The sequence below is a fragment of the Impatiens glandulifera genome, chromosome 3 (genome assembly GCF_907164915.1).
Source record: "Impatiens glandulifera chromosome 3, dImpGla2.1, whole genome shotgun sequence".
Lineage (NCBI taxonomy): Eukaryota > Viridiplantae > Streptophyta > Magnoliopsida > Ericales > Balsaminaceae > Impatiens > Impatiens glandulifera.
Genome location: NC_061864.1, coordinates 814,124 through 958,302, shown reverse-complemented (window position 1 = coordinate 958,302; position 144,179 = coordinate 814,124). Strand labels below are relative to the sequence as shown.

The 144,179-nt window shown below is 29.7% G+C and overlaps 11 protein-coding genes, 4 non-coding genes and 2 pseudogenes across 17 annotated transcripts; 9 read left to right on the top strand and 8 right to left on the bottom strand.

Moving 5' to 3' along the window:
- The first annotated feature begins 4,220 nt into the window (after positions 1–4,220).
- On the top strand, positions 4,221–6,074 carry LOC124929333 (3-ketoacyl-CoA synthase 9-like). Its single transcript, XM_047469667.1, has 2 exons — positions 4,221–5,659; positions 5,738–6,074. Exons 1-2 carry the CDS (start codon positions 4,320–4,322, stop codon positions 5,922–5,924), a joined length of 1,527 nt encoding a protein of 508 aa, XP_047325623.1. The 5' UTR covers positions 4,221–4,319; the 3' UTR covers positions 5,925–6,074.
- Positions 6,075–14,081: 8,007 nt separating this feature from the next.
- TRNAG-GCC lies at positions 14,082–14,152 on the bottom strand. The gene has a single exon. It is a non-coding gene; the product is annotated as a tRNA-Gly (tRNA).
- A 17,570-nt stretch (positions 14,153–31,722) lies between these two features.
- Positions 31,723–33,354, top strand: LOC124930956 (annotated as a pseudogene).
- Positions 33,355–56,003: 22,649 nt separating this feature from the next.
- LOC124930893 lies at positions 56,004–57,628 on the top strand (annotated as a pseudogene).
- Positions 57,629–70,554: 12,926 nt separating this feature from the next.
- On the top strand, positions 70,555–73,478 carry LOC124929159 (transcription factor bHLH63-like). Of its 2 annotated transcripts, XM_047469448.1 has the most exons (7): positions 70,577–71,360; positions 71,432–71,668; positions 71,773–71,907; positions 72,044–72,115; positions 72,193–72,318; positions 72,420–72,531; positions 73,181–73,478. In XM_047469448.1, the coding sequence occupies exons 1-7, from the start codon at positions 70,941–70,943 to the stop codon at positions 73,216–73,218; spliced, it is 1,140 nt and encodes a 379-aa protein (XP_047325404.1). In that variant the 5' UTR covers positions 70,577–70,940; the 3' UTR covers positions 73,219–73,478. The 2 variants fall into 2 exon arrangements, with proteins under 2 accessions (XP_047325405.1, XP_047325404.1); XM_047469449.1 differs by lacking the exons at positions 72,044–72,115; positions 72,193–72,318 and having other exon boundaries at positions 70,555–71,360.
- Positions 73,479–74,888: 1,410 nt separating this feature from the next.
- LOC124929160 (universal stress protein PHOS32) lies at positions 74,889–77,076 on the bottom strand. The gene is made up of 5 exons (XM_047469450.1): positions 76,668–77,076; positions 76,448–76,527; positions 75,335–75,453; positions 75,186–75,262; positions 74,889–75,099 (listed from the first exon to the last, which is right to left on the bottom strand). The coding sequence occupies exons 1-5, from the start codon at positions 76,897–76,899 to the stop codon at positions 75,074–75,076; spliced, it is 534 nt and encodes a 177-aa protein (XP_047325406.1). The 5' UTR covers positions 76,900–77,076; the 3' UTR covers positions 74,889–75,073.
- An 881-nt stretch (positions 77,077–77,957) lies between these two features.
- Positions 77,958–78,034, bottom strand: LOC124933212. Its single transcript, XR_007098918.1, has one exon. It is a non-coding gene; the product is annotated as a small nucleolar RNA U30 (small nucleolar RNA).
- Positions 78,035–78,180: 146 nt separating this feature from the next.
- LOC124933209 lies at positions 78,181–78,257 on the bottom strand. Its single transcript, XR_007098915.1, has one exon. It is a non-coding gene; the product is annotated as a small nucleolar RNA U30 (small nucleolar RNA).
- Positions 78,258–78,487: 230 nt separating this feature from the next.
- On the bottom strand, positions 78,488–78,566 carry LOC124933210. Its single transcript, XR_007098916.1, has one exon. It is a non-coding gene; the product is annotated as a small nucleolar RNA U30 (small nucleolar RNA).
- Positions 78,567–88,352: 9,786 nt separating this feature from the next.
- LOC124933067 (phenylcoumaran benzylic ether reductase Betv6-like) lies at positions 88,353–89,755 on the top strand. The gene is made up of 5 exons (XM_047473794.1): positions 88,353–88,576; positions 88,641–88,775; positions 88,918–89,155; positions 89,241–89,444; positions 89,533–89,755. The coding sequence occupies exons 1-5, from the start codon at positions 88,385–88,387 to the stop codon at positions 89,697–89,699; spliced, it is 936 nt and encodes a 311-aa protein (XP_047329750.1). The 5' UTR covers positions 88,353–88,384; the 3' UTR covers positions 89,700–89,755.
- Positions 89,756–90,373: 618 nt separating this feature from the next.
- Positions 90,374–114,751, bottom strand: LOC124933068 (protein RER1B-like). 2 transcript variants are annotated; one of them, XM_047473796.1, is made up of 4 exons: positions 114,587–114,751; positions 113,839–114,208; positions 113,503–113,683; positions 90,374–90,594 (listed from the first exon to the last, which is right to left on the bottom strand). In XM_047473796.1, the coding sequence occupies exons 2-4, from the start codon at positions 114,186–114,188 to the stop codon at positions 90,541–90,543; spliced, it is 585 nt and encodes a 194-aa protein (XP_047329752.1). In that variant the 5' UTR covers positions 114,189–114,208; positions 114,587–114,751; the 3' UTR covers positions 90,374–90,540. The 2 variants fall into 2 exon arrangements, with proteins under 2 accessions (XP_047329752.1, XP_047329751.1); XM_047473795.1 differs by lacking the exon at positions 90,374–90,594 and adding an exon at positions 113,179–113,390.
- LOC124933066 (phenylcoumaran benzylic ether reductase POP1-like) lies at positions 111,143–112,560 on the top strand. Its single transcript, XM_047473793.1, has 5 exons — positions 111,143–111,381; positions 111,446–111,580; positions 111,723–111,960; positions 112,046–112,249; positions 112,338–112,560. Exons 1-5 carry the CDS (start codon positions 111,148–111,150, stop codon positions 112,502–112,504), a joined length of 978 nt encoding a protein of 325 aa, XP_047329749.1. The 5' UTR covers positions 111,143–111,147; the 3' UTR covers positions 112,505–112,560.
- Positions 114,752–115,713: 962 nt separating the features above from the next.
- Positions 115,714–117,782, bottom strand: LOC124928769 (SNF1-related protein kinase regulatory subunit gamma-1-like). The gene is made up of 7 exons (XM_047469017.1): positions 117,608–117,782; positions 117,302–117,501; positions 117,123–117,227; positions 116,878–117,042; positions 116,716–116,798; positions 116,446–116,637; positions 115,714–116,363 (listed from the first exon to the last, which is right to left on the bottom strand). Exons 1-7 carry the CDS (start codon positions 117,780–117,782, stop codon positions 115,988–115,990), a joined length of 1,296 nt encoding a protein of 431 aa, XP_047324973.1. The 3' UTR covers positions 115,714–115,987.
- Positions 117,783–119,721: 1,939 nt separating this feature from the next.
- On the top strand, positions 119,722–120,933 carry LOC124928767 (putative nuclease HARBI1). The gene has a single exon (XM_047469016.1). It carries the CDS (start codon positions 119,722–119,724, stop codon positions 120,931–120,933), a length of 1,212 nt encoding a protein of 403 aa, XP_047324972.1.
- Positions 120,934–129,022: 8,089 nt separating this feature from the next.
- On the top strand, positions 129,023–129,864 carry LOC124932579. The gene has a single exon (XM_047473233.1). The coding sequence runs from the start codon at positions 129,052–129,054 to the stop codon at positions 129,655–129,657; it is 606 nt and encodes a 201-aa protein (XP_047329189.1). The 5' UTR covers positions 129,023–129,051; the 3' UTR covers positions 129,658–129,864.
- Positions 129,865–130,530: 666 nt separating this feature from the next.
- On the top strand, positions 130,531–133,436 carry LOC124930774 (pentatricopeptide repeat-containing protein At3g03580). Its single transcript, XM_047471130.1, has one exon. The coding sequence runs from the start codon at positions 130,670–130,672 to the stop codon at positions 133,322–133,324; it is 2,655 nt and encodes an 884-aa protein (XP_047327086.1). The 5' UTR covers positions 130,531–130,669; the 3' UTR covers positions 133,325–133,436.
- A 12-nt stretch (positions 133,437–133,448) lies between these two features.
- Positions 133,449–135,919, bottom strand: LOC124930775 (BEL1-like homeodomain protein 7). The gene is made up of 4 exons (XM_047471131.1): positions 135,570–135,919; positions 134,562–135,266; positions 134,119–134,492; positions 133,449–134,038 (listed from the first exon to the last, which is right to left on the bottom strand). Exons 2-4 carry the CDS (start codon positions 135,222–135,224, stop codon positions 133,522–133,524), a joined length of 1,554 nt encoding a protein of 517 aa, XP_047327087.1. The 5' UTR covers positions 135,225–135,266; positions 135,570–135,919; the 3' UTR covers positions 133,449–133,521.
- Positions 135,920–144,179: the final 8,260 nt, after the last annotated feature.

The following is a 144,179-nucleotide window of genomic DNA, read 5'->3' as shown; positions in this document are numbered from 1 at the left end:
TATTTATATTTTGAAAAGTTTTTTTTATTATTTTTTTGAATATTTTACTTTTATATAATTTATTTTAAGAGTAGTGACAGAGGGAGAGAAGAGAGAAAAAATTTGTTATTTTTTCGACAAATCAGTTTGCGATCACGCCATTTTTTAAAATTTCCTCCCCAAATCATTTATCTTATTTTAATTGTATTGTTTATATTTATTTATTGTGATTGTTTTTTAAATATAAATAAGTATAAAAGATACAACCTAACAATAGTCTATTATTATTTTTGTATAGTTACAAATAAGGTAATAAATCATAATTTAAAATAAATTAGAAAAATAATATGCTTTTTTTTAAAATAAATTAACTTGAATTAAAATATAAAAATTTATCATTAACAACCAAAAATTAATATATTTAGTTTATTCCCTGTTAGGGGAGTCAAGTCAATGACCACATTGATTCAAATTGTAGTCAACAACTTTAAAAAGATATATGGGTTAGTTCGAATCACCTTATATTTAATTTATTTCAATATTTAGCTTATTTTCAAAACTTTTATGATTCTATATTTGATTAACTTTAAAATTTGTATATTTGTAATAATATTTAATAGTTAATATTATATATATATATATTTAAAATATTAATCACCTTAATTTTTTTTAATTTTTTTTTATATAAATCATTAATAATAAATAACTCACCAATATTCAAAATTTAAAATGTCAAATCATTCAACTTTTGTAACATTTGAAAGAGAACTTATTTCATGTGAAAAAATTTCACGAGTTTTAAATTCATTCTGGTATCTTCAATCAATTTTTAGAATAATACTTGTTATAGTGTTAAAAGTTCAACTAGAATGTATTTTAAACTTATTTTTATTGTTATATATAAAAATATCACATTTAAGGACATGTTTAATTCTCATTAATTCGCTAATTAAATTAGATGTAAAAAAAACTAAACATTAGAAGTGATGCAAATAAATGTCCCATTTAATATTTCGATTTTTTGGATAAAATAATGTTATTAGTGTTGAAATTTTTACTGATTATATGCGCATAATTTTTATTTATTAAGATAAATGTTGTGGTTTATGTCCATTTAAGATTTCGTTTTGGATGAAGTAATGTTATTAATGTTGGAATTTTATTTTATAATTTATTGTTGTACTTAAATATTTTTATTTTTATTTTTAATATATATGAATTATTTTTAAAATAATTAACTATATAATTATATATTTTTAAATTCAATGATTTTTATTTAAAATAATTTGATTTTTAAACTTAATTTTAAATATTAATAATTTGTTTAAATTTTAAAATAATTATATGAAATATTATTTTTTTATGTTTTATTTATATATAATTTTAAATTGTATTAAAATATGTAAATAAAAAAAATAAGAAAAACAAAATCTTTATTAACAAAACAATTATATCCAAAAGCTTGTTTGATATTTGTTTTTTTGGATTTTGTTTAAAAATATAAAAAGAATATGTTATTTTTTTATTTTAAAATTGTTCATTCAAAATTATATAAATGAATAAAAAAATATGTTATCTATATTTTTATTTGGTTTAATTGTTAAAATAATTTTTTATTTAAAATTAAATTTAATAAAAAAAATATATAATTAATCATTTATAAAAATAATATTATATTATTTTAAACAATAAATAAAAATAAGGTGAAAAGATTTATATAGATATAAATTTCTTGTGTGATTGTGTATTTGTCATAAAGAGGAATATATATATATTTAAATTTATTAATGTTTTAATAATTTTATATAAATAATTAATTATATATATAAATAATTTTATAAAGAGTAATGATATATATATACATCACTTGTACAACATTTTTTTTGTAAAGCACTTACCTAATTTGGCGAAAAGAGAAAATATTTTCTTTCAACATATATTTTTATTTCTTACCAAATGAGGTAGGTGTTGTAGTAAAATGTTATACAAAGTTACTGTATATATCATTATTTTTTTATAAACTATATAAAAATTAGAAAGAAGAAAATAAACAATAATTAAGATAGAATAATAAAAAAATAGTTTAAATTATAATCTTAAATGATTTTAAGAAGAATAATCTTAAATGATAGAAGAATATATTGAGTTTTAAAAATAAAATGTGTCGGAATATAATTAATTGTATAATTGTATAATTATATAAATTATTAGATTAAATTTGAGAATTAAAATATGTAGTTCAATCAAATTAAGAGATTGAGTTTATTGTAAAATCTCAATTTATTTCGATAAAATTGAGTGATTATAATTTTGAGAGTGAATAGTTTTTAGTAAAAATATTTTAAGATATTAATATATAATAATAAATTTATTTATTTATTTGTTGTAAATAGATATTAATTTTATAAATTTAAAATAAAATAGTTATAATAATTTAACAACATAGAATTCTAAGTAATTTTTTTTTTTTGTTTGTTTTGGACAAAACCTTAAATAATCAAAACTTACGGTCACGAGGATGATGTGATTTGAGAAAATGACAGATCGGTAATTAGCATAGCATATGAACCAGCTGTGCGATGAATTAAAGTTGAAGACACAGACAACAGTTGTTAAAAGTAACTCTGAATTTTTTTATTTTAATTATATTAATAATTTATAAATTTCCTTTCCATAAAATGGCATCAAAAATTTTCATGTGAACTTTGATTAACCCATGTCAATTTTATTTTTTTATCAGAACTTAACTATAATCCCAATTGAGAAATTGAAGAATATATATATATATTAAATTATTTTTTATTTAAAAATAACATAATTTTTTTTAATTATTATTGATTAATTATATATATATATATATATAATATTAACACATTTTATGTACTAAATTATTATATTTTTGTATAAGAATCAATATAATAATTTTAAAAAAACATATTTTTAATTAAATATGTATTACATTAATATTATTTAATGTGACATAAAAATTATAACATAATAATTTTAAATAATTATTAATTAAATATATATTATATTAATATTATTTAAGTATGTAGTTGAGAATTTTTTTAAAAAAAATTATAATTATTATATATACATTTAAGAGGAATTATATAATAATTTTAAATTATTATTAATTCAATATAAATCATAATAATATTATCACTGTAAAATATATATATATATATATATATATATATATATATATATAAAATCCCTTTTATAACTTAAAACAACAAGATATAAATATTCTAGCCTCCTTAGGAGGTCTTGAGCCGTCATGCGGTAAGTTTTGACCATATTAAATGATTAAGTTTGTTTGTGGAGTAATGTACTTAATCTCTTATAATTATATATTTTTTTTCAAATATATATATTATGAGAAATATTATGTGAGGGAATTTGGTGAGAAAATGACTTGACATAATCTTATTCGCTGAAAAAATCAAATAATTACTCTCTTTTCTCTCTTTCCTCCCACTTTTACATTTTCCAACCAATGAAGGTGATGTCAAATCATTCCCTCACTAAATTCCCTCTCTCTATCACTCCTCTTATATTATATAGTAATTTTTTAAAATTATTATATTATTATTACTTATAAAAATATATATATATATAATAATTTAATACATATATATTTAATTAATAATGATTTTAAATTATTATATTATTCAAAATTAATAAAAATATATAAAAATAATTTAATATATTATTTTTTATTTAAATTCTTAATTGTATAATTGGGTTTAAAAGTCAGATATGTGAGATAAATTTAAAGATTAACCTATCTCAATTAGTGAGTGGATTCTTAGCCTTATTTGTTGAAAAAAAAATGAAAGTGAGAATAAAAAAAGGATAAATTATTTTATTTTTGTAACAAATCCAATAAGGTTATATTATGCAGGTCATTCCTTTTTTCCTATTTTCCCTTCTAAATTCCCTTACAAATTAATAGATAAATTATATGTAGCTTAAATAATCAACAATATTAACCTAGAAAATTTAGATGAACAGATAATTACATTTCTTCTGACCATGAAGGGAGCCTGAATTTATCAACAGATTAAAAAAAAGACTTCAACTTGGAGAGACACAATTTTAGCCGCAGGTGACGAAAAAGAAGGGAAAGGTTAAGGGCAAGCTGTATCTGTAAAAGAATTGTGTTTTTTTTTCCTCGGTGTCTGATACTGTGTCATTACTCATTCAATAAATACCCATTCAAGCTTTATACATTTTGCACGAATCCGAACTGTCTATTTCTAATAACTCTACTCTACTTTACTCTCTCTAGACCTCTAGACTTGATCTTTATATCAATATCCGGACAAATAAGATCAATGAATAGCAAGAAAACTCGCCCTGAATCCGTCAACGGCGGCAGCGTTCAGATCGATCCACCGCAAATGATCATGCCGGATATCGGAAAGAAACTCAAGTACGTGAAAATAGTGTACCATTATGTAATGACTAACTTGTTGACTCTTCTCCTGGCCCCATTCTTTGTTATCGTAATTGCCCAAATGGGATACCACGACGTCCACGTGATTTATCTTTTGCTACAATCCAATCTCGTTACTTTTGTCGTTCTCGCGTCAGGGGTTGTTTGCGGTTCCACCGCTTACCTCATGACTCGGCCCCGATCTGTTTACTTGCTCGACTATTCCTGTTATAAGCCACCGGTTCAACTCAAGGTTTCCTTTGACAAGTTCATGGGAAATTCAAGGTTGACCGGCGACTTCGACGACTCCTCCTTAGAGTTTCAAAAGAAGATTCTCGAAAGGTCCGGTCTTGGCGAGGAGACCTACCTGCCCGAGGCGGTACACTGCCTGCCTCCCCGCCCTTCCATGGCCACCGCTCGAGAAGAGGCAGAACAGGTTATGTTCGGATCCCTGGATAAACTGTTTGAGTCAACGGGCGTCAGGGCAAAGGATATCGGTGTCCTTGTCGTGAATTGTAGTTTATTCAACCCAACACCGTCTCTAACCGCCATGATCATCAACAAATACAAACTACGAAGCAACATCCTAAGTTTCAATTTGGGAGGCATGGGGTGCAGCGCAGGCGTCATCTCCATTGACCTGGCAAAGGACATGCTCCAACTCCATCGCAACACTTACGCACTCGTTATCAGCACCGAAAACATTACCCAGAACTGGTATTTCGGCAACAACAAATCCATGCTCATACCCAATTGCCTTTTCAGAGTCGGTTGCGCCTCCGCCCTTTTATCCAACAAACCCGCCGATCGCCGGCGCGCAAAGTACAAGCTCATTCACGTCGTCAGGACCCATTGCGGCGCCGACGACCAGGCTTTCAATTGCGTTTACCAGATGCAAGACGACAAGGGTAAAACTGGAGTTTCACTCTCGAAAGATCTCATGGCCATCGCCGGGAAAGCGCTTAAAATGAACATCACAACTCTGGGTCCACTTGTTCTTCCCTTAAGCGAGCAAGTTCTCTTCTTTGTCAGTGTTATTGCTGGTAGGCTATTTAAAACCCGGTTCGGCAGGCCCTATATTCCTGATTTCAAACTCGCGTTCGAGCATTTCTGCATACACGCCGGAGGAAGGGCGGTTATCGATGAGCTCGAGAAGAGTCTTCAGCTGTCACCGGCTCACGTGGAAGCTTCTAGAATGACCCTTCACCGTTTTGGAAATACGTCTTCAAGTTCAATTTGGTAAGTTTATTAATTATATTAATCAATAAGAAATATATATATAGTCTGATTTTATTTATTTATTTATGTAATGAACAGGTATGAATTGGCTTATACGGAAGCGAAACAACAAATGAGGAAAGGAAACCGTGTATGGCAAATTGCCTTCGGGAGTGGGTTCAAGTGTAACAGCGCCGTTTGGCAAGCAATCAGAAATGTTAAGCCGTCGGATCACAATCCTTGGGCAGATTGTATTTCTAGTTATCCCGTTGAAATTCTCAACTAATTCATTTATTAATTACATGTATTATAATCTACGATAATACGAGTATAATTAATTAAGTTGTTAATATGTGTTTATTTACATCTTAAAATTTAAATAAATAATTAATAGCGATGAATGCCACTATTTATTTAATGGAAATGCTTAATATTGTCAAACATATTTACAATCTAAGCCTAAGACTTACCAGTTGTGTGGATCAAACTTTAATTGTCTTATATACATAATTTTTAAAAGCGCCGTCCGGTCCGATCGGCGGTTCAACCGGTCCAACTACGAAACAGTCGATTAGGCGGTCCGAATTTTGACTTTAATATGGTTAACTTTCGAACCGGTTTTGACTATATACCTATGTTTTTATAAATCCTTATTATTGAATGACCTGTATTTAATGTTGATACATTATGTATTGAAAAAATAGATTGAAAGCTAAATGAGAAATGTATTAATATTCCATAATCAATCTTCTTGTTTGTAAGTATCTTACCAAATATAAATAACACTAAAATGAAGTGACAATGTCCCACACAATTCTCCAACTCCTAAGAAAATTTGACATCTAACCCATTTAGGGATGACAACGGGTACCCTACCCGACGGGTAGTGAAGTACCCATCCCCGAACCCGATTTTCATTTCACTACTCGACTCCGACCCCGAACCCGACGGGTATCTCTACTTCTATACCCATCCCCGATTCGCCGGGTACCCGATCCCCGACGGGTACCTCATTACCCGATTAAATTACTTATAAGATTATAAAGTTTGAAAAAAAAGACTTTAATAAATAATTTTAACATTAGTTATATCAAAATATTAAAAATAATAAAATCATTACTTACCTACCTCATAATTTTTGTAAATCTTGAAAAAGATAAACTAGAGTGGAAAAAAAGTAAAATGAACATTAAAAAAAACTAGAGATTAATATGAAGAATTATGAGAGAGAGTAATATTTTGTTATTAAAATAAAAATTGAAGTTATGTAGAGAAATATTGTTTTGGAAATATAAAATAATTAAAGTTGGAGTGTAGTGTATTTATGACTATGGTTGGAGTGAAGTGTGGATAATATCAAATTAAATGATGCATATTTATGATACATTTGCAATGATGAAGCATTTTTGAAAAGTCACACATTAAACTTTAATAAAAAAAATCAATAATATTAATATAACCGGGTATCGGGTATCGGGTTTGGGTTTAACACACTCCCCATCCCCGACCCCGTACCCGACCGGGTACCTTCTCCCTCTCCCCATGCCCGACCCCGAACCCGAACCCGATTTAAAATACCCGAATCCGACTATCGGGTACCCACGGGTATCGGGCATACGGGTACCCATTGCCATCTCTAAACCCATTCATTAATGTAGGAATATGATCCGGTACAATTCTTATATAGGAAAAAACAATTAATTGTAATATTGAGAGATTTGTTTGATGTCTGACTACATATTTAATATTATAATAATTCAAAATCAATCTTTTAATGAATTAGTAGTGAAGTGAAATAATGCTTGATTTTTTCGTGTTATTTAAATAACCAAAACTAAACAAAGTTTCGGAACGAGTTGTTTGGAAAAAAAATAATGATTTTGATGAACATTTTGAGAAATTGGAAATTTGTTTAGTAAAAAACATGAAAAAATATGAATACAATGAAAGAGAGTTAAATGATGTTTTTTTTGTTTTTATTATTCAAATAACTCCAAGTCTTCAACCGAAGAAAGCCAAAGTAGAGCTAGATATTAAGTTTCTTCTAACGTAACAAGATTCATTAGTAGTTACAATTTATGTTTATAACTATTGGCAGGGACAAATCCAAGATTTAGAGTTGGGTGAGCAAAAAAAAAAAAATTTGGGGTAAACTTAAAAAATAACGAAAAAATTATAGTTAAAACGAATAACCTAATTTACTATCGTTAATTCTTTTTAACGACGAAAAAATATTAATAACGACGTCATTTTCTCTGTCGTTATTGTTATTTACATAAAAAAATATATATTAAGGATTGTACGTGGTGTCATTAAAAATTAATCTTTTACTTTTTATAAAAAAAATACTTTTTAATTTTTTAAATATAATTGTTTAATACATTTAAATTATAATATAAAGTCTAAGAGGTTATTTGGTTGTGGGTTTTAAAAAAATCAAGAGAGAGAAAAATTAAATGATAAGAGGTTGTTCGGTTGTGGGCTTTTAAAAAAATCAAGAGAGAAAAAAATTAAATGATAAGAGGTTGTTCGGTTGTGGGTTTTTAAAAAATCAAGAGAGAGAAAAATTAAATGATGAGTAATGATTTTGAGAAGATAATGATTATTTTTGATAAAAGAACTTAAAGAGTATTAATATATAAATAAAATAAAAAATAATAATTTAAAATAGAGGGTATTTTAGTATTTTGATTAATGATTTGAATGATTTGATTGTTAAAAAAGGAGTGAAGTGATATTTGATTTTGAATTGATATTTTTAAAAACCTATAATGTAAGAGGCCTAAGTAAATTATACTCTAACATCTACTTTTTAATTTTTCAAACATAATTGTTTAACTTTGTTTTTATAAATATTTTGATTTGTTATAGTAATATTTATTGTATTTGGTCGTGGTGCGTGACCCACAGTTTTTTATTGTACTGTTGACTTTATGTCAGTATTGTACCGTTTATATACGTAAAGCACGACCCAAGTTACAACTCTGTTTGAGAGATAATAAAAATAATATCAAATGTGATATAAAATTTAAAATTAAACACTCACTTGCATTCTTTCAACTTCTTTTGGGGCATACGCAATTGACTTTGCTATGAGTTTTGTGGGTTTCCTTTTAGCGAACATTAATGATGATTGATGGGAAAAAGATGCCCATCAAAATTCAGAGCTCTGATCTATAGTGAGTTTATTTATGATTTTGGAACTGCTCTTTTTTTATTTTTTTTATTTTTATCTACAATCACTTTTTAGATGTATTCATTCACATCATTGACCGACCAATTTTGTCATAATTTGAACATAGTGTGTTTTTATGATTTTTCCCCATTTATTTTGTGATCTTGGCAAATTATTTGATGAAATGTCATTATATTAAAGATTTAAATAATATGATAATAAAAGACAATTTAGATTAAAACAATCTCCCATCAACTAGCTATGAAAATAAATGATGTGAGGTTGGTTAGTTTCCAGATGATACCAACCAAATTAAATTCCCTCAACTGCAAAGATTCATCCATATTGGACCACGTGATGCTCTTTGTTATTTTTAATATGTACTACCATAAAAACTATTATCATTAACTTTTATCTGCTGGACTTTTCTTTTACAAGGCCTTGTTATGTTTGAGCTCTTTAAATAATTTAAATAAAATTAAATATTTTTTTATTTTTATCATTTATTATATCATTTAAATTATTAATTAAAATATTAAAATATTTTTTATTTTAAATTATTATTTTTTATTTTATTAATATATATATCAATAAGTTTTAAATTTTTTTATCAAAAAAAAAAAAAAATCATTATTTTCTCAAAATCATTATTTTTTTTTTCTATCTAAATTTTTTAAATAACCCCAACTTCAAACAAAGTTTGTCCATACATATACAATATACATTTTTTCAAAAATAAATTATTTTATCAATTATATCATCAATAAAATAAAATTTAATAATTTAACTCAAATCATTTAAATTTGATCAAACAATCATTTTGATAATTCTAATAATTATTATTTTCAGATAAGTGTAATATCAAACCAGCTGTTTATACATAAATGCACGCGTTTCCATTTAAAATGCAAGGGTTATTAAATTAAAATAAAGTTTGCTCAATAAAAGTATATTTGAAAAAAATAGATTAAATGACATTTTTGTTTTGAAAAACTTAAAATGTCTCTTAAGATGAGTATATTGTAAAAATACAATGTACGGCTATAATAAATATTGCATACTTTGGTTCATACAATGTGGGAATGATAAAAATAAATACATTTACTTGTAATAATTAGGGGTTATAGGCTAACACAAACAAAAAGAAGTACATTCAATTATATAAGAAAAATAGAGGTACGGTGGATTCAAATTTAATGTACAACATATATTTTCAGAAAATATACATGCACTTAAAATTAGTACAAGAATTCAAAGCAATAATCAGGGTCGGACTAAGAATTACAGACCCCCATGTAAAAAAGATTGTTGTTCACAAATTAAAAAAAATAACACTAAATGATAAATGGAAATATTTGCATCTAAAATGACTACATGTTATCTTATAAATATGAAACTTTTTTTTTCTCTCTTCAATATTAGATTTAGATGGTAGATGTCAGCATAAATATATTTAATAATTTATCTCTTTCATTATTTTATTATTATAAACATATTTAATAATTATATATATAAGTTTTTTATTATTTATTTTATTTATTTTTCCTTGTTATTATATATATATATATATATAATTAATAGATAAAAAAAGAAAAAATAATAATGGAAAAAGATAAATTATTAATATAATAAAGATAAAAATATTTTTTAAAATTTCATTCTTAATTAGCAAGTTATAATAACCCTCCACGTCAATCTTTATCATTTTTTTACTCTCATGATTATTACTCTTAAAATATATAAATAAATTAAATATATAATTATAATATTCATAATATAAAATATAAAAAAATATTAATATTGTTGAGAGTAAAAGAGAAATTTGGGTATGGCCTATTCAATTACCTAGATTGGTTCATTATCTTGATACCATGAGTTGGGCTGTTTGCTCAAGTGGTTTTTGTTTTTTCCTTGTTTTATTTCAAAAACAATCATTTTTTCAATTATCTAATTATTCTTTTTATTTATTTAACTACCAAAAAATATTATTTATTTAATTAAATTAATTTTTTTTTTTTTAAATTTTAAAAATAATTTTAACTTTTAACCATAAAAACAAGTTTTTTTTAAAATTTAATCAAACATGGTTTTCTAAACCTAAATAACTATATATATATATATATATATATATATATATAATATATATATATATATATATAATTTCAATGAAAATAAGAATGTCAATAAATAAAATCACATTCATTTAAAACAAAATGTGAATTAATACTGAATTTTAATTTAATAAGAACGCCAATTTTCTTCTTTCTTTTGTCAAAGTCAACAAGAACATGTATAACTTAAATTAATTCATTTAAAATATAACTAAAAATTAATTACTTAATTGACATTTAATATTTAATTAGAAAATATAAGACAAATATTTAACTTTAATTAACTAATCTATTTACTATTCAATGAGCATTGGATATCAAGAATTGCATTTTCAAACAATGAATACACAATGAGACCATTAATATTAGATGTTGACTAATTAGCAAATTGTTTGAATATAAAATGAGCAATATTTGTTGCTAAGAAAAATAAATGTTTTCATGATTTTATTTATATTTAATATGGTTTAGTTTTCATAATATATACTCTCCTTTCTAATTCATTTAATATCCTAACATAATCTTACACCTTCTCTCTCAAATTCCATAGATCAATTTATTATATTTTATAATCATTCAATTTATTTTTAATTAAAGAGAATTAGCATGAAAATATACCATCATAACTTAATCGCTTCCAAATTAGTTAGTAATCAATTTTGAGTTTTCCACTCTATAATTTCTATGAACCCGGTAACTACAACTCCAGTATTTTTGTCAACTACAATTCTGGTATTTTTGTCAAATTCGTTACATAATTAATACGTCTTGAATTATTAATAATTTCGTTGTAATTTGAATCAACGAAAAGGTCTGACATAAAATGAATAGTAAAATTGTTTTAAAGAAAATTTGTCAAACATATCTCGAATATATATCTTACTATGGTGATTTCGTTTCTTCAAATATTTTATTTATTTATAAATTGTAATTTTATACCATTTTTTTATGACAATAGCCAACCGTTCTTACTTCTTTATACCTTTTGGATCAACTTTTTCAAATGCATCGAAATGAACATCTTACCAAGCTCCCTCTGATGATGATATGAAATATTTTTGATATATATCATTTGAATCTAAATCTATTCTAGCGAATCAATTTCACATATTCACATCATTCTTTGAAACAGTAATTCTCAATTGAGGTTTATTGAGAGAGAGAGAGAGTTTAACTTAATAACAAGAATATTATCTTTCTTTATTTTTAATTCACCTTTTCTATTATATAGGCTTAAGCTAATGACAAGTATTTTCCAATATAACTGATGATGTTATTTTTGTAATTCTTGATTTATATTTAAATGATTTTCTCATTTTGTATTTAAATGATTTTTCATTCATATAATTTTTTTATTAATTATCCCGTATTAAAAATATAGATTCTGTTTCAAAATAAAGGAAATCCGATATTTCTCAACCTAACAAGTGGAAATATTGGAATAATTTCAAAATTTAAAATGAAAGTAAATTGTCTAATTAACAAATTCAATAATTACAGAGTTTTCTAGTTAATATCAACATTTGAAAAAGCAAAATAACTAAATAGAATGTACATGTTGGGCCAAATACTCAAGCCTTTGTCCATATAACTTTTTATTATTATTTGATGAACGATTTTGGATATTTGATATTAAAATTCAAAGATAGAACGATTATAATCCTGAAAAATTATACCTTGTATGAATTAATATTATCTTGCTTTTACTTATATTACCGAATTAATTAAAAATATACAACCAAAATGATTATACTTTATTTTTTATGTTATATTATTGGGTTTTATACTAATTTCCCAAATTCTTAAATTAATTTATTATGAAATAAAAATGTTGTACACGTAGATTTGGGCCTGGTTTGATATTTGGGTTTTGAGTCTTTTTAAAAGATTTTATCTAAATTCAACTATTATTTCAAAACCTTTGTCGTCCATCTAAATATCTGATCAATCTTTTTATTTATCAAAATATCAAAATAACCTTTTATTTAACTTATCTTTAAATATAGAAGTTAAAAAAAGGATTACTATTTTCCTTAATAAATTACCAAAAACCAGCTTTTTTATAAATGATCAAACAAGTTTATTTTTAAGAAAATTTCCTGATAAAACTCAAAAACCAAAGATCAAACCGAGCTCTTAAGACTCTGAACCTAAAAGGAATTTTATGGAAATAGTAATTATTTAATTTTTAATTTTTAACAATAATAACATAATTTAATAATGCAAATTACTAAAATAACATCTAAACAAACCAGAGCCAATAATATATTATTCAATTAAAATTATGAAATTATATTATAATATACAACAATACTAATACTAAATAGTACAATAAGTATAAATAAATTAACTAATAAGTTATTGTTTAATAGAAATTATAAAGTTACATTATATTTATAACATTAAAAAAAACCTTCATTTATTAACCTTCAAATTTACTAATACATCACTACCTACCTATATGTTTGATTGATATTATTATTACTCTAGTCCAAGTAACATGGACAAAACAAATTCATTTGAAAAGATTAAAAAATATTATCTTTTTGTATAGTATGAGTGCCCAGCTCTAAGTAAAAAAAAGGTCAATATTTTAATAATAAATATGTTTTTTTAAATGAGATTTGAACTTATAACTAAATTAAAGTTGTAAATTTTTATCTTAAACCATTAGGTTACAACATTTTATATTTAAATTACAATAAATTTAATTAAATATTTTACTATTTTTAATAAATTGGCTGCCTTGAAAAGTAATCTGTCCTAGCATGAGAACTTGTCGGGACCTAGAGCCGGTGATGACCCATTATCATTCCTGTCCATAATGCGTCACGATGACCGACAAAAAAGAATTTCCTGCTAAAAAGGAAAAAAAAAGGGAAAAAAAGGGAAAAAAACTGTTTTTCTTGAAAATTAGTTGGGGGATAGAATGGACAATCCATTGCTTGGACTATGGGTGTTTATCGGTTCGATTTTCGGGTTATTTGAGTTTCTCGATTCAGTTTATTCGAATTATTATTTGTTTTAGCCAATTCGAAAAACCGAACCGAATTCGAATAATTTTTAATTAAAACAAATTTGATATTCGGTTTGAATTTTGAATAATTCGAATTCGTCTTTTTTAAAAATTTTGGAACTAACATAGCTCAAAATAAATTGCACCAGCCGGGAATTGAACCCGGGTCTGTACCGTGGCAGGGTACTATTCTACCACTAGACCACTGGTGCTTTTGTTTCATTCTTCTTTTATTTTAATTTGATTATTTTGAACTTTTTCTTAAACTAAGTTTGAAAAAATAAATAATAAAAAATGAATTCGGTTTTCGATTTGGTTTTCGAGTTGAAATCAGACTCGAAAATCAATTCGAAAACCATATTTGAATTCGAATTGGTTTGAAATTCGATTCAAAAACCGAAAATGAAATTTGAATTCGGTTTATTCGAATTCGGTTAGATATTCGGTTCAGACCGAATATTGAATACCCCTAGCTTGAACCTCTATAATAAATAATGCCGGAAGAAAAATCATTCCTCCTTCGAAAGTCATTTTTAAAACTCTATTTTTTAAGATTTTTTTTAAGAAATATGTTAAAATACAAAATAATATATAAGATAATATCAATACTATATTAAAATAATATATATCTATAAGATATTATTACAATAATATATATATAAGATATTATTACAATAATATTACTATATTATATTATTAGTTTCCTTATAAGCTCAATATTTATATAATAAACCTAATACATATAACTTAATATATTATTCTAATACGATCTACTTCTCTTTATTCTAAAAAAAAATAAAATAATTTTAAACAAAAGTTGTATTAAATTCATAGAAATTGTTTCAATCAACATTTCAAGCCTTATCTATTATCATGTGTTTAAATTTATCAAAATTTTAAATAATAATAGAATTGGTATAAATTTAAATAAAAGTTTTCCAGACTTAGTTCGGATTGGGGTTTTTGAAAAAATCTAGAGATAAAAAAATAATGATTGGTGTTGATTTTGAGGAGATGATATTATTTTTGATAAAAAGACTTAAAGGGTATTGATATATATGAATAAAATAAAAAATAATAATTTAAAATTAAGGGTATTTTAATATTTTAATTAATGAAATGAGTGACGTGATTATTAAAAAGTGATTGATTGAAAACTTGATTTTGAATGAGTTTTTGTATAAACCTAAAGAGAACAAAGGCCTTAAAAATCTAAAATACAACCGTCATTCGGACGGACAGAGACGGATATAGCCTAGGGCTGCCCTGGGCTTAAGCCCACTCTAAGTTGTCTTACGTTATTTTTTTCCAATATGAAAGATGGAAGAGAGAGAGGTATGTTTGACATTTGGTATTTTTATTTTTCTTTCTGAAATTTAATTATAATTTTATTTATTTACTCTCTTTTATTATTAAAAAAATAGATTTTATTTAATTTTTGTTCCAGATAGATAAAAAGAAATGAAGAGTATTTTAATCTTTAATCAACTACCAAATAAAAAAACTTATTTTTTAAAAACTCTTATCAAACATGTTCTTTTAGAAAAAAAAAAAAACTAAAACATTACTAGCTCTTTGATTATTTTGGATTTTATTTATTTGGAGGGTTTGTTTGATACGGTCAATTGAGTTTTTTTTTAAGTATGTTTTATCTCTCAAAATTTGTTTACTCAATGTTTAAAAATATTTTTCAATAAATAATTAATTTCAAAATAATTAACATTAAAGTAGCAATTTACACCATTCAAACATTTACAAATAATAATAGTAATTCATTTCATCTATATATTATTTATTTTTCTTTCATGTTTTGAAGTGAATCTAAAATGTTTTTTTTAAGCCCATCCTAACTCTAATTTATAGATCCGTTTGGTCTGCAGAAGGACACTATATATAATAATAAAAAAAAAGTTGATGTCATTTTCTATATGTATAACAAAGTTCAAAATCACAAAATTAAAAAAAAGATGCGTTTGAATACGAAAAACATTTCATTTCTTAATTTTAGATTAAAATAAGTAATGAAATTTGCAAATCAAAACTAATCTTAGTTTGTTTGAGGAATGAGTTATTTTGAATTTATCTAGGATATCTCAAAAAAATCTTTGTTTTTAATGAATACTAATTTAAATGAGATTATCTCAAATGATATGTAATGGTAGAATTCTAAATAATCTGTGCATGAAAAATCAGCAACTCACTTACTTTTACGTTGTTGAGAGTGAGAAGTTTAGGTAATTGTTGAGAAGTTTGGATTAATGTGCCTGATATGACATACCTACATTATTCTTTGGTGGACTATCTGGTTAGAAAAAAATCGTCGAAATTTCAATGATTGTAGTCGTTCGATGCATATTATTCATAATACTATTATTATGATCCTTTCTGAGATTCGTTCGGGAAATCCAGTAAAATCTGTCGGGAATTTAATCGTTTTTCTAGAGGATTTACGAGCTCGATAACTAATTAAGTATTTTTTTTATATTTTATTTTAATGTCATGTTTTATCGTTATACTTAAATAAATTTTTTTTTCATTTAAATATAAATAGATATTTTAAATTAATTAATATAAATGAAATATATTTGTAAATTAATTAATATTTTTTTATTAAAATATATTTAATTTTATTTTCTAGTATAATTATTTATTTATTTAATTTTATAGTTAATATAATGATTGAGTTTTTATAATAAAAACATAGATTTTAATCCAATAACAAATATCAATTAAGAAGTCCTAAAAGTCAATCCAAAATTAATTAATATTTATTCGAAACGAGTACTAAGTACTAGCATTACTAAGGAGAAATAAAAACAAAAAAGAAACGTTTAAATTAGTTGCAATACAAGTGGTAGATGAACGTATTAATTGATACAAAGTTTGCTCATCTACTAACTAACATATAGTTAATGCTGTCACATAAAGTTTTTTATTTTTATTCTAAAAGAAAATATAAGTAAATCCCTACATATTTCTCTATTTTTTATATTAATTAAGTCTTACAACTTTTTATTTTGATTTATGAACATAAAATTTATAATAATTTGGAATAACTTTTTAAGAAAATAGATGATCAATTTGGAATAACTTTTTAAGAAAATAGATGAAGTTAATTTATTTTTTTGGAATTGAGAAGAAATAACATGATACTCATAGTCATGCTTCTACTTCAACACAAAGCGGCTTCCATATGGAATAAACTTGTGATATTTTTAGTCTCTTAATCTACTCTTACAACTATGTTACTTTGTGTTTTAAGAAGTTGATTATTTTTAAATTTTGGTATTTACAAATATTTTCAAATTTCAATAGTATTATATATATAAAAAATAAAAAATAAAAATTTAAGAATAAAAATGACCATTTTTCTAATAGTGTACACTTTAGACATAAATTTACTTTTTCATGATAAATTTTTGTAAGTCTTAATCGGTTTAGTTTGATTTGTTAAGTAAAATATACAATCAAATAGTTAACACTGATTGAGTGAAATCAGTTTAGATTTTATTTGTTACTCAAAAACTAATTAAAAATCATTTAAAAACTTGTATTATCCTAATAAGTTTTTTTTTAGCATTTTTGTATAACAAAAAAAAGAAACTTTTATTATTATTATTTGATTATTTAATTAATGATTAAAAAAAACTTTGATGTAATAAAAAAATAAAAAATTCTCTTCTACTTTATACAAATTTTAATTTGTATTATTTTTAAAGTTAATATAATTATTTAAATATATTTTATTTTTCAACCTATCAAAATTAATTTAATTTTAATTCAATTTAATTTTTTTGTTTAATAATAGTTTTTCAAATATAAGCATTTTTTTAATAATCAGTATTCATTAATTATTATTATTATTTACTAATAATAACCTACTGTTTTATATATAAAAAAAAATAGGAATACAATTGCATCAAAAATTAAATAATAAATATTTATTAACTATTTATATATATTAGTACTATTAATTATTATATATATATATATATATATATATATATAGAATAATTAAAAATATTAAAATATCAATACAAAATATAATAATTAATATTTTTAATTTTATAATGTTTAATTTCATTATAAATAAACAAATTTTTAAATACATAGATTATTTAAAACAAATATATATATCAGTTAGTTTAAAATATATTTTTTTGTGTGTATGTATCACATAATAAATATGATATTAAAATATAGTATTGTTAATTATTTTATTTGATGTTTGAATATATTTATTATATTTTTATAGATTATTTATATATATATATAATTAATTAATAATTAATAATTTTTAATTTTTAATAAAAGAAAATACATGATATTTTGACATGTTGTAAGTAGGGGTGTAAATGAGCCGAACCGCTCGGTCAATGTTCGATTCGAGTTCGGTCAAAATCGAATTTGAGTTGAGCTCAAACTAGCTCGTTTAAGATTCGAGACGAACTCGAGCTTAGGTAAGACTCGCTTGATGGCTCTTTAAGTTTTTTCGAGCCTAATCATATAAAAGTTTTTTTTATTATATTTTACTTCTTAATCAAAATTTGAAACATACCCATAAGACTATCTATGAACTTATTGCTTATGGGCCTCCACAAAATTCAATTATCCACGTAACCCTATTTTCTATCTTGTTTTTCAAATTCAAAACCTCTATGACTTTTTGAATGGTTTGATTGTCCCTAATCATCTCCCGTTCAGATCTGTCCACAACAATTCTAAATCGAAGATTTCTTTTTTTTTTTAAAGATTTTTATAGATGGAACTAGCTAGGAAAAAAATATACTATAAAATTTTAAATTTTGGAACAAACATTATTCTAACAATTTTTTTAAGGAATTAAAATAGAATTAGCATGACACCTCACAATCATGGTTCCCCGCTTAAACTCAAAGCGCTTTCAGATGAAATTGAGCCCGTAACCTTTTAGTCTCTTAAGCCGACACTTATCATTGGGCTACCTAAAAATAGGACAACGACGCAGAACTTATCGTCTGACAATTTTGAACCCAAGAACTTAAGGTTAATATCCACCTCTTAATACCGTTAGACTAAAAGAGAGGATTTTAACAAAAATATTTAACTCTACTGGACGATATTATTTGTGTTAATCATCATACAAAAATATTATATTTATTTAATATAACATAAAATATACATATGGTGAAAAATATTACGTATATAATTATACTGTAATATCATTTATAATACACGACTTAAAAGTATTATTTTTGAAAAGATTCTTGATTTTGTTTGTCTATTTTTATTAATATGTAACTAAGGATTTGAAATATTTATGTGGTAAATTGATGATTGATGAATGGTGATTTATGTTTTTTTAATATAAGAAATTAATATATAAATATATTTAAATCCGAGCCGAACTCGAGCCAATGGTTATATGATTGAGCCGATTTCGAGCTTAATAATGAAAACTCGATCGAGCCGAGCCAATAAAAAATGAGTTAAACTGAACTCAAGCTAGGGCTAGTTCGAGCTCGGCTCGTTTAAACCCCTAGTTGTAAGTAGTTCATATATATATATATATATATTATTTTAATAATATATATATATATATATATATATTATTTCTATTTGTAGAGATTCATCGGTCAAAGATATATTTGAAATTCGGTTTAGTGATTTTGCTAATCATATCAAATATAGAAGAAGATTGAACAATGAGGAAAGCATGTCCAATGATAGACTTTTGTTAATGGTTAGAAATAAGGGGTTAAACCCGTCTTCTCGGGATTCTATACGGTGACGTGATCTGAATAACTTTTATGTGGTACATTATTAAATTTTATTCAATAAGGTTAACCCGATTGATCTTTGTTGGAAAATTTATGAGAGTCTAATGTCACGGCCCATTGGTATGGGGTGCACATGTCAAGCCTACAAGGTGCATTTTCTAGAATATTCCGGATTTTTATGGTCACTTATGGAACTCTCTAGAATCCTCTAGGAGTTTCTGGATTTTTGTTGGTCATGGAACTCTCTAGATTTATCTAAGAGTTCCCCTTTTATGAGTGAGGTCATGGAACTCTCTAGATTTATCTAGGAGTTCCTCTTTTGTAAGTAAGGTCATGGAACTTTCTAGAATTCTCTAGGAAGTTCCTTTTGTATGTAAGGTAGGAGAACTCTCTAAAATTCTCTAGGAGTTCTCTTGTATAGGTGCTAGTAGAATTCTCTAGAAATATCTAGGAATTCTTGGGTCTAGGTTAGGTAATAGAAGTGTCTAGAAAACACTAGGTCTAGGAGGATCTAGAATGATCCATACACTTGTATATAAACAAGTCTTGGCCATAAACCAAGACACTCAACACACACAACCAATGTTCAAAGCACTCAACACTTGTAATACCTCACTCTTGTAAGCAATAAATAAGATATTCTCCAAGCTCTTTCTCTCTCAAATTGTTCCATATTTTTGCATCATTTAAGAGGCTGACTAGCTAGGATTGTAGCAATCTAGCCTTGTGTCGCGCGGGACGAGAGAATATTCGGTGATCGAGTTTCTGCCCGTGACAAGTGGTATCAGAGCAAAAGTGGTATCGCATCCACGTTTGTGCTTCCGCATTGAAAGAAGAGATGAATTCAAGTTCCAAAGTCACGAAGGTTTCGACCGGCGAACAGAAGGACAAGAGGTCCAAGAGGGACAAGTACGTCGAGAGGAGTGTCGACATGGAAGCGCGGGTGACCCGGCTTAAGGAAGGCATATCCGAGCACCAAGAGACTCTCGAAGTGTTTAGCGCGGTGTCCGAGAGGGTGACAGCGTTGGATGAGGCTGGTGAAAAGTTGGAGAACGAGGTGATGGGGATCATTAACAATATGAACCGGAGCATTCGTGACGAAGTGCTGGGATCAGTTCGAGGGGAGGTTAATGATATCCGCCATGAAGTGCTCGAGACAATCCGGGGAGAAATCCATGCGATGGTCGAGGCCCTCCGAAGGGATATCTTGGGGAGGCTAGAATCGATGGAAAGGCGGATTGGGAGGAATGGAGGGGAACATAGAGGTGCGGCACCTCAACGGATGGATGTTCCTAAGCCAACTCCATTCAAAGGCTCGAGGAGTGCAAGGGAAGTGGAGGACTTCCTTTGGAACATGGAAAGGTACTTTCGGGCATCAAGCATACTAGATGATCGTGACAAGTTGGAGACGACACCTTTCTTCCTGCAAGATATGGCACTACTGTGGTGGAGGAGGCGGGAAGTAGATATTGAACGAGGTACGTTGCGAATGGAGACGTGGGAGGACTTCAAGACCGAGTTCAAGCGTCAATTCTTCCCAGAGAACGCCGAGTTCGAGGCTAGGAAAAGGTTGAATCAACTTGTGCACAATAGGAGCATCAAGGAGTATGTGAAAGAGTTCCAGGAGTTGATGCTCGAGTTACCGAGTCTAACGGAACAGGAGGCCCTGTTCGCGTTTGTGAATGGCCTTAAGACTTGGGCGCAGTTGGAGCTGCAAAGGGCAAGGTGCGGGACGTCTCCGAGGCAATCGCAGTTGCAGAAAGACTGTTAGAGCTCAAAGTGTCTGTGGATAGGCCGAAGATCCTCAGGGACGAGGAGGAAAATCGTGGGGGAGACCGCCCACGTGACCAGGAGAAAGGTGGGGGAGACCGCCCACCTAGAAAGGGGCATGCACATAACAACTCTGTGGGAAAACCGACGACTCGGGTAAGCCAAGAGTGTGTCAGATTTGTGGTGCTCATAATCACATAAAGTTTATGTGCCCATTCAAAGGGGAAAAAGTTGCAGCAGTGAAAGGACACGAGTCTTCCGAGGAAGAGGAAGGGACTCGGGTGGGTTCCTTGAGACTGCTCAACGCTGCGAAGACTAGTGTTGCGAAGCCGGTCAAGGAAACAAGGAGTGGCTCTTTGTTCGTGGAAGCTTGGATCGGGGGAAGACGCATTAAGGCACTAGTGGATACAGGGGCTACACACAACTTCATGCGAGAAGGAGTAGCCAAGGCGTTGGGTCTGCGGATCCGCCCAACAAGAGGGACGGTGAAGTCCTTCGATGTAGCCAAGCCGGTGGCCGGGGAGGCTAGGAAAGTGCACACCAAGATCGGAGACTGGTATGGGACAGTCTCGTTTACCTTGGTCCCAATGGAAGACTACGCCGTAGTATTGGGACTACAATGGTGCGATCAGGTACGCACTTGCATAATGCCTTATTCCGATTCCTTAATCATTTTGGATCACGGGAAGTCTATCGTGATTCCAACAAAGAGAGAATCCGAGGGAATACGCATATTCTCGGCAATGCGATTCAGTCGAGGTCGCAAATGTGGTAAAGGGGCTTTTACCACTTTTGCAAGGGTGGATGATGGGGACGGTTCCAAGGGGAAAGGACAAGTACCCAAGGAAGTTCAAAGGATGTGCAAGGTCTTCGAGCGGCTCAAGACTAAAGGCACGAAACCATCAGATCCACAAGGTTTGGCCACAAACAACGTGGGCCAAAGTCAATCCGCCTTCACTCGCGTCAAGTCCATGGGAAAGGATGTAGGGCGTGCAGTCAGGAAAGGGGACGGTGAAAGGGGGAAGTTACCCCCGCAACAATTGAAGTCTCTGCGGTCTGTGTTCAAGGGGCTTGTGCGCAGATTCGAGGGACCATTTTCGATAGAGAGACGTGTGGGAAACGTCTCATATCGGTTGGAGTTGGCGGCCATAGGTGCACCCGATGCCGTGACGTGCAAGGGGGAGGAAGAGCACTCAGGGGACGCCAATAAGAAGATCACTATGCATCGTTCTTAGGTCGTGCCGAGGTCGGCCACGACTTAGGTGGGTGAGAATGTCACGGCCCATTGGTATGGGGTGCACATGTCAAGCCTACAAGGTGCATTTTCTAGAATATTCCGGATTTTTATGGTCACTTATGGAACTCTCTAGAATCCTCTTGGAGTTCCTGGATTTTTGTTGGTCATGGAACTCTCTAGATTTATCTAGGAGTTCCCCTTTTATGAGTGAGGTCATGGAACTCTCTAGATTTATCTAGGAGTTCCTCTTTTGTAAGTAAGGTCATGGAACTTTCTAGAATTCTCTAGGAAGTTCCTTTTGTATGTAAGGTAGGAGAACTCTCTAGAATTCTCTAGGAGTTCTCATGTATAGGTGCTAGTAGAATTCTCTAGAAATATCTAGGAATTCTTGGGTCTAGGTTAGGTAATAGAAGTGTCTAGAAAACACTAGGTCTAGGAGGATCTAGAATGATCCATACACTTGTATATAAACAAGTCTTGGCCATAAACCAAGACACTCAACACACAACCAATGTTCAAAACACTCAACACTTGTAATACCTCACTCTTGTAAGCAATAAACAAGATATTCTCCAAGCTCTTTCTCTCTCAAATTGTTCCATATTCTTGCATCATTTAAGAGACTAACTAACTAGGATTGTAGCAATCTAGCCTAGTGTCGCGCGGGACGAGAGAATATTCGGTGATCGAGTTTCTGCCCGTGACACTAAGATGCCTACTAAGATCTCTTTTTTTGGTTAAAGTGTTATTCACGGCGGAATTCTCATTAACGATATATGTATGAAAAAAGATATGATTATTGTGAGTCGTTGTCGTATGTGTTATAAAGAGGTTAAGACAGCTTCTCATTTACTTTTACATTGTCATGTTGCTGCAAGTATATGGAGTCTTTTGTGAAATTTAATGAAAATATAATGTGTTATGCCGGAAACTGTTAGTGACTATTGAGAGACATGGATTGAGGCGACTAAAAATGCGAGACTTAGAAAATGAGTTTCTATCCTTGTAAATTTCGGGTGGATTATCTGGTTGGAAAAAAATAAGAGAATTTTTAACAACGAAAGTATGACATTAAGGATTATTTACAATGTCATTATTATTGCTCTTCTCGAAGATCTTCGAGTCAATTAATTTATTCTAATGTAATCAATTTGTACATAACTTTTTTTATGTCACGTTTTTTTTAAGAAAAACTAAATATATTATTTCAAAATATATATATTCTTACATAAATAAAAGATGATAACACAATGTGTGGTTGATCGTATATAAAACTAATATGAGGCATATTTTTCTTCATACAAATACATATTTGTGGTTTTATTTTTATTTTTAAATAAATTATTTATCAATTAAATCGTTAATAACCAAAAATTATTTATACTTTATTTTTATAATATATATATATATATATATTTTAATTTGAAATAATTTATTTCCTTCAAAGAATCATTTGATAATTCTGATTTAATTGTTTTTAAAAAATTGTAGATCAATCAAGCATACATAAATGCATTTTCATTCAAATAGCTGGTTGGGGTTATTAAATTAGAATATTGCTGACTCAATTAAAGTATATTTGAAAAAAAAAAACTATCACGTTCTAGTTTTGAAAAACTTAAAATGTAGGGTCGACACTAAAGTGAGGTGTCAATTTCAATTCAATAAAAAAATCTGACAAGATAGAATCGTAATTATCCACATATATTTACTTTTGTTTCATCCACCTATATGTTTCTAATATTATAAATTATGATTAAAATAAATTATATAAACTATTTAAAATATATATATAAATAAATAAATAAATATATATATATATTAGTTAATTTAAAATATTTTTTTTTATTCATGACATTATCCATTACAATAATAAATATATAAAAATATAGTCTGGTTAATTATTTGCTTTTATGTTTGAATATATTATTACATGAGAAATGATTATGGAGAAAATTTTAAAGAATAACGTGACATTTGAAAAAATAATTAACTTTTTTCTTTTTCACCCTTTATCATTTTTCCAACGTGATATGATTATATATCATTCTCTTCCTCAAATTCCCTCCACTGTCACTCCTCTTATTATATATATATATATATATTATAAATATTTATTATATTTTATAGATTTATTTATAAATATAAGAATAATTGAATAATTCATACATGATATTTGATATACATAGTTTTTATTTTGGTAATTAATATTATTTAAAATATAAATATTTTTTTTAAAATAAATATTATTAAATTAAAAATATGAAATAAAATAAAATAAAATAAGAAAACATCTAGTTAAAATAATTTTAAAAGTTCGATGACACGAGACTCAGTATATTCAAGTTACCTACAGAAATTTTCAACACTTTTGAGATATTTTATGATTATTCGGTGCATTCTCCGGTCTTCGAGTTAATCTTAATATGTCAGATTTTTTTTCTCATATTCTGTTTCGGATAAAAGATGAGTAAGGTTGACAAATGTGATGGAGTTTAGAATCAATGGTATTTCGTCAACCTATCTTGGTATTTCATTGGGTGCTAAATTACGTTTCAAGTTATCTTGAGACCCAATTATCATTGAAATGAAATATAAGTTATCTAGAAGGAAAAGGGAAATAATAGCGTGTTTCTTTCTTTAGAAAAATAATATCTAAAGATGTTGTAAAGCCAATCTTTTTTGGCCCCTTTGATGACTTTTTTTTAGCATCGGAGTGTGCTTTATTTTTTTTATCACTTAAACTTGATTTGATATTGCGTTTTGTTCAGTCCATCGTCCTATTTAGCTGAATCGGTTTTTTCGTTTCGTATTTTTATAGTCCAAATAATACTCTCAATCATTAGTGAGTCGTTTACAGCTCATACCCTGCAATTGTGCTAATTATCCTTTCTCGAGTCCGTGTCCGTCCCTTTCTTAAAAAACAAAGGAGACGAAATAATCTGAACTAGAAATATTTTCATTTTTTTCAATAAAAAGTTATTCGATTTGATATTTAATATGGATGACCTATTACAGGTATTCTCTCACGATTTGCATGAATTTCTCACTATTTTGGTCATATATGTATAGATGGTCAATTTTCACTATGCATGACCTTTTCCGACGTTATTTACCAACCGTCGACTAATGATTGTTTTAACTGCCGCTCGGAATCATTGGTAAAGATTCTTCCAACAATGTTTCATTGGTTTATTTAGTTTGCTCTACTTTAACAGTTATCGTTCAAGAATTCAAATGAGTTTGTCTTTGAATTTTTTTTCAACAAATCGTATGATCGTTGATTCTTTTCTAATAGGAGTTATTTTTGTAAATTATTTATGCAATTTAATATCTTGAGAATCAATTATTAATTTTGATTTTATAGACATTATCTTGTATTATTCACCTATGTAACTTCTATTTGAATTTATTGTCTGAATTAATTCGATATCTAAACAAACTTGATATTATTTACAAATTAATGTTCTATAAATACCTTCTTATCTTATTTGATTTTAATGATGATTAATTTCTTATATAAAAAAAGATAGTATTTATACGTATATATTTTATAAAATAATATTGGTTATAAGATTAATAATTATAACTTTTAAAAATGTATACTATTCTTTTTTTTTAACAATTTGAACTTTAGAAATGTTTGATTTATAAGTTGTGAAGTACCCAAGTGATATTATCTAGCTCTCACACTAAAATCATTAATACAAGCAAATGTTTGGTTGATGCGATTGTTATGGAAATATCAAAACAAATCTAAAAGTTAACAAATTTTGAAGCAAAATCATTAACATTTTTCTTAAAAAATTCACCTATTATTTCAAATTTTAAGAGTTCACTCAATCATCTTTTAAGTAAGAATTTGTCTTGTTAAATTGTTATCTTCTTAACTGTTTCAAGTGTTATGGATTTAATTTGTTAATAGAGAGTAAAATAATAGAAGTCAGCAGCGTATTTATGTTAGGGCTGAATTCAAGCTTTAAAAAAAATCAACACAACTTTCACTGTTTTATCTATAATATCTCTTTTATTTACCATGCAAATAAATTTTTTAAAGTCAACTCAAATCTAATTTCTAGATCTAACACAAGTACAAGTAATTAATGAACAACTTCTAGTACAGTCGGATGGATAATGTAATTCGAATTGTCGGCAAGTAGGGACGGATCTATGTAGGGGCTCGGGTGGGCTGAAGACCACTCCGAAAATTTTATTTTATTTTTATTTACGGTTCAAATTTGATAATACCCTCTAATTTCTTAAAAATTTTCAATATAATTCATTTTTTATTTTATCTAATTATTAAAAATAATGGTAAAACTTACCTTTATACACTTATTTTATTAAAAAAAAAAAAAAATAAATTTAAACTCACCTCAATCTTAAATCCTGGGTCCGTCCCTGTCGGCAAGTGGTGGCAGATGACAAAAGTGGAAGAGACGGCAAAAGTTTTGACGAAATGTAGAGAGAATATGTGGTTTTCGATGGTGGTCGAAAGTCCAGGGGAGATTAAGTGGTTTTCGGTAAATGGTAATTCATCATGACAATAGCATGAGCCATGAGGCTGTTGGTTGAAGACAGTACCGATCCAGGCAAAGACTAGTAATTGGTATGGATATTCATTGTGGTGGTAAGTAAATCAGGAAATGTAATGATGATCGTTGTAATTTCTGATATTTCTTTTAATTATTTTAGAAACTTAATTAATACGTGATGAAAATTGAAGATGGAACTTTGGATATTTTAAGTATTTTTTTTCAATTGAACTATATTATCTTAAATAATCTGTTCGAATATTTATTTTTAAAAATGAATAATTTTTTTAATATTTTTTCCTAAATCATGTTTAAAATGTTGTTAACATAAATTGAAAGTTAATTCAAACAAAGTATTTTATTTGTTATATTATCGAATTATAATTAGATTATCACTACACTTTTTAAGAAACCCACCAATGTATCACAAGGTAAAAATCGACTTTAGACTAAAATATCTCAGATTCAATTCATCTAAAAGTGTTTTGAGTTTAAGCGAGACATGCCAATGGAGTATCATTCTAATTCACATTAAAAAATACACTTTTTAAAAACAAGTGGCGTGGATGCAACCACATCCTAAAGTTGGACCTTGTTCGAATTGAGTTATTGTCGTGACGATTTCTTCATAAAAATAGAGAGGAAAAAATGTTGATTTGTGATGATATTGAGAAGATGAAGATATTTTTTTTTTAATAAATATATAAATTAAATAAAAAATAATAATTTAAAATAAAAGATATTTTTGTATTTTGGTTAATGAATGGACTGATTCGATGAATAAGATATAATTAAATGATGTTTGATTTTTTGGGTTATTTGAATAATAACCAAAAACCAACCAGGCATTGATGATGTTCGAATTTCAGTTTATTTGAATATAAACTTGTTTGGTAATATATTATTAGAAAGTGAATTTAAAAATAAAAAAAATCTTAAAATGTATTTATTCTCCTAGATTTCTTTGTTATCTTTCTTGTGTAGGATTTTTTGTTAAAGGGTATTAATTCAATAATTCTCCTTGTTGGTATACTTCTTAGAATGAGGTTAACATTGCTACACCTCTCCCATGAAGCCTCAAAAATCACCAAAAATACCACATAATCCTTATATAAAATTATTCAAATGATAATTCTTATATATAATTAGATTAAGTTTTCTATTTATCTCTTTACAAATATAATCAACCTTTTTTTCTATCATATTACATGAAATTTTGAATGTGAAGAGATTAATTTCTAACATCATCTTAAAAAAATGTAATAAAATCTAAAAAAAATTAAAAAATAGAAAATAGAGGGATAATAAAAAATATATATCTTATTAGATATATATATATATGAACTTAAAAAAATATTATTAGTTATTTTAATTAGTATTAATTTAATATTTAATGTATTTTTTTTGAGTTAAATGAGAACTAGTATAACACCTCACCGTCATTGTGCCAGCTTAAACTCAAAACGCTTCTAAATGGAATCGAAACCGTGACATTTTGTTTTCTTAAGCCGACTATTACCACTCAGTTACTTGGTGTGGTTTAATAAATTATTTATATAATTCAATATATATTCACTATAAGTTTAAACGGAAAAAAGTGAAAGTTAATACCAATTATATTTTTAATTCAAAATGTGTTTAATCATAATTTATTAGTTAAATTATTATATCTAACTTATTATGTAAATGAAATCAAATTATAATTAATCTAACTTGTTATTTGAATAACATATTTGTTATTTAAATAATCCATCATTCTCTCATAAATATATGCAATTAAAATATTCTATATTTAATTTTTTCTATTAAATATTAATAATTTTAAAATATTTTTCACTAATATATTTAATTTTTTGAACAAGCAGTTTGGGAATGCAGCATATATCCTATCTAGGAATGTTGATCGGTAGAGAGTTACATAAATCATTTAAGAATATGAAGATAAGGGCTTGTTTGATTGAGTTTATTTGAATAAACTTATCATATATTTTTTTTAAATAAATTTTATATATATATATATATATATATATATAATAGAAAAATATTTTTAATAAAATAAAATAAAATATATTTTAATGGATAAATTAATTCATCCATTAAAATATATATTATTTTATTTTATTTTATTAAAAAATAATTTTCTATTATATATAGACACTTTTAAGTCATTTTATTCGGCCTTAACGAATATATATATAATTATATAATTTTCTATTATATATTATTTTGTAGGTAACTTAACGAATGAAATGATGTTGAGAATTTTTTTTAAAATTTTTTTTTATTGAAAATGGCAAAATAAATAAAATGTATATTTTATTTCACTTGATTGTTTTAACTTCTTGATTATGGATGTTTTGGGGGTAATCACTTAGATTGACAAAAATTATAAGGTAAGCTATTATATTATCAATTACAGTTTTATTTGCAGTTGATTTTAAGTGATTAAAATCTCTCAATAAAATAGTTTAAGGGTTAAAATTGAGGTCAAATGTCATGAAAACAAAAATTATAAAATATCATGATAAATTCCCTACATTTAAGCAAATAATAATTATAAAAGATAAAAAAATAATAAGAATTAAAGCGTTTAGAATCAGTAACTCTATTGATTTGTATGAATACATTTTTGTTAGTATGATTTTTTATTTTATTTTACAAAATGTATAAAAAGTATGTCATTTTAACGTGTTTTTTAATTAATTGTCATAAATATAAACATAATTATATTTACAAATATTTTGAACATATTTTTTGAATGAAGTACTCTTGAAATCAAAGCGATTTCTATTATCCAACATAGTTTAGATGACTAAAAAATGGTTAATTAAATGTGTGCCAGATTTTAAAATATTTAAAAAAATGATAAATTTAATATCTTTCTACAGATTTAGAAACAACAAAATTTTATGTTGGTTTACTAATTTTAACATGTTTATATTTTTAAATTAAATATTTTTTTTTCAAGTAATATGTATTTCGAAATCACCAAACTAGTTTGGGATGCCTTAAGTAATGAGTGAGAATAATTAAAAAAATTCAAAAGGAAAGAATTGTCTCCATATCTTTATATAAATTAATTATAAAAAATATATTTATTAAAATTTAGGATAAAACTATTATAATTCTTCTAATATAAAATAATTCAATGTTGGTATACGGTAAAATTCAAAAAGTTTCAAATAATTAAGTTACTATAATTACATAATAAAAGTGCACAATTAAGTTGATATTAGTAGTAAGAATATAATTCAAAATATTGTTTTTTATATTTTTTTATTTTATATAAAAAATCTACCAATATAAATATTTTTTAAGAATTAGTGACAAGATAAATATTAATACAAAATATAAGATAGTTCAACAAAATTATTTATAAAACAAATTAATTAAATTATGAAAAATCATTAAATTATTTAAATTTTATTTATATTATTAAACTACTTTTTAATTAATATAAATATTTTACTTTTATTAAAATAACCCAAAATGTCAAAAAAAATATACTTCACACTTTTTTAAACAAAAATTGCAATATTTGTTATGTTGGTAATTCAAAATAACATAATTTTTAATAACATTATTAACATACTCCAAATCCTTTTATTTTAGATTATTATTAATTAAATAAAAACTAATAAAAAAATCACTTCTCTCACACTTTTGCTCTCTAAGAAAATTTATTCACTAAAAATAATAATAATTAAATACTTCAACTAACAATAACTCAAGTAACAATAATTGAAATCCTTATTATAATTTTTTTTTATAATATATATTTATCATTTAACTTAATTATTTTATTATAAATTTGTATATATATATATATATATATATTATTTATAACTTTTAAATTTAAAAATAATTTCAAATTAAATGGTAAATTTTCAAATGATGATATATAAATGAAAAAATGTTTTATTATAGTTAGTCGTTATTGCATGTGTCAAGAAAATGTTGTATCAGCAACACTTACTTTTATATTTTCTAATATGACTAGTATATATTTTAAAGTCTATTATAGAGTATTATTGAAATTTATTAGGTAATACCTGAGTCTTTACATAATTGCTGAAAAATTAGGATTGATCCGGATGATACGACAGAATTACGTATATATTATGATTACTATCTCAATTATCCTTTGATGGAAAATCTGTTTAGAGAGAAATCGTCGAATAGTTGTCCGAACGATGCGTATCATTCATAATATTGTTATTATAACACTTTCTGAGATTTTTTTTGAAAAGTAAATATAGTCTGTCGGGTACTTAATCGTTATTCTCGAAGATTTACGAGTTCGATAACTGATTAAGTATTATTTTTTCTTAGTCTGTGAATTTGTTTCTATTAGTACTCATTGAACCTTTGTACTTTTTACACAATCATAACTGTATTTCTATCATTCCACCCTACTCAATCTCTCTAGATCTCACTATATATATCAATATCCACATACAAGAATCTGCCAAAAGAGGGTGATGCCGGATTTCAAAAAGAACGTAAAATTAGGTACCATTATGTAATGAGTAACCTGTTGAGTCTTTTCCTAGCCACACTCTTTGTTATCGTGGCCATGCATCTTACCCAAATGGGATCATATGACGACATTTCTCTATGGCTACAATCCAATATTCTCGCCGTCAGCTTTGTCATTATCGCGTCAGGGGTTGTGTGCGGTTCCACCGTTTACCTCATGACTCGGCCCAGATCTGTTTACTTGCTCGACTATTCCTGTTATAAGCCACCGGTTCACCTCAAGGCTACGCATGACACGTTCATTGAGATTTCGAGGTTGACCGGCGACTTCGACTCCTCCTCCTTAGAGTTTCTGAAGAAGATTCTACAAAGGTCCGGTCTTGGCCAAGAGACCTACCTGCCCGAGGCGGTCTTCTCCCTGCCTTCCCCGCCTTCCATGGCCACCGCACGAAAAGAAGCCGAACAGGTTAATTATAATTTATAATAAGCTAGCTAGGTTGTTATTAATAATGTGAAATATATACCAATTAATATATATATTGTTAATTTGCAAACTGCCTGCAGGTTATGTTCGGTTCCCTGGATAACCTCTTTGCGTCAACGGGCGTCAGGGCAAAGGATATCGGAGTCCTTGTCGTGAATTGTAGTTTATTCAACCCAACCCCGTCTCTAACCTCCATGATCATCAACAAATATAAACTCCGAAGCAACATCCTAAGTTTCAATTTGGGCGGCATGGGGTGCAGCGCAGGCGTCATCGCCATTGACCTGGCAAAGGACATGCTCCAACTCCATCGCAACACTTACGCACTCGTTATCAACACCGAGAACCTTGCCCTTAACCCTTATTTCGGCGACAACAAATCCATGCTCATAACTAATTGCCTTTTCCGTGTCGGTTCCGCCGCCGCCCTTTTATCCAACAAACCCGCCGATCGCCGACGCGCAAAGTACAAGCTGATTCACGTCGTCAGGACCCATTGCGGTGCCGACGATCAGGCTTTCAATAGCGTTTACCAGATGCCAGACGAAAAGGGTATAACTGGAATCTCACTCTCGAAAGATCTCATGGTCATCGCGGGGAAAGCGCTTAAAATGAACATCACAACTCTGGGTCCACTTGTTCTTCCCTTCAGCGAACAAGTTCTCTTCTTTGTCAGTGTTATTGCTGGTAGGCTATTTAAAACCCGGTTCAGCAGGCCCTATACTCCTGATTTCAAACTCGCCTTCGAGCATTTCTGTATACATGCCGGAGGAAGGGCGGTTATTGACGAGCTCGAGAAGAGCCTTCAGCTGTCACCGGCTCATGTGGAAGCTTCTAGAATGACTCTTCACCGTTTCGGAAACACGTCTTCAAGCTCAATTTGGTCAGTTTTATTATATTAATAATATATAGTGTGTGATTTATTTATTTATTTATTTTTGTAATATATGAACAAACAGGTATGAATTGGCTTATACGGAAGCGAAACAACAGATGAGGAAAGGAAACCGTGTATGGCAAATTGCCTTCGGGAGTGGATTCAAATGTAACAGCGCAGTTTGGAAAGCAATAAAAAATGTTAAGCCGTCCAATCACAATCCTTGGGCAGATTGTATTTCTAATTATCCCGTAGAAATTCTCAATTAATAATTTATTAATTTCATGCATTACAAATAATTAATAATATATGGTAATATTGTATAATTAACCTATGTGTTTAACTATGTGCATGTTGAAGTTTAAATTATTCGTGATATTGAATTTCATTATGCCACTAATTATTTAATGGAAATGCATGATATATATATTGTAATATTTGTTTGCGTAATTAATTTGAAGTGGGTCATTAAAATGGATGAGTTGATCAAATTAAAAATATAAAAGGATATGAGGGTCCTAGCTAGCACTATAATAAATTCGGGGAGGAATAAGTTGTCTTATACATAGACAGGGTCCCCTTCCTATATAACCTATAACAAAAAGTCTTGAAAAGATTAGTTTTATAAGAATAGGGCGGCCGGGGAACAGTGTCTGAGACGAATCCCTCACAAGTAAAATCACATTTTGAATATAATTCAGTTTGAAGTTGGAATATTTTTGACAGGTTTAGTCATTATCATGTATGGGCTTTGATGTTGATAGTTGATTATCAGTGTTTGATGTTTGTTATCAACTGTTTTAATGGGTTTCTCTTTGGCTTTTTTTTTTAAATCCAATAAAAATCAGTTTTTCAATCAATAATTTCTCAATAATCACACCACTCATCTCATTAACTAAAATACTAAAATTTCCTTAATTTTAAATTATTAATTTTTATTTTATTCATATATATCAATACCCTTTAAATCTTTATACCAAAAATAATCATCATCTCCTCAAAATCATCACCAATTATTATTTTTTTCTCCCTCTAGATTTTTAAAAAACTTCAATCTGAACCAGGCCTAAGTTATTTGAATTTTTTAATTAATTGAATTAATATAATATTTTTTTATAATTATAAACATATTTTAATATTTTGATTGATTTATTGATTGAAAAGATAATAAATTTTGGATAAAAAAAATCAAAAATATTCTACATGAAATGAGCTCTTGTATTTGGGATTTAGGAACAACTACGCTTTGTTTGATCTTTGATTATTAAAATATTTTAATTATATTAATTATCTAATTAATTATTTTATCAATTTAAATATTAAAATTATTTTCTATTTAAATATTATATTTTATATTAAATCAAAGTTAATATTAATAGTTTTAGGGTTAATTTAGTCATAATAATTTTAAAAAAGGTTTTCTCTATATGATCAAACATGAAGTTTTGAGGAAAAACTTAAATAAAAACAAAAAAAACTCAGATTCTCAAAGTAAGGTATAGTTGTTTGGCTAAAAACACTAAATTATAACATAATTTACAGATGTTGGCTAAAAACACTAAAAAAATAATTTAAAAATGTTTTACTAGATATAGTTTATTTTTTATTTCAATATTTAGATATATTCTATAAATATTATTTTAATAATTCAATCATTATTTGGGAGTCAAATATTCCATAAAATATCTCGTTCTTTGGATGAAGCGCCGTTTACAATGAAAATTTTTATGCAAGATACGTGCATGAAAAAAATGTTGTATTATGGTTACTTGTAATCGTATGTGTCGCGATAATGTTTAATCGACAACTCATTTATTTTTGCATTGTCGATGAGTAACTAATATATATAGATTTTGTGGAGTATTAGTGGGATTCATTGGGTGATACTTGAATTTTAGGTAGTTGTTAGGAAGTTTGAATTGATGCAACTTATATGATAGACTTACATATTTAGGTTATCATCCAATTATTTTTTGATGGACTATATATCTGGTTGGGAAAAATCATCGAACTTTCAATGATCGTAGTCGGTCGATACATATTATTAATAATGTTATTATTACGATGTTGTCTGAGATTTGTTCCCAAAAGTCTATTGAGTCCGTCGGATAGTTAATTGTTTTTCTAAACGATTTATGTTTTCGACAACTTATTGAGTAACTTTTTGTTTTGTTTTTTATTTACCTGCAATGATTTGTTGTTGTCTTTAAAAGATTTTTATCATTCTTACTTTGATCTTTTTAAATATATATTTAAAATGATTTATTATTCTTATAAATATAAATACAAATAAATATTGCATAAAATTTGATAAAAACAAGGTCATATATATATTTATATATTCAATCATAAAACAAAATTAATTAATATATCTTATATAAATATTTAAGGCTCAAACCCACATGTGGTTGAAGAGTAAATGATAAGAGTAATAAATAGTTGAGCTACAACGTCTTATTCAAATTAATTGTGTATAGACAACAAGTTTGGGTCAGCTATATCACGTAACTGTTTCTCTCGTGTCCTACTTCTCAAAAATCACTTTTTATTAAGTCTTTAGAATATTATAATATTATTCCGTCTTTTAACCTAGCAGCAATAAAGAGGTGAATACTAACCTTAAATTCCTGAGTTTAAATTTGTCAGACAACAAGTTTAACACTTAATTAAATGGTTAAGTATGTTTACGGGTTACATATTTAATCTGTTGTTACTTTTTTTTTTAATATTAGAATACTTATCAAAATAATATCCAATTCAAATTAAATTAATTAATCTTTAGTTTTGAAGTTCATATATATATATATATATATATATATATATATATATATATATATATATATATATATATATATATATATATATATATATTTCTTAATAAAAAGAAAAATTAATTTATAATTTTAATTTGATTTTTCAAATTAAATAGAATTTAGTTAGCAATGTCATTAGAATTTGAGTAAATATTTACAATTATATTATATATTTATATATATAAATTCAAACTAATATATTATTATTATTATTAATATTTGTTTTATGAAAAACGGTTAAAATTATTTCATTAAAATCTCAAAAGTGGGAGGGTTAAGAATCAAAACTAGACAACCCCTATCTATGATTAAAAAATGACAATCACACGACCTTAAAAAACTTGATTAGTGGCAATCAAACATACTAGAAACAAATATTACAAACAAATATTATAAACTGTATCAAATCCTAATTATCTAAATCATGATTTTTACTTTCATACCAACCTGATTTTCAACAGGTTGTCTTCCTCGTCTCTTTGTCCTTCATCTTTTCTTCCTCTTGTAATGAAAGAAAATGAATTGAAGAGGTTGATGAAAACTGCATATTCTCATTTTAATTTTTTCCTTTATATAAACCAGTTCTTATTTGATAGAAAGAATTATTCTTTAGAACTAGCATTTAGCCCGTGCATTTGCACGATTAATAATATAAATCTAACATTTTTAATTTTATTTTTAATCGTTTTAAATTTAAAGGCGGGTTAATCCACAATCCGACCCAAATATCCAAATTAACCACAGCTCTCGACCCGGCAATCCGGACACTTTAAAAATTAAGCATCATTATATATATATAGATTAGTTAGTTAAAAAGTTGAACTTATATTAATATTAAAACGTCCCGCGTTTATCAAATTTAGTGTTTATTTAAAATATAAAGTCTTTGTAGCCTAGTTGGTTAAAGAGTTGTACTTGTTTTGTTAGGTTGCAAGTTCGAAACATACCTCTAGCATTTTTAATTTTATTTTTAACCGTTTCAAATTTAAAGGCGGGTCAACCCACAATCCGACCCAAGTATCCAAATTAACCACAGCTCTCGACCCGGCAATCCGGACACTTTAAAAATTAAGCATCATTATATATATATATAGATTAGTTAGTTAAAAAGTTGAACTTATATTAATATTAAAACGTCCCGCGTTTATCAAATTTGGTGTTGAATTTAAAATATAAAGTCTTTGTAGCCTAGTTGGTTAAAGAGTTGTACTTATTTTGTTAGGTTGCAAGTTCGAAACATACCTCTAGCATTTTTAATTTTATTTTTAACCGTTTTAAATTTAAAGGCGGGTCAACCCACAATCCGACCCAAGTATCCAAATTAACCACAGCTCTCGACCCGGCAATCCGGACAATTTAAAAATTAAGCATCATTATATATATATATATATAGATTAGTTAGTTAAAAAGTTGAACTTATATTAATATTAAAACGTCCCGCGTTTATCAAATTTGGTGTTGAATTTAAAATATAAAGTCTTTGTAGCCTAGTTGGTTAAAGAGTTGTACTTATTTTGTTAGGTTGCAAGTTCGAAACATACCTCTAGCATTTTTAATTTTATTTTTAACCGTTTTAAATTTAAAGGCGGATCAACCCACAATCCGACCCAAGTATCCAAATTAACCACAGCTCTCGACCCGGCAATCCGGACACTTTAAAAATTAAGCATCATTATATATATATAGATTTCTGAGTTCTTCACCTTGTTGTTCTAAACTTGAATTTTGAGATGATTGTATTTATTTTCTTCAGCTTCAGTTTTAGAATCCTTAACAACTTTGGATTCCTTTATATCAACCTTAGAATTATCTTCTTCCTTTTGATTAGCCTGAGTATTTTCCTTTCTGTTTTTATCAGCAACCACTTCAACTTGATTTGATTGAGAATCTTCAACTATCTCTTTAACATGATTAGGTTGAGGTTCACCTCCTTCTTTGTACTGTTTTTTTCTTGTACATATTTTTCTTTATCTTCTGTTTCCTAATCTTTAACCACATTTTGCTCTTTGATAATAGGCACCTCTGTTTTATTTTCCGCATTTTTACTTTTTGCCTTTATGAAATTTATGATCTTCTTCTTTAGCCAAATCACAATTTGGGCTTGCATGTTGGAAGGTATTATAGAAAGTGCATTTATATGGCCTTTATTCATAAATGATTTCCATGACAGTAGGTTTTTCTTTTCTGTCTACTACTGTCACACTATTCGGCAGCATGCTTCTAGGATGCAACTCAATGCTAATTCTAGCAAATAATAGGTTTTCTCCTCCTTTAGTATTTGGGTTCATTTATAATAGTGTACCCAATAAACCTGCAAAATGACTAAGAGCTTCTACATTATAAATGTGTGCAGAGATATTCCAAAGTTTGAACCATATCTGAGTTGTTTCCTTAGGCTTGCTTAATAGGTTCAAATATTCAGATCATCTTTCCAACTTCAAGTAGTTGGATCCAATATATGTATGCCCATTTTTCATAATTTAATCCAGATTTGATCCCTTCTTAAATTTCATAAAGTAGAGATCATGTACATTTACTAAAATTTTCTCCAATCCTTTTTCTTATCATTGCTTCATAAGTGCTTTTTTGGTGACTATGAATGAAACTCTATTCTTTTATATGTACTTTCTCACCACTAAATTTTCTCATTCCTTAACACAATTTTTTCTTCTATTACAGCAGACAATTTAAATTCAAAAGGAGAATTCAGTACCTTCACATATGCCCAAATAGATTTTTCCTTTGTATGCATGATCTACAGCCTTTTTTCCAATATTTTTTTCCAGACTTCATTGATTTTTCATGTAGAATTACATCTGATAGTATATGTCTTCGATTTAGTAGCATTCATTAACTCCCTAATTATTACAACAGACCATTTTACTATCACTTCATATTCACCCTTCTTGAGTAAATTCTAATCTTAGAGATAGTGAATGTTAAGTTGGACTGTTGTGCTTTGTATTTTCTCTTTGGTAAGTACAATCTCTCATTTCTTAGAATGCATTAGGAGTTTGGTGATTTGGTTTTTTAGTCTAAATAAATTGGATCTTTCATTATACCCTATCATCCAAACTCTTTTTTTCTCCTTGATCCCTGCATTGTTTTCCAAAGGCTTTTGGGCAGCAATTGGGTCTTTATTGATTTCATGCACTTTTTCCTTAATAACTTTTCGCCTATTTTGTTTTTTTCCCTTCTCTATAGTTTCTTTGACTTCTTTAAGAACAAAGTCCTACACTTCTTTGGCCTTGTTGTTTTTCCTTTTACCCATATTCTAATAAGACTTCATAATAATGATTAAAGTCAGAACAATAATCTTGAAACGATCTTATTCAAATTCTAGACGATTTTTCCCTGATGTGCCGAACGTGCCAGACGTACATGTCACAGGTGATTAAAGTCATAACAACAATCTTGAAGCGATCTTATTCAAACCCTAGACAATTTTTTCCCAATATGCCGAACGTGCCAGACTTGCCGACGATCTTTATCCCGACCACATTTCCCGTAACCGACTACCAAATCAACTGAATCACACGACCGAGCAACTGTGACAACCTTGCCGATCATGCCGATTATTAATAATATTATTTATTATTGTGAGGGATCAATATATTCGAGTTTGGTGGCCTTATGATGGAACTGAAACTGAAACTGAAACGCATTAGTCATTAACAACGGAATCGCTCTTAAATAGATCAGACTCACGAGAGAAGAAAACAAGAACTTTCTCGAGGAAGTACATCGGTCTTGTTGGATCTGGGGACGCACTAAAAGGTTGTCCCGACCACGTCTGCTGAACTTCTTCTTCCATTTCAGATATGATCCCCATGGATTCTTGAACACTTCTTTTCAACAAATATGGTATAAAAGTCAATTAAATAAACTCTCTACGTGGCCAAAGAGCTACTGACAGAGACAACAAAATATATTACCACATCAAAAACGGTTCTAATACAATGCTAAATTCTTAAAATGATGAAGATGAATTAAAAATACAATATCATTCAAGTTGTTTTAAATAACAATTACACTTTCCTATATATATATAAAGTTTAATAACAAACTAAACTATAATTAATAAAATTAACTAACTAATATTAAAATTAATTAGAAATTTTAATCTAACTTTAAAAGTTTTATAAACTGTTTTAATATCTATCTACATTTATTAATTAACACATCTTAGAAATATACATTATGTTTCAAAATAAAGGAAACCCCATATTTATCAACCTATCAAGTGGACACATTGTATCAATTTCAATTTTAAATTAGATTAAATGAGTAACACTATCAATTTGTTTTTTAGAAAATAAAAGTTAATGAGTTTTATAGTTATTTGAAAAAGTAAAATAACCAAATAGAAAGTACATGTTGGGCTGGGCCTAATACTCGAGCATTTGATATTTTTTTCTTCTAATCTGGTTGTTCAGAAACTCCGGACCCAATAAGATACCATGTTAACGATTTAGGCTTGAAAAACATATAATGATATCTAAATTCAAAGCTAGAACGATTTTAATCCAGAAAAATTATACTTTGTATGAATTAATATCTTGCTTTTGTTTCGTCGTACTTTTACTTATATTACCCAATTTTGATTATGCAAATTACATAATGTTATATGCAGAGACAAATCTATGTAGGGACTTGATCGAATGTTTTTTTATTTTTTTTTACAGTTAAAATGTGACATTACTCTCTTAATTATTAAAAAAAATTCAATATATTCAATATTTCATTTATTTATTTATTAAAAAATGATAAAATTTACTTTTATTTACTTGTTTTATCCCAAAAAAAAATCATTTTTTATTTTAGCCTAATCTAAAAAAATTTAAGCTCATCCACAACCAAATCCTGGGTACTTATGTATCTATTATTGGGTTAAAATACTAATAATGCTTTGTTCGGTATAAATTATTTAAATAATCTATAACTTAAAAACATAATATCATTATTTAATTCATTACTTAAAATACTAAATATCTTATATTTTAAATTATTATTTTTTATTTTATGTCTTTTTTCTAAAAGTATACTTACCTCAAAATCATCGTCAACTGTTCTATTTAATCCAAACAAAACGTAAGTGGACCGAATTCACAAATTAATTACCAATTTGGAAATGTCCTAATACAGAGTTTGATCAAAGGTATGAGAAAAACATATATATTTTAATTCTTTTTTAATATCTTATTAAAATATTAATTTAAATAAAATAATATACTTTAATTATATATATTAAATATGTATTAATATTTTACTATTCAAACTTAGTTTCAAGTAAGACATACTTATTATGTACTTTAAAAAATATAATATACTTAAATTTGTGCGGTAAGATTGTACAATGATTCAGAATTCTTGAACCTATTTTTTTTTAAATAGTAATTATTTAATTTATAACTTTTTAACTATAATAATATAATTTATTTTCTTTAAATAATTCAGTAATTTATTAATATTTACAAATAATACAAATTACTAAAATAATATATAAACAAACCAAATCTAATAATATATTATCAATTAAAATGATAATTAATAATAAAAATAGTACAAAAGTATAATTAAAAAAAAAACTCATGTACTTATAAAATCAAGTTATCAAGTGATCGTATTTATTAATAAAAAGTCATTTAAACTTATGTACTATAAAAAATTGATTTAGCCGATTTTAGTAAATCATAATTAATTTTTATTTTTTAATTTATATATTTATTAATTAAATATTAATATATTTCTTTCTCATTTTTTCATTAATTAATGAATTTTATTTTATCTTTTTCATAAAATTTTTATTATTTCTATATAAGTATTTATTATTAATTATTTTAATTTTAATATATATATATATAAATAAATATTTATCATTAATTATTTTAACTTTATATTTCTTCTTCTTTTTTTATTTTTTTCTTATATTAAGATTGATTATTAATCATTTTAAAATTATTTGGTCTCAATGGTTGGATACAACAATGACTTATTCTTTCAACAATAAAAATTTTTCAACACAAAAATAAATTAATTAATAATCAAAAATTAGATAATAATAGCAACTCATTCATCAAATAAGAAAATAATTGTTAAATAAGATAGAAATCCTTCAAAATAAAATATTACAGTAAAACATAAAATTCATAATTAAATTGTTAAATTATTTTTCAAAAATGAGAATTTAATAATTGTGATAAATAAAAAATGATAAGAAAGAAATAAAATAAAAAAGAAAAACTAAGATAAAAAAAAAATTAAGAATGAAACCAATTTAATTGGTTTAATTAATGAAAAAGAATGAGAGTGTAAATATATTAATATTTAATTAATAAATATATAAATAAAAATTAATTATGGTTAGTTACAAGAAACTAAATGAGTTAATTTTTTATAGTAAATAAATTTAAATAGTCTTTTATTAGTACATACGTATAACTGAACTGTACAAATATATAGTGTAAGTGAGTTTTTTTCATAAATAAATAAACTAATAATTTATTATTCAATAGAAATTGTAAAGTTACGTATTATTTAAAACAAAAACAAAAAATTATCTGTAACATTCAAATTGACTAATACATCACTACCTAGCGTTTATTTAGATTTTTATTCTTTTAACTTGCACTATTTTAAAATAATGCACGCGCAAATGCAAAAGGCTAAACCCAGGCGCGAAACCAGCGACGAATGGAGCTTGGGGGCTGATGTGAGCTTCACATCCCTAACTCATCCATAATTTTTTTTTATACTTATATACAATCTGGTAAGAAGGGAAAGAACAGGTTGTTGACCATGGAATTTGGTAGATTTTGAGGATTGTTTGAGGGAGAAAGAAAAAGATGTTAGATATATTTATTTTGTTTTATATTTGATTATAATAATTATTTGGATTTTAATTAATTTGTAAGATTTTTATAGATCATTTTAGTGTTTTTATAATATATAAATATTTTTTATCTTTTAAATTTATTTATTTTCTTTATGATCAAATAATATTTTATAATAAATAATTAATTTTAAATAATTAACATTAAAATATTATATTTCAATCTTTAAAAAAAATATTATTATTATTATTATTTATCTAGTAGCTACATTCACAATTTTTATAAATTATGTCTCATTAATTTCATCTTTTATTTTTGTATGGATTCATCTAAAAAAAATCTCTATTTTTTATAAGTCTACTTTAATTATTACATGTAAGAATCCAATTGATAATTGACATTCCATACAAACATATATAAAAATTCTTTTTTTTCTAATCAAATGTAATTTTATCAATTAATATTTAAAAACAAAGTCTTTAAATATCTCAAATCTTGAAATTGGTGATTGGACTATTAATTATTTAACCGGTAAAATTTGAATTTATAATATTTTTATTATATTTAATTGTATAAAAATTTAGTTAAAATTTATTTTATTGAATTTATTTCGGTTTTATAATATATATATAAAAGAATGGCTGTTCTTCGAGACAGATTTAGGTTAAGACTGATATAGGCTTAAATACAAAAAAAATATTTTTACTTTAAAAAAATAACACGACTTTTAAACATTTTTTCATTTTTATTCACTATTTTTGTATATAAATCTAAAAACAAATGTTAAGCACACCTTCATCTACTCTACTTGTTTCATTCGTATATTAATCTAAAAACAAATGCTAAACACACCTTAATCTACTCTCCTCGTTTCATTAGTATATAAATCTAAAAACAAATGTTAAACACACATTTATCTACTTTACTCGTTTCATTTAGAATGACACGACTCTTTAACTTTTTTTTTTCATTTTCATTCACTATTTTTGTATATAAATCTAAAAACAAATGCTAAACATCAAAAAAAAATATTAAATCAATTTGAAATAAATTTCAAGCCCACCTGAAATTCCTATATCCGTCCCGGAACCGAACTCCCATTGCAAGAGGAATGCACGCCTGCTACCAAGGAAACACCATGTGCACAAAACAACATTGTTTTGCTGGGAGACTTCGTCTTTCTCGCGACGTCTCCCCGACGTAACATCGACACAACAGCTCAATTTGAAAATATTAAAAAATGTTATCCTCTTGAACAGTGGACCAATTGACATGATTCAATCAGAGAAATGAACACTATGACCCATGATCACGACAATAAAAAAATTTAGGATTTGGAAGAGGATAAGAAAAAACTGCTTTTATCAAATATTGGCAGGCATAGACCTATAAAAGAATGTCATCATCATTCAAAGAGAATAAATGGAGCTCGAGAGGAAGAAAGAAATCTGAAAGGAAAATACTTCATTGAGCAATTCCAAAGCTTCGGTTTATTAAGTTTTTTCGAAAGAATGAGCAATATGCTATTTTAATCGAACCAAAATCTTCGTTAAGTTCATATAGAAGTTGTTTCAATAAACTTTTCAAGCTTGATCCATTTAGGGCGGTTTAACGGGCGGTTGAACGATTGAGTTCAACCGATCGGTTAATCAGTTTCGATTAAATTAGTGTCGGTTAAATCCGATTTTACCTTTAATTTTACAAACAGACTAACCGATTGATACTGGTATCAATTTTATTAGTTCTAATATAGTTCGGTTAACTCAACCGATAATTCAATTTTTAAAATTATGATATTCAATTATTATAATAGTTTGTGCCGTCATTTTTCGTTGTATCTATGTTATAATATTATATTATTGTTATAATTTAATGTATTATCAAATTTTAAAAGCCACATATAAATTATAAACTAAAATTTTAAAAATAATAATTATATATAAATTATAATTTAAAATTTAAAAATAACTAATATATCTCGTATTTTAAAAAATAAGTAATATAAATTATAAAATATGAATATATAAATAAATTATTATCGGTTTACTTGTTAAACCGGTAGAAAAATGTTTCAACCGAAAACATAACCGTTTAACGAAATCGGTAAAACGAAATAGGTAAGTTATCGATTCGATCGATTATCGGTTTTCCGATTATTTTGTGAAGCCCTAATCTATTCTCCTATCAACAAATATGTTTAAGTTTATTGAATTTTTAAATAATTTAAATAATAAATAGAATTTGTATAATTTTAAACAAAAGTATAAAAAATAAGTTTTTAAATTGACAAAATGTTTAAAATAAAAACCATACAAAACGGTATATTATTTCTCAAGTGTAACCATGTTGAAAACCACAAAACAAAAATTTTAAAGTGTTTAAACACATTAAACATCTCTTTTTTTAATTTCATATGAAAATTAATTGTCAATTCCACAAAAATTAAAATTAATCTAAAGATCGACCTAAAACTCACTCAAAACTTATATTTATTGGAGACGACACTTATATTTAATCAAGACGAGACCTCTCGTCATAAAAATAAATAAAATAAAGCATTACAATATTTTTTTTACAAATTTTAAAATACTTGGGAGTACTTACATTATTCAGAAAAAGAAAAAAAAAACTTATAAATTAGTTGCAATGCAAGTGGATGATGAACTTAATAATTCATATAAAGTTTTTTCATCTACCAACATATAGTTAACGTCGTCCATAAAGTTTTTTATTTTTATTCTAAAAGAAAACTTAAATAAATTATTAAATATTTCTTCATTTTTTATATTAATTTAGTCGTACAACATTTTATTTGATTTATGAACATGAAATTTATAACAAAACACATAATTTTTAAGACGGAAGATCAAAACGATTAAACTTTGGTAAATATAAATATTTTCAAATTTTATTGACATGAATAAAATTGTAAGAGTATACCAAATACCTTTTAGACATGAGAACGGTTTAGTTCAATGAACATTTGTGAAAATATCAATCCGTCTAACATCGTTTTGATTAAATTGATAAGAAGATTCGTTTTAATTTAAATGATTTGTTACTATGTAACTAATTAAAATCTATTTAAAATAAATAAATATAAATTGCACTATCCTGATAACTTTTTTTGACATTTCTTTATTAGAAAAAAAAGTTGACTATTAATATTTAATTATTAAATATTTTTTGTCACTACACCAAAACTTCAATATTTATAATGCATAATAAAAATATTTTTACAACACTAATGGCAGAGGTTTGAACTGCTCAATTATCAACAAAATTGTTTAACAAATAAAAATGTCACATTCAGTTTTACTGATTCTATTGAAATTTGGTTTGATTTAGACAGTTAAATCATTTTTTACACTTAAAATAAAACTTTGAATAATTTGTTTTGGTTAAAAAAACTTGTATATATAAAAACAATTTAGTAACTCCATTTTGTAACAACTACATGTACATAAATTGATAAAGGAACAAATCAAGATATTATTTTGTAGTTTAAAATAAATAAATAAAGAGAGAAGAAGAAGAAAAAATCACTAAATCATATGTAAAAAAACTAATATATGATTAAAAAAATCTTTGATGTAATAAAAAAATATTTTGTTATTATTAGTTAATAATAATAACCTAATATTTATATAAAAAGAAATTAGTACTACACTAACATTAAATTTTTAAAAAAAATATATTTATTAATTAACTATTTAAATATATCAGTACTATAAATTATTTTTATTTAATATTTGAATATATATATATATATATATATATATATATTATTAGTATTTATTATATATAAATATATATATTTATAGAATAATTAATAATTTAAAAATATCAAGACAAAAATATAATAATTAATATTTATAATGTTTAATATCATTATAAGTAAACAATTTTTTTTAATATATAGATTATATAAAATAAAAATATATTAATTATTTAGTTTAAAATGATTATATATATAAAAATAGAGTATATGTAATTATTTTATTTGATGTTTGAATATATTTATTATATATATTACTGGTATTTATTATATTTTTTAGATTATATATATATATATATATAATAATAATAATTTTAATACAAAAAATACATGATATTTTGACTTGTTTTAACTTTTAAGTATTTCATATATATATTTTTATTTTAATTATTAATATTATTATTTTTTAAAATTAATTATATTATTTGAAAATTAAATATTATTAAATAAAAAAGATAGAAAAACAATGTGTCATTGATCATACATCAAAATAAGTAAAATATTGCTGGCTCGATAAGTATTTTTGCTATCACGATCTAGTTTTGAAAATACTTATAGGGTTTGTCTTAAAGTGACTAGATAGAATCATAGTCATCAACTGCATGCATTTATTTCATATACATCAAGGAGTGCTTCTAAAAAATGGACTACTAGAATTTGTATTTTTTTTTCAAAATTTGTGATATTTTATTTTATGTTAAATTTGTCATGTTGTATTATTTTTCTCTTTTTGTGTTACAAGTTTTTTTCAATTTTTATTAACATTTTTTAAAATAAATATTATAATTTATAGAGGTCAATTTTTAATTAGCCCTACAAGTGGTTGATATAGTATAGAGTGATTATTGAGATTAATAGTTGAAGTGTAATCAATAATCACTTTCCACGTCATCAATTTCAACAAACAAAATGTTATTCTGTATAAGTAGGTTAGATGCTATTTAAGACAAATAGTCTGTTTTATGAAAAATTTGATTAACATTCACTATTAATTTGTAAGTTTTAATGAATTGAATCAGTTTAGCTATGTCAATTTAATCCATTTATATATTTGACTAACATTATAAAATTTTAATTAACAATTGCTCTATTGAAAGGATGAAAACATGACATAAAATATTATTACATTGTTTTTTTATTAATAGTGAGAACATGACACCCCACTCACCGTAATAGCCATTTGCTTCCACTTAAATATTTTAAAAGAAAATCGAATAAAAAAAATTGTTTAATACATTGTTTGGAGCATGCAACTATAACTAGAGTTGAGTTTAAATTTTTATATTATTTATTTAATAATTATTTTTGTTTTAAATATTTTATTGAAATATTAATTTTAATGAAATAATGTTTTGAATTATATTTTAATTATGTATCTATTAATCACTTTAATAATATTTGTTCATTCAACTACACGTTAGCACTAGTTTTAGCATTAATTAAATTAAAAGAAAATGAATATTCATATATATACTAATAAAGACTAATGGACATAAGACAATGTTAATTACAGATAAATTACTGAATGAGGTAGAATTCCAGATTAATATGTACAGATAAATTAAAATACTGAATGAAGTAACCCATTTTAATTTAATTACTCACAAAGTGGACCAACTTATTATGTACACAGATGATTATGGACCCTCTCATTAAACTTGTCGACTTCATTTTAGCTTTTAATTTTGTTGTCAGATACCGCCATTTAGATGTTGTGCAAGGTCTATTTCATTGAATTTTTTTAATGAAAACGTTTTACTTCGTTTTATACATCACCAATTATTTAAAATGATAATTATACAAAAATAAGAACAAACACAAACACCATAAATAGAAACTCAAAAACACAATTAAAATCCAGACTAATGACAATTACATAGTTACAGTTACAATTTTTTTTAAATAGTTAAATTAAATATATTGAATATGAATATTTGACATTTGATAAAAAAAAAATGTGATTGAAATTTTTTGAAATGTTTTTTTTATTCATTTACCTTTACTTAATTTATTTTGGTTGTATTTTTTTGTGTTTATTTATTCTAATTATTTTTAAAATATAAATGATTATAAAAGATATATACAAATTAACAATAAATTATTATTATTCATAAAATTTTCATAAATAATATAATAAATAATGATTTAAAATAAATTAGATAAATAATATATCAAAATAAATTAGTGTGTGATTATATAGTTCAAAAAAAATATAATTGAAGTTCAATTCTTTACTATAAGTTAATGTATTTCATTGATACATGAACAATTAATAAATTGATTGATCGTGACAAATGTCTCAAATATTTCTCATATCATTTAAAAATAATCATTTTATTAGTTTTTGTAAATGATTTTTTTTCTCAAAATCTTAATTTTCATTTTACTCATTTTAATATTATCATTATCTAATTAATTATAAGACACTATTTTCTTGTATGCCTATCAGTTTTTTCTTTACAAAATTATATAGAACGCATTGTTGAAACTGTTATTTTAAGCTGTAGATTTCCAAAATAAATGTCATCCATTTATTTTTATTTTATTTTAAGAAGGAAAAATAAAATTTTTAATAATACTTCAAGATAGGAGTAAGGAAATATATATATATATATATATATATATATATATATATATATATATATATATATATATATATATATATATATATATATATATATATATATATATATATATATATAACTCTAATTTTCTAAAAGAAATTAATTTAATTTACTATTTATTTATTTAATTTCTAAAGTTATCAAAACACACATTTCACTGTTTTATGCATGATCTCTTTTAAACCCACTACAACTCTAATTCGATCTGAATCCACATCTGATCGGAGTCAATAACAACTCACGAGGTAATGTGATTTGAATAGGCGTCAGTTCGCGGTGGTAGATGAATAGAGTGAATGGCGAAAAGTTTTGACTAAAAAAAGACACGTCAGCACGTGGTTTCGATGGTACTGGAGGGGAGATGAGTGGTCGGTAAATGGTAATAATTCATGACAAAATTACAATAGAAGCTGTGCGATGAAGGTTGAAGGCACCGATCCAGTTAAGATTAGATGGTATGGTTATTCATTGCGGTGGTGAAGAGAGAAATGTTGATGATGGTAAGTATATGTATTGATGATAGTCATTATAATGTTGTGGCGGGGTATTCATTTATTTTGTTTGTTTCAATTTATGTCATCTTTTATTATCGGAAAGTACTAATAATTATTTTGAATTTTATATTTCCGTATGTAAAACAAAATTAATTGTGGAATCAGATCAAATTTTCAATTATCGTAATCTTCTAACGTGCATCATTCATAATACTATAACTACTATGCTTTCTAAGATTTGTTCAGAAAAGACACTAGAGTCTGTCGGGAAGTTAATCGTTCTTTCTCGAAAATTTACGAGTTCGATAATTTATTAAGTACCGTTTTTCTTTATTATTTTTTTCGTATCATGTTTTTTTGGTGTGCATAGACGATTTTTATTTTATTTTTAATTAACATAAACTTTTTTAAAAAAAAAATTATGTTAAAAATTATTCACTTCAATTTATTTTTGTCACTTTAACTATACTAACTTAATTTATATGGTAGAACAATTCTTTTGTTTAAAACAAATTTTAAACCATGTAAAAAATGTCACAAACATAAATTGAAAGTTAACTCAAAGAAAGTATTTTATTTGATATGTAATCAAATTATAATTACATTTTAAGAACAAGTGGCTTGGATGCAACCACATCCTAAAGTTGATGATGGGTAGAAAGTAACATCAATCATTTAAGAATATGAACAGAAGTCATGTTCGAATTTGGATTTATTTGAATAAACCAAAAGTTTTTTGAAAACTGAATTTTGAAAGAAACAAACTTAAAACTGTATTTATTCTCCAATATTTCTTTGTTAGGTTTTTTATTTATTTATTTTTTTTTTATTAGGATTTTCAATGTTGAAGTTTATTAATTCAATAATTCTCCCATTATTTTCTAATTATATGACTTTCTGAATAAGGTTAACATTGCAGCACCTCTCCATGGAGCCACTTTATCATAACTAGCATGTATCACGTGCATTTGCACGGGTAATAATATAAAAAATCGTGAAAAAAATATTACGATAAAAATGTGATAACATTTTTAATTTTATTTTTAACAATTTTAAGTTTATGGACGGGTCAACCCACAATCCGACTCAAGTATTCATTTACTCTCTCTTTCTCATACTACGAGTAAAAGAGAAATGTAAAGACTACCATTAAAGTAGTCCAGACGAGACCTACTATATCAATATAAATTATGTCCCTTATCTCTATAAATATGACAAAATTCTTCCATTATTGCCTACTAATAATAGTGAAATTTATAGCGCAGAGTCGAAAGAGAATTATGAAAGATTAAAAATTATTAATGAACCACCACGTTCATCAAATTTGGTGCTGAATTTAAAATAAAAAGTGTTATTAGCTTGTTGGTTAAAGGGTTGTACTTGTTTTATTAGGTTGCAAGTTTGAACCATACCTATAACATTTATAATTTTATTTTTAACCGTTTTAAGTTTATGGGCGGATCAACCCACAATCCGACCCAAGTATCAATAACTTTCACATATATATCCAAATTAACCACAGTTCTTGACCCGACAATCCGGACACTTTAAAAATTAAGCATCATTATATATATATTAGTTACTTAAAAAGTTGAACTTATATTGTTAAAATGTCCCGCGTTCATCAAATTTGATGTTGAATTTAAAATATAAAGAGTTATTAGCCTAGTTGGTTAAAGAGTTGTACATCTTGTACTTGTTTTGTCTCTCTCATATATATCCAAATTAACCACAGCTCTCGACCCGGCAATTCGGACACTTTAAAAATTAAGCATCATTATATATATAGATTAGTTACTTAAAAAGTTGAACTTATAATGTTAAAATGTCTCGCTTTCATCAAATTTGGTGTTGAATTTAAAATATGAAGAGTTATTAGCCTAGTTAGTTAAAAAGTTGTACTTGTTTTGTTAGGTTGCAAGTTCGAACCATACCTATAGCATTTTTAATTTAATTTTTAACCGTTTTAAGTTTATGGCGTGTCAACCCACAATCCGACCCAAGTATCCATTTACTCTCACATATATATCCAAATTAACCACGACTATCGACCCGGCAATCCCGACACTTTAAAAATTAAGCATCATTATATATATATATATATTAGTTAGTTAAAAAGTTGAACTTATATTGTTAAAATGTCCTGCGATCATCAAATTTGGTGTTGAATTTAAAATATAAAGAGTTATTAGCCTAGTTGGTTAAAGGGTTGTATTTGTTTTATTAGGTTGCAAGTTCGAATCATACCTATAACATTTTTAATTTTATTTTTAACCGTTGACCTATCGACCCGACAATCCGGACACTTTAAAAATTAAGCTTCATTATATATCTATATAGATATCCCAACTTTTCGAGAAATAAAAAAATAAAAAAATTTATCCTTACAAATTTTAATAAAATTACTTTTATATATAAAGTTGGATCAAAATTTTCTATTTTTTTTCTCATAAGTACAACAAATCTTCTTTCTTTTTTTAATCATAATTCATCCAAGTGATTAATTTTTAACATTATCTAAATAATATATATATATATATATATATATATATATATATATATATATATATATAACTATAAAATAGAAAACTCGGGAAAGAAATAAAAAAAAAAATAGACTCAATAATTATTCAAGGCATTTTCACTAAATGGGCTTCAACATTGAATTATGTCATATGGATTTCAACTATTAAAATTTTAAAATGGACAAAACTTTTTTTATATTATTTAAATTATTATTTTTGTTATCCTAATTAATTTGTCACATTTACAAATAAAATGACATTTAAAGATATTTTGAACGTGTTTTTTTAAAAATTTAGTGTTCTTTTTGGGATTTACGCATTATAATTTGTCGATTTTGATTTTGTTGACTAAAAATATATGTAAATCGAAGAAACAATTAAGAAAATTTGAATAAAATTTATATTTTATTTATTTTACAAAAATTTTTTTATAAAGACTAACTTTGTGTATAGTCTACCAACTATATATATATAATAAACTAATTTAGAAAATAAAAAAATATTATGTTAAAGTAAAAGGACTGGATTATTATTCGTTTATAAAAAAAAATAATTAAAATTGTGATTGTTTGAGCACCGCCTACCATAATTTAAAATTGGATAAAACAATCAAAATTAAAAAATAGAAGACAAATTTTGGGTTCGAGAAAAAGGTTTTTTTGGGTTTTACTTGGGTTTATCCTACGAACTTTTGTTTGATAAAAACTAAAAAAAAAATTGGTCTTTAAAATTAGAAGACTAATTTATCTTTTGACTTTAGAGGATATGGTGTAGGTGGAAGAATGATAATTTAGAAAGAGAATAAAATTTGAAAGAAATTTTAATATTTATATGATAAAATTATTTGATTTAATAATTGATAAAATATTTAAATTTTGAGATAAAAACTGAGTTTTATCCTAAAAACTTTTTTTTATCAAACTAGGCCTAAATATATGTTCGAAACAATTTGGTTGAAATTCCAATCCAATGCAGAAATTGATTGGTAGAAAGTTACATCAATAATTTAATAATACGAATATAAGGGTTAATTTGATTGAATTTATTTGGATAAACTTATTTCATTTATATATTTTAAAATGATTTTTTTTTTATGAAATGACTTAAGTTCTATTTATATAGAATACAAAATTACTTTTTAATAAAATTTATTTTAATTGATGAATTAAGTAATGTAATAAATGAAATAACACTGACAGAAGATACGAGTATTTTATATTGTCGAATATAGTTTTGATGAAAAAAAAAAAAAAATATGTGACAGATTTTAAAAAATTCATAAAAAAGATATTTAATATTATTTTTTTGGAGAACTTCAAAACAATATTATTTTCAAAAAACTTTTCAATGTCAATACAGTTAGAATGTTTTAAATAATAGGTAATGGATGAGAAAATTTGAAAATTATTGAAAAGGGAGACAACTGTATTTTTTTTATAAATTAATTAAAAAATAAAAATATTCCATTAAAGTAAGAAATTAGATGTTTATTAATTTGGGACAGTATGATAGTTAAAACCTCGTCTAACATTTTCAAAATTCGAGCTATACAATAAAAATAATTAAAATTCGAGTTTTAAATAAAAATTCGAGTTTTAAATAAGACGTAATATATATATATATATAGATTATCTTTCTATTCATTTCAAAATTTCCATAATTCCTTCCCGAACTAAACATGAATTTTTCAATTCATTTATCTCTGATTAGTGGCGGACCCAAAAATATTTTCTCGGGGTTGGGCAAATACATAGTAACGTAGCATTTTTTAGCGATCAAATAAATGTATTTTCTAATTAAAATTTTACTTGGTAATTACATAAAAATACTAACAAACACAATTACTAAATTATTCTTGTCCATTAATCGGTACTAAATTATTCTTGTCCATATAACGATTGAATCTTTCTAATACCCTTTTCCAATTTTTGTACACATCTTCTATAAAGGTATAATCTACGTTTTCTCTATTTAAAGACTTGAAAATATAACACCAAAAATAAAATGTTGCATCTTTTGATATGCTATATTCTAACAATGTATATTTTGGATACCATTTTTCTTGAAAGCTCCTTTCATAATTACTAAAAGACGTTTTTGGATACAAATGATCATTTAATTGACAAGGCCCTCGAAGTACATATTCTCTTCGAGCTTGATCTCGAATAGCAATATAAAATTTCTTAATTGGTTTCCTTAATCTCGGATCACTAATAATATTATCCAAATTTAATTCAGCACGTGATTGATTTACTATTTGATCAGTAACATTAGACTCATTAGTAGGCTCATTAATTGATTGAGAAGGCTCAGACTGGTCATGTGATGTAGAAGTACAAATTCGTTTATAGAACATCTCCATTATTTCATATCCTACATAAAATAAATAACTAAAAATAAATATGTGTCACAACCCTAGACTCCTAAATAAAATTTAACAAATACATTTATTTGTTGCACATTAGCCTTACCAAAAACTATCTATTGCGTATTGGTTTGGAAAAATTATCTAAAATTACTTACAAATTACAATCCAAAATCCATATAATAATCAAAATTATAAGAAAATACAGTTCAAGCCAGATTTCAACAAACTCAAAAATAAAACCTAATTTCAGACCATATAATCAATCCTTCAATAATCAAATTGCAATGGTAAGCAATAAGTTGAAATAAAAATGCACAAATAACAAGTCGACAATGAAAAAACTTATAATAAGCGTAAACTGTAGGAAAGCTTGAAAGGGAAGCTTTTATGCTAGCTTGAAGCTGAAATGATGGTGGAAATATAATGAAATAATTTTGGACTTCTTGCCTGCTGCCGCTGGTGTCTGGAGACGAAAGGGAGATTGTTGTCCGTTGAAGCCTGGAGAAATGAAGGAATAAAGATTAGAGAGATCATATGGATAGTATTAGGGCAGAGAAGAAAAAAGATGAAGGTAGAGAAAATGAGAGACCAGAGAAGATGGGACCTAATTATTATATTAAAAAAAACTTAAGGTTGGGGGAGGCCCGGGCCCCAACCCCTAGTAGATCCAATACATCTGACGCTCAATTTCTTGAATTACTTGTGTTAAATTTCCATATCATTTTTTTATGTGATGAGACTATCCTCTCTTTTCTGATCATATTCCAAAATAAAAATATCGAATAACTGGCCAAGTAGCGGTAGCTAAAGTAGTTATAGTTGTTTTATTTAGCATGATATTTTACAATTTTAGTGATTTTTTTTAATTAATTTTAGTATAAGATAATAATTATTTTTATATCAAATTATATTGACATAAATTAATAATTATCAAAGTTAGTTTTTTTTTAAATTAACACATTAAAAATTATAATATAAAAAACCAAATTACATCAATAATAATTAATATATATATATATAAACAGAATAAAAAATTTAAATATAAAACTTATTAATATATTTTTTATTTTGACTAATTATTTCTCTTTTTTCTTATTTATTTACTTTTATATATATATATATATATATATATATATATATTAAATTAATTTATTTATTTATATAATTTTTATTTGAGTAATAATAGAAAAAAAAATTATATAATTTATAAATATATAAAAAATATTAATTATTATATAATGATAATTATTATAAATTTTAATGAAACACTACACTTTTTATCGATTATACAAATAAACTTATACTACATTTTTTTTTTTCAATTATACAATAAAACTTATGAGCCGCCCTACTATTCTTCTCCTATAAAATACACATCGACGCTTTTCTATTTTGACACAAATCCTAACTGTCTATTTCTCTCTCTAGTCTATATCAATATGCCGGATTTCCAAAACTGTCTATTTCTCTCTCTAGTCTATATCAATATGCCGGATTTCCAAAAGAGCGTAAAATTAGGGTATCATTAATTCATTATGTAATGAGTAACCTTTTGAGTCTTCTCCTAACCCCACTCTTTGTTATCGTGGCCATTCATCTTACCCAAATGGGATCATACGACGACATTTCTCTATGGCTACAATCCAATATTCTCGTCGTGATCAGCTTTGTCGTTATCGCGTCAGGGGTTGTGTGCGGTTCCACCGTTTACCTCATGACTCGGCCCCGATCTGTTTACTTGCTCGACTATTCCTGTTATAAGCCACCGGCTCACCTCAAGGCTACGCATGACACGTTCATCGAGATTTCGAGGTCGACCGGCGACTTCGACTCCTCCTCCTTAGAGTTTCTGAAGAAGATTCTACAAAGGTCCGGTCTTGGCCAGGAGACCTACCTGCCGGAGGCGGTCTTCTCCCTGCCTTTCCGGCCTTCCATGGCCACCGCTCGAAAAGAAGCCGAACAGGTAAGCTAGCTAGGTTGTTATATATATGTATATAATGTATAATGTGAAATCCCATATTTGTTAATTTGTAAACAGGTTATGTTCGGTTCCCTGGATAACCTCTTTGCGTCAACGGGCGTGAGGGCAAAGGATATTGGAATTCTTGTCTTGAATTGTAGTTTATTCAATCCAACCCCGTCTCTAACCTCCATGATCATCAACAAATACAAACTCCGAAGCAACATCCTAAGTTTCAATTTGGGCGGCATGGGGTGCAGCGCCGGCGTCATCGCCATTGACCTGGCAAAGGACATGCTCCAACTCCATCGCAACACTTACGCACTCGTTATCAATACCGAGAACGTTACCCTTAACCCTTATTTCGGCGACGATAAATCCATGCTCATATCCAATTGCCTTTTCCGAGTCGGTTCCGCCGCCGCCCTTCTATCCAACAAACCCGCCGATCGCCGACGGGCAAAGTACAGCTCATTCACGTCGTCAGGACCCATTGCGGTGCCGACGATCAGGCTTTCAATAGTATTTGCCAGATGCCAGACGAAAAGGGTAGAATTGGAATCTCACTCTCGAAAGATCTCATGGTCATCGCCGGGAAAGCGCTTAAAATGAACATCACAACTCTGGGTCCGCTTGTTCTTCCCTTCAGCGAACAAGTTCTCTTCTTTACTAGTGTTGTTTTTAGTAAGCTATTTAAAACCGGCCGGTTCAGGCCCTATATTCCGAATTTCAAGCTTGCATTCGAGCATTTCTGTATACATGCCGGTGGAAGGGCGGTTATCGACGAGCTCGAGAAGAGTCTTCAGCTGTCACCGGCTCACGTGGAAGCTTCTAGAATGACTCTTCACCGTTTCGGAAACACGTCTTCAAGCTCAATTTGGTCAGTTTTATTATATTAATAATATATAGTGTGATTTATTTATTTATTTATTGTAATTAATGAGCAGGTATGAATTGGCTTATACGGAAGCGAAACAACAGATGAGGAAAGGAAACCGTGTATGGCAAATTGCCTTCGGGAGTGGATTCAAGTGTAACAGCGCAGTTTGGAAAGCAGTCAAAAATGTTAAGCCGTCCAATCACAATCCTTGGGCAGATTGTATTTCTAAATATCCCGTAGAAATTCTCAATTAATAATTTATTAATTTCATGCATTACGATAATATATGGTAATATGTATAATTAAGTTGTTACTATGTGTTTAACTATTTGCATGTTGAAGTTTAAATTAATGTGTTGAATGTCATTATGCCACTGTTTATTTAATGGAAATGCATTATATATTGTAATATTGAAGTGGGTCATTAGAATGGATGAGTTAATCAAATTAAAAATAAATCAAAGTATATGAGGGTCCTAACACTATAATAAATTCGGGGAGGGATTAGTTGTATTAGACATTTTGCCCTCCCTGTACCATTTAACAAAAAAGCCTTAAAAAGTTTAGTTTTATAATTAAATATTTAATTATTTTTAATATTTTTTTAAGGTTTCTTTTCTCAAATGGAATAGAGAAGGGGATAGTGTCTGGGAGAGCTGAAATATTTTTGTATACAATTCTTTGTCCTATAATAAGTCAGTTTGAAGCTGGAATGTTTTTTTTACAGGTTTAGTCATCATCATTTGGGGCTTTGATGTTGACGGTTGATGTCAATAAAATGGGTTGGTATGAACTTTAAAATAATTTAAACAAAATTAATTTTTTAATTAATCACTTTTTAATAATTATATATTTCATTTTTTGAATTAAAATATTAAAATATTTTTTATTTTAAATTAATAAAATAAAACAATTAAATTATCTTGGCGATGCTCGAATCGCTCACTTGTTTTGTTAGGTTGCAAGTTCGAACCATACCTATAACATTTTTAATTTTATTTTTTACCGTTTTAAGTTTATGGCGGGTCAACCCATAATCCGACCCAAGTATCCATTTACTCTCACATATATCCAAATTAACCACAGCTCTTGACCCGGCAATCCGGACACTTTAAAAATTAAGCATCATTATATATATATATTATATATATATATATATTATTGTTTGGTTGGGAGTATAAGACATATATATAAATTGTATAAGTTTATTATTTGTATTTGGTAGATAATATAAAATTCGTAAAAAAGTAAAATATTATTTTAATTTATTTTTATCTTTGTTAATTGTTTCTTTAATATTATTCCTAATTAAATTTATTAATATTTTAAATATTTCAATTTTATTTTAATTAGTTTAAATATTATGTCAAATAAATAAATAATAATATAATTATGTTATTATTTTAAATTAATAATATTATATAAAAATAAATAATTATAATTAATAATCATAATATTGTTATTTTTATACTAGTAAAAATAAACGTTAATTTTTTTTATTAAAAATAAATTAATTTTTTAATTTTTAAAATTTTAAATAATAAAATTTATAAAATAAATTTATTTTCTAAATAAAATTAAGTAATATATATTGAAATTATAAAATAATTAAAATTCATTGAAAGATTAAATAAATTTTAATATTAAAAAAGTTAGATAAAAAATAAATAAAAATAAATTAAAATTTTAATACTGCCTTGTAACATGTAAGAGGTGTTACTAATCTATAGATCATCTAATGTATAAGTTATACTATTAGTTTTATTAGTTTTACTGTACATATAAAATTAATTCAACTAAACACTTTATAATTTCACTATTAGGATAGTTATACTATCCTACCAATAGTATAGTATCCTTTGTACCACCAATCATTAAACATGGCCTTAATGCAATCAAACATGGCCTTAATGCATTTTTTTTATTTTCAATTAGTTAATAATTTATAAGAAAAATACTGTAAATACGTACTGTAATTTATTTATTAACATAAATGATACAAATCTGAAAATTTGAATTTTTAGTAAAAATGTTGGTAAAACAGTGGATAATTTAAAAAAAAAAAATAATAGTGACGTTTATTTTTTAAATTTTATATAAATAAAATATAGCAAATAAAAAATAAAACAACCAGCAATATAATGATTTCTTAGGGGTTCTTAGGTTTTTCTATTAATGCAAATAATGATCAATATGCAAATAAGTTATTATCTTCTTTTTGGGGGGGTATGTTTTTATATAAAATACATCCATTACTTTATGACCGTGTTTGTTGGCAATAGTATCTGTAGATATATGATAATAATCCTAACCTTAAATTATATTAAATGTTTTGTTAAAATATTTTATATAAATTGCGGTATTAAAGGTTAAGGTTATATAATTTATACATCAAATTAGATACAAATTTGTACCTAGTGAGACCAGTTACAACCCAGGATAAAAATAATACTTTCATATTTACCCTTCAACTTTTAAGATATTTTTTTTTATTTGAAAGCCATATTTACAAAGTATTTTTGTTTGTATAATTTAGATTTTTTTGAATATTAAAAGAAAACTATTTAAATTGTATTAATATTATGTTCTATAATATTATTTTTTAGTTTCTTATTTATAAAGCAGTAACTCACTCAATTTATGAAAGATATTAGTTTGTGCCTCTTGTTATGTCACTAGAGTCATCTAATTAAGTTTTTTTTAGATATCTGCTTATTTTAATTTAATATATTTTAATTTAATATATTCTCTGATATATAAGTGTTATTACACTTTTATGATATTGTGACAATCTTATTAATTGTGACAATCTTATTAATTATGTGAGTAGTGTGAGGAGCTTGGTTGTACGAACCTGCTAGGGGCTGAGGTGGGCTTAAACCCACCCCTAACTCATTCATAATTTTTTTTATATATATACTATTCAGAGAAGGTGATGACGGTTAAGTATCCAATGAGTTTCTTAGGTCATCTCCAACCCAAATACTTATTCTCAAACCCAAAATGCAGTAAACATCCCATCAAATAGTAATTTATCTCCAACCCAAAAACCCAAACTCAAACTCAAAAGAATATTCTCAGAATATTCATTTTTAAAATATTTTTTAATTTTTTCAATATTATCTACATATTTATCTAAAATTACAAATTGAACCCATAACTTTACAACTCATAACTTTACAACAACTTATTAATTACTTTAACATTCTAATTATAAATCAATTATTTATACAACTCCATAAAACAAATTAAACATTATTAAATAAACAAAAATTACATTTCACAAACAAAAAAAATACAACAAAACAAACCTTATTAAACCATACTTTCCACACATAAAATTAAAATATAAATATAAACAAATTTAAATATAAGTTAATCATATAAATAAATTAAAATTATCATGAATTAAATATATAAATAAATTAAAATATAAATAAATAAAATATGTAAACAAATTAAAATATAAATAAGTTATGCAAATTAATTAAAAACAAACTAAAAGGACTGAAATGAAAGTTTTGAAAATTTTTGAGTATGTGAACAATGTCCCTGCAAATTTGGGTTTGAAGGAGAGAGAATTTGCAAAAAAAAAAACTCAAAATGCAGTTGAGTTTGGAGGTGGGTTGGAGGGCTAAAACCTATTATAGAGATGAGTTTGCAGGTGGGTTGGAGATGATCTTAGGTATTGTTTGAGAGAGATTGAAGAATGAGTTTATTAGGTATTCTTTGAGAGAGGAAGAAGAAAGAGACGTTAAATATATTTATTTTATTTTATTTTGTTTGATTTGTATAATTATTTAGATTTTAATTATGTTTTAGATTTTGTTTTGATATGGTTTAAAGTATTTTTATAATTTATGGGTATTTGTTAACTTTCAATTTATTTATTTTCTTTATATTCAAATCATATTTTTATAATAAATAATTATTTTATTTAAATAATTATATTAAATTAGTATATTTCAATCTTTCAAAAATAATAATAATATTATTATTTGCATAATAGTTATTTTGATCCCTTTTTTAATTATATCTTATGATTATTTTTAGTTACATATTATTTATTTTTTAATTTTTGGGAGTTAATCCCAAATAATAATGTTCAATAAAAATATATATAAGAAAGTCTTTTAATAAAAATTAATTATTTTTATAATAATTAATTATTATTTTATTCATTTATATTTAATAACAAATTTCTGCTATAATTATATTTAAATGTTGGTATGTAATCAGTAATAAATATGATCACTTATTTGGAATTGGACAGTTTTCTTTTATTATTTTATAAGTTATAAATTGAGTTTAAAGTATTTTTATTACATTTAATTATATAAAAACTTAAAATTTTGCTTTATTAAATTTATTTCGATTTGATAACATATATTTTTTTAATATTTCCTTATATATAAGAATAACTATATTTTGGTGTGGATTTAGGTTAGACTGAGAATGAGCTTTAACAAAAAAAAAAAAAAAAAAAAAATATATATATATATATATATATATATATATATATATATATATATATATATATATATATATATATATATATATATATATATAGTAAGAGAGGGACATGACTCATTAATAATTTTTTTTCATTTTTTTCATAATTTTCTTTGTATAAATCTAAAAAAAATGTTAAATTCACGTACATCCCTCGTTAAATTTATAATTTTATCATTATTTTATTCAACCCCATCCAAAAATATTTTTTAACCTATTTTTAAATTTATTTTTTTTATCAACTAGATATATTTTAAAAAAAGGTAAAATAAAATTATTTATTACTATAGTCATGATTTAATATAATATGATTTAATATAATAGTAAGAAACTTGTTTCTTAAATGAGATTTAGAGAATTTAAAATTTTCCGTTAACAAATCAATAAATAAATTATAAATGAAAAACAAAGTTTCAATATTCAACGTGAACAAAGAACTAACATTTCTTAGCATCATTTTATAACCTAACACAAAATATGTTCACAAATTTTGGTTAACATCATTTTGTAATATAAAATAAAACGTGTTCACAAATTTTTGTTAGCATAATGTGATAAAAAAAATATATTAATAGAGATAAATAATAAAAAGAAATTAAGTAAATATTAATTTAACAATTAAATAAAATTTATATAAATATAAAGGGCAAAAATGTTTTTTACATTTTATACAATATTTTATACTACCAACCAAACACAAAATTATAAAACCTATATAATTTATAACCCTCTTATATTTTCAACCAAATACAAATAACATATATAACTTATACCTCTTAATACCCCTCTACAATTTATAACCCTTACAATTAATACCTATATAACTAATATTACATAACAAACGCTAATATATATATATATATATATATATATATATATATATATATATATATATATAATCACTATTTCATTTTTGCCCTCTATTAAATTACTTTTAGAGAGAAAATAAATTAATTTAGAATACTTTGGTCCATAAAAAACAAAAGAACAGTTTTTTTAATTGTAAAAACTTTCTATTTATTTTCTTAAGTTATTCTTTTAATTCTATAGACATTCCTCCCTCTTCTCATACTATAATGGAATCTTGTTTTTTATTTATTATTTAATTCAATATAAATAATAAATATTAAATTTTTATAAACAACTTATCCCAATAATTTAAATACTTTAATAGCTCAATTTAATAATTGAGTTTTGAATAAAGAATAACATAAACACGTATTATATGCATATATTAGCCCAATAAACTGAACAAAATTACATGTAACATTATAATATGAGTGACAGATCCCTTCCTGACTTCTTGCACTAGAAATTCCTTTTTAGCATTAAGTGGAAACAAAGAGCAGATAAGTTGTAGAGAATAGGACATTATGTGAAAATTTTATAAGGGAGATTAAACGTATCTTAGTTGAGATAGATCACAAACGAAGATAAAATTGAGACTTAAAAGAGACATTAAAGAATAAAAAACGAAAAAATAATTTATGTTATTATTAATTTATTGGATGGGAATTAATTACTCAGTAGATATACATACATAAATTTAGAAAATATATTTAATTAATAAAAGTATAAAACTATATCATAAAATATTTCTTAAATTCATTATGTCTCAATATACCTTTCTACATCTTAAAGAAAACTGTAAATCATCGTGAAGTTCATTTTTTAGACCAATAAGTCTTTGATTCTGAATTAATGACTTTTTTTAAATATTGAAATATGCTCAATATTATAAACCTAGATAAGTAAATAATTAATAGTTTGATGAGAATGTCTAGTATCTAAACAATAATTATATTTTTTAAAAATCACTTTTTATTTAAATTTAATAATATTTCAACGCGTAAAATTTGTTTGAGTTCATATATAGAGTTGTTTAATTTACAAATTGACGTTTGATTTTGTGTAAAAAGAATATTTTTCAAGTTGCTAGATAAATAATTAACTTAATAATAATATACTTTTTACATGTACAAAATATTGATTAAAATTAATTTGTCTTTTTGATTATAGTATTTAATTACAAATCTTGTTTTTGAATCTGTTTAATATGTCATTATCATTTTTTATAATTTTAATTGCAAAAACATAAATCTTAATTAAAATCATTAATATATATATATATATATATGAAACATAGGTTAAAAATGTATTTTTTTTTTGTTATGTCTAAAAAAAAATCACATGATCAAATCAAAAATACTTTTATATTTCTAACTTTATTAATGATTCTATTTTATCCATTTATCAGGTAAGAAATTCATTTATTTTTATTTTTTTTTTTGAGTAATTTTTTCATCATTACAAATATGGTTATTAACTCCAAATCTATTAAAAACATTTGTGTTCATCCTTTATTTGAAAATAAAAAAAAAAAATATTAATCAAAGTTAGAAAATTTACTTGATTTAACGATCAACTCTTTTGAATCATTTTTTTAACATAATATAATCATTCATTTATATTTTACTTTCTTAATAAGTTTGAAGTCAAAAGAATTATTTTCTTATTAGTCCTCACATTTTGCAACCATGTGAAGATCATATGCGAAAAATTATTTAACACAATGAATGATAGTATTAAGGTGAAAGGTATAATCTCATTTTTTTAGTTTAACGGCAACAAGAGGTGGATATCTTTAGCCTCTCTGAAGTCCTAGATTCGAACCTTCAAGCGGCAAGTTCTACGTCTGATCAAATGATTAAGTGTTTTAGTCGCACGACAAAAGATTCAAAAGCAAAAAGTTGATATGTTTAAGCCCCTCTTTCAACCGAAACTTTTTAACATTTTAATTTTATGTTGCCTTTCAAATCTTTACTCTATTTCTCGTTAGAGATTTCTTACTGATCGGTCCGGACTATTTTTTCTTTTTCTAATTAATATTTGAGAAGTGATTGGGAGAGGGAATGACGTGTAGCGAAATATGATTCTCTAAAAAAAAAAAAATTTTCTCTCTTTTCTTTTTTCCTCAACTTTTATCATTTTTTTCCACTATGACACATCATTATTTCCCCATTTTCTCTCACAAATTCCCTCCTTATCACTCATCTTAATATTTTATTTGTAATTACAATCAAAATATATATATATATATATATATATACTTTTTAATTTTCATTTTAACAATTTACAAATTAAGAATTAGAAAAATCAAATTATTATTTTGTCATCAATGGTAAATATGTATATTACAAAAAAAAAATTGAGATTTAAACTACTTTAATAATATAGCTCTAAATTTTCAAAAGAAAAAAACAAATAAGATTAATTGTAGTGACTTCATGAACAATTTTTTTTTAAAGAAACTTTGTGAACAATTCACATGTAAATATATATATATATATATATATATATAAATATATATATATATATATATATATATATATATATATTATATATATATATTAATAATTATGAATATTACATTAAACATCGTGAGCTTGATTTATTATTTATATATATTAATCAAACTCCCAAATTTGATGTTGTTTAATGTAATCTTTATAATTAAGTTTTAATAAGGACAAATTAATCAAAAATGGCAAGAGGGGTAGCCTAGAATGAACATAATCAACTCGGCTCGCCATTTTGGATGGCTCCTCCATAAATTTGGTTGTCTAGCTTTGTTTATATAATTCTAATAATTAATTTATGTATAGTATGTTTAATTAATCAAGTACATTAGAAATGTACTCATTCATACCCATACATAAATATAGATTGCCCGATTAGGTATTCGATTTCAAAACGGAAAAAAGGCAAGGGTAGGACATGGATGGTGATGCCTCATTTGTCCTACTACATGTGTCTGTCGTCGCAAACTTCAACATTAAATTTGTTATTGTCTAGGTTAAATTTACGAAGAAAAAAAAAATTAATGTAGATTATTGCATTTTTCTTTTTAATGGTTTTTATTAAATATTGATTTAGGTTTAGAGAACAATAATAGTAGTTTGGTAAATAAATCAACAATTCCAGCTGTCAGGCCCAGTTGTTGAATGCTTCCTATATTTGTGTTAAATGGGCCAGATGGGCCTTCTCTTGCTCAGATATTTCAGGCATTAATTAATGCTTTTTTTTTTTGGTTAGTCTATTGACTAATCTAATCCATCTCCTATTCATACGGGAGGTCGGCACTTGTGTTGTCACCATCTTAGGTTCATGTGAATTTCAAGATTGACAAAAAGTAACCGTGTTTGCGGTCATTATAGGTTTACATTCTAATATTCAACTTAGCGAAATGATCGTGTTTATATTTATAATCATTAAACATGTCTCATGAACCATAATTAATCATGTTGTAAGTCAAAACAAATGATTCATCAAAGCATAGTTTTATCGAGTCTCAATTGTAAGTACTCTCCAACTCGAATTTTAAATAATCACATAATTAATGATAGAATATATTTTGCCTTTTAAATTTTAAAATTAGAGATTATGCTAATGAGAAGTGGGTATCAAATGAATAGTAATTTTAACATTATTTGTAAGTATCAAATGTATACTTATTAAAAGCATAAAATTAAATTGATTGAAGTATAAACCTTATGAAAATATATACTTGAACTTTTATTATAAAGTAATAATACTAATAACGAACTAATTAATAAAATATGTTTATGCGGATTTTCTTGTAACGAACCAAAGAAACCCATTTGGCCACGTGGAGCAATGCGGCTTCTGGAGTTGTCAAGCGTCAAATATATTTATTTACTTTTTAATTTGTTTTGGGGTAAAATGAAATTCTTTATATAATTTAAATATTTAATATTTGTGGATAAGGAAAAGGTTGCCCCCATACCAACATCAATGCAAAAAAAAAAATTAAGGATTCTGCAACAAGATCTTGTTCTGTTCATTTTGAAGAAGATAAGATATATAGCCCATAGCTTCATATATATATATATACTACAACTACAGCTACAAGTTAAAAAAATGGTAATAATTTAATTTTGTAAAACGGACAGAAACTATACATGTTATTCGATTCATGTCTACAATATTGAGTTTAGGTATTCTGGTCTCCCACCCGCACCAATAGAGCTATTATATATATATGGTTTCAATATCTTAGGGTATTATAATGCAACAACCTATTTTATATCAATCCACTAGGTTACTTTAAGTATTAAAAATCAGTTTCTAAAATAAAATAAAATAATCATAAATTTAATTTTTATTTGAAATGGGGTCATATTAAATTTCTATACTGAAAAATAGATATAAAATTTTAGTTTATTGATTACGTTAAAAGATAAAAGAAAATATCTCACTTTACAAAAATAAAATAAATATATATATATATATATATTTAATGATAGTATCTATAGACTATAGTAAAGATGCTTTGAATACATACAACACTGTACTATAAACACCATATATAATTGGTTATTGTAATATCTTCTCAAATTTGACAAATGATGTAGCTAATGATTGGATTAATTAATGCTAATGATGGACAAATTAAAAATTGGTAGCTTAACTAAAGTTAGTTAGTTAAATAAATAATTAGGCACGTAAAATCAAGATTTGTGGTCATTTCAGACAGCTTTTAAGTGGCCCAAAAGTGTCCCTTCTTGTGAACTCTATGATTACCAAATGAAAGAGACTCCTTATACATTTCCAATAAATAATAATGATCCCTACAAAAATTTCAGGTCAAATCCACTGAATTATTTGACTTAAGCCATAAGAATTATCAGCATAATGTGATTTAAAGCCACTTCTGTTTCCACCAAGGTCTTTTCTTGATAACGATTTCTTAGCAAACTTGTTTAATATTTTTATTAATCCTTTATTATTTTATCTATAATTATACATATTTGTAACTTAATCTAATTCAAATCCATATTTAAAAAAAAATATCACTATAAGAGTTTGTATGATATGGGGTTATTTAGAAAGATAAGAGAGACTTCAAATCAAATCTTATTTGATGGAAAGTTGATTATTTGAAATTATTTATGTTAAATTATTAAAATATTTTTTATATTTAGTATTATTTATTGAAATTGATAATAAGATAAATAATATATATATAAGAACTCGTGACTAATTTTTTATGACGACTCTTTCTACCGAACCACTAGAACTAGCATCACTAAGCACATTTTTTTAGTTTAATTATAAATATGAAAATTCAATTATATTGTTATTTATTCAATTTATTACATATTAATTAATATAGTATGTGGACATAAATGTTCTACATTGATCTATTCTTCCATTCTCAAATTTTTTTGTTACTTTAATTTGATCATGGTATATATAGGGTTGAAGAATAACTTTTACGACGAATATTCAAGATCAATGGGAGACGAGAACAATTATTTTATTCCAGTCATTACACTAAAATTAGATGAACACAACTATCTTATGAAAACCACAAATTATCCCAATCGTCTATGGTTGCAATTTGCTTAATATCTAGTAGAGGTAGAAAATTTCTATATACCATCTTACATCAATGCCAAATAAACAAAAAGATGTCAAAAAAAATCCATATTACATAATTCAAAAAAAAATTATAAGTTAGTTGAAGCACCTCTTTTTAATATATCAAATGTTACGAATTCGATTACGAGTTATATAATTATTGTATAATAGAGTTGAGATAAAAAAAAGCCATGAAAATAACTTTTTAAATCAATCTAAAAAATCATAAATTAAATTACATTAAAAAATATTTAGTAAACAACCCAAACATTCAAGAATATCTATTAAATATAAAAATAAGTTTGTATTCATAGCTTCCTTCAGACTGCAATACAAACTACCAGCACAAATTAAACAAGAAACAAAAGGGCAGTAAATATAAATATATATATATATATATATATATATATATATATATATATATATATATATATATATATATATATATATATATATATATATATATATATATATATATATATATAAATAGAGACCTCTGTATTAATAGTTGATCAGACAATCTTAAGTATGAATATATATTATGATAAATACGAATATTCCCTGCTAATAAACCATCTCACCAAATATGAATGCTCAAACTTCTTTTTCTCATTTTTTTTTTAAATTATAGTTTATTCTCCAAGGAAAAAATATTTATTTAGTTTGTAGGTCAATAATATATGTTTCATTAGTTTCAATTAAGAGTACAAATGGAATTACAATTTACAAAACTATTGAAAATAACATCTAAAACAAATAAATAACCAACAAAAGTTCTAAATGCTAAATGATAAGAACAATATGCAATAATTGAATAGTCGAAGTTGTTTGTTTTGGGAGTTTGATATTAAATAAAAATTAATAAACAAGTATTTATCTAATTAGTGTTATTGTTCAAAATTAGAAAAAAAAAAATGGATAAAAATAAATTCTATACAAAAGAGAAGTCCAAGCAAACAATCTCTGATCGATGGACTCCTGGATCGACACGTGTAAACAACCCCCAACTAGAAACGTGGCTGAGCCTCCCAAAACTGAAAAGAAAAACATTATTTTATTTTATTTTTAGAAAAATGTAGAAAACATAAATTGGCAGTTACTATTGTATTATTTATTAATAAAAATGAAATAAAATTTTAAATTACAAATAATTACTATCAAAGTATCAATAACAACACTCTCACAAGTCACAACCCCCACTTTAATAAAATTTTATGCCCAATCATAAACTTTAATAATTATCAAAGTAGAAAGGTACATGAGTTCTGAATTGTTAATTATTTTTACTTGTTACTTATTAGTTTAAAAATAAAACCAAAGAAAATATACTCATTTTCATTGAAAGTCTTTTATTTTAACATTCAATTACAATATAAAATAAGCAAAGCAATTGAAAAAGGGGTAGTATGAAGGCATGTTCCAATTTTTCCTTTAGTTTAGAATTCCAACTTGTATATTATCTTTAAAAACAACATTTCAAAGAAGAGAGTGTACAAGGTATATACAATCTTCAAACTACCATAAAAGTCTTCAATAGTACATGAACAACAAACAAACAAACAAACAATACCAACTAGGTCACCTCGTCACGCTTTATGCCAATTTTTGCACGCAGCCTCTAAGTCTTTAAGATAACATGAAGAATGAATTGGTAAAAACTTTTAATCAATTAGTTAGGTATTAGAATTTGGTAAGCAAGAAAAAAAGATAAAAATAAAGACATAACAAAATATGGCACCCTACAACTCAATGTCATTTTCTTTTCCTTTACTGGTAGGAGTAAAGAGATAAGGGGAACTGAACTAACTTTGTTTGGGTATTTTCACCCCCCCCCCCCCCCCTTGAGAGTTGAGAGAGTGAGTTTCATCTCTTTAGTTAGGGTAGGGTAGGGTAGCTTTGGATACCAAACAAGATTGAATATAATAAGCATATGAGAGTGAGGGGCTCAGCATAACACAGATAATCCCCTGTCTAGGACTAGGACTAGGACTTAAGGGGCTAGCCAACCTTGGACGGTTGAGGTTTGTAAATTCCCGTTTTCCCGTTGATTGGACAAACCCACGTGGCGGTCATGTCACAGAGGGCCCTGCCCTAATGAGCTCAGCAGCAGCCTCTGCTTGCTTGCTTGCTTATTGTATGATATCCCATTCGAATGCCTTTCTTCTCTTACCCCACCAATGACCAACCCACCCACCCCCCACCCCCTTTCTCTTTCTCTCTCTTATTGCCCCCACCACTCCCACTCCGGCTAATACCGGTCACCGGAATAGTGAATTTACCAGCCAACTTCACTTTATCTAATTCTTATTATAAATACCTTCTTCTTCGGGTTTCTCCTCCCCCCACTTAATAGTACGGTTATCTAAGCCTTCCTTCGTAAACGCTAAGAAAACTGACAACATATTATTATTATTATTATTATCATTATCATTAGCAGCCCCTAGTATGCGTTAGGCTTATTGACCTTTCTTTAGCAGCTCTCTGCCTAATCTTCACAGTACGAACCCCCTCCCCTCCCCAACCCTTTTTCTTTTTTTAACCTTTTCCTCCAAAGCAAACACTACAAAGATTCTCGACTTTTCTAATAAGCCACTTCCAACTTTTCTACCTCAAAACCATCCCCCGGCAATGAACACGCCATCGCCGGAGACGACGACGACGACAGCGATGAACTCTCTCCCCACGCCAGCTACCCATTCAAGCTTGCTGGAAACCCAAAGAGCACTCCTTGCTAAATGGCAACAAGCCCATAACTTTTTAGATGGTAATGGGTTTGGCATGTACCCCCTACTACCAATTCAATCTCAATCCCAATCCCAACGGTTTCAGACTTCCAGCTATACTAACTACGTTGTTGAGCCACAACCCGTCAAGGATGATCCGGGAATGGAAAGCGGGTGGCCCGATTATGGTTTTCTTGGGGGAGTTGATGTCAATTATGGTGGCTCCCTGGCAGAAGTAGCAGCCATGGTTGGTAATCCGAGTTCTACTGTAGAGAGAGAAACCTTCAAGAAGAGGAAGCCTGGCAAGAACCAGACCCACCTAAAGGTCCATTATCCTTTCCTATTCAAATTGTGTGGGAACTATTAATAAAACAGAGATGAATGGTTTGAATTCAGGTAGACGAGGAAGAAGAAGAAGAAAGCAAGGACAAGAAGATGAAGACATGTTCTGAAGACAGAGGTTCTAGGATCACTAGGCAAGATAGTGACATAGAAAACAAAAACAATATGAGCAAGAAGAAGAAGAATAAGAAGAGTGAGAAAGAATCATCTGCTGACACTTCAAAGACCGATTACATTCATGTCCGGGCACGTCGTGGTCAGGCCACTGACAGCCATAGTCTAGCTGAAAGAGTGCGTAACATATATAGATCATCTTCATGTTTCCATAATCTCTGCTTGCTTAAATATGCCAACTAATATATATATATTCTTGTATGAAATTAAATGTTCATCAGGTAAGGAGAGAGAAAATAAGTGAGAGAATGAGATATCTGCAGGACTTAGTACCTGGTTGCAACAAGATCACAGGAAAGGCGGGAATGCTCGACGAGATTATCAACTATGTGCAATCTCTTCAAAGACAAATTGAGGTAAAATCTTAGCCGTTGATACTTTATCCTTCAGGATTCAGAACTCAGTCAGGAGTATAATATTTTGATGAGTCCATCCTTCCTTCATTCATTCTTTCTTTTTTTTCCTTTTTTTTTTTGTTTTGCTCAAGAACAGTTCCTGTCAATGAAATTAGCTGCTGTAAATCCAACACTTGATGCCAACTTTGATAACTTCTTGTCAAAGGAGGTAAAGAATTGAAACTCATCACCTAGAAATAAGAATATTAATGTCTAGCAGCAACAACTTATCACTACAATTCACAGGTTTTCCAAATGAGCAATTCTAACTTTCCAACAATTGGCATGATACCGGAAATAGCTAATAATCCTCCTCCAGGCTACGTTCAATTTAATCCATCCGAAAGAATTCTGGATTCCAACCTTTTCAATGTAATAACTTGTCTCCTTGTGGATTTGTATTTGTGTTTGTGTATAGTTTCTATTAACTTAACTGAAATATAATAGTATGTTTATTTTCTTCTCAATTTCAGGCTATCCAGCCTGGGTCAGATTGGGATACAACATATTTACATAATAATCTTCATGGGGTGGAGTTTCATCAAGGAAACTCGTCATCATCGTTTCAATGCCAGCAATTCAAAGGTTTGTAGAGCATTATTATTGCTCAAAGTGATAGTTTTGTTTTTCCCTCTTTTATGATGATTCTGAAAAGTAGCTAGAAAATGAAGCAAAGTGGATATGATTAAGATATGAAAGCGACATGAGAAAACACCCCCACAAAGGATCATGATTTTACCAAGAAAGTTTGATGATTTTAGGTATCTCTCTTTTCATGCTTTCCACCAATATGATCAAAAGCTTTTATGACCTATCCATGACCACTAGTTCCAAAAGAACATAATTGCATTTTATGTTTTTTTTTAAAAAAACTTTTAAAAATAAAAGACATAATACTAAAGGCCACAATATCCCATAAAAAAAAAAAGAACAATCAAGTAAAACTCAAAATGTGAACTAACCGAGCTAGACCACAAAACATAGTTAAAAGTATGTTAGTACTAAGTAGCTTAGAGATCCTGATTACAAAATTAAAATAATTAGCCTTTAATGCATTTTGAACATTTCACATTGCAAGACAAAGGGTGCATTTTCATTGCATATGCAATACAAAAGTTAGTGTAACTAAACTCGAAATCATGCACTTCCAACACAAAGGGGAATAATCAAACTTGAAAAGATGAATAATTTGCATATTGTAATGAATACCTGAGATGTAGCCTCCAATTTGCAGGTCCAAGTGAAATCAGCAACCTGAAGATGGAAATGTGATCATCAAAGTGATTATAACAATTATTGGGTCAATTGATTTTAATGTCATGTGTCCTGATTCTTTTTATCATTCTGCGAGTATATATGCAATGTATAGATGTATGTACAATGCCAACTTAGAAAGAAGTACTAGAATGAGGTGATAGCAGCTAATTCTCATATTTTGTGTATTCAATTGAGACAGTTATATAGTAAGTCAAATGAAAGATGCATTGTATTAGGGTTGAGAACCAATGAAAATAAAAGGTCAAATTTCAAGCTCATTACACTTCTTGATGGGTTATATCTTTATAATGACATAAGAAAATAAAATTAAAAATATAATGAAGCAAAAGGAGTTATAGAATTCATAATTATGTAAAACTATAAAATTATACAGTGCCAAGAATTTAGTGGGTGATAGAACGAGCAAACTGGTGGACCTTACAGGTCTATTTCAGAAAAGATAGAGACATACCATACTGATTGAGACCTTGATAAACAGACAATGAAAGGATGACAATACAGAGTGTTGAGTGAACTCAAAGGCACACCATCTTCAAAAGGCTATCATGTGAGACCACATGATAAATCAAATTAACAACTGATATTCAACAGTAAGACACATTTCCTGCACTTAATCCCATCTGGTTCACAAAGAATAGAATGATGTTCAGATTGAATGGCATGGTCCTAATCATTGAAGGAAAAATTATGTATTCCTTTAATATAAAAAGTCAAAGAACCAAAACAAATGAGGGAGATATTCAAAACATTGAAAAAAAAAATAGCCAACTCCCCCATTTGATTACAACAAGATTGAAATGTGAACTTAAATAACTCATAATAATTCCCTCTTCCATGGACCAGTTGGCTACATTTTTCAATTGGAGATCCTCTTTAATGCCAACAAAATCCCATATCGTTCTGAACCACAAAAGGAATGCAAACCTTAATTCTTCGTCTTAAAATTTATCTTTCAGGACAATTGTTTCTATAGATTGAGTTGTTACTAAGTCGTTTCTATGTTGGAAACGAAGAAAGCGATACAAACATAAATAAACAAGGTTTCCAAATAGACCAAATACTAACCTTTCCATTCCTCATCAAGTTGAAATACTGGATGTGCAAATTGCAATATGTGAGGGGGGAGGGGCCCACCAGAGATTGCTAATTCTCCTTGGTTGCATCACCTTGTCTTTGGCTAGTCAAGAACCCTATCTTTCTTTCACTTTCAACTTATAACAAAACAATAGAGACCTGCAGTCTCATCCACAAATAAGATATCATTTGATTCCCTCTGCACAAAGAAGATGGTGAGAGATGATTATGCCTTTTCTCTTTCTTATCCCCATTTTCACTAGCATAGAATTCCACTTTCTCAATCCAACTCATATAGAAATAACCCTCCAGCCTAATACCTCTACTATAAAATATGAAGTGAAAGCACATCCTCTTGGCATCTACCAGAAAATAAGCCCATTTGTTTTGAATATACTCATGTCTAAAGAAAAGCTCTTAACTCATCCAGACAGCCTGCTTCTAATTGTAAGCCTTAGATAATAAATCTTCATAATCTAGATGTAGTTCATGAGCATTAAGCGGAATGAGATGTTTTATACATGATAGGAAACAAACTTACAAACTTTCTACAGCCGAGTCAACAAACTTGGAAGATAAAAGATGCCACATGATGCACAAAGGAATAACAACTTCAAACAAAACAATATGTTCTTTATACAAATAAGCAAAGGTAGATTACAAGTGCTACATGAATCTAATATATTTATTCACACAATAATAACATACAGAACCAAACTTGTCCACACGCAGCAGCTAACTCGTTTCTCATGAGCAATACATTTTAACCGTTTAACTAGATCACAGATTCTTCTCCTGATTCTGCCATTACACAAACATGAAATAGGATCAAATGTCTGAGTGAAGCAAATGAAAAAGAACAGTGTCCCTCTATGTGAATAAAGTACCTTTCCCTGGGACGACAATGATGGGTGCTGTTTTGCAATTGTGAAAGCAATACTCGCTTACACTTCCCTGCAGTACACTGAAGAAGACCAAAATATTAGATATTAGAAAGCTTATAACAGATGAAGCATGGAGATGAACAAGAGAGTACCTTTGAATCAAACTACGGCCTCTGGTACCCATTATTACAGCAGCAGGCTTTAATCTTTCCGCTTCCCTGCAAATAGCTTTTCCAGCCTCTCCTTCCACAATCCGAGCAGTAGTTTTTACCTAAAAAGTGCAAAAAAAAGAATCTTAAGAATCGCATCATGTCAACAAAATCCTATACAGACATCTACACAGCTCAAAAATATGGGGAATCTTCTTGCCATATGCAAGGACTTACATCTATATTCAACTTTTTGAATGTAGTTTCTTTGTCCACATTCATCTATGTGCCAAACTGCATCTTTTCCTCCAAGAAGGGGAAGGTAATGATCATAGAAAGTATTTTTCTAAAATATCATAGGCAGTGTTTTGGACTGTATTTTGCCAGTAAACATATTTAGTTTGTCTCCTTTACCAACTTCTGTATCATCTATGTAATTGTATGGTGCTTTTAAGGGGGGGAAAATGTAGTTCTCAAACTCTTTTTTCCTTATATTGAACCAATATCCCATCCCCTACTCCAAAATTTTAGTATTGCTTTATTTTATTATCCATCTATGCATTTCACGTTAATCTTTCCAGGATCAAGCAGTAGAAGGTGTTCCCAAAAAACAAAATAAAAGAAAATGATTCAAACAACTATAAGTCATCTTCGCTTCAAGTGTAGTATTTTCTTATTTTGAACATGGGTAACTAATTTCGTTATTCCACATTTACACGAATGTTGAATGTCTGTGGTGAAAACAAAACAACAAAACCATATAGTACAAGTGATGACATTGGTTGTCATGAGTTAATACAAAAATCAAAAAAGAAAACACAGACAACATTAACATTAAAAGCTCGAGATTAGAAAAGTTGAGGTCAACTTGGGGAGCAATTCCATTCATTGCACTTGGGAAAGCTTAAGCTATGTCTAGTTATACTAAGAAAGAAAAGTTATATATATGAGAAATACTATAATAAAGTAACCTAATGATATAAGATGTCAATGTTTCTATTATAATGGTTAAAACACAATTGAATTTCTTGATACATGCTAGATGAAAAAGGGGAATTATAGGTGTTCATCTCTAATCAATAAATGCATGAGTCAAAAGTTTGAGTTGTTTATCACCATTGCAACGGTATATGCCTCCACAGATAGCTTTTCCATTAGTTCCTGTGAAGCCTCGTACACAAGTTGATTCTTTACACCTGATTAAACAATATGGTGCAGACCATTATCAATAGAAATCAATCATGCAAATTGAATAATAAATCAGAATTCGCTTTCAACTTCCGGAGATCGCGTAGCTTCATAAAGAGAATAATAATAAGAATGGAGAATGTGTTACTGGAAACGGTATGGACGAGATGGAGGGTGTCGGCGAGCCTGCAAAAGTGAACGATGGCCCAATCAAAAGCGTGTTTGCTGTTGGGACCGTGGTCGACGGCAAGGAGAATGTCGCGACCCCTACGTCGCTCTCCGGTTTCCCTTGGAAGCTCCGGCGCAGGGACCAGAGGTACTAAGGACGGTAGCTTTACCTCCCTCCAATTGTACTCTTCTTCCTCCATTAATGTATCCATTCCTGATTTCTTCTTCTAGACAAATCAACTATACAGGTTCTTTTGTGATGGAAGAATAGAAATTGTATGTAAATAATGAAGGAAATAGCCGGATTGCGTGATGGATTTGAGTTCTGCAACAGGCATGGACCGGCAAAATTGATCTTCTTCCGTTCTTCCTTCTTCAAACCGCGCCGCCCGCCAGCCCACTTTTCAATAATTCAATTACGTTGGGTAGCGTGTTTTTAAACTTTATACTAATTTTATAATATAAAAAAAGTACACGTCAACTAATTTTATCCAACACTTATATTTTAATGATTTTTTTCTAAAAATACTATTTTTATTTTAATATTTATTTTAACATGATATTCTAAAAAAAGGCAATTATTTAATACTATACAAAAGAGTCAAAAAGAGAAACTCATTCATTTACATAATTTATAATTCTTGAAAGTAAAAAGAAAATAAAAAATCATCATAATGAAAATAATGCTTACAGAAATTAAATAATAAATTGGGGAGAAGAAAATGAGTCAACCTAATCAAGTTCATTTTGAAACTCAATTTCTATTGAAATTGACAATTTACCAAATACAATTACAAACACAAATAGAATTCAAAGGGATATACTTGTAATTCAACTTGAAAAATAGAACAATTATAAATAAAGGTTGTTTGTTTTGAACAATTATAAATATATTAAAGTATTTTTCAATGTATTAAAAATAAGCCCTTCCAGTATCTTCATCTTCCTTTTTCTTCACTGTTTCTTCTTCTGCGCAGAACTGTTCTTTTCTTTGATCGAGAAACCCTTTTGTTCTTCATCATTCAAAGAACTTAATAATAAAAATAAAAAAAATAAAAAAAAGTTTATTTGAAGTTATTTGGTTTTCTATAGGACTGATCTTTAAATAAGTAACCCTGATTCATACAAATAAGCAGGAAACCTATGAGGATTGAAATATTAATAAAATGTAAATAGATAAATCTTGGTATAAACAGAGCTTCAAAGAAAGTTAACCTCATTAGATAGATTTCGAATTTATGAAACAATGAACAAATTCTGAAAAGGAGGTGCTCAGATAGAATGAATGATTGAGTTATCCTCATTAGATAGTCGGATTAACGAGATTATATGTAGATCGTCATCGCACCTTTTACAATTGAAACCTAATGACATAATGCAAGTAGATTGAGACAATTGAATGAAGATCAAACTTTAAAAATGTAATCAAAACAAAACTTAGTTCATTTAAGCATCAGATTATGATATGATAAACAAACTCTGAATAGAAGAATGCTCAGATTGAATGAATGAATAATTTATCCTCATTAGATAATCGGATTAACGAGATTATAAATAGATCATCATCGCATCTTCTTTCTTTCAAATGCACATAAACATCGCTATCCAATCAATTTAAATTTGATGGATCTAATCGATGACAACTACTTACTTAAATCAGGAGGAAATCAGAAAATCTGTAAAAGACAATGAACTGATTTGTTTGGAACAAGAACTAGAGAAAAACGCAAGCAAGTAAACAATGCTTTATCATAGTGATTTCAGATTTCGAAATAATACAACAAATTCTGAAGAGAAGGTGCTCAGAAAGAATGAATGAATAAGTTTATCCTCATTAAACAATCGGATTAACGAGATTATATAGAAAATCATCATCGCACCTTCTCTTATGAGACAGAATAACAAATGTAAATATATAACGATATATATATATATATATATATAGAGAGAGAGAGAGAGAGACTACCATTGCATAGAAATAACAGAGAAGGTTTTTCATATTGACGGTAAGAAATCGGCGGAAATGAAAGACAGGCAGGCAGGCAGGGTAAAGAGATGAATGAATGCTAGGGTTTTTATATGAAGGCGATAGGGAAGCTGCGGATGTCAAAATACAGAACGAAACTCCTCTTAACCTAATTTTAAAGGGAAATTTGATGAAATGGCCCCCATAACAGGGGAAATTCCAAAAAGGGCCCCCGCCTACTAAAGTTGGCAAAAAGGGCCCTTTTGCCCCGCGAAATGTCGGAAATACCCCTTCGGCGCCATTTCTTACGCTCAAAGACGCGAATTACCAATCACGCGATTCATCTAAATCGCGTGAGTTCATCACCGCGATTTAGATGAAACGCGTGATTAGTAATTCGCGTTTTTAAATGTACGCGATTTACCATGCACGCGATTTAATCTAAATCGCGGTGATGAACTCACGCGATTTAGATTAAATCGCGTCCATGGTAAATCGCGTCTTTAGTCTTATATATAATTTTCACGCCCTAATTTTAAACAAAACCTCCCCGATTCTCCCTCCCACTCCGACTTCCAAAACCACGTCTTCTCAACTGCCGACTTCCTTCAACATCGATCAAGATCATCGTTCCTCAACATCGTTCCTCGTCCAACATCTTCGACTTTCCACCGTCTATTCGACATCATCGTCTTTCCACCGTCTTTTTGACATATTCCGGTGAGTTTAGGGCTTAAGAGTTAGGGTTAGGTTTTGATGTGTATTATTCCGTTTATATTGATTTATATTGATGTATTTAGGGTTTAGGGTTTGGTTCTGGTTTCGTTTATGTGTGTAAATGCTTTTAGGGTATATGACGAGTATTTAGAGTATTGTACTGTGTGTTATTCGATTGCAAGAATGGAGAATTGGTGTTTATGATTGCGATCAGACAATTTTCAATGATGAAGAATTAGGAAAATACTTGAAAGTCATTTGTGAGATGTTGCCGCCCTTCCTTCATAAAGCAATGTCTGAAGTTGAAATGGCCAGGTATCCTAACATGATAAATGAAACTTTTAGATTTCATAGAATCCCACACCCTGAAGTACCAAAAGCAGAATGGAGTGGGGACTGTGGCGTTTTTGTATTAATGTATTTAGAGTACCTGACTGCTAAACTTGGTCTAGAAAATTGCATATCAAAGAATATGCAAGTATATAGAGAAAAGTGGGCAGTCAGGTTGTACCACCAGATTTTAGAGCCATGAAGTTGTAAACACTGAATTATTGTTGTATATTGTTTTGTAAACACTGAATTATTGTTGTAACATGTTTTGTAAACACTGAATTATTGTTGTATATTGTTTTGTAAACACTGAATTCACGTGTTTATATATTTAACGTGGTTGTAATAGGTATCATAAAATTCACGTGTATTGTAATATAAGTCACGTGAATTATATAAACACATGTATTACGTGTATTGTGTTCTGGAATATACCAATATAATTCACGTGGTTGTAATATAATTCACGTGACTTATATAAACACGTGTATTACGTGTATTATGTTCTGGAATATCCCAATATAATTCACGTGGTTGTAATATAATTCACGTGGTTGTAATATAATTCACGTGGTTGTAATATAATTCACGTGTATTGTATTACGCGTGATTCATAACTCACGTGTATTACAATATGACTCACGCGTATTGTAATATTACAATACACGTGAATTACATTACAATACACGTGAATTATACACGTGAATTACATTACAATACACGTGAATTACATTACAATACACGTGAATTATACACGTGAATTACATTACAATACACGTGAATTAGCATTGTGCAATATATATGCGTGAGTCACTCACTGTATTGCCAACCTGTATGGAAATATCTGTATACAAATTACAACAACAATCAATCACCATACAATATTCGAAAACCAACAACAATAATCAGTATACAATATTCAAAATTGCACAGACAATATTCATGTTTGTGGCTGAGATGATGGCGGCTGAGATGATGATGCTCTTGCAGCTCTTGCAGTAGAGGGTGCAGGCATTACTGATTTGCATGTTGCCCTGTTGTGACCCTGACCACCACATGAGCTACATCTTCTCGGCACCTTATGAATTTCACCTTGGGATGACCTACGCTTTGTTTGAGGACGCCCTTTCTTAACCTTAACAGGTGGTTTAAGGCACACTCGTTGCTTGATATGTTCTGGAATATCCCAATACTCTTCATGACAAACTGGATATATTGTTTCCGCGTAAGCATTGACCCACATTTCACTTGAGTAATACCTGAAACATAACAATTGAACATGTGAGAAATAAAGTTAGTTAGATAAATTCAATAGCAAATAATCTAAAGTAAACCTTGAGCAGAACTCATAGGCATCAAATCTATGGGTACGTGAAGCAGCCAGGGCATGAGTGCAAGGAAGACCAGATACATCAAATACCCTACAACTACAACTCATTCCTCTCAAGTCAACTTTATAATCAGATTCACCGTCATGGACATAAAACTCGAAACGGTTAAGTGGATGAACGTTATATAATCTGGCCTTCTCAGCTTGATCACGTAAGAACTTTTCATAATAAAAAGATAAACGTTCATTGTGATTGGAAGCTTTTTCTCTTCGACTGTTAAACCAATCTTGTAATGTGAATCTTAAATAATCAGCTAAGATTGATATGGGATACTTTCTAGCTTCCCTACTTTGACTATTGAAGCTCTCAGCGTAATTACTTGTCATTTGATTGTATCGTTTACCCGGAAAAAATGCACGACTCCATCTCTCAAACCCAATATCTGCCAAATACATAGCAATACGAGGGTCCTTAGCATTGATCTTGTCAAAATGCTGATTAAACTTCAAGATTGTGTATGCTTGAGAAGCCAAACCAAACTCGGCGTGGCAGTGATCGGTTTTGAATTTGGCCATAATATTCATCTTGATATGATATGTGCACGCACCGTGGTCAGCTTCTGGAAAAACAGCACACAAGGCATTGGCGATGCTTGGGTGTCTATCAGATACAAACACGAGATCATCAACCAATCCAATTGCATCTCTAAGTTTTTGCATGAAATAAGTCCAGGAGTTGTTATTTTCAGAATCAACAACGCCGAATGCAACAGGATAGAGTTGTTCATTCGCATCTAATGCTATCGCCACCAATAGCTGACCTCCAACCTTGTGCTTAAGAAAACTGGCATCGACGCACAATACTGGACGACAACAGTTTTTGAAACCCCTAATTGAGCAGCCTAAGGACATGAACATATACCTGAAATGACCGTGCTCATCCGTCTGGATGTCTGTTATGGTACCCGGATTGTTCTTCTCCAACATGTACAGGTATGATGGCAATTTACCGTAAGAATCTTCTACAGTTCCTCGCACCGCCATTAGGGCCTTTTCTCTAGACCGCCAAGCCTTATTATAAGACAACTTTATTCCATAAGTAGTCTGTATGTCTTCCATTATTTTCTTGGGCATGTGGTCATGGTGATGGTCCATGTACTTGCTCTTCATGCATTCCCCAAACACCCATGCTGGTGCTGGCCTTTGATTCTCTTGCCTCGTCACAATTGAACAGGTATGATCTTTTACGAATTTACGAATCTCAAACATTTCCGAGGAATTTACTCTGACAGCACGCAGTCTCCACTTGCAATTCTTATCCAAACATTTCACAACCCAAAGTTCTTTTTTTGACTTCAACACTTTGAATTCAAAATGATTAGTCATGGCATATTTATATAACCTCAGCTGAAGTTCTTTTTTATTCTTAAACAAAGAACCGACTTCCAATCCGATTCCGGTACTTACTGCCTCATGTAAAAGATTTTCACTACTTGGTATGCTACTAGCAACCCATTCACTGCAGCTTGGTTGAGTACGAACAACAACATTGTTTTGTTGTGTACTAGGAACCCAAGAACCGCTTGGATTTGGATTGGTACTAGGAACCCAATCAGAACTACTAGGTTGGGTAATAGGAACCCAATCATCATCAGCATCATCCCCCACATTCAGACGCAAATGTTCATCTTCAATGTCATTTTCAAAGAAAACCTCACGCTGCATCGGGAAGACGTCGGGGTCATCAATTTCTGGAACAGCTACACTTTCTTGAGTTGGTAGTGACTTCTCTACTAAGGATACACACAATGGAGTGCGGTTGTGGACTGAAACTGCTTCATGTAAAAAGAACTCCACATCCACATCTTTTTTTATATCAGTTATATAAGAAAATTTGGCAATCATGCCAGGAGCATTATACTTGGCTTGAAGCAATAAATCATATCTAGATTTGTCAACATCGGTAGCAGAATAAATTTGATCAACTAATTGGGCATAAGTAGAATTTTGGGGAACAATCATACCGCTGTTTGACTTTGCAGAAAAATGAGTAAGATCGTCCGTAGTTTTCCACTCTCCATCAAAGTAAAGAAGTACAGGTACTTGAGCTGCAATTGAAAACAGTTCAACAACATCACAAGAATTCAAAAAAGTAGTTATTCTAAGTTGGATTTTAAAAGCCTCCAAATTTAGTATAATTATTGTGTTAACCATAGGATGATGATAGGTAAATTGAGAATTTAGTCAAGGGTACAACACATACAAGTAAATAGACACCAACTAAATAACATCTTCTAATGAAATTACAAGACTCTAATGAAATCAAGTCTATCAGTACTAACAAATAATAACATATAACAATTGTTAAGTGTAAATGAACTAACTGAAAGAGAAATATGATTGAGTAAAGACTGTTTATACCAAAACCATATATATACCCAGCTTTATACTCTATCAAGTTCAAAATTTATCATCATTGTTAATAAATAAGCCAAGGTTCAATATATAAGAAACAAGCCATAGAAGTACAGGTTAGGGTTTGATGATAAACAATTTCAGATATTATTCTTCCTTTCAATTCAATTCATTTCTTCTATCTGAATCTTTCATCTCTCTTACTCTCTTAGTAATGATAACTAAGAGTGTTTACGTAATCAAATCATTTCAATCATCCACAAATTACCCTTACTTTATTTGAATAGCATTTTAAATATTACATAAACATACCCATTTTGAGAACGAAGAGTAGTGGGTAAATGGATAATCTGGATTATCCGATTCTTTAATAGTACCACCTCCAGCAACTATTAACTCAATGAGATCCTGTTTGTAAAGTGTGTTGAAATTCCCTACAAATATAAAAATGTAACCGTCGAACAGTTTCGAACGCTGAAAAACCAACAAAGAAGATAATTTCAGTTATCATGCAAAAAAAGAAAAAGTACAGATAGGAGGAATAATACCAAACTCACATTATTCAACAACAGAAGTCTGCCTTTTCTAGGACCACCTTGGGCTCCATGATTATCATGTTTAACCTCATAAGGTTCCTCATCAACACAGTTTTCTGTTTCCAATGATGATTTTATCCCTAAACAAATGTGTATGAAAATAATTTTAAATCTAATTTAACAGACATATGTATGAAAATAATCTTGTTAACAGAGACTCACAATCAATAGTAAGGACCCATTTCCCGTTCAGAATTGCCTTCAATACTTTTTGAGTTCGGCCGCATGCACCATTGGGATCAGTGTAAGCAATAACATGAGTTACATCTTCTCTCCACTTCGGAGACACCCTTGCACCAAAAGTGCGAGCAAATTCAACTATCAACAACTGTGTAAAACAATAATATAATGGTTATTACATACAAAACTAGTTAATATGGACATAGTAGAGAGAATAGAACATACATTATTTTTCAGGTGATAATTGATTGGGACATAAGGTCATAACAGTGTTTGTTGCCTGCATATTATAAAAAAAAAAGAGTTGAACGAACTGAGAAAACAATTTTATTAAAATCCATTTTAATACATACCATTTTGTTGAACGAACTGAGAAAACCACACGGCAGCTCCTGATCTAAATACTACAATATCCATCATTATAAACAGCAGAATATACATCAATAGCTAACCATACAATATTCATGTAATTGAAAATCAACAATCAATCAGTATATATAGGAAAACCAAACCTTAAACCCTAAATACAACAATATCCATGAATATGAATGGCAGAATATACATCGAAACCTAACCCTAAACATAAATACTATAATATCTATCAATATAAATGGCAAAATATACATCAAAACCTAACCATAAACCTAAATACATCAATATCCATTATAAACAGCATAATATACATCAAAACCAAACCCTAAACCTAAATACATCCATATAAATGGCAGAATATACATCGAAACCTAACCCTAAACCCAAATACTTCGATATACATAGGAAACGGCATAATATACATCAAAACCAAACCTTTACCCCTAAATACACCAATATCCATGAATATAAACGGTAAATATACATCACAACCTAACCCTAAACCTAAATACTTCGATATACATAGGAAACGGCATAATATACATCAAAACCAATCCTTTAACCCTAAATACATCCATATCCATGAATATAAACGGTAAATATACATCAAAACCTAAGTCTAAACCCTAAGCCCTAAACTGACCTGATGATGTTGAAGAACGATGATGTTGGAAGGATCTCGAAGATGTTGAGGAACGATGATGTTGAGGAACAATGATGTTGAGGAACGCTGATGTTGAGGAACGATGATCTTGATGGATGTGGGAATGGAAAGTCGGCCGCAGTCGGAGTGGGAGGGAGAATCGGGGAGGTTTTGTTTAAAATTAGGGCGTGAAAATTATATATAAGACTAAAGACGCGATTTACCATGGACGCGATTTAATCTAAATCGCGTGAGTTCATCACCGCGATTTAGATTAAATCGCGTGCATGGTAAATCGCGTACATTTAAAAACGCGAATTACTAATCACGCGTTTCATCTAAATCGCGGTGATGAACACACGCGATTTAGATGAATCGCGTGATTGGTAATTCGCGTCTTTGAGCGTAAGAAATGGCGCCGAAGGGGTATTTCCGACATTTCGCAGGGCAAAAGGGCCCTTTTTGCCAACTTTAGTAGGCGGGGGCCCTTTTTGGAATTTCCCCTGTTATGGGGGCCATTTCATCAAATTTCCCAATTTTAAATGGATTTATACAAATCTACCCCCAAACTTATGTCATATGAAACAACAAAATCCTTACTCCTCCTTCTCCAAAGGGTATTTTCGGAATAAATCATTTTAATTGACAACAAAATTGATTTAAATTTGGATTATAGAGTTTTTTTCTTTTTTTATGAGGAAATTAGATAAATAATTCAGATATCTTCAATATATAAAAATTTGGATTATAGAGTTATTTTAGAATTTTAATAGAAAAGTTTTTATCCAATTTAAGTATTTCTTAAAAAATATATATATTCTTTTGAAAAACTCTAGTTATAGTATTATTTAAGATTATTAACAACCTTTAATTTATATATAAATTTATTATTTTATTTATTTATTTAATATAAATGTCATAAATTACTATATAATCCCTCCAACCTCCGATACATCTTCCCTTGCCTTCCCCTCCTGTCAATAACTTTACTTCCCACATGCCGACCGACTATCTGAGGTAGAATTACTTTAAAAAATATATATATTGCAGAAATTATAATTGGGAATGTCAATTTTAATTCATATCTTTTGGTTGAAGATTTAAGATTAAGAATTATATTTAAAATTAATAATTCATTTTTTTTTTAAATCAAAATTATAAATTCAAATTTTTTTATAATATTTTATATACAAAAATATATTATTATTTTATTATTTAAAAAACATTTCACATGTTAAACCGATAATTATTATTTTTATTTAGAAAATTAAAATATTAAAACAATATTTAACCACCATAAATTCAGTAGAATAAATTATCCAAAATATTTGAGATTTTATTTTTTCAAGATGGATTTTTTAAACTAAAAATCATTGTATCCTATTAAACATTTGAAATCTATGCTGATTTCCTTAAACCAAAACTTCTGACATTATTTTTATTATTATTAAAAGTTAACACACGACTCCTATATTCATTGCCCCACTTCAACTTAAGAGGGTCTTAATAAAATCGAACTAGGAATATTTTGCCTCTTAAACACAATTTTTTTTATACTTAGTTACATTAATCAATTAAAATATATGTTTTATATGTATTGAGGTAAAATTTTAAATGAGATCAAATGTTGTATATTTTTAAAATGGGTCAAAATTAACTGATGAAGATAACTTATTTAAAATATGTTAGGATTATTCTTTTTTATTATCATGTTTAAAATATGTTATTTCAAATTTTAAATGTATTTATTTTTTCTTTCAAACTTACCCAAAAAATTGTATCCCTCCATTTTATTATTATTTTTCTTTTCATTAAGATTAATATATATATATATATATATATATATATATATATATATATATATATATATTATTCCTTTTATTTTAAAAAATAATTAATAAAGAAGATAATTTAAGAGAGAGAGAAATAATGTAACATAGATATATTCTAAACATTACTCACTCACTTACAAATTTTGATATGGGTGGTATTTCCCGAAGGATGCAACCACAAAAACCATTATGACAATAAGGAGGATATCGACCACAAAACTTATAACAATCATTAAATTTCTCACAACGTTGTTTTGGAATGTCGTTATAACAAGCACAAGCTCCTCTATCGCACAAAGGAGTACTTCCTGCACACACATTAGTGCAGTCCTCAAGAGTCTTGCAAGAAATATCACTATCCGAAACCAAGCCTTCTACACGTCCCACTACAAAAAAAAACAAAAAAAAAATAATATAAATAATTGTTATATAACAATATTCAAACAAAATATGCAAAGATATTAGAGAAATACAATTAGTAGAGATGAAAAAAACGATAAAAATGGTCATGTTGATCAATAATCCATGTCTTTCCATGTTAAAATTTTATAAAGTTATAATAATCTTAGCAAGCTAGTGAATATATATATATATAGATATAGATATATAGACGATTTAATGAGAAAATATTGCTATAATTATATACTTTCTAAAAAGCATACTTTATTGTAATATTATGGTAATCAGAATAATTTCTTATTAATTAAAGTCAAATTTAAAATATAAAATATTTTTCTTTGTAATATTATGGTAATCAAAATAATTTCTTACTAATTAAAGTCAATTTTAAAATATAAAATATTTTTCTTTGAATTTGGTATGAAGAGGTGATTAAATTAAACTTTTTAATGTAATAAAATATATATAATTTTTGCATTTCGTAAAGTTAGTAGGTCCGTAAGAATTTTTCTTAAAAACTTATAAACTCAATAACCTAACTAACCTTTTTAATTTTTAATTATTTTCACTTAATATCATATTTTTGTCATTAAACGATTTTCATCCTATTTAATATGCATAATTCTTTTTTTAATTTGTAAAAATATAAAAGTTGGGATTTGATCTATCTATATAAAAGTGAAAAGTTTACACGAAATACTTTGACAAATTGTAAACTTTATAAAATTGAAAATAATTATAAGTATGATAATGTAAATAAGTTATTTTTACAAAATTAATAGAAATAAAACATATAAAATTGTTAAACAATATTTTTTTATAATGTTCTAAAATCCTGTTATAATAGATTATAACAAGTTGCCATTTAACATTTTATGCCAGAGATTCAGGTTTGTTCGATAATCAATCAAAAGAATATGGCGGCTGCCACCGGAAAGAGTAAGATTCTCATCATTGGCGGAACCGGCTACATCGGAAAATTCATCGTGAAAGCAAGCGCCACGGCTGGTCATCCAACCTTCGCTCTTATTAGAGAGACCTCCATTTTAAGTCCAGCCAAGGCCCCCATCATCCAGGCTTTTAAGAGCTCTGGAGTCTTTCTCGTTCATGTCTGTAAGATCTAAATTCACCTTCCAATGGGATTTTACTTGAAATCTATGGATGTTTGCACAGGGTGATGTAAATGATCACGAGGGTTTGGTGAAAGCGATGAAACAAGTGGATGTGGTGATCTCTGCCGTTGGTAAAGATCTCTTACCAGAACAGACCAAGATCATCGCCGCCATTAAAGATGCTGGTAACATCAAGGTCGTATATATGAATCTAAATTGTATTATATGCTTCTCAACCCTTCATTGTGTTTCTCATCAAAAGTAGATCCAGATTAAACTCTGCTGTTGTTTTCTTCATCTATAAAGAATTTATGAGCTGAAAATGACACGAATTGCAGAGATTTTTTCCATCAGAATTTGGAAACGATGTAGATCGAGTCCACGCTGTTGATCCAGCAAAATCGATGTTTGGTGCGAAATCTAAGATACGTAGAACCGTTGAAGCAGAAGGAATTCCATACACCTATGTATGTTCCAACTTTTTTGCAGATCGTTTTCTTAAAACTTTGGGACAACCTGGAGCTATGGCTCCTCCAAGAGACAAGGTTGTCATCTTTGGGGATGGAAATTCTAAAGGTAACAGACACGAGAATTCTTTATCTGAAAGACACCAACACAACATCCCATTACTATAACCTCGTGGTTTCATTTCCTCTTTCAGCTGTCTTTATCGAAGAAACAGATGTTGGGACCTATACGATAAAAGGCGTGGATGATCCAAGAACCTTGAACAAAATACTTTACATTAGACCCACAAGCAACATGGGCTCACTCAACGACATTGTATCCTTATGGGAGAAGAAGATAGGCAAGACTCTTGAAAGAACATATGTGTCTGAAGAGCAACTTATTGAGAACATCCAAGGTAAGTTCAAAATGAAACAGACCAGACCAATTATTGTGGAAGTGAGTCTATCAATATAATTAACAAGAAACTGTTTTGTTCCTTTCAGAAGCTGGTTTTCCAAGAAACGTGGTGTTATCGCTCTGCCACTCGGCTTTCGTTAAAGGGGATCATACAAACTTCGAGATTGAAAGTTCGTTTGGGGTGGAAGCATCGGAACTCTATCCTGATGTTAAGAACACTACTGTCTCTGAGTATCTTGACCAATTTGTGTGAGAATAAGATGTTATTGTTGTTGATGGATGAAAAGAAAAAAAATATAATTTGAGCCAGGCACAAAGCTGCTTAAGAATTTGTAGTTTTTTTTAAATTAAGGATGCAAAATCTGGGCAACTTGAATGGAGAAAGTCCCAACTTATTACATCTTTGCTCCACTCACTAATGAACCTTTCCTGTTTTGTTGGGTAGGGTTCTACTATCAAAATAATTTATTCTCCAAGAAAAAAAATATAGTAAATTATACTTAATTCAGTTTTTAAGTTATAAACTTTGTAAAATAACAAGCCCAACTCTTGGTACAGATTGAGACAATTGGCAATCTCCTTAATGCTCATTCAGAATTGATATATGGAGCTCAAAAATGGAAAGGATACCAAATTTGTTCAGAAAGAAATGAAATAATTCTAATAAATGAGCACAACATCACCGCATATAGAAAAGAGTCTCTATCTACCCAACAAAACTAAGAAAAGTCTCTGTAATGGTAATGTCTACACGTTATAATGCAAAATAGGATTCAACTTTATGTACAGTTCTTAACATTGCTAAATTTTGTTTGAAAAACCCGAATATTTTGATGCAAATGTTTGTTGTCTAACAAAAACAATTATGATTTCCCTATTTTGTGACATTTTTAATGAGAGATTATAAGTCATTTTATATTGATTTCCAAGAAAGGGACAGTTTGAATGAATCCTATTACAATACTTGAGAATCAACAAATACATACTACAACTTTCTATGACCAATGAAGAAGTGTATTATCCCAAATGTCTTTTTGCTTCTTCTATAATCGATTGAGATTGCCAACACTTTCCCTGGCGATGAGTAAAAACCATCAGTCTCCTCGAGAGCCACTGGTGCTGGCGTAAGACTTCTTTCCGGTATATTTCTGGTGAGAAGGAAAGGGGGTAGTTTTATTACACAAGAAGATTACAATTAGTCAAAAGAACTAAACATCACAAATATTCTGTTATATATAAGAAGATTGATTACCTGCTTCCCAATGTTCAATGGGATATATCTGTGCTTGGTCATATGCATGCTTTGTCGCTTCATTGCGAGCACGAATAGAACGAACCAGTAGCAAAGCAGTATAGGCCAAAAAACCGGTAGATTATCTACTGCCCATATCCTTCAATTGTGTTGGTGACCATTTCTCGAGTCCGTATTTATTTCATTGCAGTAAAAGTCATATCCTTCAATTGTGTTGGTGACCATTTCTCGAGTCCGTATTTATTTCATTGCAGTAAAAGAGTTGATGATGTTGGATTTGGAGTTCGTTTTTATTTTTCTTATAAAAAGTTTTTTAGATTTATCATTCATCTAGAGGTCTTTTACACGTATTTTTTAATGATTTTTATGGTTTCACGCTATTTTGATTATATTTGTAGATGGTGAGTTATTATTTGACAAAAAAAATTTGATGTTTGTTATCAACACTTGGACAAAGATAAATTTACTGTCGTTCAGAATTTTGGATAGAGATTCTTCTAACACTTAATTAGTTTACTCGGCTTCACCACCACTCGTTACAAATTGTTACATGATTAGTGATTTAGTTTCATTATAAACTTAATCTTGACAAATTTATATCATATAACGTCTATATTTATTTTTTTAGACGTTATTTTCTATTATTTGTAAATTAATACTCTATTTGTTACTCTTAATTTGATTTAATAAAAAATAATTCTTTATAAAAATAAATTGATAAAATATTTTAAGGAAAGTCCTAAATTTATCATTTATCCCATTTAAAAATTATATTCGTTGTACAATATTAATTACAATTCCTTTTAAAAATTATTATAATAAAAAATGAAAGTAAATTATTTTTATTTAATAAAAAGATAAATGTGTATTAGATGAAATACTTTTAAGTGAAAAGTGAATAAATATTTAATTTTTAATAAATTTGTAAAAGAAAAAAAATTGAAAAGAAAAGGGTTGGTTACACCCACGGGTGTCACGGTATAATCTATATCCATTCAACAACCATAAATTCAGTGGAATAAATTATCCAAAATATTCAAGATTTCTTTTTCCCAAGAAGGATTTTTTAAACTAAAAATTATTATATCCTATTAAAAATTTGAAACTTGCTGATTTTTTTTTTAAATCAAAACATCTCATATTATTTTTTATTATTATTAAAAATTAATATGATTGTCATATTCATTACCCTACTTCAACTTAAGAGGGTCTTAATAATATTTTGTCTCGCAAACACAATTTTTTTTTTTATACTTGAGTTACATTAATCAATTAAAAAATATTTTTATATGTTAACTATGTTGAATTAAAATTGATATTGAGGTGAAATTTTAAATTAAATTGTTTGTTTGGTAGAATGTCAAAGTAGATCCAAAGGTTGAATATTTTAAATGAGTCAAAGTTAACTAATTAAGATAACTTATTTAAAATAGAGAGATGATATTCTCAACCACAAGTTAGCGAAAGCAAGGCCACGAATCCTACGTGGCCTTGCCAGCTAGGAGAGAGAAAAAAAATAAAAATAAAATTGAAATTTTTTATTTCCCCCCAAAACCAAAAATCCTATTATTTCTATATTTTTATTTCCCCCCCAAACCAAAATCTTATTCTTTCTCTCTCTTTTGTTTCATTCTCTCTCTTTCTCTTTTGTTTCATTTTTCCTAAACCCACCGGCGATTCTCTTCTTTCATTTTCACCGACTTCTCTTCCGATCGATCGAAATGGTAAGACTTCTTCCGTTAATGAAACGTTTCATTTTTTCCCAAAACCAAAACCCCCACGACAATCTCTCTCTTTATTTTTCGTTTCCATTTCCCAAAACCCAACCCACTGTCGATCTTATTGAAACATTTCATCGACTTCTTATCTTCCGATCGATTGAAATATAAAGTCTTTTTTCTTTCTTTCGTTTATTTTCTGTTCGAAATGATTGTCATATCAATATTTATGTTTAACGTTTATGGTTTAGCTGCTGCATCGATTTAGATTAGAGTTCTAAAAGATCTGGATCTTCATACATGACCTACAAATCAAATTAACATTACAATAAGATTATTGACAAGAAATGCTAGTTTCGGGACCAGAAAAGATGGTTTCGAGACCAGAAAAGCTGGTTTCGGGACTAGAAAAGTTGGTTTCGGGACCAGAAAAACTGGTTTCGGGACCAGAAAAGCTGGTTTCGGGACCTGAAAAGCTGGTTTCGGGACCCGAAATGAGTAGTTTCGGGACCTGAAACGACAAAAAAAAAATATATAAATGAGTGGTTTCGGAACCCGAAATGAGTGGTTTCGGGACCCGAAATGAGTGGTTTTGGGACTCGAAATGAGTGGTTTCGGGACCAGAAATGAGTGATTTCGGGACACTTTTTTTTTAATTTTTTTAATCTGAAACATTATAATTAATCCTAGAAAATCAAAAATAATTGAAGATAGTGTTATTATACTAGAAATTTACATAATTAAACATTTATTTACAATGTTACAATCTGTCATTTATATCGCATTTAAAATACAACCTACAATTTGAGAGATCTCAAATAATCTCATTTCTTCATTAACTTGATCAATAAGAAGATTTGGATCTTCATACATGACCTACAAATCAAATTAACATTACAATAAGATTATTGGTTTATAAAAAAATAAAATAGCAATAAAAGATCGTATAGAAACCATTTCGGAGTTTGAAATCACCCTAAAATGGTGATTTCGGGACCAAAAATGCTGGTTTCGGGACCAGAAAAACTGGTTTCGGGACCCGAAACGGCAATTTTTTTTTTTTTTTTTTTGGAAATGAGTGGTTTCGGGACCAGAAATGGTTTTTCTTACAACCTAATTGAAATTAGTTCTGCAACTAAACCCATAACAACAGCCAAACATTATATAATCATACTTTCAGGTCTCGAAATCACATTTTCGGGACCCATAACAGCCAAACATTATACAATCATACTTTCGGGTCTCTAAACCATCCATTTACGGACTCATAATGCAGCAAATACACAATAATCATAGTTTTCTATCGTTAAAATCATTAAAATCCCTAACTCTAACCGCATAAAGCTAAACGATCTTCAAATCATTAAAATGATCTACGATTCTAAAAGAGAAAATGTTATTTACCTTGTCCTTTGAGATCTGGGAGATTTTGAAGTCTTATATGGAGATGTACCTGGACCACCAGCCTGAAAAGATAGTATGAAGTGAATACGAAGGCAGACAATGAAGTGAACATACACGAAAGAGTTCTCTTACCATTTTCGATCGAAATAGATGAAGAAAGTAGAAGAAGTCGGGGATGCCGGAGAGAAAAATCGCCAGAGAAAAATCGGGGTTCGCCGAAAGTGATAAATGAAAATAAGAAAGAGAGGAAAGAAGAAAGAGAGGAAAGAAGAAAGAGTGGGAAACTGAAATATTTATTTTTTTTATTTTGTGTTGCTTTTTCTCTCTCCTAGCTGGCAAGGCCACGTAGGATTCGTGGCCTTACTTTCGCTAACCCTTCGTTGGGTTTATCATACCTCTTTAAAATATGTTAGGATTATTTTTTTGTATTATCATGTTTAAACTATATATGTTGATTCCAAATTTTAAGTGTATTGTTTTTTTCTTTCAAACCTACCACAAAATGTATCCCTTCCCTTTATTATTATTTTTTCTTTTGGTCAAGATTAACATATGTAATTATTCCCTTTCTTTTAAAATGTATAAAATATGTGGATAGTGATTGAGCAATTGATCTTGGTTAGTTGGCTTGTGTGCTTTCCCTTCTTACTTTAAGAATGATTAGGACTCCATGACTTTGACGAGATTAGGAAGTTGCTAGGTTTTTCATCTATATATAAATCCACTTATATATTTGAAGTTAAATGGAGAAAAGATGGACTATGGATTGATGAAATATACTTTGATTAAAGATTATTTTCCATTTTAATAATAACACTCCAAAAGCTAGCTTAGCCAATTACAAATAATGTAACATAGATATCATTCTAAACATTACTCACTGACTTACAAATGTTGATGTGGGTGGTATATCCCGATGGATGCAACCACAAAAACCATCATGACAATAAGGAGGATATCGACCACAAAACTTATAACATTCATTATATTTCTCACAACGTTGTTTTTGAATGTTGATATGACAAGCACAAGCTCCTCTATTGTACAACGGAGTACTTCCCGCGCACACCTTAGTGCAGTCCTCAAGAGTCTTGCGAGAAATATCTCTACCCGGAACAAAGCCTTCTACATGTCCCACTACAAAAACAAAATGAAAATATTATAAATAATTGTTATATAACAATATTCAAACAAAATATGCAAAGATATTAGAGAAATACAAATAGTAGAGATGAAAAAAACGACAAAAATGGTCATGTTGATCAATAATCCACGTCTTTCCATGGCTATATGTTAAAATGTTTATAGAGTTGTAGTAATCTTAGCAAACCGGTGACCATATATATATCCCCGATATTATGAGAAAATATTGCTAGAATTATATACTTTCTAAAATGTGATTCTTGTAATATTCTATATAATAATTTTTATTGAATTTCTAAAAGTGATACTTTATTGTTATTATATTATGGTAATCATAATATTTTTTTATTAATTAAAGTCAAACAAAATATGTAAAGATATTAGAGAAATACAATTAGTATAGATGGAAAAAATGACAAAAATGGTCATGTTGATCAATAATCCACGTCTTTCCATGTTTATAAAATTATAATAATCTTGTTTATAAAATTATAATAATCTTAGCAAACCGATAACCATATATATACATGATATTATTAGAAAATATTGCTACAATCATATCTTTTCTAAAAAGTGATTCTTGTAATATTCTATATAATAATTTTTATAGAATTTCTAAAAGTAATACTTTATTGTTGTTATATTATGATAATCATAATAATTTTTTATTAATTAAAGTCAAACAAAATATGCAAAGATATTAGAGAAATATAATTAGTATAGATGAAAAAAATTGACAAAAATGGTCATGTTGATCAATAATCCACGTCTTTCCATGTCTATATGTTAAAATGTTTATAAAGTTATAATAATCTTAGCGAACCGGTGACCATATATATATATATACCCGGTATTATGAGAAAATATTGCTAGAATTATATACTTTTTAAAAAATGATACTTTATTGTAATATTCTACCTAATAATTTCTATAGAATTTATACTTTATTGTTATATTATGATAATCATAATAATTTCTTATTAATTAAAGTCAAACAAAATATGAAAGATATTATATAAATACAATTAGTAGAGATGAAAAAAATAAAAAAATAGTCATGTTGATCAATAATCCACGTCTTTCTATGTCTATATTTAAAATGTTTATAAAATTATAATAATCTTAGCAAATCGGTGATCATCTATATATATATATATTATAAGAAAATATTGCTAGAATTATATATTTTCTAAAAAGTGATACTTTTTTTTTTAATATTCTACCTAATAATTTTTATAGAACTTCTAAAAGTGATACTTTATTGTTGTTTATATTATGATAATCATAATAATTTCTTTATTAATTAAAGTCAACCACTATGTTCGAACAAAGAGTAAATAGTGGTCCCTTCCTTTTATTATTGGTGATGTGAGAAAAAAAACATACTAACAAATAATTTAATTTAATTTTTTTAATTTGTAAAAATGTAAAAGATGAGATTGGATCCTCATTGAGGATTTCTGTTCTTATTATGGAAGGGCAAAATAATCATTAATAAAAATAATTTACTATTTTACCTATTACCTCATTCTCATTGTGAAGGGAGGTAAAAGTTAAAAGTTTGTTTATATTGAAGGAAAATTATAAACTTATAAAATTGAAAATGATAATATTGATGATAATATAAAGAGAAATTTGACAAAATAACTCTAAAAAAGGGGTTAAATACATCGGTGACCAGCACATAAATTAAATTGTGTTGGTGATCACTTGATTTTTTTTTACTAAAATACTTCCCTCCTGTAACGCGAAGGGACGGATCGTTGTTAGGATCGGGGACGCCCTTGGAGGACCGGGGTATTTTCCGGTTTCGGTAAGGGTGGCCGCTTACAACACACACTTTGGTGATAGTCCGGTTAGAGACTATAACCGTTCTCAGCACTGTACAAACTGTCACAGACTCTTGAACCGGGTTCAAGGGCGGAAATGTCTGTTTCAGGTTGAAGCAACGAATGCGACTTTAGATGATGTTTAAGAAGGAGTCGGTTTAATGGATGTGAGTGACCAGTTTTAGGAGTATGATTAGTTTGAGGTTAGGCTGAGTAATAAAAGCAAAGGAAAGAACACGAGACAAGGATTTGTTTATGGATGTTCGGAGCAAACCCTCCTACGTCACCCCTTCTTCTCAGGTTATGATAAGGATCTCCACTAACTCTTTAGAGTTACAACAATACTGCCGGTCGAGCCCAACTTCGCTACTCGCCGGTTACACCAAACTCACACTTTGATGTAATACAACAACTCAACAAAAACAACACACAAAGAGCTTCCGGTTTTAGACACACCGGTTTTACAGTATATAGGACTTTATCTCTCTAGAATTTAATGCTTTTACAACTTTCAACTACTTCTGAACTTCTTCGAACTGCTTCTTGCATTAAATGAAGACGTTTGATCTTCCTTTTATAGTTGAAAGTAGCCAACGGTTACTTTCTTCTCTCTCCTGCGGATTGGTCGATCATCATCACGCCTGCTGCAGAAAAGGTTGCTTGCACGCTTCACTTTCCTCAACACCTGGCATTCATGCAGGCAGCTCTGAGCAAAAGATGACGTAGCCGGTTTTCAGATTTGGACACGTGTTGAACATGCACTTCCGGTTGTCAATTTCAGATCAATAAAGCATCATTGCTTTCCTCGCATGCTTCCGATCGGATCCGATCTTCTTTTATTCTTTCAAGACACGTTTCTTCCGTCATGGTACGTCACTCTTGAAGTTTGAATCTTCTGACTTTTGTTCTGAACCTTCCGGTTTTTGTGTCTTGTGCAGTATGATCCGGTTGGAATGAAAGTTTCTGTCTTGGCTAACCGGTTGCTTGAGAAAGTGAAAACCGGTTTCTCTGATCTTTAACTTGATCACTTGAAACTGGTTTCTTTGAAGTAGTAGCAACCGGTTTTGATACGCCAACCGGTTCATACGGCTTTGATCTGTACCTGCACATGAAGGTTAACTTCTGTTTAGTTCGTCTAGCCGGTTCCAAAAATTAACTTACTTAATTTTTCTATCAATTTCTCCCTTTTTGATTATTTAGAATAAATATTCAAAAATTGTAATGTGTGGCCGGTTCCAAAATTAATCTACTTAATTTTTCTATCAATTTCTCCCTTTTTGATTATTTAGAATAAATATTCAAAACATGTAGTATATGGCCGGTTTTGAAAAATTTGCTTACTAGCCAGTTAGAAAAATTAATCTACTTAATTTTTCTATCAATTTCTCCCTTTTTGATTATTTAGAATAAATATTCAAAACATGTAGTATATGGCCGGTTTTTGAAAATCATGTGTTTTGATTGTTTTTGAAAAAATGTTTCAAAAGCATGAGTTTGATTGTTTTAGCAAATATGTGAGAACTTATCAGAAAAAGCAAAGTAATCAAGTTCTGAGACATAGTAAGGTATAATTGTTTGAAGTAAATAACGAAAGAGATTTAGGGCTTGGATGGTCCCCCCTTGTGAAGCTCTTTTTCCTTTTCCTTCTCCAACTGTCTTCTTTCTTCTTCTTTTCTTGCTTTCCACTCTCTATCACGTCTTTCGGCATCAATCAGCACTCCGGCCCATACACTTGAGTGGCCGGTGCCCCTATTCTTGAACCCAAAGTTGGTGCAGACCGGTTTCGGTGGTGAAGGCGGTGGAGCATTAGAAGGTCTGAAGCTTGGAGTTGAGGGTGATCCTGTGGTTGCCCTTCTCTTTCGCCGGTTAAGTTCCTCAGCATCTTCTTCTTCTTCATCAAGCGGTGGCGCATTTATCACGACCGGTAAAGCTGTTGTTCTCTGTTCTGCCCGCTTGATCACGTTCTTGACTGCGCTTCGCTTCTTCTTGTTCCTTGTATCCATTGAGTGGGACGATTGAACCGGTTGGAGTTTCTGGACGTTGGCTTGTTCTTCTTCGTTGCATTGTTGGGCAAGCGCGAAGTCATTGTCTTCAATCTCCTTCTGTAACCGTTCCCTTTCTATCTCTTCCTCTTGCAATTTCTTTGCGGTTTCAGCATCCGTTTCGATTTGCGTTAGAGTTGTGGTGACTTGAACCTTGGACATTTCCCCGATCTGAATGGCCATTGCTTGCAGCATGTCCAATAATGGAGCGGTTGCGGTTTGGACGGATTCGGCTATCAAGGCTTTTACTGTTGTCTACATGGCCGTGTCCATCATCGACTTTAGAGAGTTTGACAGGTTGGCCTCAGCCGTTGTGATTCTTTCGTTGGTTGTTACCTTAAAATTTCCCAGGCATGAATCAACAGTTTCAGCCACCACTTGCTTAATCTGATCAATTTCCGGGGCTTTGACCGGTTGAGAGGATTCTTGTTCCAGGTTTTCAGAGGTTCCGAATGTCTCACCACTCATAAAGAATGGTTTGCTTTGATATAATTCGGCATTGTTGAGTTGGCGTTGGCAACCTTTCCTCCACTGCTTGTCAAGATGATCAAGATTTTGCACAAGCTTTTCTCGTACCGCAATAAACCGTTCGGCCATCCTCATTTCAATCGGGTTTAGCGTCGATCCTTGAGTTTCTTGAAATGCATTCTCCACTGCCTGTAGCCGGGCGTTTTCAAGGATGACTGCTGCTTTGCTAAAAGCCGGTTGAATTAGGTTTGTGTTAGCTAGCTGAAGTGCCTTCTCTTCTAGCTTGACGAGCTTATCCCAATGCTTATTACCATTTAGACTTGGAGCCATGTCGGATAACTTGGTTTCGCATCTGAGCTTCACCCACAAGATGTATGGAGCCAATGCATCACTCGCACCTTTGTTCATGTCTTGAATAAGTTCCTCGAAGATCTCATTCTCTTGCTCTGCGGTGAAGATGACTTCGTCTCCGGTTATAACTTCCTGTTGAGGATCGATTTGCAGCGTGCCCGTTCCGGTTACCGTTGTATCTTCTATGAGAATCCCTTTGCCTTTGTTTACTTGAGTAGAACCTTCAGGTGTTGTGACCGGTTGCATTTCTGAGGTTGTCTTCCTTCCTGCGGAACCGGAAGGTTCCTGTTCTTCATAATTTCCCTTCTGAGCCGGAGGTGTGATCTCTGTTGATTTGGTCGTCTCTTCGACCGGTTGAGCTTCTGTCTGATCAAGTATCTCAACCTGATCATCTGGCTTCCGACGACTTGAAACATCATCCTCTTCGGTTTCCTTTGTGATCTCTTGGACCACATTATTGATTGCTTCTGAGGTATTCAAGCCCACATCGGCCAATACCTCTCCAACTCGTTTACTCGGTAACTTGGAGGTTTCAGAGTGAATGCTTACCTCTGCTTCCTCCTTGGAGATTGACTTGTTCTCCTTGCTCCCCGAAGATTCGGTTTGCCTTGGAGAATGGGATGGAATGGGAACGGGAATAACTGTGTTGATGGGAATGGGTTGGAAGACATCTGCGGTTCTTTCCGGTGGATTGTCCGAGGAAAGCGTTTTCTCGGAGTCTGCCGGTTTCTTTGAGCTCTTCTTCGCAGCTACCTTCTTCCTCATCTTCGGTTCTGGTGGAACTTCGGCTTCGACCGCCTTTCTTGATGGTTTCTTCTGTCTGGTTTCTTCTTCAGCCGGAGCCGAGGAACTGGCTCCCTTGGATGACTTTGTCCTTGAGGATTTATGTTTTATCGTCTTCTCCGGTTTTTCGATCATGGACTCGGAGTCAAGAATGGTGGAGATCGGAAGCGGTTTGCCTTCACCTAGTTCCACGTTGAGGAACTCAAGAATTTTGACGATTTGCATAGCAAAGGCCTGCACCCGCCCATCTTTCTTTATCATCATTTGACAGAATTCTTCGTAAATAACGTATCCCCAGTCTACCTTGTCACCTCGGACAATAGCCAACAGCATTCTAAGTTTCAGTTTTGTGAGGTTGTCGAAATTACCTCCCCTTCCCTGGATTGACCGGGCGGTGACAGTTACCAACCATCTATATTCCGGTTTCATCTTACTTCTCCGGCTAGAGTGGAGCACCAGATCTTGACCTGAGAAGGAGACCACTAACCGGGCAGCATTTGATTCTGCATCGGTTAAGTCAATCTTTAGGTCCGAACCTGTGTTGGGCAGACCGAGAGCTTCAGCAAAAAGCTCTTCGGTAATGAGAATGGCCTTCCCGTTGACAGTCGCCGAGACCTTCCTCTTCGACAGTGTCGCCGTCGCCAAGAACTCCGTCACCGCCGCCGGATAGACGATGAACGGGCCAGATAGAAACTTTTCCAGCCCAGAATCCCTCAAAAGTTGAAGAACAGCCTTGTTCTTGTCTTCGGCGTGTTCATCGATATCTGAGAAATCAACTTGTAACATCCACTGGAATGGAGCTTTGGTTAGATCCATGATGATTTTTGGAAAGAACGATGAAGATCGGAGAGATGAAGATTTGAAGATTTGAAGATTTTGTAGAGAGAGAAAGCATAGGTATTGAATAGGGTGATATGAACTTATATATGTGGCGGTTCTGAGCGGTTTGAAGATGAACCGTCAATTCGATGCTTTTGGCGCCAATTTTCCCTCCAAAAGTTACTGCCGTAACTTTCGGCGGTAAAAGCGGGATTTCAGTGGGCGGTAAATTTTGAGAGGTAAAACTGTGGGCAGTTTAAGTTTTCAAACTTTCATTTTTGCTTGAAGGTCCGGTTTTACTTGACGACTTGCTAACCGGAAGTTTTAGGTTAACTTTAACATTTTGTATGAGTTTTTAGAAAACCGGAAGGAATACTATGAATGAAAACCGGAGATTTTGAGAATTAAAATATTTCATTAATATATAAGGAAAATGGTTAACATTGGGGCGGTTCTGGTCGTACATCAAAATGACCAGAAACCAGAAAGAAAAAAGAAAGAAAGAAAGTTAGTCTTCTGTGAACCATCCTCCTTCCATCCTCCTTTCATACCATTTTTCAATGGTGTTTTGAGGAAACCGTTCCTCAATTCTTGACGTAAACCTATAAATCATGTCTATGGTGATGGTGTTGGATGGTCCAACCGGAACACCGGTTCCAAGGTTACGACGCTTGGACATCAGAAACCGGGTGATTTGAGGAGCGTAACTGATCCGTCCTCTTGCACCGGTCATAAGCTGCTTCAGCTTGTTGTAGAGGTAGGATGCCCAGTTGATGGCGGAGTTGCGGATGATGGCTATCATAATGTCGAATGCCTCCCGGCTGTAGTTCTGGTTGGGCATTCGGCCTATGATAGACCTTTGGACCAGATCGTGAAAGAGCTGGTAGTGAGGAGCGAGATTTTCTTTCTTCCCAAAATCCTTGATAGGAGTGTAGGAAGAAGAGAAGATCTTGAAAAAGGTTTCCTTAGCCGGTAAGAACGGCGTTGGAAAATCAGAAAAACCTTCGGTTGGAAGGTGAAAGAAGGTGGCGAATTCCTCCTCGTTGAACTGGAAGAATTGGCCGTCGACGATGGTGCGGATGCTGCCATCATCTAAAATGTGACCGTTGTTGAAGAATTCATACACCTCCTCTACGAGGATGGTGTCTGAACCCTTAAGAAAGCCCTGCAGCCCAGAATCTATAATATGCTGAAAAATGCAATCATAATAAGCGCTATTTTTGATATCTTCAAATTCGATAATGAGAGTGTTTCTTAGCTCGGCAGACATGATGATGAGTAGTGAAGAAGATCTTGAGAGGGTTTTTGAGCTTTCGAGTTTTAGAGAGAAGGGGTGCTTGGAGGCGTGTTTTGAAAATGAATAACATCATCCCCTTTTATAGCCTGGAATGAATGAGAGCATTTAATGATAGGATTTGAAAAATCTAGCCGTTTATGCTTAGTCATTAATGTCTTTGTGATTTTTCCAAGAGAATAAAGGCATGTCTTGTCTAGTCAAGTCAGGCATGCTTTTTGAGAATGAGAATTTGTGTTTCCAAGAGTGATATGATTTTGTTTTGATATGACACATTGAATATGTTAGATTTTGACTTGAAAAAGGAAGGAAATACGATTCATTAATTGAGGTACAAAACCGGTAGTACAGCAAAATTACCGGTTTTGTAAGAAAAGAAATAAAAGAAAGAAGAGAGAACAGGTTAGACGTTTGATGACTCAGCCGCTTGAATTCTTCTGGCTTTGACAGCTTTCCACCGGTCGATCATCTCTTGTACTCTTTCCTTGGTGAGCACATGCCTTGGATGAAGAGAGACGAAGGGTCCGGAGTGGATGTCCAAACTTGCACAGAAACCGCTCAGCTGGGGAGCGTAGCCGGTTTTGTTGGAAAGGAGCATCTTCTTCAGGTTACTGAATGATCCAGGACCAGTTGACCGGTGTCCCAACCGTTACAGCGATCATCATCTCGAAAAGCCTTTGAGTGTAATAGTAACTTTTCTCTCTGCACAAGACAGATTTTCCCAGAATCTCGCAGAGAAGCTGGTACTTATGAGAAAATTGATTTTTGGCACCCCAGGGTTTAACCGGGATATCTGATCCTGAGAACCGGCGACACATTTCTTCCATTGTCACCGGAGAGTAGGTTAGATCGGTTACCCCTTCATTGGGCAAACCACAATATACAGCGAAATCCGTCTCGCTGAATAGAAACTTTTGACCGTAAACTTGTGCAACGATGATATCTCGGTGCACTTCCTTTCCGGTTTGGAAAAGTTCTTCGATTACGAGGTAGTCAAGGATGAATCTATTCTCAAAGAAACTTCTTAGCCCGCTCCTTTCTATGGCTAAGAACATTTCCTTGACTTCATGATCTTCATATTGGTAGATTGAATCAAAATCTGCCAATATGATTTTCTTTGCTAAGGAGTTGGTGTTCATGTTTTTGAGAGAGATGATTTATCTCAAAAATGAAACTTGTGAATAGTGATTTTGTGAAGTTTTTGTGAAGGATTGTAGTTGGTTTATATAGCCCGGGGTTTGGCTGATATTAATGAGGTTTTAAGCATGCTTGATGATGTCATCAGCTACTTAATAGACTTAACTTGTTGAAGTAACTATAGTCTATTTCCAAGGTAAATCTAATTATTACTAAGATAGCAATGATGAAAAATATCTATTGACAAGATGTGAGTCTCCCTCTCTAGATGATGGACATATGTCGTCATCTTGATTGTGGTAGACTTGTTTTTATTAACTACGGGCTTCATTTTTCAAAGTATGCATGAAAACTCAGTTAGTCATCCCAGGTTAACCGGAAAAGTTCATTCCATCAGACCAAAATGCATTTGTACTAAGCGGTTTTCCATGACCGGTTTTAGTAGGATATTTCCATTTGTGAAGAAAAGTTGATTAATGTCAACAGTTGTTCAACTTTGGATTTGACTTATCCACTTTAGCCCGGTTATTTCAACCGTATAGTAAACATACATTTGATTCGAAATTATGAAGTGATCGGGCATAACCGGAGACTTCCTCCCGGTTAGCATACTTGATTTATTAATGGCCTATTTGAATATGGCTTGAGAAGATTTTAACTTCTCCCTGAACACATATCCCGGTTTCTTACATGCATACATGATGATTATATCAATTGATTAATGTTAGTAAGTCCCAAGATATTTCGAAAATGTGAAAACTTAGCTTCCTGTAGCGGTTTCGTGAAGATGTCCGCTACTTGTTGCTCGGTCGAGACATATTCCAGCCGGATGTGTTTCTCCTGAACATGCTCCCGGATGAAATGGTGTCGGATGTCGATATGCTTTGTTCTTGAGTGCAACACCGGATTGTATGTAATCGCTATGGCGCTGATGTTGTCACAAAAGATTAGAGACTCCTTTGCTTCTATTCCGAAATCCCTTAGTTGCTGTTGGATCCAGAGGAGTTGTGCACAGCAGCTTCCAGCCGCTATGTACTCCGCCTCTGCGGTTGAGGTTGCAACGGATGTTTGTTTCTTGCTGCTCCAAGTGACTAACCGGTCACCCAAGAACTGACAGGTTCCACTTGTACTCTTTCTGTCGATTTTGCATCCTGCGTAATCGGCATCTGAATAGCTTATAAGGTTGAAGCTTGAATCTTTTGGGTACCAAAGTCCCACTTCTTGAGTTCCCTTTAGATATTTTAGGATTCTTTTGGCCGCCGTATAATGAGACTGCTTTGGATTTGCTTGGAACCTCCCGCACACTCCAACCGTAAATAGAATATCAGGTCGACTGGCAGTTAGATATAGCAGCGATCCGATCATTCCTCGATATGCTGTGATGTCAACGGCTTGACCATCATTATCTTTGTCCAGCTTCACGGAAGGACTCATTGGCGTAGCCGCTTCGGCACATGTATCCATCCCAAACTTCTTCAGCAGTTCGGCTGTGTACTTCGGTTGGCTTATGAAGATTCCGGCTTCAATCTGCTTAACCTGAAGTCCTAGAAAGAAACTCATTTCCCCCATCATACTCATTTGAAATCTATCAGTCATCATTTTCGAAAATTTGTCACATAATTTTGGATCGGTTGACCCGAATATGATATCATCAACATAAATCTGAACAAGTAAAATATGTTCCTTCCTTTCAAATTTGAAAAGTGTTTTGTCTACCGAACCTATTGTAAATTTGTGATCAGATAGAAATTGTGTTAAAGTATCATACCAAGCTCTTGGAGCTTGTTTCAAACCGTAGAGGGCTTTATTCAGCCGGTAAACGTGATTTTCATGTTCTAGATTTTTAAAACCTGGAGGTTGGTTAACATACACCTCTTCATTTACTTTACCGTTTAGAAAAGCGCTCTTAACATCCATTTGATAAACTTTAAAGTTTTTAAAAGCTGCGTATGCTAAAAATATTCTAATTGCCTCAAGTCTAGCTACAGGGGCAAATGATTTTTCAAAATCAACGCCTTCTTCCTGTTTATAGCCTTGAGCCACTAACCGGGCTTTGTTCCTCGTAATTAAACCGTCTTCATTGAGTTTATTTCTGAATACTCATCGTGTACCTATAACCGGTTTGTTTTTCGGTCTAGGGACTAAGTACTAGACTTTATTTCTCTCAAACTCGTTTAATTCCTCTTGCATTGCCAAGATCCAATCTGGATCTGACAATGCTTCATCCACCTTTTTCGGCTCAATTTGTGATATGAAAGCAGAGTTTCCATAGTGATCCAAATTTTGTTGCCTAGTTCGGACGGGTGAGGATATGTTACCTATTACTAGTTCAAGAGGATGGTTTTTGTTCCTTCTGAGGTTAATCCGAGACGTGTCTACCAAGCTTTCGGTTGGCTGATCAAGGTTAGACTGATCGGTAGGTTGAACAGAGTCAGACCGACCGATCTCTTCAGTAGAAACTGAAGCATCAACTTTCTGCGGTAAAGCAGCTTGATCAGGCTGAATTTCAGCATCAACCGCTTGGTCCTTGACAAAGCGTCTGTAAACCGGAACCTCGTCTTCATCATCAGAATAGATATTGAAATTTTCCATTTTGTTGTGAAGGTCGAAGGGTAATGCAGTGTTTCGTTCAACCGATTCATCGAAAACAACGTGTGCGGTTTCTTCAACTGTTAAAGTCCTAGTATTGTATATTCTGTAGGCTTTACTCACAGCTGAATATCCCAACATTATTCCCTCATCGGATTTAGCATCAAAAGCGGTCAAGTAATTCTTGCCGTTATTGTGAACAAAGCATTTACTACCAAAAATTCGAAAATACCGTACACTTGGAATTTGATCAAAATAAATTTCAAAAGAAGTTTTCGAAAACCGTTTAGTTACTAAAGATCGATTTTGTGTATAGCAAGCGGTATTGATAGCTTCAGCCCAAAATTTCTGAGCGATACCCGAATCGCCTATCATTGACCTTGCGGCTTCCTTGAGAGATCGGTTTCTTCTCTCAGCCAGGCCATTTTGTTGAGGAGTTCTGGCACTAGACAACTCGTGCCTAATACCGGAATCATCAAGAAAAGTAGTTAAATTACTGTTTATAAACTCAGTTCCTCTATCACTTCTGATTTTGTTTACTCGAATAGATTTTTCATTTTGTATTCTCAAAATCAGTTTAATCAAGTTTGGAGTTGCTTGATTCTTAGAGGCTAGAAAAGTAACCCAAGTAAATTTGGAGTAATCATCAATAACTACCATAGTATAATGCATGCCTCCTAAACTAGTTACTTTAACCGGACCAAACAGATCCATATGCAAGAGTTCTAAACATCTTTCAGATTGATAATTTCCTTTATTTTTGAAAGATGATTTCACTTGTTTGCCCATTTGACATGCAGCACATACTTTATCTTTTGAAAACTTAACGTTTGGAAAACCGTGAACTAGTTCCTTGGAACAGATAAAGTTAATAGTTTTGAAATTCAAGTGATTTAACCGTTTATGCCAAAGCCAGTTTGGATCATTTCCGGCTATCATACACACAGGTTTTTCGAAATCAGTTTTCCAATCAACTTTGTAAATGTTTCCTATCCGGTTACCGGTTAGAAGAACATCGTTGTTTTGGTTTTTAACTAAGCATGAGTTTTTATGAAATTCGACTTTGTAGCCCACATCACACATTTGGCTTATGCTTAACAGGTTAAAGCTTAGTTTTTCTACCAATAATACATTACTTATGGATAATTCACCATGGACAATCTTACCCTTGCCCACGGTTTTACCTTTTGAGTTATCCCCGAATGTGATGACTGCTCCGGTTTCGTACTTGATGTCTGTTAGGAGCTCCTTGTTTCCGGTCATATGCCTTGAGCATCCACTATCTAAGTACCATTCCGAATTCTTTAGCCGGTTGCTTCTCCTGACCTGCAACAAACAATTATTTACACCTTTTTGGTACCCACATTCAGTTGGGTCCATGGTTGATTAGTCCCTTTGGGATCCAGACTTGAATGAGTCAGATCACTTTCCCGGTTATTGTTTTGATAATATTTGGCTTAACTTCTTGGCTGTTGCTCAAGAATGCCTTATGTGGTGGTGGACTTCTTTGATGTTGGGTTTTATTAGATTTACTTGGTTTCCGGTTGACTTTCCTTCTCTCAGGATGAAGCCATTTTTCAGATTCGTTAGGACTTACATATTTAAGCGTTTCTTCCGGTTTTAGATCATTTTCGGTTTGTGAACTCTTGACAAATTTTATAAATGGAAGATTATTTTTCGTGAGTTTCATCCCGTTAGGTTGTTTTGTTTCATTTTGTTTATTTGGTTCATAACCGATACCATACCTACACTTCGGGTGCCTTTTGTAGTTACACATTTGTTTCACTGCTTGACGTGATCTCTCCCACGCAGCCGTGACGTACATTGCTCGTTCATCGGTTTCGGTTACCGGTTGAACTATCTTCTCATTATCTGAGAATAGTTCATCCGGTTCATACATTTCGATTTCACACGTTTTATCATATACATTATTTATTTGTTCGGTTTTAGTTTCTTTTGGATTTGGTATGTAAGCAGATATGTTTCTGAACTCAGCAACCATTTGGTTGAGTGCAGAAACCAGATCTTCTTTGGTAAACTCATCAGAGGAAAAGTCAAATACCTCTTCGTCGTTTGCCATGAAGCAGGTTACTTTCTCTTCACCATCTTCATTGTCGGAATATGCCCACTCGCTTCCACCATCAGATGCAATGAGCGCCTTTTGAATCTCCTTTCCTTCATCAGCATGTTGATCATCGTTTCTTCGGTAGTCGTTTCGTTGGTTGTTGTTGTTTCCCCGATAATTGTTCCCTTGGTAGTTGTTTCCCTGATACCGGTTGCTTTGATAATTATTCCCTTGATAATTATTTCCTTGATAGTTTCCTTCCGGTTTTCTATCGTCTCTTCTTGGTTTTCTACACTCTGACCTGAAATGTCCAAAACCATCACAGTTATAACATCTCTTGTTTGATTTATCTACATAGTTATAATTAAAGTCATTGTTAGATGGTGGCTGGCTCTTCTTCATGAATTTCCCGAATTTCTGAGCTAGCATCGCCATCACATCTTCGGTAATTTGATCGGTGTTTTTGACTGGAGCCGGTGCGGTTGATACTTGAGCCGCCGGTTCCACCGATGTAACCAAAGCTCTAGTTGCGGTTGATGTGGATGCTTCATCTTCGATCCGAGACTTGATCTCGAATTCGTAGGCTTTCAAGTCCTCAAACACATCATGCAACTTCATCTGCCCAAGAGTGCTTGACTCCCTCATCACCATGGTCTTGATATCCCACGTGCTTGGCAAAGATCTTAGGGCTTTGATGATCACTTCTCGGTTGTCATACTTATTTCCGAGTGTTTGAAGCTCGTTGACTACACTGGTGAACCGGTTGCTGAATTCCTTCATGTTTTCTCCCGGTTTCATCCGTATATTTTCATATTTTTGTGTAACCACCAGGATTTTGTTCTCCTTGGTTCTTTCGTTTCCCTCGTGGATCTGAATGATCGTTTCCCAGGCTTCCTTTGCATTTTCACACTCTGATATTTTATTCAAAGTGTTATTATCTATAGCCTTATAGATGTGCCTCATGCAATGATTGTCCAGGTTACTCCGTCTTCGATCCTCACTCGTCCATTGGTTTTTCTCCTTGTTGATCTTGATCGGTCCCTCTTTCAGGACTCGGCTCATCTCATCATCTAACGTAATCAGATGTAGATACATCTGTTTCTTCCAACTGCTAAACGCTTCGCTGTTTAGCATTGGCGGCTTGTCGTTGTGGGTCATGCTTCCCATCTTCTTCGGTTGCTTGAGTGCTAAGAACCTCGCTCTGATACCACTTGTTAGGATCGGGGACGCCCTTGGAGGACCGGGGTGTTTTCCGGTTTCGGTAATGGTGGCCGCTTACAACACACACACTTTGGTGATAGTCCGGTTAGAGACTATAACCGTTCTCAGCACTGCACAAACTGTCACAAACTCTTGAACCGGGTTCAAGGGCAGAAATGTCTGTTTCAGGTTGAAGCAACGAATGCGACTTTAGATGATGTTTAAGAAGGAGTCGGTTTAATGGATGTGAGTGACCGGTTTTAGGAGTATGATTAGTTTGAGGTTAGGCTGAGTAATAAAAGCAAAGGAAAGAACACGAGACAAGGATTTGTTTATGGATGTTCGGAGCAAACCCTCCTACGTCACCCCTTCTTCTCAGGTTATGAGAAGGATCTCCACTAACTCTTTAGAGTTACAACAATACTGCCGGTCGAGCCCAACTTCGCTACTCGCCGGTTACACCAAACTCACACTTTGATGTAATACAACAACTCAACAAAAACAACACACAAAGAGCTTCCGGTTTTAGACACACCGGTTTTACAGTATATAGGACTTTATCTCTCTAGAATTTAATGCTTTTACAACTTTCAACTACTTCTGAACTTCTTCGAACTGCTTCTTGCATTAAATGAAGACGTTTGATCTTCCTTTTATAGCTGAAAGTAGCCAACGGTTACTTTCTTCTCTCTCCTGCGGATTGGTCGATCATCATCACGCCTGCTGCAGAAAAGGTTGCTTGCACGCTTCACTTTCCTCAACACCTGGCATTCATGCAGGCAGCTCTGAGCAAAAGATGACGTAGCCGGTTTTCAGATTTGGACACGTGTTGAACATGCACTTCCGGTTGTCAATTTCAGATCAATAAAGCATCATTGCTTTCCTCGCATGCTTCCGATCGGATCCGATCTTCTTTTATTCTTTCAAGACACGTTTCTTCCGTCATGGTACGTCACTCTTGAAGTTTGAATCTTCTGACTTTTGTTCTGAACCTTCCGGTTTTTGTGTCTTGTGCAGTATGATCCGGTTGGAATGAAAGTTTCTGTCTTGGCTAACCGGTTGCTTGAGAAAGTGAAAACCGGTTTCTCTGATCTTTAACTTGATCACTTGAAACTGGTTTCTTTGAAGTAGTAGCAATCGGTTTTGATACGCCAACCGGTTCATACGGCTTTGATCTGTACCTGCACATGAAGGTTAACTTCTGTTTAGTTCGTCTGGCCGGTTCCAAAAATTAACTTACTTAATTTTTCTATCAATTTCTCCCTTTTTGATTATTTAGAATAAATATTCAAAAATTGTAATGTGTGGCCGGTTCCAAAATTAATCTACTTAATTTTTCTATCAATCGTCACACAAAATAAATGCATGTGAAAAATCGAGGATTATCGTGCCATTCGCGTATGACAGAGTAATTTCGTTAAAATATTTTGAAGTGATAATATTAATACGTCCGACACAAACTCATTTAAAGCTATTTTTATGGTCATTTTGTCAAATTGAAGTTATTTTTACAAAATTATTAGAAATAAAATTGTTAAACAAATTTTTTTTATAATGTTTTAAAATCCTGTTATAATAGATTATAACAAGTTGCCTTTTAACATTTTATGCCAGAGATTCAGGTTTGTTCGATAATCAATCAAAAGAATATGGCGGCTGCCACCGGAAAGAGTAAGATTCTCATCATCGGCGGAACCGGCTACATCGGAAAATTCATCGTGAAAGCAAGCGCCACGGCTGGTCATCCAACCTTCGCTCTTATTAGAGAGACCTCCATTTTAAGTCCAGCCAAGGCCCCCATCATCCAGGCTTTTAAGAGCTCTGGAGTCTTTCTCGTTCATGTCTGTAAGATCTAAATTCACCTTCCAATGGGATTGTACTTGAAATCCATGGATGTTTGCACAGGGTGATTTAAATGATCACGAGGGTTTGGTGAAGGCGATGAAACAAGTGGATGTGGTGATCTCTGCCGTTGGTAAAGATCTCTTACCAGAACAGACCAAGATCATCGCCGCCATTAAAGATGCTGGTAACATCAAGGTCGTATATATGAATCTAAATTGTATTATATGCTTCTCAACCCTTCACTGTGTTTCTCATCAAAAGTAGATCCAGATTAAACTCTGCTGTTGTTGTCTTCATCTATAAAGAATTTATGAGCCGAAAATGACACGAATTGCAGAGATTCTTTCCATCAGAATTTGGAAACGATGTAGATCGAGTCCACGCTGTTGATCCAGCAAAATCGATGTTTGGTGCGAAATCTATGATCCGTAGAGCCGTTGAAGCAGAAGGAATTCCATACACCTATGTATGTTCCAACTTTTTTGCAGATCGTTTTCTTAAAACTTTGGGACAACCTGGAGCTATGGCTCCTCCAAGAGACAAGGTTGTCATCTTTGGGGATGGAAATTCTAAAGGTAACAGACACGAGAATTCTTTATCTGAAAGACACCAACACAACATCCCATTACTATAACCTCGTGGTTTCATTTCCTCTTTCAGCTGTCTTTATCGAAGAAACAGATGTTGGGACCTATACGATAAAAGGCGTGGATGATCCAAGAACCTTGAACAAAATACTTTACATTAGACCCACAAGCAACATGGGCTCACTCAACGACATTGTATCCTTATGGGAGAAGAAGATAGGCAAGACTCTTGAAAGAACATATGTGTCTGAAGAGCAACTTATTGAGAACATCCAAGGTAAGTTCAAAATGAAACAGACCAGACCAATTATTGTGGAAGTGAGTCTATCAATATAATTAACAAGAAACTGTTTTGTTCCTTTCAGAAGCTGGTTTTCCAAGAAACGTGGTGTTATCGCTCTGCCACTCGGCTTTCGTTAAAGGGGATCATACAAACTTCGAGATTGAAAGTTCGTTTGGGGTGGAAGCATCGGAACTCTATCCTGATGTTAAGAACACTACTGTCTCTGAGTATCTTGACCAATTTGTGTGAGAATAAGATGTTATTGTTGTTGATGGATGAAAAGAAAAAAAATATAATTTGAGCCAGGCACAAAGCTGCTTAAGAATTTGTAGTTTTTTTTAAATTAAGGATGCAAAATCTGGGCAACTTGAATGGAGAAAGTCCCAACTTATTACATCTTTGCTCCACTCACTAATGAACCTTTCCTGTTTTGTTGGGTAGGGTTCTACTATCAAAATAATTTATTCTCCAAGAAAAAAAATATAGTAAATTATACTTAATTCAGTTTTTAAGTTATAAACTTTGTAAAATAACAAGCCCAACTCTTGGTACAGATTGAGACAATTGGCAATCTCCTTAATGCTCATTCAGAATTGATATATGGAGCTCAAAAATGGAAAGGATACCAAATTTGTTCAGAAAGAAATGAAATAATTCTAATAAATGAGCACAACATCACCGCATATAGAAAAGAGTCTCTATCTACCCAACAAAACTAAGAAAAGTCTCTGTAATGGTAATGTCTACACGTTATAATGCAAAATAGGATTCAACTTTATGTACAGATCTTAACATTGCTTAATTTTGTTTGAAAAACCCGAATATTTTGATGCAAATGTTTGTTGTCTAACAAAAACAATTATGATTTCCCTATTTTGTGACATTTTTAATGAAAGATTATAAGTCATTTTACATTGATTTCCAAGAAAGGGACAGTTTGAATGAATCCTATTACAATACTTGAGAATCAACAAATACATACTACAACTTTCTATGACCAATGAAGAAGTGTATTATCCCAAATGTCTTTTTGCTTCTTCTATAATCGATTGAGATTGCCAACACTTTCCCTTAAAAACCATCAGTCTCCTCGAGAGCCACTGGTGCTGGCGTAAGACTTCTTTCCTGTATATTTCTGGTGAGAGGGAAAGGGGGTAGTTTTATTACACAAGAAGATTACAAATTTACAATTAGTCAAAAGAACTAAACATCACAAATATGCTGTTATATATAAGAAGATTGATTACCTGCTTCCCAATGTTCAATGGGATATATCTGTGCTTGATCATATGCATGATTTGTCGCTTCATTGTGAGCACGAATAGAACGAACCAGTAGCAAAGCAGTATAGGCCAAAAAACCGGAACGTCAAACATGGAAAATAAGGTCATGCAAAAGGCTACACAGAATGCCTTTGTAATAGCATACCTGAAAAACCAAATTGATTGTGAGCAGTGAACACAATTACATTTTGAAACATACCCTAAATTGATTATGACCAGGTAAGTCAAAAGATTCAATATTTTAGTCTATGAACAATCCCTACTAGAGTATACGCTAAAGAAACATACGCTAATAATTACCAGAACTTAAACTCAGGCAAGCGCCGAATGAAAGGTTTGAATTCATCAGATCCTTTGGTGGGTAACTTAGGGCCTTCAGAAGGCTCTAGATCGGGATCAACAAGAGGTGACAGAAAACCAATCAACAAATTCAACATATAGATCCCAAGACCATAGGTGACGACATAGAAACCTTGTAAATAGAAAACACGAAGAGCATAGATGATTCCCAAAACAAAGGTTCCGATCCACCTATAGACAGAATGAGGAGTTGTTTTATCCAAATAAAACTGAAATACCATGGATACATCACGCTTCCATTTATTCATAGACACTGTCGCAGAATCGCCATTCCCTCCAGTGCCCTCCATGGAAATAGCAACTTCAAACCCTACACATAAAAAACCAATCGCTCCATTCAATCAAATTAACTGGATCGTGAGATGATACCAGTTCCATTCCAGATCAATACGGATTTCCAAGTGTAATAAATTTATGGTTTTGAATATCTGAATATCAAAATCAGCAGTAATCCTAAGAAGATTCACTCGTTGGTTGGGAAATTAGAAGGTAAGAATTAGAGTCTGCTATTGATGAACAGAGAAAAAGCAAAACCCTAAGTATCGAAATCATATCTCTACTGAACAGATCCAAAATCAGAAACTACATCTAGTATCTAGTAGAAAGAGAAGTTGCAGTATGAGCAGAGATTTCAGCATAAATCGGAAAAAAATGAAAAGGAGATCCGAGCTCCGGAAATGGGAAATACCTTAAATAAAGAAGCTTCACCCGAGATTTCTCCGAGGAAAGAGTAGCGTTTATCAATAAAGAAGGAGAGAGAGAGAGAAGAGAGAGAAATGGAGAGTTGAGATACTAGACCAGGTCACCCTACCCGTCGCTCAACTCAACGGCGAATCTCTGCACCGAAAATATTCCGTCTTTTCCGTTTACCATTATTGAAATGTCCGTCTTATATATTTTTTTTACTTTTAATTATATGCGGTAAATTTTTATTTTTTTTAATGTTGATAATTAATTCTTTACACAAATATAGTCAAAATAACAAAGAAATTTATAAAAATTATTAGAAATAACTCTAAATAGCCTTCTTCTCATTAAGATAAATTAAAAAAAAAAAATTCTAGATTCAATCTCTCCCGTTTGGAAGGTATAAATAGTAGACGATTGACCAAAGATCGAAAGTATTATTCGGATTAAAAAATACACACCTGAATGAACAAAATAGTGAAAAGATAAACAATGAACCATCTGAAGCTAAAAAATCATCCTAAGGTCATGAACTAGATAATTTTTTAACTTCTCTGAATAAATAAATAAATAAAATCACCCAAATGAATAAACAGGGATATTAAATATCCAGATAACCCAGCCTGAAGCGTGCCAAATCATATTGGATGCTATTTGTTCCATTATTAGTAAAGACAAAAAGAAAATCAGGAGCAAATATTCTCTACCATCATAATATGGGTTTAAATCCTTTGGAAATGGACTCTTATCACATTGGATTGGAATATAGTATGTGTCAAGGGGTAGGATAATTTTTTGTTTAGGGAGATATTGCGAGACTATTTGAAATGACTAGCCAAACTTTTCGAAATTTGGTGTATTAAGTAAGATTTTTTAGTTGTTAATTTATATACAAATCCAAATTAAATTACATGTCTTGAACTTATATTACATGCATAAGAAGAAGAACTCTACATTTAAAAGAACTTATATTTGATGAGACTTTCATGCATCTCACATTAGTTATTCTGATAAGTAAGAAGAAATACATTCTAAAATTACATATTCTATAATATTAATTACTCTAAACATAATACATATCAATCCCCCTTTTCATTCCAAATCCACAAATCATTATGGTAGACAAAATTTCTTCAAATATGACCTCCTCATTCTGGCTCCTACTGATTCTTTGATTTGAGATTATTTAAAATATATTTCAAATCAAAACAACTCCAATATGTGTACTGTTTTGCATGAAAATTTGAAAAGATAATCAGTATAATTTGTCTGTCAAACTGATCAAAGTAAATTCTTCTTTTACAGGCTAAAAAACGTATCAGACACCAACATTGCAGAGTAAGTAAGTTTGCATGTGGTGTTATTCCTTGAAACATGCATTTAGATAAACAAATAAAAGATATCAACGATCACATACCACCGTTCCATTTTGAATTCTACACCCAGTCTGTTCTAATGCTGTCTCAAAAAAGCTACCTCCAGTGATTCTCGAATCAACGGAAGGTGGGGCAAACTGAAGCATAACATCTCTCAGGGTCACTACACCTTCTAGTAATTGTTGTGATTCATCATCCACCAAAAAGCAAAAACTTGATTTATTTTTTGCCAATTTCTCCATCACTTGTTTCAGGGTATCAGTTTTTCGGGCTGTGGCAGGTGAATCCATCTTCAGTAGGAAATTGTTCCTCAGTGTAAGACTACTTCCCATTGCATTAATTAAATGATTATCTTCCTCTTCAGGAGGAGACATTTTAATGAACTGCTCAACACTTAGGCTCCTATTTACGAGTGGAGAAATTAACAGTCAGATTTAATGGAAAATTCATCAATCATTCGCAGAACTGGAATGAATGAACTTACTTTCTCATGTGAAATAGTTCATGATTGTCCAGAAGAAGATGTATGTCACTTCTCCTAACCCATCCAATCAACCTCTTCGTGCTCTGTACTACTGCAACTACACCAATGTCTCTGTTCTTCCATAATATGTCAATTGCTTCATCAATGCTTTGATTTCCGAATACATACATTGTTCTTTCTGCAAGATCGAACCTGGTAGTAAAGAGAGATTAACGTTTTGATTTCCAAGGAACACAAAGAAAGATCAAAGTTATTATTTAAACATGTAACCTGAAATCATGTAAGGGCTTGTCTGCAATTTGATCGAACCATTCGAGTCCGCTAGACATAAGGAGGAGATGGATCACCCCGCTCTATCAGAATAAGGAGGATAAAGGTGTCGGACAAGTAGAATAACCGCCGGCGTCATTATCTAGTGGTAGGAAATGATACCTCTGTGACAAAGCCAGTGACGTTGTTGCCGCCGGCGGATTGATCGACGACAGGTAAGAACTCCGGTCGATGTTTAGAGAAAAGGAGTAAAACATGGAGAAGAGTGTCGTTGAGTTGCACAGGTAGAAACGGATGCCAAATAAATGACTTTGCCAGCACAACTATCTGCGTGCAAATGAATCTCAAACTCTATCTATTATTTGAAAACAATTTTAAGGAGATCGATCCATCGAGAGTGGAAAAACCTTAGTTCGAGCAACGTCGGGATTCTGATCAAGCATTGAGAAGAAACTTCCCTCGCTAATGCTGCTCTTCTCTTCGCTAATTTGGTGGCATTGCTTTCCACATTCCTATTGAGAAAATTGAAGCGAGAAATAAACAATCATCTGAGTTGAATTTGGAGGCGTAAAGATCTCTTAATTACCTGGAGAGACCATAGAAACAATCTGGCGAAGTCGATAAAGCCGATGTAACGGTTGGAAGGATTGTTATTCATAAATTTGGCAATGGAATCGTCAGCAATGATAGCATCAGGTTCATCGGCGATGAGTCCTCCCAAGGCGTTGTTCTCGCTCAGCGCTCTTATGGCATCTCCGACGCTATCGCCTGCTCTGATTTCCACAGCTATTTGTAGTAATTGTAAATAAGATAGTTACAGATCATATATATATATACACGAAGGAATGAATGAATATATGTAAAGAGTGAGTCATAGATTTGGAATGGTTACCGGAGGATGAGTTTGTAATGCCGGGGGGAATGGAAGAGATAGGGATTGAATCGAGAAAGTGTTGGAGAGCGGTGCCTGAATCTACTATACCATAATTACTCGTAGTTTCTGATTCCGGAACTTCATTCTTTGCAATGTTGAGAAGAGATAGATTCTCTTCCTTCTTCCTCTGCATTGCTTGATCGATCGATCGATCTGTTCAGACTGTTCTTCTCTCTCAATTCTACCAAATGAAATCATGATCATCCAGGGTTGTAGTCGGTGGTGCATTTCTCCGCCTAAAACGGTTATTGTTCAAGCCGCGTGGCACGCTACTCACGTGACATGTTATAAGCGTGTCTTATTTAATATTAGTTATCTTTTGGGCTAATACTAATACATAGATTAAACATCAAGGACGGGTTTTTAAATTAGCTTTTAAAAGTTAAAATTATGAATTTCTGAAATTGCCCCCTGAATTCCGTCTCTAAACTAATTTATCTTCAAATTCCATATAATCATAAAAACAAATCAAATATAAATTAATCAGACCAAAAGATTAACGGACAATTCGAATGTTTTCAAAAGGCGACAAGCTCTGTAACCAACTTAGGGCATCTCCAACCCTACTGCAAACTGGGTTTGCAGTAGCCCAATCTCCTTCAACCGGCCTCCAAATCATCCGCCAAAATGGAGTTCCGGCATATCTAGAGGAAGAAGACGCCATATATGGCGGAATACTGTTCAGCCGGCAATTATCCAAAAAGATGTGAAGAGGTCCTTCTATTTTTTTATTTTAATTAAAATTTTCTTTAAGTTTTCTTTTATATTAAACATTTATTTAATTATATATATTTATAATCTTTTTGTATTTATTTATAATTTATTTAAGTATTTAATAATTTTATTTATTTATATTATAAATTTATAATTATAAATAATATTGATAAAAAAATTAACAATTTTCAAAAAATATAAAATAATAATAATTCGTTATATGTTATAAAATTTAAAAAACACACTTAAATTACTAAAACAATACTTAAAAATAAAAATTACAATAATTAAAATTACAACATAAATAATACAATAATTAAAATTACAACATAAATAATACAATAATTAAAATTACAACATAAATAATACAATAATTAATAATCTGATAAATTAGCATCACTTCCTCCAAGATTATTGAAATATCCTGAAAATGTACCCGTCGTGAATGGATCTGGTTGATCTTGATTTTGAGCTCTTTTTTCCATTATTCGTGCTTTTTTGGATAGTGTCAAGTCGGGATTGCATAGATCTCTTAGTACGCATCTCCCAATGCTCTAATTTTTCTTTGTTGAAAGCATCTTCAATACGAGACCACAATCGGTCACTTGATTGGTACACTCCAATAATTGGATCTTCAGAAGTTTCGATATAAACCCTACATAGAAGGATATCTTCATCGTGGTTATAGGCAGCGGATCAGATAGACATTCTTAACAAAGGTTGTGTATTATACTGAATTCAAATGGTCTGAGGTAGTAAATTATATGTTACCACCGTATGTCAATATATATGTAAAATCCACACACTTATGACACTTACTTGGAAATGACTACACACTAAAACGATTCTCACGTTTCTCTAAAAAGCTGAAAGGATTCTCACGTTTCTCTAAAAAGATGAAAGGATTCTCACGTTTCTCTAAAAAGCTAAAAGGATTCTCACGTTTCTCTAAAAAGCTGAAAGGATTCTCACGTTTCTCTAAAAAGCTGAAAGGATTCTCATGTTTCTCTAAAAAGCTGAAAGGATTCTCACGTTTCTCTAAAAAGCTGAAAGGATTCTCACGTTTCTCTAAAAAGCTGAAAGGATTCTCATGTTTCTCTAAAAAGCTGAAAGGATTCTTACGTTTTTCCATAAATTTAATTTTATAAGTGACTATACAACCATCATATTGCAATTACACTACTATAAATATATAACATATAGTTTTCTTATCATTCATAACTTATAACATATAGTTTTCTTATCATTCCGAATGAATTCCAACGTTAGCGATTCATCAAATTCATCTTCTTCTTCAGATGATGAACACTCTTCATCAAGGAGCTATAATATTAAGTCATAGTATCACTCGTAACAATATGATCATCCAACATCTTCTTGAACAACAAAACGAGCAAGTGTTCCATGGTGGTTCAATTCCTGGACATATTGTTATTAATCGTGATTGGGAGAATGCCCATCATAGGTTATACAATGATTATTTTTCAGATAATCCAGTGTACAATGAGACCATGTTTCGTCGGAGATATCGAATGTCTCGCTCATTGTTCATTCGAATTGTTGATGCAGTCAAAGATCATGATCGCTACTTCCAACAACGATGGGACAACACAGGCAGACTTGGATTATCTCCTATACAAAAAATAACTGCTGCTTTTCGTATGTTGGCATATGGTGTTCCAGCAGATGCCACAGATGAGTATATTAGAATTGGAGAGTCCACTGCAATTGAAAGCATGAAAAGGTTCTGTCGAGCTATGGTTGAGATATTTAGCGAGCAGTATCTCAGAAGGCCAACATCAAATGATATTTCTAGACTTCTTTATGTTGGCCAGAAACGGGGATTTCCTGGAATGTTAGGCAGTTTAGATTGTATGCATTGGAAGTGGAAAAATTGTCCAACCGCGTGGGCTGGACAATATACAGGCCGTAGTGGAAAACCTACAATCATTCTCGAAGCTGTAGCAGATTATGATCTTTGGATATGGCACGCATATTTTGGTTTGCCAGGCACCAACAACGATATAAATGTGTTAGGGTCATCTCATCTGTTCTCGGATCTAACTCAAGGTATTTCTCCTCCAGTTCATTATGTAATCCAAGGAAAAGAATATAACATGGGCTATTATTTAGCTGATGGCATATATCCAAAATGGTCTACTATTGTGCAAACAATTCATGAGCCTCGTGGTTTGAAGAAAATATATTTTGCAATGAAACAAGAAGCATGTAGAAAAGACGTTGAACGTGCATTTGGAGTTCTTCAATCACGTTTTGCCATTGTAGCAGGACCGGTACGATATTGGAGAAAAGAAGTGATGCATGATATAATGACTACGTGCATAATTTTGCATAATATGATTGTTGAGGATGAACGTGACCTTACTGCACCTATTCAAATTGAAACGGAAACGCTATCACCGGAGGTCGAAATGGTGATAGATGAAAATACTCGATTTCAAGATTTCATTTCTCGATATGGAAAAATTAGAAACAGAGAAGCTCACATAGAACTTCGTAATGCATTAATTGATCATCTGTGGGAGGAGTACACCAATTCCGAGAATTGATATCATTTTTATTATTTGTACTTGTGTAAGTTCTTTTTAATAATATTTAATTTAATATAATTTTTGTTTGTTTTAAATATTATTAAATTATATTTATGTGTATGAATTATTAATTTATAAAAAAAAATTCATAAACAAAGGAGAAAAGATTGGGGTTAAATTTATAAAGTTGATAAATATATAGATAATATTAGTAAAGTTAAAAAGTTGGTGTAAAAAAGAATATTTTGAGAATATTCTTTTGAGTTTGGAAATGAGTTTTTGGGTTGGAGATGAATTACTGTTTGATGTGACGTTTACTGCATTTTGGAGATGAAAATGGGGGTGAGGGTTGGAGATGATCTTAATCAATACCTTCCATCAACCAGCGAAAGATTCAAGCATCATCTCTCAGCTACGACTTAAGCCCATTAGAAATCTAAAATATATTTTCTCATCTAGCTTAGCCCATTAGATATCTAAAATATATTTTCTCATCTAGCTTAATCCAAATTATACATATATATTTTTAAACATTAAAAATTATCTAATTAACATTATTTGTCAAATGAATATGTGATCTCAACCCATGATCCAAGTTCCAATTACATTGTTTTACCAAAAAACAAAAATGAAGGGTGTGTTTGATAACCCTGAAATTGGAAATAGAATTGAAATTGGAGGGTCTAATTCCAATTCTTATGTTTGTTAGACACTTTTATATTAAGAATTGAAATTCGAATTTCAATGAAATTTAATATAGTGTAATTTGATAGTTCTCAATTCCAATCTTTTTAGGTCGAAATTGTAATTCAAAATTAACACGATATTGACATGTTTAACACGTTTTTCACACATTAAACACGTTTAACACGTTTTTAACACGTTTAACATGTTTTCATGTTTTTGGCACGTTTAATACGTTTTTGGCACATTTAACACGTTTTTCACGTCTTTGACACATTTAACACGTTTTTGACACGTTTAACACGATTTTTACGTTTTTAACACATTTTTGACACGTTTAACACAATTTTCACGTTTTTAACACATTTAACACGATTTGCACATTTTTAACATGTTTTTGACACGTTAAACACGTTTTTGACACGTTGAACATAATTTTCACGTTTTAAACACGTTTTGACACGTTTTTCACGTTTTTACGTTTTTGACACGTTTAACACGATTTTCACGTTTTTAACATGTTTTTGACACGCTTAACATGTTTTTCACGTTTTTGACATGCTTAACACGATTTTCACATTTTTAACACGTTTTTGACACGTTTATCCCAATTTTTACGTGTTTAATACGTTTTTAACACGTTTAACACGTTTTTGACACGTTTGACACATTTTTAACACATTTAACTTGTTTTTGACACGTTTAACACGTTATGGCACATTTAACAAGTTTTTCACTTATTTGGCACGTTTAACACATTTTTGATACGTTTAACACGTTTTTATGTTTTTGACACGTTTAACACATTTTTGATATTTTTGACACGTTTAATACATTTTTAATACATTAAACACGTTTATCATGTTTTTGGCACGTTAAACACGTTTAACATGTTTTTCACGTTTTTGGCACGTTTAACACGTTTTGGTATGTTTAACAGATTTTTGGCACGTTTAACACGTTTGATAAATTTTGGCACATTTACCACAGTTTGACATGTTTAATACGTTTTGGTCCGTTTAACACACTTATGACATGTTTAAAACGTGTTAAATATGCCAAAAATGTGTTAAACATGTCAAAATGTGTAAAACGTGTTAAACGTGCCAAAAATGTGTTAAACTTGTCAAAATGTGTTAAACATATCATAAACGTGTTAAACATGTTAAACATGTAAAAAACGTATTAAACGTGCTAAAATGTGTAAAACGTGCCAAAAACGTGTTAAATGTGTCAAACGTGTGAAAAACATGTTAAACGTGTTAAACATGTCAAAAACGTGTTAAACGTGTCAAAAACGTGAAAAATGTGTTCAACGTGTCAAAACCGTGTCAAAAACATGTTAAACGTATTAAAAATGTCAAAAATGTGTTAAATGTCACAAAAACGTGAAAAATGTGTTAAACGTGAAAAACGTGTCTAAATGTGTAAAACATGTGGAAAACGTGTTAAACATGCCAAAAACGTGAAAAACATATTAAACGTATGAAAAACGTGTTAAACAGGTTAAACGTATTAAAAATGTCAAAAACGTGTTAAACGTGAAAAACGTGTTAAACGTGTCAAAAATGTGTAAAACGTGTAAAAACGTGTTAAACATGCCAAAAACGTGTTTAGTGTGCCAAAAACGTGAAAAATATATTAAACGTGTGAAAACGTATTAAACATGTTAAACGTATTAAAAATGTCAAAAACGTGTTAAATGTGCCAAAAACGTGAAAAACATGTTAAACGTGAAAAACGTGTTAAAAGTGTTAAACGTGAAAAACGTGTTTAACGTGAAAAACGTGAAAAACGTGCCAATACGTAAAAAACGTGTTAAACGTGTCAAAAATGTGTAAAACGTGTGAAAATCGTGTTAAACATGCCAAAAACGTGTTTAAACGTGCCAAAAACGTGTTAAGCGTGTTAAACATGTCAAAAACGTGTTAAACATGTCAAAAACGTGTTAAATATGTCAAAAACGTATTAAACGTGTCAAAAACGTGAAAACATATTTAAGAAGTTAACAATTTTTAACCGATATTTTATTTTATAAATATAGAAATTGAAATTGAATTATAATTCTATCATCTTCCCAAACATAGGAATTGAAATTGAATTACAATTCTATAATCTTTACAAACATACGAATTGTATTGTAATTCAATACCAATTCTCATGGAATTAGAATTAAAATTTCATTGCCAATTTCAATTCCTCGTCAAATACACCCTAAGTATACAACTTCAAATTTATCAATCTGATTTGGAATTGGATTAGATATATTCAAGATGAATTTTTTTTTTTTTTTGTCTCAAACAACACCAATAATGCTATATCGTATTGTTGAGTCCGTTCTGATTAGAAAAAAAAAAAATTGTAATTATGAGAAGGATGAACAACTTAAATAAGTTCAGCAGAAAAAATGTTCAAATAAAGTTTATGGTAAAAATTAAATTTGCTACCTCTTAAATTTTAAGAACAAATATGATCATATATTTTATTTGATATTGGCCTTGAGTTGCTTCAAGATTATCCAAGTGTATATATATGATTAAAGTTTTAGATTTAATTATATGGATAATGAGGTCTTAATAATTAAATCCATTATTGTCATATGTAATTACTTTTTTTTTTCTTTTCATGTATCTTTATGCTAATACATAAGTTAAGTTGTAAGAAAAAATAGATTATTACAAGTTTATATTGTTAAAGAGTGAATAAATTGACTTAAACAAAAATAATAGAATTTGAAAATACTTTTCAAGATTAAAACTAAAAATTCACGATCCATTTGGTTATGTGCACTTGCAACGATACTGTAAAATTTTCTGTTAGATCGAATTTATTATAATTTTTATATGTGTTTTATATACTTTGTTTTCAAGTGTCAACAAATGGACTAAATTAAATTAAGTTGTGTAAGAAAGTAACCAACTATAAAGGAAGGACCTTTTTTTTATAATTGCTATTTTCCACTATGTACATCCACTTAATAAAAATAATTTTAACTTTTTTGGTAGTTTGTTTGTCTGCTTGTGAACATAGATTTTGCACTCATTGTCTTCTTTTTCTCAATGATCATTTCATTGTCCCTTTTCTAGCAATAATACTATCTAAAGACATTCATTATTTAAGATCAAACCCTGAATTAGCAATTCAATTATCACCACATTTTATTCATCATTATCATGTTACTATGCTAATAATTATCAAGATTTATTCAAAAGCTTTGGATAAGGGTTGTTTTTAGGGTTTAGATCTCCTATGACCAAAAACATGTTAGTAGCTGGTAAGGAATCATTAGGAATAGAAGATTTACTTATTTCTACTTGATTTTCACGTAGTGAATTATGCTTGTCTAGTTCATATCAGGATTCATCCTCAACAAAATATAGTTATCAATAAGTTATTATGTCGTAATAATTTTTCTTAAAAAATAAAACTCGATCACAAATACAAATCTTATTATTTGGTTTATGATTTGATATCATATACAATAGGTAAGTCAAATAAAGTTAAGATAGGTTTTCAAATGTGTAGAAATCCATTGAAAAATAAAGTTACTAAATGAAATCTGAGTATGCATGCATCTCTACTATCTTCTTCTTCTTTTTTATGTCAAATTTGTGTTTATTATTAGTTAATTAACAAATAATTTTAAGTTGAAATGGACATCACTAATTTTTATATTGAAAAAGAAATTTAATAAAAAAAATAATAATAAATTTAGGTTATTTGGTTTATTCTTCGTTTTTCCTTATGTACGTACCCACTCTTACAATCATATTTTTTAATATTATATATAATATAGTATAATTTTGTTTTATTAATTATATGTTAAGAAGTCACCATTCCCGATAAAGTTATTCATACAAATATTAACAATTAAATAGTATAAATTTGAAAATAATAAAAATGTGATTTCAGTTATTGCATTTCATTTTATTATTAAAGTAGGAAATAGATGGTAGCTTAAAGCCGTAAAAAACATAAACTCCATTATTGGTGAGTTGTCATCAAGTGCGGCCGGGTCCAGGATTAACCGAAAGAGAAATCTCCGTTTTAACTTTAACACTTGTTTGAAGTGGCAAATTCAAAAATTTGAGTTGGGGGCGAGTTTTAAAAAATATTTAGAGGTAAATTTAAAATAATAACGAGAAAATTATGAATAAAATAAAAGGTTATAAAAATAAGTTTTGTATTTTTTTAATTAAATAAAAGAAAATAATGTATTAAATTAAAAAAATAAAATAAACATAATGTTACATTTGTAAAGTAAAAAAAATTATAATTTTTTTGGGAATGATCTTTGACCCATTTGAGCCCTACATACGTGTTTGATTTAGGTTACTTACAAAATAATTATAATAATAATTAGACTATAAATTTAAAATATTATTGATTGAAAATGTTTATTAGACTTAAATTATTTAAAAAAAATATTATATTTAATATTTAAAATAAAACTTAAGAATAATTTTTTTAAAGATAAATTATTTTTTATTAATCTATTTGATGGATGGGTATTGATATAATTTTTTTTTGAAATAATATAGAAATATATAATATTTTAATATAAATTTAATAAAAACAATTTAACTTAGTTAGTTAATTGTCTTTTTTTTTTAAAATAAAATTATAGAAGTAGTTGAGTCAAGATATTTTTTTATTAATAATTTAATTAATAAAGTAATTAACGACGAACTAATGAATTATTTGAAAAAAAATAATATATATCTTCAGGTCAAATAAGCTCTAAACTACACTCGTAATTGAGTGGAAGATTTTTAGAAAGAAGGTTCCTTCTTTTTATTAATTGCTCTGTGGGTATTTCTTAGCAAAGAAGGAAGTCGATCGATAATCATCCAATGGATGTGGTACATTTGGATCCCCATAATGTCACGTGGCAAAATCTAGTTACCTAACTTGAATTATCGAAAAAAGACAATAAATTCTTTTACTTTATTTAATTATTATTTTGAAAATCAATTTGGTTCAAATAATTACAAAATTAAACATTATTTTATTTTATTAATTCCATTACTCAAACTATTAATCAAATTACTAAAATACATTTTATTTTAAATTATTATTTTTTTTATTTTATTTACATATATTAATATCCTTTAAATTTTTTTTATCAAAAATAATTATTATCTCCTTAAAATTATCATCAATCATTTAATTTTTCTCTCTCTTCGTTTTTTAAAAACTCACAACCAAACAACCTCCAAAACTCTTTATCATATGAATATAACTTCCAAATATCCATGTTTAAAATAGGAAAAAAGCTATCTACTTGTACAACTAGCTCACTTAGACGTATGTACTAATAAAAGGTCATTTAAACCTATGTACTATAAAAAATTGGCTCATTTAACTTTATTTTAGTAACTATAGATAACTTTTATTTTTAAATTTATATATTTATTAATTAAATATTAATATATTTTCTCTTTTCTTCTTTTTCATTAATTAAACTAGATAATTTATTTTATTCTTAAATTTTTTATTATTTTAATATTAATTTCTCTTTTATATTTCATCTTTTTTTTATTAATTTTTATTTCTTATATTTCTTAAATTATCATTTTTTTTTAAATTTAACAATTTATTTATGAATTTTATGTTTTACTGTAATGTTTTTTTGAAGGGTTTTTTCTTATTTAATTTAATATAATAAAAATAAAAAAGGGTTTTTTCTTATTTAGTTTAATATAAATAAAAATGAAATTAATAATTTTTTATTTAATTTTTATTCACGACTTATATTAGTAGTAAAGGAATTGTTTTGTCTAATATTTGATTATTACTCTTTTGGTGTTTGATCTTTTGGTGTTTGATGAATGAGTTTTTATTATTATTCAATTATTAATTATTAATTAATTTATTTTTGTGTTGAAGGATTTTTATTGTTGAAAGAATTTTCATTGTTATATTCAATTATTAGGATCAAATAATTTTAAAATAATTAATAATTAATATAAATATAAAAAATATATAAAAAAAAGAAGAAATATAAAGTTAAAATAATTAATGATCTTATATATATAAAATAAAATAAAAATAATCAATCATAAATACTCATATAGAAATAATAAAAAATTATAAAAATAAAAGTAAAAATAGAGGGTTCATTTATTAGTAATAAATGAAATAATAAATGAAAAGAAAAGAGAGAAAATATATTAATATTTAATTAATAAATATATAAATTTAAAAATAAAAGTTTAACCATGGTTATTAAGATAGGCTAAATGAGCCAATTTTTGACGTTTAAATGACATTTTATTAGTAGATACGTTTATGTGAGCTAGTTGTACAAGTACATACGTCTAAGTGAGCTTTTTTCCTTTAAAATATGATAATCAAATTTACATAAATATGATATGTTTTATTTCGGACAATATATCAAATGTTAAAAGAAATATTTTAAAACTTAATATTCCAAATTTCATTCATACTCATTTAAAATATGGTAAAAGGGATGAGGCTAGCCATGCTAAGAAAAAAAAAATATAAAACAAAATACTTTAAAAATAAATAACCTCTTACTCCCAACTAGCACTATTAAAGCTTTCTTTGTTATTAAGAACACTATATCTTACTCAAAATCATAATCATTGCATTATATTTGTCACATATATTAAGAAGAACATAAAAGATATATACTTTTTTAAATTTCACATGTTCAAATAATTAAATCACACATTTTGTTTTAAAAATAATAAAGGTTATATTTACAAAAATAATTCAAACTACCTTACACAATTTATTCATAATTAGAGTGAAACTATTAAATAACAGACTATATAAATAAATAAATAAAAAGATTATCATCGTAACAATAAAAGCGTGTAGAAAAAAGCGTGTAGAAAAGGTGAAAGAGAAACGTATGAAATGTGAAACTTTTTATTATTCAATTTTTTAAAATACCTCTATGTTACATTTATATAGATAAGATAATTAAAAATGAAGAATTAAAATATAATCAAATATTTTTAATTTTAACCAAATCCCTTAATTATAATTACATTTTTTAATTGTATTTTATTGGTCTTTATACGACGGTTGAAAATGGAGACTCAAGCATTATATGTGGAAGCTTAATAAATGACTTTATACTCTCTAATAATGAGTAAATATTAAATGAATAGGAGATTTGTAAAACATGAGTAAATAAGTAGTCATGAATATTAATAAAACACATCTAAATGTTGCATAAATAAATATACATAATTCAATTGATTTATTAAACGTTTGATTTATTAAACGTTCTAAAACTCAGCAGAAAAAAATAATAAATAAAAGAAAGGAAGAGCAAAAGGAGAGAATCTAATAATTCTGCTCAAAGCAAAGAGTTTCAGTCCCCTATAAATACCTTTCTTCTTTAATATTTCAGTAACCCATCCATCACTCTCTGTATATACATAAACTTCCACTTCTTCTTCTTTTCAGAAATAAAAAATGGATTCCTTTTGGAGTTGTAACGTCCAATTTGAGAAGGCTAATGCTATGTTTCGTTACCAGAGACGGAAAACAATCGCAACTCTCTTTCGTCTTGTTGAGATGATTCTCTTTCTCGTTGCAGCTTCCAGCTTCTCCAGCCAAATTCCGGCAACAATTAATGTCTCCAGCGAGTACTTCCGGCGATTTTTTGGAACCATTTTGTGCCCTCAGGTCATCTTTGTGGTCGGAAATGTAATAGTGATCGTTCTCTTCCTGAAATCCGGCTTTCTTTCGAATTCAGACAGTAATTGTACTGATTTTTGCAAAGAGTACGCGAGAATAAACGATAAAAATGAGAGTTTTATTGATGAGCAGAGAAAACAGAGCATTTTCGAGGTTAAGATGAATGTAAACATGATGAATAGTAAATACAAGGAAAGGAAGATTGAAGGGGCCGATGGAGAGAAGAGATTAGTCAGGCAGACTACGCAATTGAGAGGGTCATCATCGTCGACTGATTATTGCCGGAAAGTTAAGTATCCGGAGGATGAAATGAGCAATGAGGAATTCCGGCGGACGGTGGAGGCTTTTATTGCCAGGCAACAGAGGTTTCTCCGGGAATAATTCTCCGGCGGATCTGGTCTCCGGTCGAGTCACGGCGTCAACCTCAAGCATGATGCAATTCCCTGATCTCGATATCTTTTTCCTTTTTTTTTTTTTTTTATATATATATATATTTTTGGGGAAATGTCTGCATGAACGAACTCTTTAGTTTTTCCCATATGGATATGGGATTTGTATATTGCTGAGAAATTAATGCAGTTACATTTTTAGTAAATTTGCTGCTCTATTCTATTATATCTAGTTTAGAATTTATAAAAAAAATGAATATAGTTGACAAAAGATAGGGTAGCAAGTCAGGTTAGAATGCTCTTGGGCGGTACTAATCTTAATTTTACATGTTTAAAAGTCAGGTCAAAATCTATAATATAACTTGAACCTCACCTGTCTATTTGTAATTGACGTAAATCGACTCGATTTTTAACCCGATTTAATTAATTCATACATCTATATTTCATATTAAAATAACATAAACACAGAAAAATAAAGTTAAATTATAAAACCACAAAACTCAAAAAAGAAAATTATAAATAGGCGGAAAGGTTCACTTTGAGTCATTTCAAGCAAATGGGTTAATAAAAATTTATATGACCCGGTTCAAATCGTATTTTCATGTCAGTTTCAAAATTGACCGCCCTACCAAAAGATAATATTTTTAAATAATTCTATTTTTTTTACTTTAAGAATCAAGACCTCCATAAAAAAGCATTTTGTCAATCAAATTATTGTCACTTAAGGTTATTTGTTGTTAAGAAATGATAAGATGATGGATTATATATATATATATTATAGCAAATCTCTCGTATTTTTTTTTATTTTTTATTATATATAAGTTAAAAATCAGCAATCTACAACAAAATCGTTGAGTCAAATTTTTGTAATCGCTCCAACGGCCAATTCGAATGGTATCATTGCGGAGGAGGAGAAGAAGGGCTCGCGATGAATAGTTGGGGAATCTCCAAAATAAAAAATCGATAAAGTTGACCAGGAACGATAATATACGCAGATATCTGCAATGCGAGGTCACGAAACCATTTATAATTCTTTGTCTAAAGCTTTATCTTCCGTAACATGTTCAAGACATCTTCACAAGGTCCACTCGAAGATTATAATTGTGGGTCTTGACCGGTCCGCCTTCTTCTCTGGAAGACTTATTAGCAAGTATGGCCAGTTCAAGGAACCAACGGCTGCATTATTGATTTTCAGCGGAGTTTCATTTACAAACAATATTTATCAATGGAATTCAATTATTAGAGCCATAACACGGAATGGGTTACACTCTAAAGCATTGGACCTTTACAAACAAATGAAGAAATTACAACTCCAACCTGACGCTTACACCTTCCCTTCTGTAATCAATGCTTGCGCAGGTTTGCCAGACCTTGAGATGGGTAGGCTTGTTCACATTCATGTAATTGATATGGGTTTTGAGCTGGATTTGTACATAGGTAATGCTCTTATAGATATGTATTCACGATTCAAAGAATTGGATTGTGCACTTAAAGTGTTTGACAAAATGCCAGAGAGAGATACAGTATCTTGGAACAGTTTGATTTCAGGGTATAGTTCAAATGAATACTGGGAAGAATCTCTGCACATGTTTTTCCAGTCAAGAATGGCCGGAGTGGCATCAGATTGTTATACGATTTTGGGAGTTTTGCCTGCTTGTGGAGGCTTGGTTGCAGTTGAAGAAGGTAAGATGGTTCATGGATTGGTTGAGAAGATAGGAATTAAAACCGATGTTGTCGTGGGAAATGCTTTGCTTTCGATCTATTTCAAATTTGACATGCCTATCGATTGTGGAGTTTTATTCAATGATATGGTCGTTAGAGACACAGTCACTTGGAACACTGTAATCTGTGGATATTTTCAGTCTGGATTGTTTGATGAATCCATGAAGCTGTTCCTAGAAATGGTGCATAATTTTGAACCGGATTCGTTAACCATAACGTCTGTTGTTCAAGCTTGTTGTCAAGTTGGAGACTTCAGGTTGGGAAAATTGGTCCATGGCTACATGATCAGGAAAGGATGCGACTGCGACACAACTGCGAGTAATGTTCTTCTTAATATGTACTCACGATTCGGAAACGTGATGGCTGCTGAGACAGTTTTCGAGCAGACGCGGTTTAAGGATTTGGTCTCGTGGAACTCTTTAATCAACTGCTGTAGCCGGAATGGATTTCATTCGAAATCGATTGAGCTTCTGAATGCGATGAAGATGGAAGTGAAACCGGATCCCATAACTTACATCACGATGATCTCCATGTCGGGTCTATTGGTGAACATTAATCTAGGGAAAGGACTCCACGGTGATATTGTTAAAACCGGATACAACTCGAGTATAGTCGTTGGCAATTGTTTGATTGACATGTACGCAAAATGCGATTTATTGGAGGATTCTATTGAACAATTCGAAAGCATGAATATACGTGACATTGTAACGTGGAATTCCCTCGTTTCTGCATGTGCGCATTCTAAGGAGTGCGTCCTCGGGTTTAACTCGATTCGTAAAATGATAACCGAGGGACTGAAACCAGACCGAACTACGGTTTTGTCCGCGTTGCCTATGTGTTCTTCGTTTGCGGCTAAGCGACTTGGGAAGGAGATTCACGCTTGTGTAATGAAACAGTCGTTTGAGTTTGAGTCGACGGATGTTGCAATTGAAAACGCGTTGATAGAAATGTATTCGAAATGTGGTATCTTGAAGAACGCGTTGACCGTATTCGATCGTATGAGAATGAAAGATGTCGTAACGTGGACGACTTTGTTCTCAACTTATGGGATGTACGGGAAGGGAACCGAAGCTGTGAAAGCCTTCGGCGAAATGATAGAAACTGGGGTTGTGCCCGATCAAGTTTCGTTTGTTGCCATAATGTTCGCGTGTAGCCATTCTAGATTAGTGGACGAAGGCCGAGATTACTTTCGTCGGATGCGAATGGACTTCAATATCGAACCGAGGATGGAGCATTACGCCTGCATGGTGGATCTTCTCTCGCGATCGGGTCTTTTAGAAGAAGCGGAGGAGTTTGTGCTCTCGATGCCATTTAAACCGGATGCAAGTATTTGGGGAGCCTTACTAAGTGGTTCTCGGGCAATTGGCAATGTAGAAGTTGCAGAGCGAGTATCCGAGCGTTTGTTGGAACTAAATACAAATGATACGGGTTATTACGTTCTAATATCGAACGTGTACGCGTCTTTAAAGAAATGGGACGATGTGAGGAGAATACGAAGATGTTTGAAAACAAAAGGGCTCAGAAAGGATCCCGGTTGCAGTTGGATTGAGATTCGTAACAAAGTATACGTATTTGGAACCGGAGATAAATCGTTTGAACAATACGAAGATGTGAAGGATTTACTTGACGTGCTTTCGGGATTAATGGAGAAAGAAGGTTATGTTGCGGATGTGCAATCGGTACTCCACGACGTGGAGGAGGACGAGAAACGAGACATGCTATGCGGGCATAGTGAAAGGTTGGCGATAGCGTTTGGACTGTTGAACACGAAACCGGGGATGCCTTTGCAGGTGATGAAGAATCTCCGCGTTTGTGGTGATTGTCATACATTCACAAAGTATATATCGAAGATCGTTCAAAGAGAATTCTTGGTAAGGGATGCTAATCGATTTCATCTTTTTAAGGACGGAGAATGCAGTTGCGGAGATCATTGGTGATCAAAATTGTAAGTTTTAGCACAAATTGAATTTTTAGTTATACATGATACAAACACAAAATACTTTCAAATGAAGCCAATTTATGTAACGTTTTGATTTAAACGGATATATATATATAAAAAAAAAGACCCAAAATTGGTTTATTTAATAGATTTCATGTGTCTTTACATAAAGGAAATGAAAACAAACAAACAGAATCAAGCTACAAAATCATGTAATAAGAGATGCGAAGAAGAAGAAGCCGCCGCCGCATCTGATCCAACATTAATGTTATAAACATGAGCACCGTGACCGTCAGATCTTACCGTATTGTTAAATTGATTAAGATCTCCGGTTGAGATTGGAAGTCGATAATTCTCCCCAAGGTTATGCAATCCTAGAGTCAGAGACACGCCGCCGCCACCACCACCGCCGTTATTCCCAAACCAGATTGCATCTTGGAAAACACTTCCATCGTGATCCATTTCTGATATTGTCAGATTTCCGGGCACCATTTCCATTTCTTCGACGGCTCCGGCAGCGGCGGGGGGTGAAGACCCGAGGTCGGATGAGGATTTGGAACCCATTTCCGGTATTCCAAACTCTTCTTTATACATCTCTTCCACCATTGGTTTCCATAGACGAACTCTTGCATTAATGAACCAATTTGAAACCTGATTTCTTGTCAAACCAGTTTCTCTTGCTAAAACAATCTTATCAGAATCTTTTGGGTACCTTCAAAACCAGAAACATGAATCAAAATTAACCTAATTTTATTCTAGTAAAAGAATTCGATAGATAGATAGAGAGTTTACGGATGAAGAAAGTGTTCGAATAGCCAAGCACGAAGTATAGAAACAGAGTTTTCCGGTAAGCCTCTTTGAGGTCGCCATGCATGTTGTTGCATTATACCAAGCTGTTTCTGTTGCCGGAGTTGCTGATCGACATGCCGGAGTCTTGAAATTCCGATTCCTTTGATATTCCCGTTTATATCTTCTTCCTCTCCAAGGCTCTTCCTAGTTAATTTCATCTGTCCTGTTATCGCTTCACGCAAAGATCGGAAATGGCGGGAGATAGTCTGAACTGCCAACGCCGTGTACGGCCTCGCCGCTCCGTTTCCGGCTACCGTTTCAAAAGAGGATACCACTATTTGCATATGATTGTAATACTGCTTGTATCTTCTATCCACCTACAAATCAAATAAGGATTTAATCAAACAGGTTGTTGTGTACAAATTGCTATCAAATCAATCTATTACCTCGTCCAACATAGCTATAAGCTTTGTCAATTTCTCCTGAAGATTGTGTTTTTCGACGGAGGAAAGCTCGGTTCTGACTTTGCTGCCGGAGCAATCTTGTGGCGATGATGTATTATTATTATTATCCTTCTTTGGCTGTAATTCCATGTTGGAATCGCGACGTTTCAGGGCTTTCCGGACATTAACAACCTCGTCAAGCAATTCTTGAGCCACTCTTAAGTACTTTGAATTAGGAAAGCTTCTTGAAATATGACCATGACCATGACCATGGCCATGGCCGCCGTTATGATCGATTTGCATAAGATTGTTTAAATGGTCGTCTTCCTGTAATCTAAGGTTATCATGAGCTGAAATCGACAAATTAGAACAACCCAAAAACGGAGGCATTTGCATATGAGGACTTAAACTGAGAGATAATTCTTGAGTACCACCACCGCCGCCGCCACCATGAAGAAGAAGAAGCTGATTATCTCTCCATGAATTGAAATCATTCTCCGGTAACCTACTCTGTTTTTCACCATTTGTTGAAATTTCTTGAAAGGGGGAAGAAGAAGACGAAGAGTAATTATTATTATTATGATGATGATGACTATACATCATGTTAGGTGACGATTCAACATACGAACTTGATAGAGATTGATCCTTATTGAAATAAGTAGACATATTCTCCTTTCTCTTTCTCCAAAATTAATAACAATTGATAACCTACCAAGAATGGAAATTTAGATGACCAACGTTAGAAATAACAAAAACCAAGAAAAAAGGATCAATCTTTAGCTTACAAAAGCCATTAACAGACCAACGGGTTTCTAGCATATATTCTTTACAAACCATTATTATTCATTATGGCTAGCTCAGTACAGATACCCACTACATAGAAAGAAAGAAAGAAAGAAAAAAGGTAGAGAGAGAGAGAAAAAAAACAGGGGACCCCGAACAAAATTTGTCCGGCAGGCAGCAGCTAAGAAGGATTCGTGGAAATCTAGAAATATTTTATAAAATTAATACCTGGAAACCGGCGATGGCTGTGTGTATCGTGGGGAGCAAAAAACCTCCGATTCGCCGATGCAGTCTTTCTTGGCCGGAATACTTAAAAGATGAAGAACTTTTCATCTCTCTCTCTATATATATATATATATCAAGAAGGACATCTGATTCAGAAATTTAAATTTATTATTGAAAACATCGACTATTTGCCTTCATAAATTCGCCATCTGTAAACTCACCCACGTGTGTGAGGTAACACAAACAAACAAACAAGCATTAAATCGAGAAAGAAATCATAAGTCTGGTTTTTTTTTCTTCTTTTTTTTCTGCATCCCCTGTTTTAAAGTTGTTGTCTTTACAGGTTACAGCTAGAACTGAGTTTGGTATTATATATTGATTCATTGTTGTTAATGGTATTAGGTCTAGGAGTTCAATCTTTAACCACCAGTTGGTAAGAAGAAGACCTAATTTAAAATCTCTTTCTCTCTCCTAACCATGGATGTGAACTGTTGCATGCTGCTGCTTCTGCAATTTCTTTTCTACCCTACTACTTCATTAACTATTCTATGTGCTCTGCTGCTGTTTCTTCAGCAACGGTACGATCATCATTCGTCATTTTCATTTATTTTTCTTTTTATATATTAAATGCTACTTTTGTCTGTCTTATTATTATTACTTTCCTGGCTTTTAAAACTTCACCAGAGCGTGCTTCATTCATTGGCTTTATTTGAACCAAAATTATAAATACTATTTAGGCTAAATTATTATAAAAGTTATACTTGTTGAGTAACTCTATACTGTTTGATATAATAAATAATATATTTTTGTTTGGGTATACAATCTTGATACAAGGATATTAAAAAAATGATATATTGTAATGGTAATACACTTAGGAATTATATATTATGAAAATATTTTAGAGATTATAAAGTTTTAGATAAAATATTGATATTGATTTAGTTGAAATGATTTAAATGTGCGGTCAGACATTTTAGAAAACTAACATTTTTAAATTGAGAGCATCGTTTTTGGTCTAGTTTTGTATCCGTTAAGATTTTAGGGGACCATACATTATATATATAACCTTACATTGTGGATGTAGATGTTTTATTTTGGTAAACTGTGATAAATCAGTGTCTTTTGTTATTGTTTATTTTGTAATCTCTTTTAATATTATTAATGATTAGTTATTTATTGAAAATTTTCGTACTCGTTGAAATTTATTCTTTTTATTTGATTATTGGTGAACAACTTTTTTGTCGCAGTGCTTTATTAAAATGTTTTTTTTTTCAATTTTGTAAAGTTTTTGTGTTGAGCACCATTTTCAAAAATATATATTAATGATTAGTTAAGTTATAAATAATAAATAATAAGAAGTTAAGTTATTTTTTACTTTAAAAAAACAGAAAGTAGCTAAGAAAGAGTTTGTTAATGGACATTAGTTAATATTGTAAATATAACCGACAACTCTCCCAATAAATAATGTCTCAATGGCTTGCTTGCCGTGACCAAGGATTTGAATTAGTTTAAACATTAATTAAGGGTGTTCAAATTCTCACCATTTATACCGACAAACAAGGTTACTTGTTTAGCATAAGAAATAATAATATTAACAATAATATATTATGCTGAGTACTTGTCATAGAGTGTACTTCCATGTTAATGTTTGAAATGAAATTTATATTTTTTTCATAAAAAAATAAACATATTAAACAATCCTTTATCTTACATATATATATATATTTTTTTTCATTTTTTAATCTGGATTCACTTTTGTAACAATATGTGTCATAATGATGACAATTTAGGGTTCTGCATTATAAAATTATATGATTGATTTTTGAAGATTGTCCATTATATATATTTTGTTATGATCAAGATGTTACCTTAAAATTTTTACAAGTAATACATGTGGATCAACATATTAATACAATGATCTAGATATCTCATATTTTACTAACAACAAGATATAACATAGTCCATATCATATGATCGTACATTATTTCGGTCGGACCACTAAATTTACTTTCAAAAGGATTTGCTATCTAGTATCCACATTAGGATCCCCAAGACAATTCATGTCTAAAATACCTCTTGGCTTACTTCAAAGGGTTTATTTTCACAAGCAAAAAGCAATCTAGATAGATCTTTCTCTCTATGAATTGAGAATAGGGAGGGCACTTTCTGTGATGGTTCATGTGTGTACTTTGGAAGTGGGAAACATAGGCGTGATATTATGGCAAATATTGCTGCAAAAAAAGAAAAAAAAAGGTGATTTGATCATAGAATAAAAGTAAGGAAGATGATCATGAACATGGGTCCAATGATTTCTGATTCAAAACCCTACTTTCCAATATTATGTTTAACCTTTCATCATATCATGCCTTTCGTACATCTCATTGTTATTCAAATTTTTGTATATCTCATATTTTGCTTCATATATATATATATAGTTGTCAAATCTATTAATATATGCATGTTAATTTGACTCTGTATATGTGCTGCCCATTTAAATTATTTAACCAGAATTGTGCTTGGGATGAGTCCCGCAGACATCTCATAATCATGCAAAAAGTTATTAGAAACGACAAATTAATGAATAGGGATCATGATGACTGAAGAGTCGTGACAACTTCTTCAAAAAAATTTGTTGTTTTTATTTTGCATAAAATAAAAGTGTATAAAATCTGAGAAGTGAAAAACAAAATATACTGAGCACCTGATAAATAAGAGATCAAAAAGGCTGCCAAAGGGGCAGAGTGCAGCATATATAGCTGTTAACATGTTTTTGATAGACAAGGACAAAATGCATAATGACCAAAATTTTAATACGTTTCTCTATTCTGAGTCTCTGACCATGCATTGGCCGAGAGCCTGAGAGACTTAAGACAGATCATGAAACAGATCAGATACAAGATATATGATGCTTAAATGAGAAATAAGATTAATAATAATAATTATTATTATAAAAACTTACAAATAAATAAATATTTTTTTTAATAATTTAAAATCATTTTAAAATGTCTGATTTTTTTATATAATAACAAATAATTCTGAAAAATATTTCTCATTAATTTAAAAGTTAATCTTAAATAAATTTTATTCAAATATATAATTTATTTTTATTTAACCAATTACATTTTAAATAAAAAATAATTAGTTTTTATTTAACTATTATTATTTTATTTTTTAAAATTATAAAATATTTTTAAAATCATTATTCTAACTATTTAATTAATATTCAAAATATTAAAATAAAAACCTAATATATTTAAATACAATATATTTTATTATCTTTTTCATGTTAGTGTTTTGAAGTTATTAAATATTTATATATATAAATAAATTTATAAAATATATGTCATCGAAACAAAAATTAATTGATGTATTTAGCATTATAATTTAAAACAAAAAAAAATCAACAAATTTTATTTAACACTGTATTTTTTAATTTGCATTAATATATATATATATATATATATATATATATATAAATATATAAAATATAATAAACAAGTATTATATTTTTTTTAAAAAAAAATTAAAACTAAAATAATTAACATATATATTGTATTATATTTTTATAAATTTTAAATAATTGATAAATATTTATATTTATTATTTTATTATGCATGTACATTTTTTTAGACAAAATAGTATAATATTGTGTTATTAATTTTAAATAAAATTAATTATAATATATATATATATATATTAATATTATTAAATAAAATGGCAATATTAGAGCTAGACACTTGTGCATTTTACAGCGCCCCTTATGGCAGGATCAGTCACCCGGGCACACAATTATTTTCATTTAAAATAATATATATATATATATTATAAACTGAATTAAAATTTTAAAATAAAAAAAAAATTAATTTAAAATTATTAACTTATAAGTATTCAGAATATAATTTTAAATTTATTAAATAATTGTACTTTTTAAAAATAGAGTGGGTTTGAATACTAGCTAGTTGGTAGAGTGGGTTGATCCGAACAAAATCCTTATCTTGATAAAAATTAAAATAAAATATATTTAACTAGATGAGTTAACTTCAATTTAAAATTAATGAGAAATATATTTTATATTTATTTATTATGACAAGTGTAACAAAATTATATATTATATATTTAAAAATTAATATAAAATTTAGAACGAAAATATTATTTATAAAATTAATAATTTATAAAAATAAGGGACAAATAATTAAATTAATAGTTATGACTTGTAGGCAAAACCCAAAAATCTATAGCATTTGATAAATTATAATGGGACATAATTACAGTTATTAAAGTGGATAGGGTTTTAAGATGAAAAATGGAAATGTGAATTATAATTATAATTATAATTATAATTATAATTATAATGAAATTTAATTTAATTTTATAAAATTTCAGAATTTTTAGTTTTGAATTATAATTTTATTTTTATTTTTTTATTTTTTAAATAAAATATCTTAAAACATCATTTTTATTTAATTTTAAAAATTAACTGTCTCGATATTTTATTTTTTAATTGAGGAAGATAAAATGTCGAACTAACATTTTGTTTTTGAAATTTATGAAGTTAACATATCGAACAAATTTTTTATTTCATTAAAATTCAACCAGACAAAACTCTTCACACTTTAAGTATCTAATTAATTGTGTTAACCTAATATTTTAATAATAATAATAATTCAATTCTAATTTTAATTCTAATTATAATCAAATAGGATTACAAGTATTTTAATTCAACTAAAGTTTAAAAAGCATAATCTTCTTATTTAATAATACTTTATGTTTTTTCAAACATGTTTGTATTTTAAGAAAAAAACTAATTTTTATTTTAAAACTAAATTATTTATTTTATTTTAAAAATACACCAATATTTTTATATGAAATCTTAATGTTTTAATCTTATGATTTGGTTAAGAAAAATTTTGGAAACAAATATTTAAAAGAAGTACCTAAAATAAGGTTTAATGTATAAGTTTATTTTTTTATATTATTGTAACCCGAAAAACCTTTTGTATTGATTTTGCAGAAAAATTTGAGGTTCGAGAAATTTTAATATCAATTTGCGTGTCAAAAAAGTTCTTTTAAAATAGAACATTATTTAAAAGATTTTTAAGTGATTCTTGACAGTTTTTAAAATTAGTTAAAAATAATTAATTACTATATTCAATTTTAAATAATTTCGGGATTTGTAATAATTAAATTATAATTTGATTTTTTAGAAATATTTTAGTTTAAATAAATTAAAAATAATTAATTTAAAAGATTATTTATTTTAAAATAAAGTCGGCAATTGATTTTTAAAAAATCAATAAAAGTTGACATACATGTATGTACAAACATATTTACTAGAGTTTCTTTTTAGTTCGTATTCGTAATTTGGTGATACTCGAGAAAATTTTCGCGCTTCATCCTCCTTACCCATTTTAAAACGATATCTATTTATAAAATTGGCTTTTGAAAATTAGTTGTAAAATGTTTGAGCTTTAACTAATTATTTTTCCGGTTCCAGTCATGTTTATAGATTTTAGCGATATTTAAAATATTGAATTAACAATATTTAAATGTTGGTACTAGTTGCTAATGATAAATAACTATGGAGGATTATACCTAAAGATGTAAGGTATAGAAATAAACACCAAACATTACTTAGTCAAAATATATTTTTTTGGAAATATCTCAAAAATATTTTGAAATCATTTTTTTATTTTTTTTGAGATGTTTAAAAAATGGTTAGGATTCCAAAATAAAAAAAAATTGGATTTTGAAAAGTGGGACCAAACAGGCCTTAGGACTAAAGTCCTAAGCCATGGGTCCGATTTTATGGGTCAGGATCTAAAAACCCTCGGTCTGGGTCGAGGCTCAAGATCTTCGGTCAAAGTGCCTAAGTCCCTCGATCTAGGTGGTAAGGGCTCTCAGTCATTGATTGAGATTACCGGTCTAGGTATATAAACCCACCGGTCCTGGGTTAACTATGGCCTAAGTTCATCAGTTTGAGCGTATAAATCCACTAACCCTAGGTTAGCTCTGGCTAAGTTCATCGTTCTGGGGCTCTAGGCGTATAAACATGCCGATCATAGGTCATCTTTGTGCTAAGTTCATCGGTCCTAGGTTGAACCTCTCAATTCTGGATATAAAAATCCTCAATCGGATCTCTCGGTCCTATCTCAAGAACATTGGTCGGACCTCTCGTTCTCGTTGAAATTCTCGGTCCTATATTTCGATCCTTGATTTTGGTCCGGACCGAGGATTCTTGATCGGATCTCTCGGTCATAGGCTAACAAGCCTTAGTTTTCAAGAACACAAAAGTGCAAATTTTTGAAAACTTTGTTTTAAGCTCGGATTCTTTGATCTAAGATCTTGGGTAGCTTCACAAAGCTCCCAAGAACATGTTGATCATCATCTTAAGGTATCAATCAACCTAGATGATTATCAAATCATTCAAAACAGTTTGTGATCAAAATTTAGTTTTTTTAATTTTAAAGTTGTTTTTGAGGAGAAATGAGTTATCCAATGGCTTCCCTATATCTCACATACTTGATTGGTACCAAAACAATAATACTAACTATTTGTTTTGACCAAATTAATAACTAAAAAATTTCAATTATTTTGAAAATTTTGATTTTGATAAAAAAAAATGATCCAAATAGGTGTTCAAACATGATTACAATCATGTTAGGAAGCTTTATATGCTGTGATTCAAGAGAATTAGCCCAAGAACAACAAATATATTTTTTTAAATTCAAATTTGGAATTTTCTATTTTAAGTTGATTGATTGTTTCTAACATATCTAAAAAGCTTATTAATGATCATATGATGGATTTCCAACCATAAAACACCATAAACAACAAGCATACAAGCTTATGTAATTTGAAATATAAAAATTTCAAATTCAAATTGTAAATATGAATTAGAGAGTGATTGCAATCTTACCAAGGATTGAAGAACACACATTGATCCTTATGGAAGCTTTGGTATGTTCAGATCCAAGTTTTAAGGCCATAAATGAAAATTCGAAATTTCCAAAAGCTTGAAGTTTTAATGACAGATTTTTGTAAATTTTTGATTTGAAGCTGGAGAGCTAATCTTTTGGCTTTGGAATGACTCAAGGGTGTATTTATAGCATCCTTGAGTTGGTGGAGGTTTTAAGTGGATTAAATCAACAAAAATTCATTTATGATATTTTGGTTGTTCTTCCCTAAGTTGTCCGAAATATGGATGAATCGTCCCTATTTAGATATGAGAAATGATTAACGTGGTAGGGTGATCATTCTGTCTTTTGAATCAGCCAAAAATGTTGAATGTGGAGGAAGTTCCACTTTTGAGAAATCAAAAGTGGATTTGATATTATCTTCTCCAGCGATCGCAATGAAGACGAAGGTGTCGCATGAAACGGCATCGTTTCATGCGCGTCTGAGCGTTCTGTCCAAAGTCGTTGGTGTTTGGGCGTTCCATTAGCGATCTGGCTAAGAAGCGTTAACCGATCGCCTACTTCTTGGGTGCGCGTCTTTAGTTGCAACGGGGTACGCGTCCTGCTCCTGAGCGTTGAATGAAAATCCGATGCTCATCCAACAAACGCGATTTCGACTTTAGCTATCTCATAGGATTTCGGCTACACCCGATTATGAATTTTATTTTTTATTTAAAACTTTAAGGGGTTGTTTGAAATTGATTTTTCTTTCAGCCTTTTGACTTTAGTTTTGATCTTTTTAAATATACATAGTATTAAAATAAATATGATAAATATTTTATCAATTTATCTTATTTTTTATATTTTTAGGGTTAAATAAATAATCTGGGGATAAAATGAATATCTCATTTCATCCTAAATTATTTTTTTTAATATATTATTTTTTTTCCTAAAATTATTTTAAGATAAATTTGTAAAACATTTATCCAAAACAATTTTTTTAATTAATTAAACTTTAATTATCACAATAATTAAATTAATTAATTGTTTTAATTGAGTTTTGTCATAGTTAATTATTTTATTTTCTTTATTAAAAAATAAATCAAAATAATTATTTTAATTTTTAAAATTTTTTACTTACAATTATTAATTTTCTTAATGTTTTAACCACTAAAATTAATTAATTAAACCCATTGTTGATCAACTCCTAATCAGAAGTTCAATTTTTAAATAGATATAAAATTATTTGGGATAAACTTTTAGATAAAAAAGTTTATTAATTCAAACTATTTACAGGTTACAACTCTAATCATATATATGGAGGGTCGAATTTTCATTATTTTTAAAAAGTTAAATTAAGTTATAAGAAAATATTCAAGTTTATAATTAAATAATAAAAAATTATTGAAATTTAAATTCATGGAATGAATACATACAATTATAATATTCAATTAGTTTATTAATCATTGTATTGATATCTTGTTATTAATAGCAAATTGGACTATTTTATATTGGAGATATTGTAAATGAAAATTGTATTGCATTTATTATGTGGATGATGAAACATTTGAAAAATCCTTCTCATCCACTCAACCTCAAACTGAATACTTGACTCTCAAAGATTAAGGGCACTATTGAATATTCTAGGTAAGCTTTAGTTTGTGTTTATGGAGTCCAAATGGTGCTGTAAATGTGTTTACAAAATCAATAACTTCTGACC

Coding starts and splice junctions, on each gene's coding strand:
- LOC124933067 (XM_047473794.1), top strand. CDS start 88,385: ATGGCGGCTGCCACCGGAAAGAGTAAGATTCTCATCATTGGCGGAACC. Junction 88,776..88,917: donor AAGATGCTGGTAACATCAAG/GTCGTATATATG, acceptor CACGAATTGCAG/AGATTTTTTCCATCAGAATT. Junction 89,445..89,532: donor ACTTATTGAGAACATCCAAG/GTAAGTTCAAAA, acceptor TGTTCCTTTCAG/AAGCTGGTTTTCCAAGAAAC.
- LOC124928769 (XM_047469017.1), bottom strand. CDS start 117,782: ATGCAGAGGAAGAAGGAAGAGAATCTATCTCTTCTCAACATTGCAAAG. Junction 116,638..116,715: donor AAGCCCTTACATGATTTCAG/GTTACATGTTTA, acceptor CTTTACTACCAG/GTTCGATCTTGCAGAAAGAA. Junction 116,364..116,445: donor GAACTATTTCACATGAGAAA/GTAAGTTCATTC, acceptor ACTCGTAAATAG/GAGCCTAAGTGTTGAGCAGT.
- LOC124929159 (XM_047469448.1), top strand. CDS start 70,941: ATGAACACGCCATCGCCGGAGACGACGACGACGACAGCGATGAACTCT. Junction 71,361..71,431: donor AGAACCAGACCCACCTAAAG/GTCCATTATCCT, acceptor GTTTGAATTCAG/GTAGACGAGGAAGAAGAAGA. Junction 72,116..72,192: donor ATAACTTCTTGTCAAAGGAG/GTAAAGAATTGA, acceptor TACAATTCACAG/GTTTTCCAAATGAGCAATTC.
- LOC124933066 (XM_047473793.1), top strand. CDS start 111,148: ATGCCAGAGATTCAGGTTTGTTCGATAATCAATCAAAAGAATATGGCG. Junction 111,382..111,445: donor CTGGAGTCTTTCTCGTTCAT/GTCTGTAAGATC, acceptor ATGTTTGCACAG/GGTGATTTAAATGATCACGA. Junction 111,581..111,722: donor AAGATGCTGGTAACATCAAG/GTCGTATATATG, acceptor CACGAATTGCAG/AGATTCTTTCCATCAGAATT.
- LOC124929333 (XM_047469667.1), top strand. CDS start 4,320: ATGAATAGCAAGAAAACTCGCCCTGAATCCGTCAACGGCGGCAGCGTT. Junction 5,660..5,737: donor ACGTCTTCAAGTTCAATTTG/GTAAGTTTATTA, acceptor TGTAATGAACAG/GTATGAATTGGCTTATACGG.
- LOC124929160 (XM_047469450.1), bottom strand. CDS start 76,899: ATGGATACATTAATGGAGGAAGAAGAGTACAATTGGAGGGAGGTAAAG. Junction 75,454..76,447: donor AGGCATATACCGTTGCAATG/GTGATAAACAAC, acceptor TGCACTTTTTAG/GTAAAAACTACTGCTCGGAT. Junction 75,263..75,334: donor GGCCGTAGTTTGATTCAAAG/GTACTCTCTTGT, acceptor GGTCTTCTTCAG/TGTACTGCAGGGAAGTGTAA.
- LOC124928767 (XM_047469016.1), top strand. CDS start 119,722: ATGATCATCCAACATCTTCTTGAACAACAAAACGAGCAAGTGTTCCAT.
- LOC124930774 (XM_047471130.1), top strand. CDS start 130,670: ATGCGAGGTCACGAAACCATTTATAATTCTTTGTCTAAAGCTTTATCT.
- LOC124930775 (XM_047471131.1), bottom strand. CDS start 135,224: ATGTCTACTTATTTCAATAAGGATCAATCTCTATCAAGTTCGTATGTT. Junction 134,493..134,561: donor TTATAGCTATGTTGGACGAG/GTAATAGATTGA, acceptor TTTGATTTGTAG/GTGGATAGAAGATACAAGCA. Junction 134,039..134,118: donor TTCGAACACTTTCTTCATCC/GTAAACTCTCTA, acceptor CTGGTTTTGAAG/GTACCCAAAAGATTCTGATA.
- LOC124933068 (XM_047473796.1), bottom strand. CDS start 114,188: ATGGAGGGCACTGGAGGGAATGGCGATTCTGCGACAGTGTCTATGAAT. Junction 113,684..113,838: donor TTGCCTGAGTTTAAGTTCTG/GTAATTATTAGC, acceptor TTGGTTTTTCAG/GTATGCTATTACAAAGGCAT. Junction 90,595..113,502: donor CATTGAACATTGGGAAGCAG/GTAATCAATCTT, acceptor CCTTCTCACCAG/AAATATACCGGAAAGAAGTC.
- LOC124932579 (XM_047473233.1), top strand. CDS start 129,052: ATGGATTCCTTTTGGAGTTGTAACGTCCAATTTGAGAAGGCTAATGCT.